Source organism: Phocoena sinus, chromosome 1 (genome assembly GCF_008692025.1).
Source record: "Phocoena sinus isolate mPhoSin1 chromosome 1, mPhoSin1.pri, whole genome shotgun sequence".
Lineage (NCBI taxonomy): Eukaryota > Metazoa > Chordata > Mammalia > Artiodactyla > Phocoenidae > Phocoena > Phocoena sinus.
In genome coordinates, this window is record NC_045763.1 from 17935187 (window position 1) to 18079365 (window position 144179).

At 42.4% G+C, this 144179-nt stretch overlaps 4 protein-coding genes across 7 annotated transcripts in view; 1 reads left to right on the forward strand and 3 right to left on the reverse strand.

The window, feature by feature from the left end:
• Positions 1–530: 530 nt before the first annotated feature.
• Positions 531–19658, reverse strand: LACTBL1 (lactamase beta like 1). The gene is made up of 7 exons (XM_032613905.1): positions 19539–19658; positions 11870–12005; positions 10590–10699; positions 8394–8551; positions 7144–7382; positions 2117–2222; positions 531–1512 (listed from the first exon to the last, which is right to left on the reverse strand). The coding sequence occupies exons 1-7, from the start codon at positions 19557–19559 to the stop codon at positions 531–533; spliced, it is 1752 nt and encodes a 583-aa protein (XP_032469796.1). The 5' UTR covers positions 19560–19658.
• Positions 19659–28589: 8931 nt separating this feature from the next.
• On the reverse strand, positions 28590–30465 carry TEX46 (testis expressed 46). The gene is made up of 2 exons (XM_032632402.1): positions 30274–30465; positions 28590–28787 (listed from the first exon to the last, which is right to left on the reverse strand). Exons 1-2 carry the CDS (start codon positions 30463–30465, stop codon positions 28590–28592), a joined length of 390 nt encoding a protein of 129 aa, XP_032488293.1.
• A 4176-nt stretch (positions 30466–34641) lies between these two features.
• On the forward strand, positions 34642–98950 carry KDM1A (lysine demethylase 1A). Of its 2 annotated transcripts, XM_032621373.1 has the most exons (20): positions 34642–35121; positions 43020–43185; positions 57048–57107; positions 68508–68641; positions 71688–71766; positions 72335–72427; positions 73300–73406; positions 74978–75059; positions 76125–76219; positions 85037–85179; positions 85557–85647; positions 86836–86970; positions 87746–87819; positions 88790–88901; positions 92063–92195; positions 94013–94200; positions 94623–94737; positions 96391–96518; positions 97211–97357; positions 98443–98950. In XM_032621373.1, the coding sequence occupies exons 1-20, from the start codon at positions 34768–34770 to the stop codon at positions 98626–98628; spliced, it is 2622 nt and encodes an 873-aa protein (XP_032477264.1). In that variant the 5' UTR covers positions 34642–34767; the 3' UTR covers positions 98629–98950. The 2 variants fall into 2 exon arrangements, with proteins under 2 accessions (XP_032477264.1, XP_032477275.1); XM_032621384.1 differs by lacking the exon at positions 57048–57107.
• A 1806-nt stretch (positions 98951–100756) lies between these two features.
• Positions 100757–144179, reverse strand: part of LUZP1 (leucine zipper protein 1) — an 81158-nt gene continuing 37735 nt past the window's right edge. The window contains exons 2-6 of one of the 3 annotated variants that reach the window (XM_032621349.1): positions 133513–133684; positions 130168–130232; positions 129212–129317; positions 106382–109560; positions 100757–104441 (exon numbers count right to left, since the gene is read on the reverse strand). In XM_032621349.1, the coding sequence (XP_032477240.1) occupies positions 104286–104441; positions 106382–109441 (3216 nt within the window). In that variant the 5' untranslated portion in view covers positions 109442–109560; positions 129212–129317; positions 130168–130232; positions 133513–133684 and the 3' untranslated portion in view covers positions 100757–104285. The remainder of the gene's footprint in view (positions 104442–106381; positions 109561–129211; positions 129318–130167; positions 130233–133512; positions 133685–144179) is intronic. The other 2 variants (XM_032621340.1, XM_032621359.1) reach the window with 2 other exon arrangements.

A 144179-nucleotide genomic window follows, 5' to 3' on the forward strand; every position in this document is an offset into this window, starting at 1 on the left:
TTCTTGCCTCCTTTATCAAAAATAAGGTGACCATATGTGCATGGGTTTATCTCTGGGCTTTCTGTCCTGTTCCATTGATCTATATTTCTGTTTTTGTGCCAGTACCATACTGTCTTAATTACTGTAGCTTTGTAGTATAGTCTGAAGTCAGGGAGCCTGATGCCTCCAGCTCCATTTTTCTTTCTCAGGATTGCTTTGGCTATTTGGGGTCTTTTGTGTTTCCATACATATAAGGTTGATTTTTAAAAGACACAATGCTAGACCATATTCTTAGATTCAACAGACATAAAAGTACTGTCAATTTGCTATTAAAGTTTCTAAATGCTCACTAAATTTCTGTAAACTCTTCCTCTCCCATGGATAACAAACAGTTCGCCACCGGCTGTGGTTCACAGACCACACTTTGAGTAGAACGGCCCTATCCCACTTTGCCAACTCCTTAGTTCTTTAATAGACATCCCTGCAGCCTTACCTTGCAGAGCTAGGATGGAAAGCTGCCAGGCGAGAGAAGGGGAGGCTCTGAACAGGGGTCACTGGGTCTTGAATACTGGCTTGTGAGACAGCCGCATCACCCGGTACGTGTTGAGGCCTGGCACGTCGAAGCCTGGGGAAAGCCCGTGGTGGTCCAAAGGATAGAAGTTGACGAGCTGCCCGTGCTGGGCCTCGAGGGACAGCCAGGAGTCACCCAGCGGCAGTGCGCACGGAAACTCGCGGGCCACATACAGCTGGAAGACGCGGCCACGCAGGTGGCGCAGAGCCAACGTGCGGAACGCCGGGGGCACCAGCGCCTCCACGCGGGGCCCGAACTGGCGCAGGCGCAGCTCGCCCGCCGGCCCGGCGCGCACTTCGTAGAAAGTCAAATTGGCAAAAGTGAAGTAGCCAGCGAAGGGTCGTGCGCTGGGCGGCGGAGCCGGGCTGAGCACGGCCTCACGGAGGGCACTCTCCATAGCCGGCAGAAGCACATCGTAGACCTGAGCCACCAGGTCAGGCCCTGGCGGCCTCGGCCCGGCCAGGAGCAGCACGAGGCTCAGGCGCAGCGGCGGCACCAGGGAGAAGGTGGCAGCGTAGCCGTCCAGGTCACCGTCCTTGCGCACCACGCGGTAGCCCCGCTGCGCATGGAACTCCCACGGTGTGCCAGTCTCGTTGGCGAAGTAGGCGCCCGGGCAGGCCAGCAGCGGCGCCAGTAGTGTCTTAGCCGCGTCTGGCCGCAGAAGCCGCTGGGGCCTGCTGCCCAGGAGCACCATGGCCAGCTTGGCCAGGTCAGCGGTGGTCGAGTACATCTGGCCCGACGGGCGGTACCAGTCGAGATCGTATAGCGGCGCCGGCCGCCCGCTGCCATAAAAGCCAGCTGCCAAGCGGGCACGCACAGGAGGTGTCAGATCGAAGCCTGTGTCTTCCATCCCCAGCGGTTCCAGCACGTTCTCCAAGATCCAGTGCTGGTAGTCACCCTGGGCGGTGTGGGCTGCCAGGACATGGGCCAGAAGCGAGAAGGCCAGCGTGCTGTAATGGCATCTGGAAGAGGAGGGGTGGAAGCTAGGATGCAGCCTCGGATGGACATCTCCAGGCCCTAAATAAACCCTTCCCACCTGCTCAGACTGTCTGCAAAGCCATCAGAGTTTCTGATGGCTTCTCTGTTCAGTGGCTGGCTACACCAGCTATCCACTCCCTATCTCATCAGCATCCCATTTATTTCCAGCGCTTGGCAAAGTCTGTATTTATCTTGTTTATCTGTTCACTGATAAGAATGTTCACTGTTCACTCAGAAGAATGCAAACTCCACGAGGAGGGACCTGGTTGGATTCGTTTGCTTGCTATATCTCATTTTAACAGATTCCAAGCGCAGAGTAAGTGTTCAATAAATGTTGAGTTGATTAATGGGAAAAACATGAGATTCAAACAGGACTGGATCTGGGCCCAGCTCCCTGCTGCCTTGCTCTGCCATCACTCTATGGTCCTCAGACCCCCCAGCTGTGGAACAGGGGTTGTCATCAGTGATCTGCGAGGTCTTTCCTGGCTCTGACCACCTAGGATGAGGTGACATAGGTTCTCTCCCAGGAGGGGTATGTCACCTTGTGAGGTTCCTAACATTGGTAGGGCATCAGGGCTCACTCCTTACCTGGTTCCTGGGTCTGCCACCAGCACATCATCCTTGAGCAGGTTCAGGGCCTCCTGGGTGCTGCCCCTCCACAGCAGCGAAGTGGAACGGAGCCTTCGGGGCAGCCCTAGGGAGGAGCAGTGGTCAGACCTGCTGGGTCAGCTGATGGTGGGATGATGGGCCCCTGGCTGTACCCCCTCCCCTACCTTCCATGAGTTGAGAGATAACAACAAAATCACCTTTAAAAAAAAAGCTCTGGCATAGACTCTAATCCTGCCTGTGTTTCATTGGGCAAGCCATTTAACCTCTCTGAGCCAGAGTCCCCTCATCTGTAACATGAGGGAAATAATTGCTATGTCATATGGCCGGTGTGAGGATTTGGTGAAATCAAATGCTTAGCATGGTTCCTGGTCATAGTAATTGCTCAAAAAATAATTGTTATCATCAACCATAGATATTTGATTCCATAAAATTCTTGCGGTCACTGCCGCAATAGGTTTTGTGGAACTGGCTGCTCCGGCCACTTGGAATGTTCTGTTTATTGGATGTGACAGGATCACAGGATTAGGATCCTCCCCACCCATTCACTCAACAATAGTGTTCAAGCATCTCTTTCGTGCCAAAGACTGTTCTGCGTACTGGAATTCAGTAGTGAACAAAACAGAGTCCCTGCCCGTGTGGAGTCTGCATTCTAGCAGAGGAGACAGACAAGAAGCAAATAAATATGCATGCTGTGGAGGGAAATAATTCCATGTATGAAAGGAGGGATTGTTATTTTATACAGAGTGGTCAGAGAAAGGCCTCACAGGGTAGGTGACCCTTGAGCAGGTGAGAACTCGAGGAGGTGAGGGAGAGAGCCACATAGCTCTGTGAGGAAAAGAATGTCTCAAGCAGAGGAAAGAGCAGGTGCAAAGGCCCTGAGGCAGGAGTCTGTTGGCATGTTTGAGGATCAGCAGGAAAGAGCCAGTGTGGCTGGCAAGGACTGAGAAAAGGGGAGACTTTGGAGGTGAGAGATATTGGGGTGCAGGCACCAGATCCTGTAGGGTGCTATAGGCTACTGCAAGGACTTGGCCTTTTCTCTGATTGGGATGGGGCCACTGTAGGGCTTTGAGCAGAGGAGCGATGTGATCTGACATATATCAGGGTTGCTCTGGCTGCTTTGTGAAAACAGACTTTGGGGGGCAATGGCAGACACCGGGAAGCCTGTAAGGAGACTTGCAAAAATCCATGTCTAAATGCTGGTGGATTGGATGAGTGAGGAGTGGTTGGATTCTGGACATATTTTGATAATGGAGCCAACAGAATTTGCTACTGGAGGGGATGTGCAGGGTGTGGGAATGAGAGAAATCAGGGATAACTAACTCCAGGCTCTTGGCTTGAGCAGCTGGGGGATGGAGTCACAAGTCCTGGGTTTAAATTCTGACTCTAACACTTCTTGCTGTGTGGCCCAAACCATATGCTTTACCTCTCTGAGCCTCTACTTGCTCACCTTGAAGTGGGCTGAAGCACCTGCAGTGGTTTCCCTGTGAGGTGTTACAAAACTTAACTAAGAATGGATGAAAAGCTCCAAGAATGGGAGAAAGCTCTAGATTAGGGTGAAGGTCAATCATAAAAGATACTGGGGGGGTTCCCTGGTGGTGCAGTGGTTGAGAGTCTGCCTGCCAATGCAGGGGACACGGGTTCGAGCCCTGGTCCGGGAAGATCCCACATGGTGCAGAGCAACTAAGCCCGTGAGCCACAACTACTGAGCCTGCGTGTCTGGAGCCTGTGCTCCGCAAACAAGAGAGGCTGCGACAGTGAGAGGCCCGGGCACCACGATGAAGAGTGGCCCCCGCTCTCCGCAACTAGAGAAAGCCCTCGCACAGAAACGAAGACCCAACACAGCCAAAAATAAATAAATAAATTTATTTTAAAAAAATACTGGGAACGTATAACAGAGTCATTCAGGCAGCTGTATGCTCAATTGGTGGGCTTTGGGACACGTAGGGTGGGCTTTTTTGTTTGTTTGGGCGGGGGTTGCATTTTTCTTAATTTATTTTAATTTATTTTTGGCTGCATTGGGTCTTCGTTGCTGCATGCAGGCTTTCTCTAGTTGCGGCGAGCAGGGACTACTCTTCGTTGCGGTCATGGGCTTCTCATGGTGGTGGCTTCCTCTTGTTGCAGAGCATGGGCTCTCGGCGCACAGGCTCAGTAGTTGTGGCATGTGGGCTCAGTAGTTGTGACTCGTGGGCTCAGTAGTTGTGACTCGTGGGCTTAGTTGCTCCTCAGCATGTGGGATCTTCCCAGACCAGGGCTCGAACCTGTGTCCCCTGCACTGGCGAGCGGATTCTTAACCACTGCGCCACCAGGGAAGCCCGTGTAGGGTGTTTTTAAACTGACCACAACCACAAGACCCCTGTGCTGGGTCCCTTGGGTACAGATGAAGAAGAATCCACAGTGTACCCCTAGAGGGAGCCCTGGGGTCAGGTTATAAACAGGAGTGTATTTAATAGGAGGCTCATGGAGCAAAAGCTTCAGAGCCTCTCACCTGTATGACCCCTTCCAAGGCTTGTATCCAAGTTTGAATTTATAATATTGTATTTTTAAAGAGGACCCCCAAATTATATCTACATCAGGCCTCCATAAACCTAGGTCTACCCTTGGCTGTAACAACCAGAGCTACGTTGACAAGTACCTGCTGTGTGCCAGGTACTCTGCTAAGTGCTTGACATTCATTAGCACATTTAATACAGCAAAATAGCATGAACCAGTCTTTTTACAGAGGAGTAAAACAAGGCTCAGAGAGGTTACGTGACTTACCCAAGATCACACAGCTGGAATTAATTTCAGTGCTCATGCCCTTGGCCACTAAGCCACCCTCCCCCAAGGCTCTGATCCTGTCCTGCCTGGATGACTTCAGGAGGTTCCCTTATCTGGCAGAGCCTCAGGTTCACCATCTGCTAATGGGAGTGCTAACCAGCCATGTCCACAGACTGAGACCTCAGGCCTGGATGCACTTTGTAAAATGATGAAATAGTAGGCACTTATGGTGGATTCCTACCATCTAGCGTTGACGGGTTGGTGACTGCAAATATGAACAATAGAAGGCATTTTGGGGTGGTGCAGCTGGTGCCTGCCTTCTCCTCCTTGGCTGGGTCAGTCACCATGCAGCACAGCCCCCCTCCCACCCGTTCCTGCCCAATTCCTGTTCACTGGCTTTGTCTTCCAGTATACCAGCCTGCCCTTGCCCTTCCACCATGTAGATTTCATCTTGGCTTGTTAGCACATCTTTTATTATCATCATTATTATTATATAATTTGTTTTTAATAAGTAATTCATTTACATGATTCAAAAGTCCAAAGACACCAAAGGGTATACAATGAAAAATTTTCCTCCCACTCTTCTCCGCGGCCACCAAGTTCCCCTCCCTGGAGGCAGCCCAGTGATTCAATCCCTTTCCCTTCCAAAAATATGTGATACACATTTTTATATATATACACACACACGTAATATATGTGTATATAAATATATATGTTATATAACAGATACATTACAAATGGATTATACATATACATTCATATACATATATACATTATATGTGTATATATTATTTATTCATATGGTAGCTACAATATATGCTGTTATGAGCTTTTTTACCCACTTAAGATTGTATGTGCATCTCAGTACACAAGGAACGTTATTACCCATTTTTTAGGGCTACAATAGTATCTGATTATACACAGTATAATCATAATAATTATAATATATACACAGTATAATCATAATAATTATAATATATAATCTGATATACACAGTATAACTGTGTCATAGTTTATTTAGTTACTCCCCTATTTATATTTAGGTTGTTTCAATCTTTTTTTTTTCACTATCACAAACAGTGCTGTAGTGAATAACTGTGTACATACCTCATACCGCACATGTGTGAATACATCTGTAAGAGAATTAACTAAAAGTGTAATTTCTGAGTCAAAGGATATATACATTTTTGTGACAGGTATTACCAATTGCCCTCTGCACAGGTTGCACCAATTTTTTTTTCTTTATTTCGGCCGTGCAGCGCAGCACGTGGGATCCTAGTTCCCCTACCAGGGATCAAACCTGTGCCCCCTGCAGTGGAAGCACAGCGTCTTAGCCACTGGACCGCCAGGGAAGTCCCAAGTTGCACCAATTTAAATTTCCACCACTGATGTATAAGAGGGCCTGTTTCACCATAACTTCACCAACTCAGTACACCCACCATTATGGCCTTTACCAATCTGATAAGAGGAAAATGTCTGTCAGGAGATTTAATTTGCATTTATTTTGTTATGAATGAGGTTGAGCATCTTTTAATATTTTGTAATATTCTTAAGAGCCATTTATATTCCTTTTCTGTGAACTGTCTGTTCCGTTCCTATCCTTTACCCATTTTTCTGTTGGGTTCTTGGTCTTTGTAATGGTTTATATATTAAGGGAAATTAACGTATAATTGTAGAATATATATTATATTCAAATAATATATAAAATATATAATTTGTAGAATTGTCAACAAATATTCACTTGTTGACTTGTTCTTGATCTGATAAGCAGATCTTGACCTGTCAGCTTGCTTTTGACCTTCCAACAGTTTGTCCACTTGACCTAAATTCCCAGGTTTTACCTCAGCATTTTTTTTTTTTTTTTTTTTGCAGTACGCGGGCCTCTCACTGTTGTGGCCTCTCCTGTTGCGGAGCACAGGCTCCGAACGTGCAGGCTCAGCGGCCACAGCTCATGGGCCCAGCTGCTCCGTGGCATGTGGGATCTTCCCAGACTGGGGCACAAACCCGTGTCCCCTGAATCGGCAGGCGGACTCTCAACCACTGCACCACCAGGGAAGCCCCACCTCAGCTTTTAACTCACCCAATCTTTCTACCCCTGACCCACCACCCAGGAAGGATGAGAGGGAGCTATGGCCAGTTCAGGAAGCAGAGCAGAGAGTGGGCCCAGCCTGGCTGGATGAGAACCTGCTCCTTGGTTCCCCTACCTGAAATGGTTTGGGCTGAGCTACATTAAGTTCAGAGCCACTTACCTGAGAGCTGGCTGGCCATCCTTCGGAGGGTGACGGGTGAAGGCCTTGGGGCTGGGCCCACCTCCTCCAGACCATCCATCAAGCTCTTTTGTTCGGGCGCTGATGCCATGCCCAGTGGGTTGTTAATGGTGAAGGTGCTGGCGTACCGCTCCAGAGGGTCATCTAGAGAGGCCACGATGCCCTCCTCCCACAGGCGATACAGCATCAGCACGGGAAAGATCTTGGAGATGCTGGAGATCCTGGACAATGTGGGGGGCACAAGGGTGCAGAGGGTATCCTGTGGGCTTCACAACCCACCTCCACCCTGCACCCCCCAGCCTCCAACTTTCTAGTATAATTAGGAAAGCACTGAGTCCACCCTTATTCAGCATCTCAGACAGAAATCCACCAGCCTCTGTAGAATGCCTTTGGGATGCTTGAGAACTTACCAGGGGAAGTGGGGCTGGGCCAGATGGACACTCTCGAGCACCTCCCCCATGCCAGGCCCTTCACCAGGCACTTCCCTCTCTGGGACAGACCTGGGTTGGGATCCTATCTCTGCCTCTCACCAGCTTAGTTGCCTTGGGCAAGTGCTAGACCTTTCTGAGATTCAGTTTCATTGTCTGTTTTATGGGTTGTAGAAAGGATCGAACAAGATTGTGCTGGCAAAGTGCTTGGCAACACACCTGGAAGGTAGTAAGTGCTCAATAAGTGATAAATATAGCTGTTGCCCTGAGCCTGGCACATAGCAGGTGCAGTGTGAGTGGAAGCCCTGCAATCCTCACAGCATCTCAGGGAGCAAATGTGTTCACTTGGCACTGTGAGCTTTGAGGAGCCTACAGGCAGCACCCAGGAGGGGAGACTCTGGGTGTGCAGCAGTTTGTCCCAAGTTGCTTCCATCTGGGCCACTGCTGCCAAATGGCAGAGACCCAGGTCGAGGGCCCAGGAACTGGTTGCGGTTCTTTAGTGTCACGTGGAAGGGGCGTGGGGTGGGACATAAGGGCGCCTTTTCTAGTTTGGGAGGCATTAGGATAAGGGCTCTCCAGAAGGGATTCCTTCCTGACTTGTTACCACTGTGGTGTGATGTTAGGCACTCACTGGTCCTCTCTGGACCTCAGTCTCCTCATCTATAAAATTGCCAAGACTTAATAAAGGGCCCTGGCAGCTAAGACCCCCAGTCATGATTCTCTTGAGTCCCCCTACCTCCTAGGTCCCCCTTGTCCTACCACCCTTTGCCCCCTCCACAAGACCCTGGTGGTCCCCCAGCTGACCGGTACATGGTGTACTCATTGGGGGGCCCAGAAGCCGGGTCTGAACCATTCTTCCTCCCGAAGTTCCCGGTCCAGAGCACAGTGTCGTTGTGGATGACAACTGCAGACATAGCAGCCAGGCCTGGGGCAGACAGTGCCTGCCGCAGGAGCCTGTCCACCTTGGAAGAGAAGAGCGGGTGCCTCAGAGTACAGGTGCAGAGACAGGCCCCTCTCCCCACCCACAGGCCCCATGTGGTTCTGTACACTGTGCCATTCACATACCACACCTTGTACACAGCACCCCCTGCCTGACTCCCCTCCACTCTCTCCCCCTAGTGGCTGGAAGGGAGCCCAGTGAGCCTCCAGACCTTGGGTTCTCAGACCGTGTCCCATGGGGTAGGGACCCCACCCAGCTGCAATCAGAGCAGATCCCCTGGAAACTGTTTTGTATGTAAGTTTTCCTCATAAGACCTTTGTCCAAAGAAACATTTCCTTGGAAATACGTAAGAGGAGGGAGGGGTTAAAACCCCTGATCTAATCAAACCTGTGTCTGATGCCCTAAAAAACCTCCAACAGGCTGAGTCTGACCCCCTAGTGTTGGAGAATTCAGTATATATAGAGGGCCCCTAACACTGTCTTTGAACATTTATTGAAAATACCTCATTATTTTCAGTTATGTAGTATAATGATGGTGATTAACAGCTAACATTTACTGGACATTTACAACATGCCAGACACAGTATAAAATGATTTTCATACATTGTTACACTTAATCCTCATAAGTCATTGCTGATTTCTCCCCCTTTTACAGGTGAGAAAATTTGAGATATGAAGTGACTTGCCCCGGTGGTTAATGGCTAGTGGAATCAGGATTAGAACCCTATGCTAACTCCAGCACCTCCTTGCCAAGAGATTTTACATTCCCTGAATTGAGCTCAGTCTACCTGTAGTTTCCACCCCTGCACTAACTTTGCCTCTCTGAGCCTCAGTTTCCTCCTCTTTAGCTAGGGATTCATGAGGTGGTAACATAGAGAAGATAGCACAGTGTGTGGCATGTACCAGGTGCTCACTAGAAGGCTGCTATGGTTATTATTGTTGCTTTATTTTTTTTTAATTACTCTGACCCCTGGGAGCCAAATAGCGCGCTTCTGCTCTCTCTCCTTCACAAAAGCTTTTTGTGTATTTGCAGGCAGGGATTGTGTCTCTCTGCACTGGCCCACGCCTGCTCTTATGTGGACACATCACCCTCCTTCCCTTCAGCTGTTCCTCGGATGAAGTTTCAAACCATCTCCCACCACCACCACCAGGCTGCTGCACATACACTTCTGATCTGTGTGTCTCCTAAGGTGAGTGACCCAAGTGGGTAGGGTCTGAATGGCAGAATGGCACAGACAAGAGCTGGCTGACAGCCCCCTCTAGTGTTAAGCCATTCTGCAATGGTAAAAGTTGTGTTGTGGGGTCTTTAATCATCTTTCAGTGGCCTCTGTGATCCTCTCCTATCTCATCTTTCTCCACCCCCACTTAATGGCCCCACCAGACTGAATATCCTCTCTGTATATGCCTCATACTGACTCTGCTGCCTCTGGGCCTTTGCACACGCTGTTCCCTCTATCTAAAGCACACCTCTCACACCCCCAAGCTCCCTCATTATACACACACATATCCTCTGGGTATCTACTCCTTGTTCACCTCTCAGTTTAGACACCACTTCCTCCAGAAGCCTTCCCTGACCCCCAGTCCAGTTCCTTTGTGTCACCATGTACCCTAAACTTTCTCTATCCTCACTCTTACCCCTGTGTTATAAATATTTACTATCTTGACTGTTCCAAGACTAGTAGCTTCTTGAGAGCAGGACAGTATCTTCTTCTGCCATATCCCTGGTGTGTAGCGCAGAGTAAGTGCTCAAGAATTATATGTTGGGGGGCATGCCTGGTGATCCAGTGGCTCAGACTCTGCACTCCCAATGCAGGGGGCCTGGGTTCAATCACTGGTCAGGGAACTAGATCCCACAAGCTGCAACTAAAGATCTTGCTACAGCGAAGATCCCGTGTGCCACAACTAAGACCCAGTGCAGCCAAATAAATAAATTAATTTTTAAAAAAAGAATTATATGTTGAATGAATGAATGAATGCCACTACCAGCTCAGAGGATATGCCCTCCCCTTCATCAATCGGGCCTAGCCCACACAGCCAGTTCTCTCCTGGCTCATCACTGACCTTTTTCAGGGCCTCCTTCAACACGGGGAGGGGGTGGGCCAGGGGCACAGGCTCAGGGTGCTGGGGACACATCCTCACGGGGGCAGAAGTCACCTCTGGTCCCAAGGAGCCTGGAGGGAACATCACATGGTGAGTGGAGGACAGAGATCAGGTTAGTAGTCTAGGGGCCATTGCCCACTGGGTTTTCTCTCACTTCTGGGTGATCTCAGGAGGCAGTGGAAGGTTTAGAGAAGAGTGGTTCTTGTACTCTTGGGGGGTTCTCATACCCTTACCACCCCACACTGTCCTTAGAGGATGCAGGGAGGTCTGGAGGCCGTTGTGATGGTCTCACAGCCTGAATCCTGCCCTGCCAAGGTCCACACCTTCCCCCTGCGTTTCCAAGAAAGCCACACACCTGGACAAAAGTAGGATGGGACTCAAACCCTAACGCCCGGATGCACAGCTCTGGGGATGAAATGAGTTGTTCCTGGTGGTTTAAGCCTGAAGCCTAAGTGGGGTCCTGAGTCCACTTCTCCACCCAAATATATAATCAGAACTGGAGAAAGGGGGACGGTAGAGATGTGGCTGAGCCTGCCCCACAGAGCTGGAACTTGTCTAAGTCTGCTGACCACATGGAGGGAGGAAGCTCGTCATGCGAAGAGAGAAGGGCTACCAACAGGCGCCTGTGGCCTGATTGGTGTCTCGAAGGCCAAGCAGCAGGTAGTGAGTGTAGGACTGTGCTGTCTCCTCCTGGGCATGCTCTGCCCTTTGCCCCTGGCTGCCCATGGCTGGTATCTTGTGGTGAGGTTGTGCCAGCTGGGAGGGCTGGCCCTAGGGCATGAGCCTGGCGTTACCAGCAGTGGTGGTTCACTTGCTGAGCCTTGACCAGCCCAGGATGGAGAGACCAAGAAATGGCAGCTGCTGTCCATGGACACATGGACATGTTCCTCCCGGGGTCTTATATATAGCTGGGGCAGTGCCTTTAAAGGGAGGTAGGGCCTGAAGATCCCACCTCGGGGGCCCAAGGAAGAGCAAGGGAAACACTGTTTGCACTTTTGGGGGGACCCTGAGTTTTACCCCTGGAGTCGATGGCTTAGGGGACCCCCAGTGGTATTAGATCCTCAGTTACTCTAGAAGGGCATCGAGGCGCAGAGGGATCACATGACTGGCCCGAAGATGCACAGTTAGTGAGAGCTGGAGTCAGAATTGTCCTCCCTCCTGTCTCAGATCAGGAGTGGCGGCTCAAAGCCCCCAGGGACCTCCGGGGGTGGGGGGAAACTCAAGGGTGTTCCTGCACTCACCGGTCTTCAGCTTGGGGAGGTAATACTGCCACAGGAAGCAGCCAGTCATGAGCACAGAGAGCACAAAGAAGAAGCTGCAGGAAACCGGGAAGAGCCACTTCTGTTTCCCTTTCAGCAGGCTGAGCTGCCGGCCAGCCTGCAAGGGGAAGGACAAGGCACACCCCCAAGGGGGTCAGCAAGAGGGAGGAGAGAGGGACCCCTGCCCTGGCCCCTCCTATGCCTTAGGTTCACCCAGACATCAGGAGAGCCCACAGCTCGGGGTAAGTTTCACACCTGTAAAACCAAGGGCCTTCCCAGGATTGCCCCTTCAACAGCTCTGCCCCATATGTACCTCTGCACCTCTGTGCCTTTGCATAGCCTGTTCCCTCTGCTGGGTGTGCCCTCTCTCTCCTATGTACTTAGTGAAACATCTAAGACCCACTGAAATGCCACCTCCTCCATGAAGCCTTCCCCAACTCTCCTCACCCAAGTCCCCAACAGGGCACTAGGCACAAGCCTCCGTTGTGGTGCACATCCAGCTTTCTCTCTAACACAGTTGTTCTACAACGGTTAGCTGATCCACCTCACGGAGTGTGAGTTCTCCCAGGGAGGGGCCACTTCCTCACTCTCTGTCCTCCACGGCCTCTGGTTTATCCTGGTTGCTCGGTACATGTTGTGGAGGGAATGTGTGGGTCCTGAGAACACAGGACAAGGCTTCCCAGGAGACTCGCTTCGCCCCATGCCTCGCCACACACCCGCTTTCCCAAGCCTCCACCAACGGTGTGTTCTTGCAGCGGGCCTGCGTAAGGCTCCCAAGGTGTGGCTGGTGTCTCCCAGCTGTGGCTGGTCTCATCGCCACGCCCCCCATGTTTCTCTGCCAAGTGAGTATAAAAACCGTTGCAGTGAAAAGGGACCTGCCTGGAAAGCTCAAGAAAGGGTGGGGCTCAGAGAAATGGGGCCTTTTCCTCAGACAGGTGCGGGGGCTGAGCAAGTGTGGCTTGGGAGGTGGGCGAGGGCAGGAAGCAAGGAGCATAAGACGATGAGACCAAGGCCTGAAGTCCAAGAGAGGGAGGAGGAAGAGGCCGCGTGGGGAGGTGGCAAGGAATCTAAAGAGAAAGTGTGTGTGGCGACCTGGCCCCCAGGAAGAATGATGTATTCCCTCACAGCCAACTTAGAATCCTGGAAACACAGTACCACCTCCAGTTAGTGTCCCAGACACGGTGCTAAAAGCCTTTTAAGAGGCGTATCATGGCACCCTGTGAGGTAGGCTCCCTCAGTGCCCTGATGTTACAGATGAGGCTCAGAGAAGTTAAATGACTTGCCCAGGGTCACACAGCTAGTTGCAGAGCTAGCATTTGATCTCTGTCTCTGGCCTGCTCAACCAAAGTTCTGGAAGAGCCTTCACAGTCATTTGTTGAACTTTCTCATTTCCAGGTTGGCAAACTGAAGTTACAGGAAGGAAAGGACTTGTCTAAAAAATAATAAATATCATATGTTGAGTGCCAGCTTTAAGCCTGGCCCTGCACTATTCACTTAACAGGTATTATCTTACCACATTTCATAGTCTGTTCATGAAGTTGGTTTGGGAACTTTCATTTTAGAGGTGATAAAATGAGGCTCGCAGAGGTTAGGGGACTTGCTCAAGGTCACAGGGCACAGCAGTGGCAAAGCTGGGATTCAGATCCAATCTGCCTGACTCTCCACCTTTATGTCTTAATGTGTCTTACGTCTCTTTTGAACTATCTTCATTGCTGCTGTAACCTAAACTGTGATGTGAAAGGACTCTTCCCTGATCTCCCCTAATCCTTCTCTGTCCCTCCTAGAGGGCCTGCAGAATGAGAGAGCTGGGAAGGAATTCAAAACTCAGGACCCTTGTCCCAGGATTGAGGGCTCTGTTTCATTTATTCATCCTTTCAACAACTCTGTATTGAGCACCTACTAGGTGAGAGGCACTGTTCCAGGCCCTGGGGGCTCAGCAGTGTACCAGTATCAGAATTCCCGCCCTTGGGGAGCTAGCGTGCTGGTGTTTAAGGCCTAGCTCTCCTGGCCAGCCCAACTCTGCACAATCTCTCTGCTGTGCTCAGTGGCTGACCTGTGCTCGGGGTGTGGTGAGGATTTGCTGAGTGAGTGGGTGAGAGTAGTACAAATCATTGAAGAGTGAGAATCAGCCAGCTGCTGGAGAGCTGGGTCTCAAACTCAGGCCTCTGAAATGTTCAGTCACAGAAGATAACCTTGCAAAGCAAAACCCACATTCAAATCCAGGATACACCACCCTAAGACCCATAAAACCTTTGGCAACTCCCAGTTTCTTCATTTGTAAAGTAGGAAAGGTAATAACCTTGCAAAGTTGTTTTGAGACAAAAAACATAGCACCTGTGTGAGGGGTAATATTCTAAGGACTTTAATGTACATTATGCATATTAAATCATTTAACTCTCACAATATCCCATGAGACAGTATTATTATTACCACTAGTTTACAAGTGAGGGAGCTGAGTGTCACATATGCTAAGCCATTTACCCAAAACCACACAGTATTATGTGGCAGAACTGGACCTTGAACCCATACAGGGTGGCTCCGGAATCTGGCATCCTTAACCACTAGGCTATCTCTACTGACTCTGGTGAATGAGATGACATATGCTCACACAAAAATGTGTACTTGAATGTCCATAGCAACATTATCATAATAGCAAAAAAGTGGAAACAAACCAAATGTCTATCAAATGATGAATGGGTAATCAAAATATGATATATCCAATGGAATATCATTTGGCCATAAGAAGGAATGAAGTAGTACAACATGGATGAACCTTGAAAGCATGGTAAATCCAGCCACAAAAGGCCACATGTTATATGACTCCATTTATATTAAATGTCCAGAATAGACAAATCCATAGAGACAGAAAGTAAATTAGCGGTTGCCAGTGGCTGGAGGTGTAGGGGAATGGGGAGTGACTGCTAACGGGTAGTTTTCTTTTGGGGGGTAATGCAAATATTCTAAAATTGATTGTGGTGCTGGTTATACAACATTGTGAATATGCTAGAAACCACAGAATTCTACACAAAATTGGTGAATGTTATGGTATGTGAATTATATCACAATAATGATTTTTTATAATAGTACCTACTTGTATTCAGTTGCAGGGATTGAATGAGTTAATATTTATAAATCACTTAGGGCTTCCCTGGTGGCGCAGTGGTTGACAGTCTTCTTGCCATTGCAGGGGACACGGGTTCGTGCCCCGGTCCGGGAGGATCCCACATGCCGCGGAGCGGCTGCGTCCGTGAGCCATGGCCGCTGAGCCTGCGCGTCCGGAGCCTGTGCTCCACAACAGGAGAGGCCACAGCAGTGAGAGGCCCGCGTACCACACACACACACACAAAATATATATATATATATAAATCACTTAGAACAGTGGTGGGCACGTGGTAAACACTATATAATGCATTAGCTATAATTGAATGCCTACTATGTGCTAGGCACTGAGCCAGATATTAGAGATATACTGATAAACAGCGAAGAAAATGTTTCCTACCCTATTGGGGATTACACTTTTCGGAGGAGGTGGGTATTAACCAAATCTTGCATTCACTATTCTTTCCCTATCTCCCTTTCCAAGGGCTCCTCCTTCACCTCTGTCCTACAAACATAGTGTACCTGGCTCCCCTCCTCCTCTTTCCTCAGTACACACACAATCCCTAGGTGACAAATTACCTAATCAGAAGTGGAAGAGGGCCACCACTACAGATCCTACAGGAAAGTATAGTGAACAATGTTATGTCAATCCATTTGACAATTTAAATGACATGGACAAATTTCTTGAAAGACGTAATTTCCCCAGGTGATCTCATGCACAAGGATACCAGCCATGTGCTAATGATTACTGATTCTACAGCTTCTGCCCAGCTCTCTCCCCTGAGCTTGAGACTACCATTTTCAACTGCCTACCAAATATTTCTACCTGGAAGTCCCCACACCTCTGAAACCCAACATCCAGGGCAAAACTTGCTTATCTTCCCTCCTCCTCCTCCTCCTCTAATATTTTCAACATCACTTTATGGCACCTGCTTCCACCAAGTCACACAAGCTAGAAATTTCAGGGTCTTCCCTGGCCGCTCCTTGCCCCTCAATCCCCACCCCCAGCCATTCACCAAGCCCTGCCGGCCTGTTAAGTTTATGAAATATTTCAAGCATAGAGAAGAATATATGGAGAATATAATGAACACTTGAGCACCCACCATCCAACTTTGATTAAATCTTAACATTTTACCATATTTTCCTCATATTTAAAAAGTACTAGGGACTTCACTGGTGGTTCAATGATTAAGACTCTGTGCTCCCGATGCAGGGGGCCTGGGTTCGATCCCTGGTCAGGGAATTAGATCCTGCATGCCGCAACTAAAAAGCCCACATGCTGCAACCAAAGATCCTGCGTGCTGCAACCAAAAAAAGAAAAAAAAAATCCTGCGTGCCACAACTAAAGACCTGGTGCAGCCAAATAAATAATTTTTAAAAAAAATAAAAAATACTATGTTACTTATTGAGTCTGTTGTCTATTCATCCCATCCCATTAGAAAACAGGGACTTTTTTTGTTTTGTTCACTGTAGTATTCCCAGTGACTAGAACAGTCCCTGGAACATAGCAGTCCCTAATAAATATTTGTTAAATGAATGAACGCATGAAAATAAAACATTTTAGGTAGAGTTGAAGCCCTCTGTCCCCTTTGCAGATCTCAATCTTCTCCCCCTCTCCCCACATGTGACACCCATTCTGATCTTGGTGTTTATCATTATCAGGCATGTTTTTATTCCTTTACTATGTGTTTATGGATCCATAAGCAGCACATAGTATTGTTTTTCAGATTTTAAAACTTATATAAATGATATCTTACTGTATTATCCTCCTTCAACTTACTCTTTTTCCAATTTGATACATGTAGTTCTGGATTATCCATTTTAACTTCTATAGAGTATGCTGCTGTATGACTATAATTCGTAGTGTAATAGTTAGAGCATGGACTGTGGGGCCAGGCTGCCTTAAAGACGTGAGCATTTTATACATTTTAGTTGGGAGTGAAATATCTGGGTGGTAAGATAGAGCCATCTTCAGCTTAACCAGATACTATCCAGTTGCTCTCCAAAGTTGTTCCAATTTATACTTTCACCACCTGTGATTCTCATTGCTACGTTTAGTTTGCATTTTCTTGATTACTGATAAGGTGGTGAGTGTCTCCAGCGCCAAGACCTTGGCTTTGATGCCTGCAACACCCGGCACTCCACCTGGCTCTGGCAGGTTCTCAGGAAGTATGTTTTGAACTTTATGTTGTCCTGCAAGTGGAAAGACTTGGGTTCAAATCTCAGCCCTACCTTTCTGAGTCAGTTATAACTCTGGGCAAGTCCCTTCCCCTCTCTGAACCTCCACTTCTTTAACTGTTGGAGAGGGCTGGGTTATTTACAAAGGGTTTACTTTTACATCTGGAAACCTCATTTGACTTCAAAAGTATCTTCCAGCTCTAGAATTTAGGGTTCACATTAAAACCATTCTTTATTCATAATTTCTAAAGATTGGAAAAGTCCCTCAGCTGGTGAATGAATAGACAAACTATGGTACATCCATGCAATGGAATACTACTCAGCAGTGTAAAGGAACAAACTATTGATATGCGCAATCATGTGGATGAATCTTCAATACATTATGCTAAGTGAAAGAAGCCAGACTCAAAAGGCTACAGACTATAGGGACTTCCCTGGTGGTCCAGTGGCTAAGACTCTGCACGCCCAATGCAGGGGGCTCAGGTTAGGGAACTAGATCCCACTTGCACAACTAGAAATTCTCTTACTGAAACTGAAGATCCCACATGCCTCAACTAAAGATCCCGCATGCAGCAATGAATATCTGGCACGCCGCTACGAAGATCTGGCCCGCAGCAACGAAGATCCCATGTGCCGGAATTGAGACCCAGTGCAGCCAAATAGATAAACACATACATTTTGAAAACATTTTTTTTTAAAAAGGCTACAGACTATATAATTCCATTTTCGTAACACTCTGGACAAGGCAAAACTGCAAGGACAGAAAACAAATCAATGGCCACCCGGGAGTAGGGTGGTATAGACTACAACAGGGCAGAAGGGAATTTGGGAAGGTGATGAAACTGTTCTCTATCCTGATTGTGATGGTGGTTACAGGGCCATATGTATCTGTCAAAACACATGGAGCTGTACACCTAAAAGAGTGAATTTTAATGCATATAAACTGTACTTCAGGTTTTTTTAAATGAAGCCATTAAAGATCCCGAGAGCATTAGGTTGTCTCCACCTGGGTGTCAGAGGGGTGACACCAGACACAAGTCTGTGCCTCAGCCACAGGAGTGAATGGGGAGGCTCTCTGGCATTGCCGTGGGTTTGTGTGGGAGGGGAGTCGGAAGGTGCCCCTCTTAGAGCGTGAGCAAAGGACCACTGGGGCAAGCCCTGTGAGGGTGCCCTGGTCGAGGGCAGCCTGATCTCACTTAACAAGTACCTATGACACAGCATTATCCTCTCATTTTCAGGAACAGAATGAAATTCACAGATATTCGATGACTCGATGAGGTCATTGGCAGTGGATGATGGAGCTGGGATTCTAGCCCTGTCTATGCATGCCCCCACAACATGTGACTGGGTTCTCTGCATCCCCAATGCGCAGCCCTCCTCTGGGGCCCAGCCTCATCTCATGTCTGTCTCCAGTCTCAGAATTTATTCCAATAGACACAAAGGTGGGGTGAGTATTTAATGTCGAAGGTGCTCACCAGCTGCTCACATTGACACTTGCAGATGTCACTTGGCATCTCTCCCCTCTCTCTTCCCAGCTGGAAAACGCTGGCGGAGGGGTTGCTCAGGGAGATCCAGGCTCTCCCAAACCCCACCCATAACGCGGTTCACCCAGCTCCTTCCCCTGGTGGTCTGCAGCCCAGAAACCTTCACCTTTCTTCTCCCAACTGGCCACTCTGGGACAGCACTCCTTGTCCAGTCATTCATTCAGAATACAATCTCCAGGAGCTGGCTGTGTGCTGGGCACAGTGCTACGCCCTTTGGCTAACATCTGTCCCTCATGGAGCCGGCAGGATGGTGAAGAGGTCAGACACAAGGGCTCTGGGGCCTGAGACTTGATTCTGGCTCTGCCCTTATTAGCTGTGGACCAATGACTTCCCCTCTTTGAGTCTCAGTTTCCTTGTCTGTATAATGGGAATGGCCATCATTCCTACACCTCATAGAATTTAGATGAGGGTAAGTGAGAAAATGCATGCAAAGCCCTTTGAAACTAGCTGCTCACAGACTGGTATCTAGTGGGGTCATAATAATTTCTCTGGGAGAGAGATGTAAACAGATCATATCAGAGGGCTCTGGGGGCTCTGAGGTACCCATGAGCTCAGCCTCGGGGTGGGAGGGGGAGGAAAGCTTCATAGAACAGGTAGTTGGGGATGAGTTGGGGCACTCCAGTCAGGGCCCTTGAGACAGGAAGAAGAAGAGGATCTGTTTCTGGTTTGTTTTGAGAATTTGATGAGTTAATACACAGCAAACACTTGAAATGGTTCCTGGCCTGCGGTACAAACTCTAGAAACGTTAGTGATGACAATGAAGGTGATAGAGGGGTGATTTATGATTTAGGTCAATGCTTGAAGCAAGCCTTTGTGGGGCTATGCCTCACCTGGGTCTTCCTTCTCTCCATGGTGTGGAAGATTCCAGCCCCTTGAGGAGTCAGCTCTATAGCCCAGGAGACCCTGTAAACAAGAAACTGAGTCAGTGGAGAGAAGGCAAAGAGAGGTCCTGGAGGCTGGAAAAGAGAAGAGGGGGCTGGAGAAATGCAAGAAGACAAGGATGGGGGATTTGCACCCAGAAGTCCTCGCTGTTTCCCAGACACTAATGCATCTTCCCATGTTGTTTCCCCATCAGACTGAGGTTTTCTAGGGTAGGGATCATGTCTCCATTTCATGAAGCTCCACCTCAAAGGCAAGGGGAAACAAATTCAAAAAAACCCCAACTGTCCAGGTCTGCCAAGTCTGTCCTGATTTCAGCACTGAAAGTCCCAAACCCCTCAGTCCAGGGGAAACTGGGACAATTGGTCACCCTCTCCCTGCCATTGCCTCTGCTTCCAGTTCCTCCTCCTTCTTCAAGCCTCAGAAACAACCCTGTCAGAAACAACCCTGTCAGACCCGTGGGTGCTTGGTCCCAACTCACCCGCTTCTGGAAGGCTCAGGAAGGACGGGGCAATTCAGACCCAGCCATGGTTGGCCAGTGCCTCCGGGAGCCCCGTGTTCCAGGGGACAGGAATGACATCCTGGGTTCTGAGGCGCAGGCTTCACCCAGGCTCCCCAGGGGCTGGCAGATGTGGTGCGTGGTGCCTGATTTCTCAGCACTAATCCCTCTGTGTGTCTTACGCTATGGGGATTAGTTCCTGGGGTCCCCGAGCAGCCGGGAGTGGGGCACATCTGTCAGGGAGACTGTGTGCCGCCTCGTGACCCAAAATGCTCCAGGCTAGCGGGCAAACGTATGCTCTCTCCAGAAGGAGTGTCTGCCAAGCCCAATGTGCGTAGGAGAGATGATGGGAACTGCCAGGAAACAGCCTCGGCCTGACCCACAGGCCTCCCAGACCTGCCATCCCCCACACCAGTTCCTCAGCTACCTCTGAGGAACCCTGGGCTCCAAAGAACACAGTATGAAGACCACTGGGGTCAGCCTAGTTGTTACATATTCGGATAACTCGGTTCAAATCCCAGTTCTGTGACTACCTGTGTAGCCTGGGTAAGTCAGGCCCTCTTTGATTTTTCATCTATAAAATGGGGATGATATCTATGCTAGTGTGAGGATTAAACTGCAATGTGTATACAAAGCAGGTAGCCCAGGACCTGGCACCTAGTAAGGGTTCTGTTAAGGTTAGCTTCTCTTTATTTATTTATTTATTTATTGACTGCGTTGGGTCTTCGTTGCTGCGCGTGGGCTTTCTCTAGTTGCGGTGAGCGGGGGCTACTCTCCGTTGTGGTGTGCGGGCTTCTCATTGCAGTGGTTTCTCTTGTTGCGGAACCTGGGCACTAGGAGCACGGGCTTCAGCAGTTGCAGCATGCAGGCTCAGTAGTTGTGGCTCGCGGGCTCTAGAGCACAGGCTGAGTAGTTGTGGTGCACGGGCTTGGTGGCTCCACGGCATGTGGGATCTTCCCAGACCAGCGCTCGAACCCGTGTCCCCTGCCCTGGCAGACGGATTCTTAACCACTGAGCCACCAGGGAAGCCCAGCCTTCATGGATCTAATTCTGTATCCCCCAAGACCAAAAATCTGGGCTGACCCGGAAAGGGGGCGTGATAAGTTAGAGAGAGAAGAGGTCTGAGTAATCTTGTCCAAGCTCCACATTGTATGGCTGGTGAAACAGACTGTGAGAGGGGAGATGAATTGCCAAGGTCACATGGAAAATTTAGTGACAGCAATGGAGCTGGGACCCAGGTTTTCTTTCCCATTGTAGCTGGCTGCTTTGTTCATCTTTAGTGAGGCTCTGAGCAGGCTGGGCAGCCTGCCTCTGGGTCACAGATTGAATGCAGACAGTGTGCCCCATATAGATGCTTAGTGCCTTCTGTGTTACCCTCTGTGGTCTTCACAACAGTCCCATGAGGCAGGTTTTATTCTGTCCCCGTTTGACAGTGAGGAAACTGAAGCTCTGAGAAGTGAAGTCCCCCAGAAGTGGCAGGACTGGGATTCCAACCCAGGAGTCCTCTCTGCTTCCCAGACACTAATGCATCTCCCATGTTTTTTCCCCATCAGACTATAAGGTTTTCTAGGGTAAAGACCACGTCTCATCCTTGTTTGTGCTGCCAAACCAGGGCTAAATATCTGAATCAGTTAATCCATTCCAGGGTTCTGCATCTCTGCTGACAAGGATCCTCACCCCCAGGACACCGGCTCCTCTCTGGGAGTTCCTCCCTCGCCCCTTCCCTCAGCCCTAATGCAGCCATTTCTCTCCACCCAGACCAGCCCCTGCACTACCAAATTTAGCCAGACCAGAATCCATACCCTGTCATAGAGGACAATGGCCACACAGTGGCACCAGATGCCCACACGTAAAATCTTCCAGCCTCCTGGAAAGGATCATTTATTTAATCACTGAATGCTTCTCTCTCTCTAGGCATTTGTCCAAGGGCTTTCCATCCGTGCACCAAGATAATCCCCGCAACAGCCCCATGCATTCATTCTCTCTAAAGATGAGAGATCATATTAATCATTTGCTTAAATAACCTTCCAAGGTTGCCCACTGCTCTATGGAAAAATCCAAATTCTTACATGCATAGTCTAACCCTACCCGCTGGACCCTTGAGTCAGACTACTGGGATTCAAAACCCAGCTCCACCACTTATTATCTATGTGACCTTGGTCAGATTTCTTGGCTTCTCTTGGACCTCAATGTGCTGATCTGTAAAATAGGGTAATGAAATAGAACCTACCCCCTTGGGGTGAGAGTGAGGATTACATGAGATAAGACTCCTAAAGCACACAGTAAGTGCACACAGTAACCACTCTGATTACCCTTAGACTTGGAGGGCTCCCCCTCACAATCCCATGAATCTCTCCTTCTCTCTTCCCTTTCCTCCATCTCTCCTTCTCCCCATTTTTTTCTACTTTTACTCTCTCCCCTGCCTCTCCACCTATTCTAGCAGGGACAGCATGTTAAATAGTATATTAGAAAGCGATACATGCTATGGAAAAATAAGTAGAGCCAAGTAAGGGGAGGTAGATTATAGTATTAAATTGGGCGGTCAGGATGGCCTCCTTGAGAAAGAAATGTTTAGCAAATCACCTAAGGGAAGTAAGGGAGGTAGGTATATGGACAACAGAGGAAGAGAGTCCATGGTAGGCCCTTAGGGTGAGAGTGTACAGAAAAGCGAAGAGGCCAGTGGCTGAGCAGATTAAGTGAGGGGCAGAGTAGGGGCGAGGTGGGAAAAGTAGCTGGGGAGCCAGGTCATGGAGAACCCCCCAGGCCACAGGAGGGACTATAATTCTCACTCTGAGTGAGGTGGGAGCTGTTGTAGAGTCTGGAGCAGAGTGGCATGACCTGACTTTTTTTTTTTTTTAAATAAATTTATTTATTTTTGACTGTGTTGGGTCTTCGTTGCTGCGCACGGGCTTTCTCTAGTTGCAGCGAGCGGGGGCTACTCTTCGCTGTGGTGTGCGGGCTTCTCATTGCGGTGGCTTCTCGTTGTGGAGCATGGGCTCTGGGCACGTGGGCTTCAGTAGTTGTGGCACACGGGCTCAGTAGTTGTGGCTCATGGGCTCTAGAGCACAGGCTCAGTAGTTGTGGCGCACGGGCTTAGTTGCTCTGCGGCATGCGGGATCTTCCCAGACTAGGGCTCAAACCCGTGTGCCCTGCATTGGCAAGCGGATTCTTAACCACTGTACCACCAGGGAAGACATGAAGCGCTCCGGCTTCAGTGCTGAGAGCAGACTAGAGGGCAAGGGTGGGGGCAGGGAGACCAGGGCCTTGTTCAGCTGAGAGATGGTGGTGGCCTGGTGCACCCAGGCAGGGAGAATATCCAGACTCTGCATATGCTTCTAAGGAAGAGCCAATAGGACCTGCCAATAAATTAGAGCTGGATATGAGAGAAGAGAGGAGTGGGGATCTGCTCCAAACTCTTTGGCCTGAGCAACTGGAAGCTGGGAATTGACTTTTACTATGAGATGGGGAAACCTGCACGTGGGAGGGGGTTTGAGCGGAGGGACAGAGTTCAGGATTGACTGTATGGATTCTGAGATGTCTGAGTGAAGGTGTGAAAGTAGGCAGTTACACATTTGAGTCTGGGATGTAGAGGTCTGTAACAAAGACACAATTTAGAAAAGCATTGACATGTAACAGTAGATGATATTTAAAGCCATTAACAAGGGAGTGAGAAGGAGTAAAGAAGGGATCTGAGGACTGAGCCCTGAGGTCCAGGAGAGTACTGGGTGAAGTACTGAAAGTACACGCAGCACAGGTGCAAATGGGGCTTTACTGGGAAAACTTGGAGGCAGAGGGTCAGCCACTGAATGAGGCACTTGGTTGTCCATCCAACCTCTCGTCATCATGTGGAGAGAGATATGGGGGTCAGGGCATAGCTGGAAACATCCTGGAATGCGCTCCAGGAGAGGGACCCCTCATTCCCTTCACTACTTTTTTTTGGCAAATGTGAGGTCAGTCTTGCAAGTAAACAAGATGTGGTCTGAGCTCAGGTACCAGGGGAATTGTTTGCAGTGCTGAGGGCCCCTGGAGACCCCAGGGGAAGTAGAGACCATGTGGAATCATTTCTGCTTTGGGAAGGGAAGCCCCTCTGGAGCCCACCTGCTATCTCGCTGCTAGGAACCTGGAGTGAGTACCCAAAGTTTTCCAGTAAAGTCCAAATTGTTTTTCCAAGGTCCACCCCCTGACCTAGGGGCTCCTGAAACATAAGCCTGCCAAACGGGCATAGAAATCAACAAGGGGAGAAATCAGCTGAGCTTATAAGGTACTTCCAGTGGTGTTGGCAATGCTGGAGGAGACATTAATGCTAGAGGGAGGCCTGGAGTAATAGTGCAAAGCCCATTGTGGAGGCCTGAGCCATCTGGTCACGGAGTCTGTACCAAGCCTGGGGAGAGAGCCCCAGGTTCAGATGGAGGAGTGGTCTGCAGGCATTGGACTTGCTCCTACGGTAGCTGCATGAGCTTCTTGACTTGTCTGAAGGTGTTAATCCAGAAGCAGCAGGAGGTATTGGCCAGTGAGTATGGTTATGCCCCTGGTTGGCCAGCAAATAATCCAAAGCTATGTGGTTATATCCTGAGCTAAGGATTCATGATAACCTTGACAGTGAGAACCCTGGCTATCCCCATAGTAATTTCCTTTCTATGGTTCCACCTATCTAGGGGAGGAAAACCTGCATAAAATAGGGAAACCCATGTACTTAATACCCAGGAGTGTCTTGTCAATGGTATCAGAGGCTGGTGCTGGGAAGGTTGCCTTGCCCACAGATCTTGGGTTATTATGAAGGTTGATATGCAGGTGGCATTATGTCCAAGGAGAAAGCAATGAAGGACCTATATCTAGAATACAAAATAGTTTTGGGGTTACAAAGCGCACTGCTCAATATTCTTCCAGCTGGCCTCAACATTATCCATGAAGAGGATGAGAACATGATTGTGAAGGCCCAAGGCACAGCAGCTGGGAGCAATGTCCTTGCCATTGTCAAGAGAGTGAGATACCAATAAGGTCTCCCGTAGCTGGGCGTGGTGGGAGGGGGTAGGAATGGCATATTCAGTACTGTGACAGGTTCATGCCACGGGCCCCGGCCTGAGCAGCTGCTCAAGGCTGTTTAGCATTGCCTGTTCAGATCTGGAAGAAGAGGAGAGAGGTTATTTACCCCTCCACCCCAGTCTATTTCCTGAGATTGCTTGCCTATGTTCTTGCTAGATTTTCTGGGATCTGTCGTGTGCCTGGGATGAGCTAGTTGATCTGTCCTTTCTCAGAACATTTACCTCCATAGGAACCCAGGAGTCACCATACTTCCTGACACATCAGGGGGACTTGTTCCCCTCTTAGGTGCCCACAGAGGATGAGGGAGTGGCTAAGGTAATTGCTCCTTGAGCCAACCATACCAAGGCTCATTTGTACCCACCACCTGCAGGTGGCAAGAGTGGAAGAGCAAGTGAATTCCACGTAGACAGATGGAGGGCAGTGCCGTAAAGATAATTCCATCATCATATTATATCATACCTGGGAATTCCAGCACGTGAAAAAGATGCCCATCAGAGCCTTAAGAGTCTAGGTTCTACCTGCCTGGTGGAAGAGAACAGTCACCCCATGTACCTAAACCATGTTCATGGTAGTCAGAATCCATGGCAATTGTGAACTAGTCAGATCCAAAGGTCATTGTGCCACTTTGAGCCACCTTGAGCCACAGGCCAACGTTCCTGCAAGTAATACACATTCCGTGAGCACCAGTGACTTCATAGGTCAAATGAGTCCTCACTGGACTCCCTCAAACCGCCGTGGTAGTTTCACTGTTGTGATAGGTCCAGGCGTGCATCTAGTGAACTAAAGTGGTTATGATGGCCACATAGTCTTAATCAGCTTTTTCATTCCAGATGCTCTCTTCAAGATGCAGTGCCTTACTGTGGGCTCATTCATATGTCACATATAGATCGAGTTTGTGGCTGAATTGTTGTATCCATCTCCACAGCAGGGGTTACCATATGGACATTCTCCTAATGGTCCCGTTTTGGGTGGTCCAAAGGCCTGGCCATACAGCAAGACCGTTAGCAACGGCCCATGAAGCTGTGTAAAAGGGACTATTTACAAAGGTGTGGGCAGGCTATAGGGAACCCACAAGTGTGGTGCAGTACCCCTGGACTGGTAACTGGGGGGATGCTACTGCCCTTTGGTCAGAAGGGAACTGGAAGAAGGTCTTGTAGAGAGAGCCTTCTCTGTGATGACCCAGCCAGCCTCAAACCAGCCCAAGGCAACCCCACAAGAGGCATAAGCATCCCAACCTCCTCCTTCCCTCTCATCCTCTGCCAGGGATCCCTGTCGGCCAAACTCAACTGGAAGCCACAGGGTATAGGAACCTGATGATTCAGGTTGGCCCCCTGGCAGAAAAGGCAGAAGGATGGAGAGTGGGCCTGGAGGGCAAGTAGAAGATACAACACACAAGGGAGGGTTGCGATTTTAGACAGGGCAGTCACAAGAGTCCTCACTAGGAAGGGATCATTTGAGCAAAGACCTGAAGAAGTGTCATAACTCATCGAAGCCTCACAGCAATTGATAAGGCCATTTTATAGTTGAGGAAACTGAGGTACAGCACTCAGTTTATTCATCATCCAAGATGACACAGCTAAGAGCTGATAGAGCTGGGATCTAAAGCCAGGGAGTTTAGCTCCAGGTATCCTGCTCTAAACAAAATAGGATATAGAAAAATCATAAAATGAAAGGGCAGAGAAAATGTCAGGACATATAAGATTGTGATTGACAGTCATAGATGTTATTTATTGAGCACTGACTGTATACGAGCCACTGTGTTAGGTGCTATGAGGGGGATATACAGATGAACAAGAGGCTGTGTTTGGGTTTCCCTGGTGGCACAGTGGTTAAGAATCCGCCTGCCAACGCAGGGGACACAGGTTCGAGTCCTGGTCTGGGAAGATCCCACATGCCGCGGAGCAACTAACCCCATGCGCCACAGCAACTGAGCCTGTGTGCCACAACTAATGAAGCCCGTGCGCGTAGAGCCCATGCTGCACAACAAGAGAAGCCACCGCAATGAGAAGCACGTGCACTGCAACAAAGAGCAGCCCCCCCGCTCACCACAGCTAGAGAAAGTCTGCGCGCAGCAACAAAGACCCAATGCAGCCAAAAATAAATAAATAAATAAATAAAATTTATTTATTTAAAAAAAAAAGATGCTGTGCTTGCCCTCAAAGAGTCTATAATCTAGTTGGAGAGTGGGGAGGGAGTATAGAAACATATACAAACCAAATCCCAGCAGATCGTCATACATTCTATCGTAGAATTACAGATAAAATGCTGGGAGACCACTAAGGAAAGAGACTCTTTACAGCTGGGCTGAGGGAAGCTTTCCGGAGGTGGTGGCTTTGAAAGAAGCAAAGAATTGTAACAGCAGAAAGGGGAAGATAAGGGATTCCAGGGGAAGAAACCATGTGAGCAAAGATGTGGCTGCATCTGGGGGATGGCTGATCACCTAATTTGATGAGAGCGCATGAGACTTTTGCTAAGAGAGATGATTTTAAGTGGGACACCAATAAGGCATTAAGCCACACTGGATCCCACAGCGAGGCAGAGGCTTCCTTCTCAATTCTCCTTAATGGAGAAAAGTCTCAGCTGAGTGCTGGCATATCTTGCAAACACTAACACTCACTAATCTCCCTTTTTAACCCAAATTTTACAGATTCAGATCTTCAAGTGGGCAACCAAGCTCTGGTTGGAACTTCACAACATTGTTTTGTTTTCACTGTCTTTATTTTGAGTGTTAGGTTCTATTTCAAACAATGATACTGGGTTTTTTTTAACTTACAGATAAATTATTTATTTTTATTATTATTTTCCTTTACAGATAAATTTATTAAGGAAAATATAGTTGATTTAAAGGGACAATATTTAGTTACGCATTCAGGTGGTTCACAGCTATGGCAAAAATCACAAAGGTGGTACACTACTGACTGATGTTCAGGATACTCTGGTATAGGGTAAAAATCATGTGAGGGAGAATAATGGGGGAAAAAGGTTGGGGAGGGGGTCAGATCATGGGGGGCCTGAACACCATGGTGAGGAGTGTGGCTTTTATTCTGTCAATCACGGCAAGGCATTGGCTCAAGAATAGGCAATGATCATGCTCAGAGCTGTGCTTGGCAGGGCTTGCTTGTGGCCTCTGAGTACAGGGGGAGGGGGAGACTGGAGGCTGGGACAGCACTGGGGAGGCTGTTGAAAGACTCAAGGTGAACAGGTAGAGGCCCCTGGACCAGGGTCAAGGTGGTCCAACTGAAAGAGAGGAAGGGCTGGGTTCAAGAGCTCCCATCATGTTGTGTCATAGGGTGCTATGTGGCTGACCTGGTGAGTACAAACTTCTTTTCAAGAGGCGATGAATTTCAGCCTCTAATCCTCCTCTCCAGTGTGATTTACTAAGAAAATAGTCTCTGACTGGGCTTTACTGAGGAAAGGTAACAACAGAAGAGGCTAGCCCACCGCAGTCTCTGGGACCTCGTTAGGGGGAATTGGAAGTGCAGTCAGAGATAATGGAGAACATAGATTCCCGTCTCCTCATTCTGTGTTTCCCCGCTGGAAAAGTCCACTGTCGGCTTGACCGCTTGTGGTGATTCATTCTGTTCCATACGATGAACATCTGATTTTCTAAGACCTTCAGCTTCATTTCACTGAACATAAGCCGTTCAAGGATCTTGTCCTGGAGGGAAAAGCAGGCGTGCAACCTCTCCACTTCTTTTGTGTTCAGGCAGTTGCTCTTGGGTTTGGCCTCGCAAGTCTTTGTCTTCTCTTCCTAAACTCCCCATCACCACGAAAAGAGGAAAAGTTGGTTAATAGTGATAATCCTTTCCCATGCCAGTTGAGTTACAATCATCTCAATCAATTTCACGACCAGCATCTAAGGAGAGCCTCTTTGCCACATCTTGTGGGTGAGAGAATGGGGCCCAGTGAGGGAAGGTCCCTTTCTCAGCATCACCCAGCCTGCATGAAAGCCCCCAAACTCCCAGGATCCAGAGCTGCCTTTGGTTCACAGGAATAAGTGAAACGGCCGGCTAATCTGCACCCACCGAGGACTTAAAACCCTTAACCCAAATATATGTGTCTCCAGAGCTTGTGCTTTTCTCAACATGCCTCTTTGAGAGTTTAGTCAGGCCTCATAAAATCTCCAAGTCTCAGTGGTCTCATGAAATGCTCTTATCTCTGTCATCTTTATCTGCTCCCTCCCCCACCACTGCATGCAGTTGGTAAGGACACAATTTTTTTTTTTAGGATTCAGCTACAAAGTCCTAGTCTTTAAAACCATTTAAGAATTAAATATTTCAGACATGCAAAAAAAGTAAATATTACAACAAATACCCATGATCCCTAAAATATCACAACGGTAACTGAAGTCCTCTGTGGATTCTGCTCCTAGAGTGTTCCCCTCCCTCCCTGAACCTTATCTCAACTGCAATCCTGAATGTGGTATTTATTTTTTCCATGCATTTCTTTACACCACTTTACACCAGTTCTCAGTGGGAGGCTATTTTGCCCTCCCCTGGGGACATTTGGCAATGTGTGGAGAAATATTTGGTTGCCACAAGAGGGGTGAGGAGTGCTATTGGCATCTTGTGGGTAGAGGCTAGGGATGCTGCCAAAAATTCAGCATTGCACAGGACAGTCTCTCATCACAAAGACTTTTCCAGCCCCAAATGTCAATCGTGCAGAGGCTGAGAAATCCTGCCTGAATGTACTTTCACTATACATAGGCATCCATAAACTAGGCAGGATATTGTTTTGCATGTTTTTTAACTTTACATAAAAGACGTCATAATCTAGGTACATTTCTGCTGTCTTCATTATTCAGTTTTAGAGATTTATCTACGTTATACATGTTTTTAAATTTATCCATTTTAATTTTTCCCACTTTAAAGCAGTCGTTACTGTTGTCAAAGCATGTTGTCATCAAACATGAAGTAGAAGAGTCTGGGATGGGCCCTATTCTTCAGCTGAGGCAACTGAAACTTTGTGAAGGAAGTGCTTTGTCCTCTATCACCCGAGAGGGAGCTGCAGAGCAAGGTCTTAGACCAGAGTCGGATTCCTTAGTCTTGCCGCATTGTCCTGACACCTTCTCTGTCTTCCCGCCCCCCAATCTAGCTGCGACTATCCCATCACTCTCAGCTGAAACTAAGGTCCCTCTTGCTCACCTGCTGGGGCTCTGCGGGCGTGGGCTTGAGTTCGTACTTGACCAGCCAGTTGCTAAGCAACAGCAGAAGTAATAGGAACCCAAACAAGGCTGGCTTATAGCTGATCAGCCAAGCCATCAGTGCTCCTGTGGTGCCTGAGGAAGCAAATGTCCCGTGGAGATTCCTAAAAAGAGACATTAGCTCCCCCAGCATTATGGCTTGGAAGCACCCAGGCCCCAAGGCCCTGCCTGTCTCCCATCTAGGACAGTTGCCCTCCATGACAGGAGTCATGGCTGCCCCCTCCTCTGAGTCATAACCGGCCCCCACCCCCAGCTGCCACATAACAATAATATTGACTACTCCTAGGTCTTAAGCAGCCACTATGTGCCAGACTTTGACAGGCAGTTCACAAGCATCATCTCGTGACATCCTCACAACAGCCAAATGATGTAGGCTTTCATGATACCTCAGTCATTCAACAGTACTTCTGGGCCTAGTCGCTGGGGATCAAATGGCCAGCAGTACAGAGCCTCTACCCTTGTAGAGAGGGAGACAGCGAAGAAAAATTATCCAAAACTTGGAAATAAGGCAAAAAGATTTCTGCAAGCTCGTTCACAGTCAGATTAGGATATTGGCTAACTGGCCCACTTGTTTGTCACCTGATGCTTTAGGGGAAGGAAATTTTATTGGGTTTAATATTGATTAGGGTCCTGACTCTGTAAAGTCAGATGGAAAAGTTGCTCCACCAATTTCACTTGGGTATATCCCAAAAATTGAAAGCAGGGTCTTGAAGAGATATTTGTACACCCACGTTCATAGCAGTATTATTCACAATAGCCAAAGGGTGGAAGCAACCCCAAAATCCATCAGCAGATAAATGGACAAGTGAAATGTTGTATATACATACAGTGGGATTAGCCTTAAAAAGGAAGGAAATTCTGACACGTTACAACATGGATGAACTTTGACGACATTATGCTAAGTGAAATAAGCAAAAAGCAAAAGCTATTTGATTCACTTATATAAGCTATCTAGTGCGGTCAAATTTATAGAGACAGAAAGTAGAATGGTGGTTGGTAGGCGCTGGGAGCAGAGGGGAATGATGAGCTGTCATCTAGTGGGTACAGAGTTTTACAAGATGAAAAGGGTTCTTCAGATTGTTTGCAGAACCATGTGAGCGGATTCTTTGCAGAACCATGTGAACGGACTTAACACTAGTGAACTGTACACTTAAAAATGGTTAAGATGGTAAATTTTATGCTATATGTACTTTACTACAATTTAAAAAATTAATTTAAAGTGAATTAAATTAAAATTTTTTAATGAATTAGTTACTTCTGGGAAAAAAATGGATAAGTTACAAATGATTTTTGTTTGCAAATAGATGCAAATGAATTCTGTCTGACAGAAAAGATAACCTCAAAGTTTACAGTTTTATGGCCTTGTAGGACATTATTTTTTTTCTTATTCAACTTTGCAGTCTTATTCCAGCATTCTGTGTTCCACTGACCAGTGATTATATTATGTTTCTCATATTTTCCTTTGACCCATCTTTATCCTCCTGCTGTTCTCTCAAAAACAAGTTAAGGGACTTCCTTGGTAGTGCAGTAGTTAAGAATCCACCTGCCAATGCAGGGGACGCGGGTTCGATCCCTGGTCCAGGAAGATCCCACAAGCCGTGGAGCAACTAAGCCCGCGCGCCACAACTACTGAGCCTGAGCTCTAGAACCCACAAGCCACAACTACTGAGCCCACGTGCCACAACTGCTGAAGCCCGGGTGCCTAGAGCCCGTGCTCTGCAAGAGAGGCCACCGCAATGAAGAGTAGCCCCTGCGCTGCAACTAGAGAAAGCCCATGTGCAGCAACAACACTCAACGCAGCCAAAAATAAATAAATTTTTTTAAAAAGTTAAAAAAACAAAGAATGAATTAAATAAATCTTTGACATGTGCTTACTATTTTGTATGGGAGTTCTTTATGTTCAAATGTAAATTTTAATGATTATGTTATTCTAATATATTCAATTAGTTGTCACTTGTTGGGTCTTAGGAACCTGAGATAAACACTTTTTTTAAAAAATAAATTTATTTATCTATTTATTTTTGGCTGCCTTGGGTCTTCGTTGCTGCATGAGGGCTTTCTTTTTAGTGGTAGCGAGCGGAGGCGGCTACTCTTCGTTGCAGTGCACAGGCCTCTCCTTAAGGTGGCTTCTCTTGTTGCAGAGCACAGGCTCTAGGCGCGCGGGCTTCAGTAGTTGTGGCACATGGGCTCAGTAGTTGTGGCTCGCGAGTTCTAGAGTGCAAGCTCAGTAGTTGTGGCACACGGGCTTAGTTGCTCTGCGGCATGTGGTATCTTCCCAGACCAGGGTTTGAACCCATGTCCCCTGCATTGGCAGGTGGATTCTTAACCACTGCACCACCAGGGAAGCCCAACACTTTAAAGTTAAATCTTTCTACACATACTTAAACATTTCCCTAGAATGTTTTCCTGAAAGTGGAATTGTTGGGTCAAAGGATATGCATATTTTTAAAATCTAATTTTAAATTTTATCAAACTACTAAACATGCAAGCCAGTCAGATAGAACTACAGGGTTTAAAACAAACAGGTTTCCATCTCTTATCTCATCCCTTCCCACCCTCACATTCTACGACTCAAACAACCAATTTCAACTCTTTTAGCTATTTCTCCTGGTATTTATCTTGATATATCTGAGTAGTATGCTTATACTGTTATTTCTGAATTTCTCAATTTTGAAATTATATACTATCTTTTCATGATGGAATCTGGGCATTTAGCTCCTATGTAGAACTGCCTCCATTCCCACTTTGTCCCCTCTTCTGTAAACCCCTCTCACCCCTCTCCTCCACAAAGTTTCTCTTTCCTCCATTCTCCCCATATAATTCTATCCCTTTGGTTAAAACAATATTCATTGCTTATGTTATTATAGACCTGTCAGTGTAGTTCACAGCTGAACCATGTGTTGTATTATGATTACACTTTCTTTCTGGCATAGCTTTTAGTTTTCCTGAACTTATTAAGTTCTTTTTAAGTCTCTTTTTTTCTGTTAGCTTAGTTTTTAAAAAAAATTTCAACTTCTTTGATGTAAAATCGACATAAAATAAAATCCATCTATTTTACGTGTGTAGTTCAATGAGTTTTGACTAATGTATACACGCCCAAGTCAAGATAGAAAACATTTCCATCACCCCCAGCAAGTCCTTTCCAGCTCTTTTGAAGTCAACCCCCACCCTCATCCCAGGCAACCACTGATTGGATTCTATCACTAGAGACTAGTTTTACCAGTTCTTGAACTTCACGTATAAATGGAAGTATTTTTTGAGAATTATACTTTGACGACACAAACTTGTAAAAAAGCGATTACAGCTCTGTGTCCTAGAGGAAATAAGCTTGAAGAACACAAGGCCTGTTCCAGTGTTGGGTCAGTGAAGGATTCCTGGAGGTATTAAAAGAATAAACCGCCACCACCATCAGCGACATTAGAAAGAATTAACCTGGGGCTTCCCTGGTGGCGCAGTGGTTGAGAGTCCGCCTGCCGACGGGGACGCGGGTTCGTGCCCCGGTCCGGGAAGATCCCACATGCCGCGGAGCGGCTGGGCCCGTGAGCCATGGCCACTGAGCCTGCGCGTCCGGAGCCTGTGCTCTGCAACGGGAGAGGCCACAACAGTGAGAGGCCCGCATACCGCAAAAAAAAAAAAAAAAAGAAAGAATTAACCTGGAGTGGAAAGCCGTCGTGTATGTGGGGATGGGAGCATAGGAGTGGGAAGAGGTGCGAGTGAGGAAGTGCAAATGGGGAGGGGGTCCAGACAGAAGACAGAGCATAAACAAAGCCCCGGAGGCAATGGCAATCCCGTTTGGACTCATATCTGGATTTCCTAACTTTTGTCCATTTTATTACCTCGAAACTCATTTGCTCTCCAAGATTTCCCCAGTCGAAGCAGGACAATTATGAATAGTAAATACAATGATCTACCAGTTACGTATCAGTGTTTTCCCTTGTAAACTCTTTGAGAGCAAGAACTTCATAATTAAACCCTTGTCACGTAGTAAGCATTAATAAATATTGGTTGAACTGACGAATGAGTAGGTGAATGAATGAATGAGTGAATGAACGAATGAATTTATGAATACACGGAAGTCCCTGGAGGAAATGGTTGCTCTCGGAGGTACAATCTGGCCCAGAAGCCCTAGAATGGGGACCGTGCTGGGACCGACCCCGACGGCTAAGGAGACGCTCTAGGAAAGCTTCGTGCAATTTGCCATGGCGCCGCTCTAGCCTCGAGGACGCCGCTCTATGGCAGCGGGGAGGGCGGGGCCGTGGGCGTCTCGGGCTTTATTGTTCTGGCGCGGCGGGAGCGCGCGGAGCGCGCTTAGCGCGTGCATACGCGGCGGCGGTTGGCAGCGCGCGGACTGTGTGAAGTGAAGCGAGGCGACTCCGGACTCACGGACCGACAGACCGAGCGGCCCTTACGGCCGTCCGCAGCCAGGCGGCCCGAGATGTTGTCTGGGAAGAAGGCAGCAGCCGCGGCGGCGGCGGCGGCAGCGGCGGCGGCGGCCGGGTCGGAGGCCGGTGCCGGGGCAGCGGGCGGCTCGGAGAACGGCTCTGAGGTGGCCGCGCCGCCCGCGGGCCTGTCCGGCCCTGCCGAAGCCGGGCCGGGGGCGGCCGGGGAGCGCACTCCCCGCAAGAAGGAGCCCCCGCGGGCCTCGCCCCCCGGGGGCCTGGCTGAGCCGCCGGGGTCCGCCGGGCCTCAAGCTGGGCCTACCGTCGTGCCTGGGTCTGCGACCCCCATGGAAACGGGAATCGCAGAGACTCCGGAGGGGCGACGGACCAGTCGGCGCAAGCGGGCGAAGGTGAGGCCCGATCCCCGCCCTCGAACCGCAAATCCCAATGCCAAGCTTCCCCGAGGTTGTCCAGCCCGCATTACCCCCCACCCCCGCGAGCCCCGGTCTTGGGCCTTGAGCCCCATGCCCCCCCGACCTCCCCAGTCACCGACCTCCACCCACCTCTCCACTAGCTGGCTGGGTGAGGTGGGAGAAGGGAAGGTCTTTGCGTGTGGTGAATGCGTCTTCATGCCGGGACCGGGCCGTCCTGGGGAAGGGGGATCTCGGGGAGGGGTATTTACTCATTTACATCTCGTACACCTTTTCATTTTCTTGACTGGGAAAAATGGCTCCCTGACGTGGAGTTATGGTTGGCCTTGCTGGAGACATACATCATTTGTTTGACCACAGATGTGTCTGGAAGCTGCTCAGCAATATTTATGTGTTTCGGCCGGGAGCACATTGAGGCTGTAGGGTGATGCTAAAGAAATTGCCTTAGCCTCGAAGACCGAAAAAAAGGAACTTTTTTTTTGAGCCCTTTGCTGTGTGCTAGAGAGTTTTGCTCTTTGTCCTTTTATCCTGTCAACGATCTTTTGATGTAGAGTTTTACAAATGAGGAAGCTGATTAATAGAGTTAATATCAATTAGTCAAGGTGTAAATATACGGCAAGAAAAGGCTTTGTCACAGGACAGTATATACAGACTCACATCTCTGGGTGCCAGATGCTGTGTTCAAAGCATCACCAACTTTTTATTTTTGCTAAACACCAACTGGCAGGTTTTGCTAGCCCCATTTCAGGAATGAGTAAGCCGAGGCATGCAGTTTAAGCAGCTTGCCCAGAGTCGCAAAACTAAGTAAGTGGTGGAACTGGAATGTAAGCCCTACACTTAAAATGTGATAAGGTAGCATCAGCCTCTGAAACAAAGGACCACATGTGACAACAACAGTGAGCAGGGCACTGGGGCAGTAGTAGGGCACAGACTTTAGACATGGCCCTTTTCTGGAGATTTCATTGTGCAGTTGAGAAAACTGGAAGTATATGTACATATAATTTTAAGTAAATATTTAAAATTATGTAATTTATGCATATTACAAGTTTTCTATCTCTATATAATTTAAGTGGATATACCAAGTCAGTGTGTATGAGGAGCTTCTTGAGTATTGCCCAGATTGAGAGCCCTCAGATTGAATTGCCCAGTTTTGAGAGATCTCTCTCCAAGAATACCTTGCTCCAAGTATAAAGGAGGGAAGTCTTTGGGGGGGCGGGCGGTTTAACCAACGCATAGGTTGGCAACTCCCAATTCTCTGAAATGAAATAGAGGACAGAAGCCCAATTGGGTTTTGATTTAACTATTTCAATAGAAAATTTGGCCAGAAACCAGATGATAAGATTTTTTTTTTTTTAAGAGAACAAGGTGTCTCATATATTTATGCATGCATACCTGCATGGTAGGTCTCTTAGTTGCTGCACATGGGCTCCTTAGTTGTGGCTTGCCAGCTGCTTAGTTGCAGCACACAGGCTCCTTGGTTGTGGCATGTGAACTCTTAGTTGCAGCATGCATGTGGGATCTAATTCCCTGAGCAGGGATCCAACCCAGGCCCCCTGCATTGGGAGCACGGAGTCTTAACCACTGAGCCACCAGGGAAGTCCCTCAGATATTTTTTTTAAAAACAGGTTTATTGAGATAATTCACATACCATAAAATTTACCATTTTTGAGTATGTAATTCAGTGATTATTAGCATATTCACAAAGTTTTACAACCAGCACAATATCCTACAGTCAATTGTAGGATATTTTCATCACCCCCAAAAGACACCTGTACCATTAGCAGGCACTCTCCATTCATCCTTGGCTCCAGCCCCTGGCATTCACTAATCTTTGTGTCATTGTGGATTTGCCTTTTTTGGACATTTTATGTAAATGGAACCATATAGCATGTGGCCTTTTGTGTCTGGCTTTAGCATGTTTTCAAGGTTCATCCATGTTGTAGTACTTCCATTCAGTACTTGATAGCTCACTTACCAAATAATATCCCAGTGTACAAATATACCACATTTTGTTTATCCATTCATCATTTTATAGACATCTCCGCTTTTTGGCTGTTGTGAATAATGCTGCTGTGAACATTTGTGTACAGTTTTTTGTGTGAACATGTTTTTGGTTCTCTTAGGTATGATACCTAGGAGTGGAATTGCTGGGTGGTATGGTATCTCTGTTTAACTTATAGAGGAGCTGCCAAACAGTTTTCCATAGCAGCCACATCATTTTACATTCCCACCAGCAATATTTGAGAGTTCCGATTTCTCCAATCTTATTGACACTTGATAATGTCTTTTTATTATAGCCATCCTAGTGGGTGTGAAGTGCTATCTCATTGTGGTTTTAATATGTAGGCTAAAAATGTTGAATTGAGTATCTTCTCTTGTCCTTATTGGCCATTTATATATCTTTTTTGGTGAAATGTCTATTCATAGCCATGGCTCATCTTTAAATTGTGTTGTCTTTTTATTGTTGAGTAGTTAGAGTTCTGTATATACGGTGATTACAAAAGTTTTAAATTTTGATTTCCAGTTTATTTTTTCTTTTGTCCCTTTTGCTTCTAGTGTTCCATCTAAGAAACCATTGCCTAATCCAGTGTCATAAAGATTTACTCCTATGTTTTCTTCTAAGAGTTTTAGCTCTTGCATTTAGGTCTGTGATCATTTTGGAGTCAATTTTTGTACGTGGCATTCTTTTGCATGTGTGTATCCACTTGTCCCAACACAATTTGTTGAAGACTGTTCTCTCCCCTTTGAATGATTGACACCCTTGTTGATTGACCATAAATGTAAGCGTTTATTTTTCCACTCTCAATTCTATCCCATTGATCTATATTTCTGTTCTTAATACCAGTACCACACTGTCCTGATTACTGTAGCTTGGAAATATGTTTTGAAATCAGGAAGTGTGAGTTCTCCAGCTTTGTTCTTTTTCAAGATTGTTTTGGCTATTCTGTATCTCTTGCATTTCCATATAAATTTTAGGATCAGTTTATCAATTTTTGCAAAAAGGCAGCTGAAATTCTGATTGGGATTGTGTTGAATCTAGATTAATTTGGGGCTTGCTGTAAGATTTCTTTGTAATTCTCCTGTGTTTAATTTTCCTTTGTGATTAGCTCTGAAACTCTCAAAAGAAAAATGCGTTATGTGTTTATTTGGTGAGCAACTAGGAAGTAAAGAACTGGGGAAGCTGACCTACGTATTCATAGCTAGTCTTGGGAACCAGAGGAAGCAGACCTCAAAGGATAGAGTATCCATAAAGGAGTAAAATGGAAGCTGAGTCCACTGTAGATAGACCTTGCTTCAAGACCTTTCCTCAAGAGTTTATGCAGAGGATATATCTACATTTTATAGCCTGGGAGCTTATTCATTTTGGGGAGGGACACTCTTTTTTTTTGGCCACACCGTGCAGCATATGGTATCTTAGTTCCCCGACCAGGGATTGAACCCATGCCCCCTGCAGTGGAAGCAATAAGTCTTAACCACTGGACTGCCAGGGAAGTCCCTGGGGGGAGCCCTCTTTTTAAAAAAATTTATATATGCATAAACATGTATATAATTATATAAATAAGTAAATATATATATATAATTATGTAATCAAAATTAGGTTCAGGGTATTGGAAGGAGTCCATGCAATTGAGGGTCCCTGAGGCTTAAGTTTCATTAGTTTCAGCATAAATTCACCTCTGAATGTCTATGCTAACATTATGGCAAACTATTTAAGGTTTGAAATTGTTAAATTGGGCTGAGACTTTGGGAACACCACACAGCTTAAGGAATGGTGTCTTGAGCTGGGCCTTGAAAAAGGACAGAATTTTTAAAAGTGTTCTGGAAAAGGATGGACTTCTGGAGTTAACTCATCCTCCTGTGATTCCTTTTCCTCAGAAAAATAAATCCTACCTTGTAACATTATTAGGTTTAGATATAACGTAAATAAAATGCTTATTGCAGTGTCTGGCATAAGTAAGTAGGTACCCAGTGATTAAGTATTACTAGGGAAGAAAAGGAAGTGAAAAATGCTTGGAATATAATGGAAAGTGGTTTGAGAAGCAACAGGGAGTCCAGAGTGGACAACTGAATGTTGGGAACAATGGGCAAATGAATTTAATTGGAAATGAGGTTCTTCTAGGAGCAAGATAAGTTGGAGGGATCAGTATGTTGCAGAGTTGTATCTAGGTTGTAGAGAGCCAAATACTAAATATGTGCTGTCCAGGATGGTAGCCACTAGCCACCTATGGCTGTTGAGCACTTACCATGTGGCTAGTAGATTGAGGGAACTGAATTTTTAATTTTAATTTAATCCTAAATAGCCACATGGTAAGTGCTCAATAGCCATAGGTGGCTAGTGCTACCTTATTGGACGCACAGATACAGAACATTTCCATTATCTCAGAAAATTCTGTCAGACAGCATTGCACTAGATTATGAAGTATAAGTGCTATGAGAATTTAGAGAAGGGAAAGATACATTTGTAAGTTTGGAAGACTTAGGGAGTAATTTGCAGAGGAGGTGGGCCTTGAGTTTTAGGCATTGGATTTACAGAAAAGGTGAGAGTAGCTTTTAGGGAGTTTAGGGATGATTTTGACGAGTGTGTTAGAAAATGATTAGAGGTAAATTTGACTAGTTAGAGCTAGAGAGTTTATATGCTGTTTTGACAGTTTGGGCATTCATTTGTTAAACTATCTGAAAATACAGTGTATTTGGACAATTAATCTGGCACTTGTACCCTAGGTGAATTACAAGGAAGAACTGTTAAAAGACTGGAGCTTTAAGGTGGTTGGGAAGTGAATGAATCACTGTAGCAAGGATGTGGAAGAGATAGGAGAGATTAGAGATACAAATTTGAGAGTCACGGGTGTACAGGTAAGAACAAGTACCCTACTGACTCATCTGCCTGTTGGGACACCTTTTTGTACTTGGTTATAGTAGTTGTAGAACCTCTGAAGTGTCGGAGGATTTTACTTAGGGATAAAAGATTCCCAATCCTTTATGTTCATAGCATCCATTCTTTCTGTCAGGGGAATAATTTTTATTTTTTAGAGTTTGTATTATTCTTTCAGATGGTTTTTAAACTTTTTTGTAAGTGGAGAAATCCTTTTTTTACAAAATATAATTTTATGCACAATCCCAAAATAAAATACTACTTGCCTGTTTTATATGAAGTTTAAGTTTATAACATTTATTTTAGTTGTCAGTCTTTGAGACAATGAGGCTGTTTTGGTAGAGCCAAATTTGGGAGTGGAGGTTAAGCATAATAAATAGTTTATTTTGTTTATGAAGTATTGTACTGATTGACAAGTAGTGGTAGTGCAAAAGGTTGTTCCCTTTGTTTTTAGCTTGTCTTGCCATCTCAGGACACTCTCTCAGTTGAACAGAGATGGCAGAAGAAATTTTATTCTTCAGTCTACCCAAAATTGAGTTACCTAAGTAGTACAACTTCATGTGTTGGTGATCTCTAAAGGGTTATGGTTTGGTTTAACATATGAGTACTCATGTTAAAAATACATTTTAAAATTAGTAAATGAAATCCCCCCAAAATCCAAGGGTTCTGTGGAACACAGTTCTTTTTCTGTTGTTGTTAAATACTACCTTAGATATTCTTACTCCTATCTCTAGGTATTTTTCTGATCTCCTTTTTTTCTTGAAAGCTAAGAGCTCTAGACCAGCCTCTTCCAAGTGTATTCCTTGTTAGTAGTTATTACATCAAAACATTGGATTAAACAATATTTAAAAAGATTGTTTTTGCTGTGAAACTTCTCATTACTTTTAACATGTATTATGACTTTCCTAGAGGGGGCCTATAAAGAATGCAGTGTTTCCCTAACTTTAATCTTGGATTCATTTTTCCTTCAAAGGGCGTGGTGTCTTAGGCAAAAGCTGAACTACTTCAGTAGAGAGGATCGTATATTATTGTTTGTGTTTGTCTCAGAATTTGCACATTGCCCAGTTCCACAGTAGGCACTTGTTAAGTGATTATTGATTGAATGGGTAGGATTGATGGGCAGAGGATTAAAGGGCTGAATCTTTGGGTCAGGGAGAGATCAAGCACTGTTGAGGGGTAAAAGGTGAAAGGAAGCTGCATACTGTAAACATGTATTACATTTTCTAACCCAGCTCCCTCTGAAACTTTTTTCCCTCCTTGCTGCTTTACCCATTATCCTGAGGTCTGTTCCTAACAGTTTAATCTCAGTTAAGTAGGATAAAGTTTGTTATCTGCATTTTTGGGAGATTTTATTGTAAAGTCTCTGAGATGTTTACCTGATCAGGTTTTTTTGTTTGCAACTAGAGTTTCAGTTTATTAAGGGCAGAGATACTCATTCATAATCATTTTCTCCATTGTGCCATGTTCTCAGTTCAGTATTTGATAGATAAATACAGTTATTCATGTGTTAAATAAAATTCTTAGAGCACAGGTCAAAACTATTCAATTTATCCATAATTGTTTCCATCTTCTAACCCAATCCCTGTTTTCAGTAAAACTCTTACCTCCCCTAGCTACGTACTCCCCCACCACCCAAATCCTGTGGTCATGTCATTTAAAAAAAAAAAAGAAGACAGATAATAGCAGCCAGCCATCTGGAGCAATTTCAAAGATATTTCAAAAGTTAAAATAGATTACATTCACTATAATCCACAGGACGATGCATTTCAGAAATCTAATATATTTGGAAGCCATGTTGTCTTTGCCCTGTCTCCATCTCCAATAAATACTTTTTATTTTATTCGTTTTATCTTTTCATTCAGTCCAGAATAGAGAGCTCTTGTTTCTGTAGCTTCCTTGTTAGGGTAGGGGTCAAAATGATGATTTGACAGTGTTCCAAGGTTGATGACTATTTGTAATACCACATTACACATTTTAACAAAGCGGTCCATAATAATCTTCCCTATCCTAAGTTGCTTTACCCCCCAATAAAACATTCATTAAGACTGCTTCCTCTTTCTACTTATTACCTGGTTTTCCCCTTTGTAACTGGTGTGAATTAGTAGTAAGGCTTGTAGTCTCCATATCCACATGACTTACTCCTTAATTTGTTGTAATAAGGATTCTTTGCTCTCATCATTCAACTCTCTTAGGTCACCAGTGTTTTGTTTATGTTTTTGTTTTAAGCAAATGTACCGTTTTATCGTTTCAGTTTGACTATTGCCATTTGCAATTTTTATTCCCTGCCCACCCTCCCCACTCCTCAATTTGGTTTCTAGAATTCTTTTTTTTTTTTTTTTTTTTTTTTTCAGTACGCAGGCCTCTCACTGCCGTGGCCTCTCCCGTTGCGGAGCACAGGCTCCGGACACGCAGGCCCAGCGGCCATGGCCCACAGGCCTAGCCACTCCAAGGCATGCGGGATCCTCCCCGACCGGGGCACGAACCCATGTCCCCTGTATCTGCAGGCGGACTCTCAACCACTGCGCCACCAGGGAAGCCCTCTAGAATTCTTTTGCTATCTACCTATGGAATAGTAGTTAGAAGTACAGATTGGCATTAGACAGACTTGTTATTCTAGCTAACTGTATTTTTGTCTGACTGAGGGCTAGTTTAGTCTTTTGTTGAAACTTCCAGTATGTGAACATGATATATACATATGTATAGATTCACACACAAACACAATTAATTTTTATTTGTAGAGAGCCTCAGAGTCATTGATTTGAATTTCAGTACTATGATGTAAAAGTTACAGTTTGGGCTAAATCTGAACTGACACAAGATTATTTCATGAGAGATTTTGTTTTTAATGGTTACCTATTATGAGCTAGCTTGTTCCTTGTTATTTGCTTATTTTCCTTAAAAATTGAAGTTAGAAAACAATTCATATTTACTGATGGTTCCAAACTGAGTTTCTGACTTTAGATGTCCATTGTATTTAGCTTTCCCTGGTATAATCTCCATATAGGTAGAGTACAGAGAGATGGATGAAAGTTTGGCCAACCTCTCAGAAGATGAGTATTATTCAGAAGAAGAGAGAAATGCTAAAGCAGAGAAGGAAAAGAAGCTTCCCCCACCACCCCCTCAAGCCCCACCTGAGGAAGAAAATGAAAGTGAGCCTGAGGAACCATCTGGTGAGTTGTAGTAACTAACCACAGTTTTGTTTTATCTTAGAAATAAGAATAAATGAATTTATTCCTATTCTGCAATGTTGTTTATGTCTTTGGTTTATACTCTTATATTGGCCATGTGTATTTTTGTGTGTATGCACATATACATGTATACACACATAAATATACATGCATATATACATAGTGGTACTGACATTCTTTTTGTGTGTGTCTGTACATATAGGAGGAAAGTAAAGAATGAGGGTAGAAGGATAATGGCTGTGTAAGGTCACTGAAAAGTTGGAGAAAGTGCACAGAAAGCCAAACCCGAAGAACCAAACCTTTCAGTGATAACTCTGATTCAGAATTTAGAGATAGAATGATTCAGAAATTATTCTGGCTAAATTATGCCATTTACTTCATGGTTAGATATTTTCAGGTAAAACCTTCCTGGTGTGGATCAGTTTTGAAAAGCATCTTTTCCTGGTGAACAAAGATAAAAATACATTCTGAAGTCAAAAAGAAAAGACTTAAGTGCCTGTTATTGTTTAGTTATTGAGCCCTCCAGTCAAAAGAATGGTATAAGAAAAGGCTGTGAAGAGATTCTAAGGTCACACAGTCTTCCCCATGACATTGAAAGATTATTGGAGCCTATAGTACTGTTTTCAGAGGTTCAAACATTTTAAAAGAATTCTCACTAACATCCCCTCAGTGAGTCCTACTGAGGATACCCAGACCAATTAGGAATACCCTTTTGTTTTGGAGAGACCAAACAAAAGTAGAATCTTAATTAATATTTCATATATTCTGCCTTTAATGGCTACTCTTTAACTCTTCTTGACTTTGAATTTTTACTAAGTTCTTCTCATTAAAATACTTTCTGTATTTCCAGTAGCTCCAGGCCCATTCACCTCACCAATTCTTTAGAGAGCATTACAAATCAGGTGTTAATTTAAACTTAGATTTAGAACTTATCAAACAGATTCTAGCTAAAACTCAAAAATTTATAATTTACAGTAATTGTAATAAAATGTGATAAAAGAATACAGTTTGAGAGCATTTAGAAAAAGATAGATTCTGGGTTTAAATCTTCTCAGGACTCAGATTTCCTAAGAATGGTTTTCCTAAAACTTTCTTAAAATAACTTATCGGAGAGTTACTTACTGGGAGTGGTATATTACCTTTGGGAGTAATGTCCCTGAGGCAAACGTACCTCAACAACACCTCCTCTCTTTTTGTTGATTTTTTTTCCTCCTTTTCCTAGTCTTTTACATTTAGCTCTCTCCCCTTCTTTCTGTCCTTACTCCCAACTCTTCCCTTGACTCTCTACTCCTTTCTTCTATATTCTTCTTTGATTCTTGCCTTTCTTTTTTTCTACCTTTGCTGTAGATTTGCTAATGAGATACATGGGGATAATCCTTTTGATAGCTGTTATATAGCTCCAGAGGCTGCTGATCTCTTAGTTTAAGGACTCTGTTATTCAGTAGATGATCTGATATCTCAGATACTGCCTCACCCTCTTTTTTGTGTAGTTGTCAGTGTCTCCAGTAAGAAACTGATTTACCATAAGGTATCAAGTTGATATATACTTTGTCCTCTGAGAATTTTAAACCAAGTCTTGGTGTTTTCTTTTTTGTGAAAGAGGTTTTTTATTTTGTTTTCCTTCTTCCATAAATGTCAGATATTGTTCCTACAAAGAGTAAATATCTTTTTAAAAATTATTTATTTGGTTGCTCTGGGTCTTAGTTGCGGCAGGCGGGCTCCTTAGTTGCAGCTCGGGGGCTCCTTAGTTGTGGCATGCATGTGGGATCTAGTTCCCTGACCAGGGATCAAACCCGGGCCTCCTGCATTGGGAGCATGGAGTCTTATCCATTGCGCCACCAGGGAAGTCCCCAAAAGTAAATATCTTAGCAAAGGGATTTAGGATCTGGGGAACTGTCTTTATGCCATTATGTTCTAGTTAATGTTAATCCAGTGGTTTAGTTTAAGTTTTAAACTATTTAATATTTTGGAGAAAGTTAAAGTTTTGTTTCTTAAGTTTAGGATATCTTCAGTGCTCAGAGGTGTGCTGATAACAGCCAAAACTTACCAATTATTTGTGGTTATGAAAATAAAGTTATTTTTCCTCTAAAACAACTCAAAAAAATTTTTTTAAACATTTGTAGGGTGAATTAGGGAATACTTACCCTGGAAAAGTAGTGGTAACTTACTGGCCTGCAGAATTTAGAAATAGTTTGGGTCCTCATGGTGAATAAATATTATCAGGGAAGTTCAAGTATGTAGAAACTGTCCAGGGTTTCCAAAATCTCTTGTCTTATCCGAACTAGTTCTTTCACTTAAGTTTTCATTCAGAAATTGAATGGAAGCCTTGCCATATGCGTATTTAAAATCTTGAGAGAAGATGTGGGTCTGATTCTTTACCAAATCTTTTCAGTTATTTTAGGTGATAACTAGACATTAACCTACTCTCTTAAAATCTATAAGGTTTGAATACATTTCATTCTTAACAGCTTTTAAACATGTTTAGAAAATTTTGCTTTGCTTTCCACAGTGTTAAGAAGAATAAAATATTTTGTTAATTATGAAAGCACGAGGTATTCTGAAGTCAGTGGGTAAAATGATTTGACTGGAGAAGATTCCTCTAGGAGACTTCTAAGAGGAGACCAAAAAGGAAGGTTGGAGCCTTGGTTACCAGGCTAAGGAATTTGAACTTGATGTCCTTTAAGCACTGGGAGGATCTGGCCATGGGTAACACTGAGGTTTTTTGAGTGAAGGTGCTGTATCAAAATACGTGTTTTGGAAAAATCAATCTATGTGCTCTATAAGGGCAAAGTAAAGGAGTAAAGAGACTGGGATTGGAGAGGTAATTTAGGCTATTTTGGTAATTGAATTTACTAGATTTTGATCAATGGAAAAATGTTCTCAATATCAAAGTTGAATTTTTTGGGAAACGAGGTTTGGGTTTCAGGAATTCCCTGGTGGTCCAGTGGTTAGGACTCGGCGCTTTCACTGCCTGGGCCCAGGTTCGATCCCTGGTCTGGGAACTAAGATCCTGCAAGCCTGCATGGCGTGGCCAAAAAAAAAGGAGGTTTTTTAATTGAGAAAAAGTTCTCTGTTCTGGGTTAAACACTGTTTGTAGATTTGTCAGTTTTTAATTATAACAATGTGGCATTTAGTTCTATGGTAGTCACATAGGTAAATGTATTTTTCATACTAAATATTACTGCTTATGTTTAAAATTCACCTAATTTGTTTTCTTAAACATTTCCATGTATTTTTATATTTACTATACACTTCTGAATATATTTGTTTTAACAAACGATGGTTTTATTTGGTTTTTCAGTACCTTTTCTATCAAGATAAAAGTGGCAACTGAGCCTGAACAGGTTGTTTTTGGAATTGAGTGGTTATTAGTGGTGTCACATAATAGTGAGCGTCTACAAAATAGAGTAAAATCTCGGTTGGAGTTTACATACTGGTTTAGAATAATTGCTGCTCTGTTAAAGTAGCTTTCTATTGGAGAAAAGCTTTATTCCCTTCTTGACTCAGTTGTTACCCTGTATACCTTAGATTATTCCTCAGTGAGGTTTTACTAAGTTAACTAATTTGCTAGCACTTAACTTTTTTATTTTCATACAAAACATAGTTTTTTCCCTTCACTGCCTTTCAGCAGTTGAAATTTTCCAGAAAAATCTCACTAAGTAGTTCCTGTATTTAAATTTTGTAATGGATTACTGTTTAGGAACTCTGGTTTGGGATTACTGTTTAGGAACTCTAACATTTGGTATTAGAAGTAGCTTAGTTGTATATAGCTTAAGATTTGTATGGAAACTTACTCTAAAATAAAATGAAATTTGAAATGGGTTCTTAAGATGCCTTTCTTAAGACTTCTTCACGTTAATGGATTTCTCAATAGAGACATCAGAAGTATGTTTAAAATATATGTATGTATGTGCACGTGTCTGTATGTGTACCATTTTTCCAGGCTCAGTGCTGTGCTAATACTCTAATGAAACTCAAAGGCTTCCATTAACCATTGATTAACTCTTCAAATCAATTTTGTTAGATATTGTTAGCTGGTCGGTGACGACTTTATTATATTCCATTTTATTGAATGACTGTGGGAAGAATCACTTTATCTCCTTGTTTAAAATAAGGATTCTGGTGAGAATATAACAAAGGAAAGTGTTTGCTCTCTTCTCTGTTGTGCATGGTAATTTTGGATATGTTTGGTGTATGTGTTTGAAAGATATGTAGGCTTTTAAACAAATTACAAAACAATGAGATGTGAGAGCTTGCTATGACAAAAAATTCTGTATGGTTTTAATAATTTGGAGGCCTTGTTCATGTAATAGTCATGCTGTAGATTGAAAGTATTTTTAAAAATCACACAAAAGGAGATGCAACCTGAATTAGTAAAAATACTAAATTTATATAAAATATACAAAATATGCATGTATGGGTAGAAGAATTTAGCTTAAAATTCAGTGAAATTTGATCACAAATACTGTTGACAAGAGATTGACCGAAAACTTGATGAGTTGCTTTATTTGCTGTAGCAAAAATCTAAAAGGCAGAGTCTTTTGGACTATCCTTTAGAACTCGGTATAATAGAATTTGACCAGAGAAGAGCTGAAGTTGGACCTTACTTTAAAAGAAAAAAATCAATGGTCGGTCCCAATATTTGTACAGTGGTCCTTATATTTTCATAATTCTTTGTTTATAAAGTACCCTGATCATCTCTCCTATGAGTCAGTCATACTGATTGCAGTCAGTAAAAGTGCTGGATTTGGCAGCGTGGATAGTTATGGTCAGAGTTCAGGTGAATACTTTCGTTTATCAGGCTGTAAGTACTCTCAAGTGGCACATCCCAGCCTTTTCTCTCTCCATGCCTACAAGTGCACAGCCCCCATACCCAGCAGGAGACCCTTCTTTGTAGGTTTAGTAGAAGTTGCTAGGAAATTGATCCCTGAAGAGTTGTTTATGTTGCCATTTTGGCCTGCTAGTGTCAACTAAGTGCCTGAAATCATTTGATTTTCTCATCATATGAAGTATGGTGTATACATTTAGAAAACAGACCTAGGATTAATTTTCTTGCCTTTTTTTTAAAAAATAAATTTATTTATTTTTGGCTGTGTTGGGTCTTCGTTGCTGCACGCGGGCTTTCTCTAGTTGCGGCGAACAGGGGCTACTCTTCGTTGCAGTGCGCTTGCTTCTCATCACAGTGGCTTCTCATTGTGGGGCACAAGCTCTAGGCGTGTGGGCTTCAGTAGTTGTGGCACACGGGCTCAGCAGTTGTGGCTCTCAGGCTCTAGAGCACAGGTTCAGTAGTTGTGGCGCACGAGCCTAGTTGCTTCGCGGCATGTGGGATCTTCCCGGACCAGGGCTTGAACCCGTGTCCCCTGCATTGGCAAGTGGATTCTTAACCACTGCACCACCAGGGAAGTCCCAACCTTTTTTTTTTTTTTTTTTTTTTTTTTTGGTTATAGCATCATTTCAGTGTTCTGATTTGGAACTATGCTCCAGAATAACTTACTAGAGAGCTGGGGGAAAATGTCACAGGCCGAAAAGGTAACCTAGATCAATTCAACAAAATTTTTGTATTTTGAGAGATTACTAAAAATGGGCCAAGATGTGTATTACTCTCCAACACATGGTCCCCACTCTCAGATAATTTATAACCTAGTGTGAGATACAGATGTATACATAAATGTATAATAGAAGGCAAAATACTCTTAGATGTTACATTTCAGGGTAAAAATTTAGAGAGACTTAGAGGCAGAAAGGGTGGAAAGGAAGGAAGTCTTCAGATCCTTCTTTACTTACAGGAAGAGTTAAAAAAACAAAAAAGAAACCCAACAAGGTAGGGGATTGGTGGTGTGGAGGGGAAAATTTTTATAGAGACATTTTCCACACAAAATAAGATTTTCACAAATGTGCAGCTCCTCATTCACTTTATTCTACATACATTAATTGTAAAACTGTAGTGCTTTGTTCCGGGCATGGTGCTGGATTCTGAGGGTTCAAGGCTGAAGACTAGGTCCTCCTGCAAAGAATTCACAGTCCAGTTTAGGGTTACAGATATTAATTGACAACAATGAAGAAACAATACGATAAAAGTATATACAAAGTATGGTGAGACTGCAGAAATTGTTTTCAGATGTTTTTCCCAAAATTGGGTTTTGGAAGTTTTACTTTAAACATGAAGGAATTAAGTTGGGCTTTTATGAAGCAATTTGAGAGCCCTGATTTTTAACTGTTTACTGCTATTGGCTGATAAGAACCATTGAATCAGATGCTACCAAGTTATGTTTGGTCTTTAGAGATTGACCTGCTTTTCTTAATGAATGATTTTATTTTATTGATAATTTTGCTTTATTTTTTATTAAGGCAAAATAGTAATTTGTTTAGCTGGGCAACTTTATTTTTGTAATCTCCTCGTATTCTTTTGCTACCATCCTTTATTTGGTGTGATCATGGATAATAGAAGAACAGGATACTTTGAGGATTTTCTCATCTGAAAAATGGGGCTTGATATGAGGATCATATGAGAAGATATGGGCTCCACTTTTGTGTACAGATGTCTTGTATTTATTAAACACAGTTGAACCAGGAATACGGTGGGTTGTTGGTGGTGATGTTTTGGGGGTTTTTTTGCGGTACGCGGGCCTCTCACTGTTGTGGCCTCTCTCGTTGCGGAGCACAGGCTCCGGACGCACAGGCTCAGCGGCCATGGCTCACGGGCCTAGCCGCTCCACGGCATGTGGGATCTTCCTGGACCAGGGCACGAACCTGTGTTCCCTGCATCGGCAGGTGGACTCTCAACCACTGCGCCACCAGGGAAGCCCGGTGTTGTTTTTTTAAAATTTATTTATTTTATTGAAGTGTAAGTGATTTACAGTGTTGTGTTAATCACTGCTGCACAGCAAAGTGATTCAGTTATACGTATACACACACACACACACACACACACACACATTCTTTTTTAAAATATTCTTTTCCATTATGGTTTATCATAAGATTTTGAATATAGTTCTCTGTGCTGTACAGTAGGACCTTGTTTATCCATTCTGTATATAAAAGCTTACATCTGCTAACCCCAACTTCCCACTCCATCCTTCCCCCAACCCCGTTTCCCTTGGCAACCACCAGTCTGTTCTCTATGTCCATGATCCTGTTTCTTAGATAGGTTCATTTGTGTCATATTTTAGATTCCACATATAAGTGATATCATATGGTATTTGTTTTTCTCTTTCTGACTTCACTTAGTATGGTAATCTCTAGTCGCATCAGATCAGTGTTCTCGTCAGAAAAAAATCAGGTTAGGTAATGGACTAGGTTGACATACATACTCTGTCACTTTTGGAAACTGGAAATTGTATGTGGTAGCCCATTTTCAATAATGTGAACAGATCATTTTTTACAAAATAGATAATTCTTTAAGCTTTTATATGTTAAATCATAGGAGGAGTGGCAAATCTTGGTACTGTCTAATAAAGACTTTCTCTCCTCAGAGAATAACAATGTAAATCCATGTATCAACTATCGAGATATAACATTAAATTTTGCCATATTTGCTGAGCACAGAGGTTTTAAACATTTGAAAATAGGATTATTTTTGGTTTTCCTATTTTTTAGCATCTTCTGATATTTGAAGATAGACGAATACATATGATTAATTAAAGCCTAAGAAGTTGTATGTTTTTCATAGCATTGTAGACTCAAATCATGTTTAAGATGGAAGGAGCCTCTAATCATAGCCCGGGAAGATATAGATAGCCAGAGTTCTGAAAAACTGTTACATGAGCAGGAAAGGGGGACTCTCTTGTTGAGAAGTACATTCATGGTTATGAGTTGTGAAAAGTTATAATGGTTCCTTTAATAGCAGCTCCAGAATAAAGTTCCATATTGGCCTTTTTAAAAACAGGTAAATAACTAGAAAAATAAGCTTTGTTTTTAAAAAACTACCTGTACTCAAACACAGCTTAAGCTTGGTAGTTGAGCAACATAACATAGCATCTGAATTGTGGGCTTTCTTTGCAATATTTTGAAAAGTGAACTACAAACCAAGATTTTGCAACAAAATAAGTAAGGAAAATCTATGGAATGTGGAGGGAAATAGCATGTGAGAAAGTCGGTTCTTTCAATTGGCTTACAAAACCTTTGCCTTCTTCCCTAGCTTGTAGGGCTTTTACTTTCTTTTATATAGGATCCCTGCTACTGAGCTTCTCAGTTCTGCCCCAGTGTTAAGTTCAGGAGCAAAGCAGTGCTACAGCTCCTCCAGTGGTACAGTGAGAAAATTCCAGGCAGGCTCCTACCTCAGGAAGCATGGTTTTCCTGCTTTCTAGACTTAAAGGCTATCTATTTTAGTTCTTTGTTTTATTTTACTTGCTGTGTTAGGTCTTTGTTGCTGCGCGTGGGCTTCTCATTGCGATGGCTTCTTCTGTTGCGAAGCACGGGCTCTAGGCGTGCGGGCTTCAGTAGTTGTGGCACGTGGGCTCAGTAGTTGTGGCTCGCGGGCTCTAGAACGCAGGCTCAGTGGTTATGGCGCACGGGCTTAGTTGCTCTGCGGCATGTAGGGTCTTCCCGGACCAGGACTCGGACCCATGTCCCCTGCATTGGCAGGCGGATTCTTAAACACCGTGCCACCAGGGAAGTCCCAGTTCATTATTTTAAACAAGAGTGTAACCCTAGAATTGCTGCTCTAATTGGAGATTTCGTTTTGGTTAATTTTGTTGGGGAGTATTGATCAGTGTTAGGTGTTTTAAAATGCCTCTAATGTGCTTCAGAGGAACCCCCGAGGCTCTTCCTTCAGGATAGTTTAGTCTACCTCTCTGAGCCCAGTTTACTTTGCTTTGCGTTTCTTTGAGCTGCTGTAGATGATTTATTCTTCTGCCAAAAATCATAGTCAAAAAGTTAGCAGGAAAGAGATGTATCAAGCAAGAGTGGTATACTTGAAGGTGTTTTTTAAGCCACCTCTCACTACAGCAGGGACAGGAAGGCAGCACAACTTGGTGATGGTCACCAATAATTCATTTTTCTCAATTTTTTTCTTTTTTACTTTTTTTATCATTTATGTTGACCAATTCCTCTTTGAAACTGTGACTTTCCTTATGAGATTAATCATACAGCTGCTTCAAAATTTTTTACCTCCATGTTGATTTAAAATTTCTTATACCCATTCTCACTTGTGAGTTCTAGTCTTTAATTTCCAACCATCTTTAGAGTATTTCCATTTAATTTTACTAATCTGTCTCCCAGATTTCCCATTTTTTCCATTGTATTACTATTCTCCTGAACTTTGGAAGCTTGGAGTCTTGAAAGCCCCTTATCTCTTTCATCAAGTCTCTTGTAAAGTCATGTGTCTTCCTGTGCACAGCCTCTTCACCTTGTCCATTTTTACTGTCACCTTTTAAACTTTTTTTTTTTTTTTTTTTTTTTTTTGCGGTACGCGGGCCTCTCACTGTTGTGGCCTCTCCTGTTGTGGAACGCAGGCTCAGTGTCCATGGCTCACGGTCCCAGCCGCTCTGCGGCATGTGGGATCTTCCCGGACCAGGGCACGAACCTGTGTCCCCTGCATCGGCAGGCAGACTCTCAACCACTGTGCCAGCAGGGAAGCCCTACTGTCACCTTTTTATTCTGCTGGATTTCACTTCACATCTAAATTATTTCAGTAGTCTTTCGACTGGATGTCCTTTATCTAGATCACCTTTCTCCTCTAATCCATCTAGTACAAACTGATTAAAGTATCACTTGTTTTGTTGCTTTCCTGGTAAAAATACTATTCTCCTGCATTACTATTAAGATCAAGTTTAAGTTTTGGCCCTGAAAGTGGCCCATTTTTGCTTATCCTTTGTGTCTCCCACTGCTCTTTGAGATCATCTCCTTCATTAAGCAGGGTGCTGTGTGCGATTCTTCGTACATACCATGTCTGTGGTTTTCTCCTTGCTTTTGTAAATGTTCTGGACCATGCTGTGGTATCACCGTACCCCGCACCCCCCACCCCAGTCTATCCAAATTTCTGGATTTGTTCGGAAAAGCTTCCCTGATTCCCCCAAGTGTGTGTTTCTTGTTTCCTTTAAAAAAAAAAAGTTTCTTTCTGGATATTTTTCATCTTTCCCCAATTAGATTATGAACCCTTTGAAAAGAGGGACTCAGCCTTTTCTACTTTTGATTTTGTGCTTGGCAGTTTGGATGGGTATTCAGTAAACATTAAATTTGTGAGCTTATTAAGTAAGAAACTCAACTAGTGTGTTAATATAGTGCAAACTTGTGTGTTCAAAGATGGTTTTAACTTTTGAGATGTTTTTTTCCTTTGCTAGTTTCTTAGGTTCAATTGAAGTCAATCCTTGGCAGTTATTTTTATTCTGTAAATTTGGTAAAATTTTGATTAAATAAATTCTGATGAATTGATTTTCTGTTTAAAGATCATTGCTTCCTAGAAGATTTAGTAATTCCTCAAAATGTTTACAAAGTTATCAGTTAATGTGATTCCAAGAAACTAAATAGTCAAAATGTGATGAAAGGCTTCCCTGGTGGTGCAGTGGTTGAGAGTCCGCCTGCCGATGCAGGAGACGCAGGTTCGTGCCCCGGTCCGGGAGGATCCCACATGCCGCGGAGCAGCTGGGCCCGTGAGCCATGGCCGCTGAGCCTGCGTGTCCGGAGCCTGTGCTCCGCAACGGGAGAGGCCACAGCAGTGAAAAGCCCGCGTACCGCAAGATTCTCGCCTCCATGCCTGCCAGATAAAAGTATTTGAATGTAATACTTCCTCTTAAGATGTTGAAAGAGTGGTCTCTTGAGAGTTTGAATCAAGATGAAAAAACAATTCAGTAGTGTGACTATAACTAAAATACTTAACTGTTCTTCAAGAATAACTTAACAGATCTGTAGATTTATTAGAGGACAACTGAAAGGCTGCTATGTAAGATAAACTGAAAAGATTTTATTTTCAACTTGGAGAAGATATGCACAAATAAACTGTATTAAGGTCTCTACTTCAAACTTGAGGATTTTGTGTGTGTTGTCGGCGGGGGTGTGTGAAAACAAAAAGAAGTCTGCTCGCTCAGTAGTGCCAAAATCAGGGTGATATTAAAAAGTTGCTGTGTATATTTTCATCTTCTGTTTTGAATTTGAGCTCATGGAAGATAACAACCACATTTGCCTGCGGTTCCGTGTCTTTGTGCCACTGTCAGAAGCAGAGTTCTAGGCCTGAAAGACCCGAAGAGCAAATGAATATGGCATTTTATATGTTCTAATCAGAGACACTACCTGGATGGAAAGTTAGCTGCAAACATTTGTATGTGTGCTGTTCTTAATAAAATGAATATTCTGTTAAAGAATAAAGGAAATTAATATGTAATTATAAGACCGTTTCTTATGCCAATTGTATTGCATGATTCTGTGCTTTGAACATTATAGCATGCTGGCAAAACAAAGGATCTGAGAGCTGGTAAAGCAAAAAAAAAAAGAGGAAGAATTGGTCTAGAATACCACTAATAAAAATGGTGCTGTTTTCTGCTGTCTTTGGAGAAGTAGGCACCCTCAAAATACTCATGAGTATATTGTGATTAGAGAAAAAATAGCAACTTTACTTTCAAGCAGGTTATAAATATACATCAAGAGACAAATACATTGTTCATTTACTTAATTTTAAGCACTTTTTGTTTTCCATCATTTCTTTCATGTTTATATCATCTTCTGCTTGGTTTTCTCCTGTTTCTCTGCTTAAGTAGTATTTTAGAGTTTCATTTCTTTTTTGACTTTCTGTTGCTATGAGATACCTTTTAAAAATCTTCCAGAGTATTGACTATTTCCCATGTTTCTCCTACGTATTTTTATCGAAGGACAGTGTCTTTATAAGAATTTTGTTAGTACCTCTTTTCAAAAGCAGACAGCAAAAAAGACTGCCTTACCTTGTTGTAAAAGAGCAACCTTGTTGACCTTTTGAGCACATAAGTCAGGGGTAAGAAATCCATATTTCTATTAAAAAACATTGACAGGAAAAAAAAATCAGTAAATAGCATATTGTATGACATGTAGTGGGAGAAGAAGGAAAATGATAGAAATAGAAAGGGTAAAATAATTCAGTCTTAATGGCAAGCTTGAAAGTGTTTTTTGGTTTTGTTTTTACTTATTAAGAAGTGGTGAGATGCCATCATTAGAAGAGACTGTTGTTTTCATTCTTTCTTAAAGAAGCCAGAAACATAATTTGAGAAAGAAGAGCTATATTATTCCTAATGCCTAAATGTTCTTCTTGGAAACTCTTTCATTGTTTTCAGCCCCTTTCCCCCCTTCTAAAATAATAGCTTAATCTTCTGGTCTAGTTTGGTGCTATTTGGAACCAAAGAAAATAATGACGACAATTTTAACTCTGAAGCTTTTTAACTCTGAAAGACTTTTAAATGAATAAATCCATAAGTTCATTAAGAATGAACATTTTTTAATTTAAACTTTAAAAGTAAAAATTTAAATGTACAGCCTGCATTTTTAAGATACATTTACAGATTGGATTTCATAATTGGAGTTATCTCTTCATAATTATATGCCCTTTCCAAAGGCTGTAAACAGCAAATCATATACCTTGTGCCTTGTCTGAGAAGCATAACCTTCTAGAACCTAAAGTACCGTTTATACAAGAGCAATGTGAAATAATTTTAGGATGGGATTCTATTCTACTTTCAAAGCAGACCATATACCATCTAGCAACACATTGTAATATTGTCAGAAATCATTTATATACGAATACCTTCATATACTTAAAGATGAAAATGTCATTTTAAGTCTCACAGACCTGGGATCATTCTTATATTAAGGGGGCTATGTTAGTTTTACTTTCCTGCTGCCTTTTAACTCAAATGGTAGAATAATCAATCTGCTTTCTAGTTGAGATTCTTTTAGAATAAACTGTTTAATGAAGAGTGTCCAGTTTTAGATCTTTGGGGGATGGTGTTTCATATCTTCCAAAGATCACACTGGTAGTAGTTTTCCCTAGTATATCAGGTGGCGAGAGGCTTAAGAGGATCATTGCATCTGTCTTGGTGATTGATTTTTGGAAGAGTCTGGAAGATGATCTATCCTAACTTTCTCAGGTTTAACTTTCAAGCTGTGATACTTTTCTTAAAGTTATTTCTGTACATTAATCAATGAGGAAAATTTCTTAGAGGGCTTATTTTGAAGCTTGAGGTAGAAGCTCCCCCATCATCTTGCCTGCTCCAGCCTTCCCCCTTGTGTTATGTCTATCTACAGTACTTGGCATATGGCTGTGAGGTGTTTTATGGTGTTGTAATTAAAGTGTTACTGAGGAAGCACTGGCACGTTCAGCTCTGGCACTGTCTAGTATGTATAGTGAATGAAACTTCTTTTGGAACTGAATCTCTTAGTTATCATCCCTTCTTTGAAGTCAAGGGGAGAATATTTCATTAAAATTATGTCTTGCTTGTTGTCTTATATATATTCTTTTTAGATAGAAAGGTAAAGTTTAAGAGACATTGAGCGGATGCTGAATTGTTGCAACTCCAGGTCCTAGAGCCCATGTCACACCCACTCTCAGTCTAGCAACAAGTAGTAAAAGACATTTGGAATCCCTTTTCCCCCATCCAACCTTGACTATTAAGACTGACAGCAAGGATTTAGCAATTAGAAATACTGCGTACTTTGTTCTCCTACCTTTCAACAAGAATCAGCATGTAAAGTTGAAGTTTCCTGACCAGAATTTGGAAGACTATAATGTGACTCCCTGGGCCTTGATTCCAGAAGAAGGAGCTCTCTGAATATGCGTTTACTAGTTGGTGGTGGATTCGTGAGTCGCCAACTATTAGGCCTTTATGTCCAGATATTATCTCAATTTATGGAGTAAGGTCCCTGAGTTCTCCTCTTTCCTTCCACAGGGCAAGCAGGAGGACTTCAAGACGACAGTTCTGGAGGGTATGGAGACGGCCAAGCATCAGGTGAGGGTGGCATTAGATGCTTGCCACTTAGCAAGAGCCGCCAAGTCAGGGTTTGATGCTTGCAAGTGTTTTTGGCTGTAGTACCCACATTTTAGCCAGAAGCGCAGGGGAACTTTAACCCACAGGACAGAGTAGTATAATAGGAGAAAATGTAGACAGAACAAAGGCAAGCAAAACCTTTTGAAGTCCTCAGGCCGATCTCAGCCCTCCACTCTTCTTCATGTTTTTGAGGAGATGGCGGGTACTTTTCTCCCCAGCAGCCTTTATAGTAAAAGTAAACATGATATAAAACATAGACTTAGAAATCATGGGACCTTTACAAAGAATAATAACTTTATACACAGAGGGGAAGCCATAGGCTGAAAAACAGGATGGAAAGGCCTTCTAGGATTAGTCAGAGGAACTATGTGGGCAAGAGAAATGGTTGTTAAGTGGTATTGGATACAGTTTTTTCAGTTAACATTACATAGTTAATCATTTTGCAGTTTAAACATTTTGCTTCTCACATGAAAATTAATCTTTGTTAAAAAGTCTGCTTGAAGTGCTGTTTCTTTTCAGACCAAACTATGAGATTTTAACTTTTGGAAAAAGTAAAGGGTTAAATGATTTATAGGGGCCTATCTGGAACAGTTAAAGTTTGTTCCAAGAATCCAAAGTAGAATATCTGGATTTCATCCTTTACCTCTTAAAGGATGCAATTGTGTGTGCCAGTGCTCAAAACTAGTTTATATATACATTTTGATAGACTTGGAATAGGTATCACTTATGGAGTTTGTCACTTTTGAACTCTTAAGTCTACTTTAAAATTATTTATTATAGTTTGTGTACAGCAGGTCCAGGGAATATTTTGTATTTTACTCTCTTAGATCAAAAATAGTTCAATGTTAATACAGAAATTAGTACTTAGGGGATCCAGAATGTTAGAAGTAGACTTCTTTAAATGCTATTTGAAGGATTGGAGGTTGATAATCAGTACATGGTTGTCTTAGAGGAGTTAAAATTCTCTTTCAGAGTCTGTATCTGGCAGATAAATCTTCAAGAATGCTTTTCATCAAATGATGCACAATTGGATCTTCCATGGAACTGTTGAGGGTCAGGGATAGCCTTTAGAGCTTTAATCTTGAAGAAATAAATTGAGTTTTGTTGTTTCTTTTTGTTTTGTTTTTACATGAGTAATAAATAAGTTTACTCTTTTGCTTAAATAAACAACATGTTGTATTGCTGAAAGTAAAAGCAGACTTTCTTATAGAACTGTGGTGCTACTGACTTAATATTAGTAGAACATGAGTTTTAACTGTTTCCAGGAATGGTGGTGACCATTCTGAACCCTTCAAGGTCTCTTCTTTAGATTTTCACCTTGTTCAGAAGCATGTATTTGTGAGATGATCAGTCAGAGTTAGAAACATATGCTTATGAGTGATCAATGTTATTTTCTTAACAAAACCAAATGACTGTCATGAGTATCTTGGGACCAGGATCACATCTTGACTTTTAAAAAATCATAGCAAGTTGGTGTTTACATCCTAAATCTTGAAAGTTAGAAGGGAACTTGAGGTCGTCTTGCCTAGCTTTCTGCCTTCAAACAGGTGGTATTTGTATCACCCCTGTTTTATCAGGTCCTGAAGCACAAAGTTAAATGACTCGACCAGGAATATACCCAACTGTGGAGGAGTGAGAACCCAGAGGTCTCGTTTCTTATGCGTATACTATTCCTTACACCTTCCCTTATAGAATCATTTAAAGTGTGCGTTTACGCTAAAAATAAAAAATCTAAAGCATAAGAAATCATAGGCTTCTCCTCTTTTTCCTTTTTCTCTCTTCTCTCCCTATTCTTTATTCTTTTATTTTTAAACTATTATAGGACTGGATATGGTGCATCTAAACTTACTGATTTTAGGAAGTTTATATGTGCATCCTATCAGGCTCTTGTTTTCCCTCTTTAGCTAGAAATCTAATTGTAGTTCATTTTATCTACGTTAATAAAGGGGGGAAAAAGGCAAGAAACTCATGGAGGCCTTCTTTTCTGTTATATCTCTCTTACTTCATTCAAGATGCTACCTGTATCATATCAGAATTGGGGGGAAATGATTTCATGGAATAGCAGTCCTATATACTCACTTCCCCCCTTCCTTTTTTCTGCCTAATTGATATATCCAGAAAGATCTAAATTAGTCCCTTAAATATTTAACTACTTTTACTGTGTTTTGAGAGAAAGCATTAGCCAATCAGACCATTAGAAAAGGCAATTATGCTTTAGCATGACTGCATTTTGAAAGGTGATGCTGGAAATTTCCTGTGTTAAGTGGTGAGAAAGAGGAATTGAACAGAGGGCAAGATTGGTATGTAGGCAGCCTTGTGGCTTTTAAAAAATTTAGGTAACATCTTTGAAATATTCTGAATTTCCAGAATACCAGACTCTGTTAAGTACACACAAACACCAAAGTATAAAACTGTATTCCAGAGCCAAGTGTAAATACTTCTGAATTATATGTACTACTGCTACTTTTAATCAGGATATTATACTGAAGACAATTGTATTCTGTAAGGTTCTTCCCTCTAAAGGAGATACTTGAGTTAGATTATCCAGAGTGGTTTGTTAGTTCATTTTGAAATATTTTATAGAAAGAATGTTTTGATTTAGCTTCTGAGCAGTTTAAGTTCCAAATTAACATTTTTTGTTTCCTTGGAAAAAAGTTAGATTTTTTCATCTTGCACACTTTTCACCTTGATTTTGATAATGGTTTCCTTCTTTGGGATAGTAATTTTCATCCCTAAAAACCAGAAGGAAGGCAATAATTACTGAGTTTTTAGGGACCATTTTTCATTTTTTAAAAATTTATTTTTAAGAATAATTGGGGTTGTTTTCCGATGTTATATAGAAGAGAGATGGAGAACAGTATTATTCCACATATACATTAATGTTACAACTTTTGGCTTCTTTAATTCCTTTTGTTAAACTTTTGATGTTTGATTCAAAGATAATTTAAAACTGTCATAACTGATATAAAATTTCTTAGTTGTTACATATTTCCCAAATTAGCCAACTATATTGGAGCGATTTCTGTTGATAAGAACACTTGGAATGAGGAACCAAATATAATGTAAAATTTAGTGCTTTTTCCCCACATGATTTTTCTGGCTGTCATTGACAATAGTATTTTGCAGTAGGATTGATGTTCATTGACCACTTATTAAACATATATAGAGAAGATAATATAGCTAAGAAAGAAAACTACCCTGTTTTGGGGAGGGAGAAGTAGAGTTTACAGAGTTCATTGGTTGTCTTATTAATAGTATACACTCATGAAATATACCAAGAAGTACCCTATTAAGAGGTATTTGGTCCAAATACTCAGGATTATTGGGTAGATAATGCTTCTTATAAATGTGACATGTTTTGGGACTTGGCTTTGTTTTTTGTTTGTTTATTTTGATTTGGGGGTACAGGACTGGGGACATCAGAGCTGTATAGTTGGGGCTTCCCTGGTGGTGCAGTGGTTAAGAATCTGCCTGCCAACGCAGGGGACATGGGTTTGATCCCTGGTCTGGGAAGATCCCACATGCCGCGGAGCAAGTCCACGTGCAGCAACAAAGATCCAACACAGCCAAAAAATAAATTAAAAAAAAAAAGCTGTATAGTTTTAGAAGCTTTCAAATTACTGAAATAACCTATACGTCTGATAGTCAGCATTTCTTCTTTTCATGCCTTAATTTCATGCTTCACCCTCCACAATATGGCTGTTACTGATTATTTTTTTCCTTAAGGAGTAATTAATTCTCCTGACAGTCTTTAATTTTAGGTTGAGATTCATTAAATGTGAGGATTATTGATTTGATCTACTGTTGTGAATACAGTATTTGTGCCCTCATAATCTATTGTGAATGGATGAATTTTTCTTCTTGTCTCCAACAACAGTATTTCTTAATGTACAGCCCACAGTAGCATTAGACATTTTTGCTTAACCTCTTGTTAACCATTATTTTTTCCTAGATAGTGTTTGGATGTCTTTGTGAAAACAACACCTCAATAGCTTAGCTATAATTTTCTAAGTTACATCTTTACCTGCTTTGTTCTTCTTCTTCTTCTTTTTTTAAACATCTTTATTGGAGTATAATTGCTTTACAATGGTGTGTTAGTCTCTGCTTTATAACAAAGTGAATCAGCCGTACATATACATATATCCCCATATCTCCTCCCTCTTGCATCTCCCTCCCACCCTCCCTATGCCACCGCCGTATCCCACCCCTCTAGGTGGTCACAAAGCACCGAGCTGATCTCCCTGTGCTATGTGGCTGCTTCCCACTAGCTATGTTTTCCATTTGATAGTATATATAAGTTCGTGCCACTCTCTCACTTCATCCCAGCTTAGCTTTCCCCCTCCCCGTGTCCTCAAGTCCATTCTCTACGTCTGTGTCTTTATTCCTGTACTGCCCTTGGGTTCTTCAGAACCTTTTTTAGATTCCATATTATATGTGTTAGCATATGGTATTTATTTTTCTCTTTCTGCCTTACTTCACTCTGTATGACAATCTCTATGTCCATCCACCTCACTACAAATAACTCAATTTCGTTTCTTTTATGGCTGAGTAATATTCCATTGTATATATGTGCCACATCTTTATCCATTCATCTGTCGATGAACACCTAGGTTGCTTCCATGTCCTGGCTGTTGTAAATAGAGCTGCAATGAACATTGTGGTACATGACTTTTTTTGAATTATGGTTTTCTCAGGGTATATGCCTAGTAGTGGGATTGCTGGGTTGTATGGTAGTTCTATTTTTAGTTTTTTAAGGAACCTCCATACTGTTCTCCATAGTGACTATATCAATTTACATTCCCACCAACAGTGCAAGAGGGTTCCCTTTTCTCCACACCCTCTCCAGCATTTATTGTTTGTAGATTTTTTTGATGATGGCCATTCTGACTGGTGTGAGGTGATACCTCATTGTAGTTTGGATTTGCATTTCTCTAATGATTAGTGATGTTGAGCATCCTTTCGTGTGTTTGTTGGCAATCTGTATATCTTCTTTGGAGAAATGTCTATTTAGGTATTCTGCCCGTTTTTGGATTGGGTTGTTTGTTTTTTTGATATTGAGCTGCATGAGCTGCTTGTAAATTTTGGAGATTAATCCTTTGTCAGTTGCTTCATTTGCAAATATTTTCTCCCGTTCTGAGGGTTGTCTTTTCATCTTGTTTATGTTTTCCTTTGCTGTGCAAAAGCTTTTAAGTTTCATTGGGTCCCATTTGTTTATTTTTGTTTTTATTTCCATTTCTCTAGGAGGTGGGTCAAAAAGGATCTTTCTGTGATTTATGTCATAGAGTGTTCTACCTAGGTTTTCCTCTAAGCATTTTATAGTGTCTGGCCTTACATTTAGGTCTTTAATCCATTTTGAGTTTATTTTTTTGTATGGTGTTAGGGGGTGTTCTAATTTCATTCTTTTACATGTAGCTGTCCAGTTTTCCCAGCACCACTTATTAAAGAGGCTGTCTTTTCTCCATTGTATATTCTTGCTCCCTTTATCAAAAATAAGGTAACCATATGTGCGTGGGTTTATCTCTGGGCTTTCTATCCTGTTCCATTGATCTATATTTCTGTTTTTGTGCCAGTACCATACTGTCCTGATTACTGTAGCTTTGTAGTATAGTCTGAAGTCAGGGAGCCTGATTCCTCCAGCTCCGTTTTTCTTTCTCAAGATTGCTTTGGCTATTTGGGGTCTTTTGTGTTTCCATACAAATTGTGAAATTTTTTGTTCTAGTTCTGTGAAAAATGCCATTGGTAGTTTGATAGGGATTGCATTGAATCTGTAGATTGCTTTGGGTAGTATAGTCATTTTCACAATGTTGATTCTTCCAATCCAAGAACATGGTATATCTCTCCATCTGTTTGTATTGTCTTTAATTTCAGTGTCTTATAGTTTTCTGCATACAGGTCTTTTGTCTCCTTAGGTAGGTTTATTCCTAGGTATTTTATTCTTTTAGTTGCAGTGGTAAATGGGAGTGTTTCCTTAATTTCTCTTTCAGATTTTTCATCATTAGTGTGTAGGAATGCAAGAGATTTCTGTGCATTAATTTTGTATCCTGATACTTTACCACATTCATTGATCTCCTCTAGTAGTTTTCTGGTAGCATCTTTAGGATTCTCTGCAAACAGTGACAGCTTTACTTCTTTTCTGATTTGGATTCCTTTTATTTCTTTTTCTTCTCTGATTGCTGTGGCTAAAACCTCCAAAACTATGTTGAATAATACTGGTGAGAGTGGGCAACCTTGTCTTGTTCCTGATCTTGGAGGAAATGGTTTCAGTTTTTCACCATTGAGAACGATGTTGGCTGTGGGTTTGTCATGTATGGCCTTTATTATGTTGAGGTAAGTTCCCTCTATGCCTACTTTCTGGAGGGTTTTTATCATAAATGGGTGTTGAATTTTGTCGAAAGCTTTTTCTGCATCTATTGAGATGATCATGTGGTTTTTCTCCTTCAATTTGTTAATATGGTATATCACATTGATTGATTTGCATATGTTGAAGAATCCTTGCATTCCTGGGATAAACCCCACTTGATCATGGTGTATGATTCTTTTAATGTGCTGTTGGATTCTGTTTGCCAGTATTTTGTTGAGGATTTTTGCATCTATGTTCATCAGTGATATTGGCCTGTAGTTTTCTTTCTTTGTGACATCTTTGTATGGTTTTGGTATCAGGGTGATGGTGGCCTTGTAGAATGAGTTTGGGAGTGATCCTCCCTCTGCTGTATTTTGGAAGAGTTTGAGAAGGATAGATGGTAGCCCTTCTCTAAATGTTTGATAGAATTTGCCTGTTTAGCCATCTGGTCCTGGGCTTTTGTTTGTTGGAAGATTTTTTTTTTTTTTTTTTTTTTTGCGGTACGCAGGCCTCTCACTGTTGTGGCCTCTCCCATTGCGGAGCACAGGGTCTGGACGTGCAGGCCCAGCGGCCATGGCTCACGGGCCCAGCCGCTCCACGGCATGTGGGATCCTCCCAGACCGGGGCACGAACCCGCGTCCCCTGAATCGGCAGGCAGACTCCCAACCACTGCGCCACCAGGGAAGCCCTGTTGGAAGATTTTTAATCACAGTTTCAATTTCACTGCTTGTGATTGGTCTGTTTATATTTTCTATTTCTTCCTGGTTCAGTCTCGGAAGGTTGTGCTTTTCTAACAATTTGTCCATTTCTTCCAGGGTGTCCATTTTATTGGTATATAGTTGCTTGTAGTAATCCCTCATGATCGTTTGTATTTCTGCAGTGTCAGTTGTTACTTCTTTTTCATTTCTTATTCTGTTGATTTGAGTCTTCTGCCTTTTTTTCTTGAGTCTGGCTAATGGTTTATCGATTTTGTTTATCTTCTCAAAGAACCAACTTTTAGTTATATTGATCTTTGCTATTGTTTCCTTCATTTCTTTTTCATTTATTTCTCATCTGATCTTTATAATTTCTTTCCTTCTGCTAATTTTGGGGTTTTTTTGTTCTTCTTTCTCTAATTGCTTGAGGTGTAAGTTTAGGTGGTTTATTTGAGATGTTTCTTGTTTCTTGAGGTAGGATTGTATTGCTATAAACTTCCCTCTTAGAACTGCTTTTGCTGCATCCCATAGGTTTTGGGTCATCATGTTTTTATTGTCATTTGTTTCTAGGTATTTTTTGATTTCCCCTTTGATTTCTTCAGTGATCTCTTGGTTATTAAGTAGTGTATTGTTTAGCCTCCGTGTGTTTGTATTTTTTACAGATTTTTCCCTGTAATTGATATCTAGTCTCAACACTGTGGTCAGAAAAGATACTTGATATGATTTCAATTTTCTTAAATTTACTAAGGCTTGATTTGTGACCCAGTATATGATCTTTCCTGGAGCATGTTCCATGAGCACTTGAGCAGAAAGTGTATTCTGTTGTTTTTGGATGGAATGTCCTATAAATATCAATTAAGTCCATCTTGTTTAATGTATCATTTAAAGCTTGTGTTTCCTTAGTTCATTTTGGATGATCTGTCCATTGGTGAAAATGGGGTGGTAAAGCTTCCTACTATGATTCTGTTACTGTCGATTTCCTCTTTTATGGCTGTTAGCATTTGCCTTATGTATTGAGGTGATCCTCTGTTGGGTGCATAAATATTTACAATTGTTATATCTTCTTCTTGGATTGATCCCTTTATCATTATGTGTGTCCTTCTTTGTCTCTTGTAATGGTCTTTGTTTTAAAGTCTATTTTGTCTGATGTGAGAATTGCTACTCCAGCTTTCCTGTGATTTCCATTTGCATGGAATATCTTTTTCCATCCCCTCACTTTCAGTGTATGTGTCCCTAGGTGTGAAGTGGGTCTCTTGTAGACAGCATATATACGGGTCTTGTTTTTGTATCCATTCAGCCAGTCTGTGTCTTTTGGTGGGAGCGTTTATTCCATTTACATTTAAGGTAATTATCGATATGTGTGTTCCTGTGACCATTTTCTTAATTGTTTTTGGTTTGTTATTGTAGGTCTTTTCCTTCTCTTGTGTTTCCTGCCTAGAGAATTTCCTTTACCATTTGTTGTAAATCTGGTTTGGTGGTGCTGAATTCTCTTAGCTTTTGCTTGTCTGTAAAGGTTTTAATTTCTCCGTCAAATCTGAATGAGATCCTTGCTGGGTAGAGTAATCTTGGTTGTAGGTTTTTCCCTTTCATCCCTTTAAATATGTCTTGCCACTCCCATCTAGCTTGCAGAGTTTCTGCTGAAAGATCAGCTGTTAACCTTATGGGGATTCCCTTGTATGTTATTTGTTGTTTTTCCCTTGCTCCTTTTTTTTTTTTTTTTTTTTTTTTTGCGGTACGTGGGCCTCTCACTGTTGTGGCCTCTCCCATTGCGGAGCACAGGCTCCGGACGTGCGGGCTTAGCAGCCATGGCTCACAGGCCTAGCCGCTCCACGGCATGTGGGATCTTCCCGGACCGGGGCACAAACCCGTGTCCCCTGCATTGGCAGGCGGACTCTCAACCACTGCGCCACCAAGGAAGCCCTCCCTTGCTGCTTTTAATATTTTTTCTTTGTATTTAATTTTTGACAGTTTGATTAATATGTGTCTTGGTGTGTTTCTCCTTGGATTTATCCTTTATGTGACTCTCTGTGCTTCCTGGACTTGATTGACTATTTCCTTTTCCGTATTAGGGAAGTTTTCAAATATAATCTCTTCAAATATTTTCTCAGTCCCTTTCTTTTTCTCTTCTTCTTCTGGGACCCCTATAATTTGAATGTTGGTGCATTTAATGTTGTCCCAGAGGTCTCTAAGGCTGTCCTCAATTCTTCTCATTCTTTTCTCTTTATTCTGCTCTGCAGTAGTTATTTCCACTGTTTTATCTTCCAGGTCACTTATCTGTTCTTCTACCTCAGTTATTCTGCTATTGATTCCTTGTAGAGAATTTTTTTATTGCATTTATTGTGTTGTTCATCATTGTTTGTTTGCTCTTTAGTTCTTCTAGCTCTTTGTGAAACGATCCTTGTATTTTGTCCATTGTATTTCCAAGATTTTGGATCGTCTTTACTATCATTACTCTGAATTCTTTTTCAGGTAGACTGCCTATTTCCTCTTCATTTGTTTGGTCTGGTACATTTTTACCTTGTTCCTTCATCTGCTGTGTGTTTCTCTGTCTTCTCATTTTGCTTAACTTACTGTGTTTGGGGTCTCCTTTTTGCAGGCTGCAGGTTCGTAGTTCTTGTTGTTTTTGGTGTCTGCCTCTAGTGGCTAAGGTTGGTTCAGTGGGTTGTGTAGGCTTCCTGGTGGATGGGAGTAGTGCCTGTCTTCTGGTGGATGAGGCTGGATCTTGTCTTTCTGGTGGGCAGGACCACATCCGGTGGTGTGTTTTGGGGTATTTGTGACCTTATTATGATTTTTGGTAGCCTCTCTGCTAATGGGTGAGGTTGTGTTCCTGTCTTGCTAGTTGTTTGGCATAAGGTGTCCAGTACTGTAGATTGCTGGTTGTTCAGTGGAGCTGGGTCTTAGTGTTGAGATGGAGATCTCTGGGAGAGCTCTCGCCATTTGATATTATGTGGAGCTGGGAGGTCTCTGGTGGACCAATGTCCTGAACTCGGCTCTCCCACCTCAGATGCACAGGCCTGACATCCGGCTGGAGCACCAAGACCCTGTCAGCCACATGGCCAGGTATGTGGGGAGTTTCTTGCCTTTTGGGATGTCTGAGGTCTTCTGCCAGCGTTCAGTAGGTGTTCTGTAGGAGTTGTTCCACGTGTAGATGTATTTCTGATGTATTTGTGGGGAGGAAGGTGATCTCCACGTCTCACTCCTCCACCATATTGAAGGTCTCTGCCTTGTTATTTTTATTCTCCTAATCTTACTAATGCCTTTCCTTTAAAGTTGCTTCCATTATCAGTGCTTCCAACTTCTTGTTTTATGTGCTTTAAAATGATTAAATATGGATATCTGGTGCCTGTCTTGTTACTTATATAATTACTTCAGTGGTATTGAATTTTGAAACTCTTTAAATTGTTTCTTGATATGTTCAGAAGCTGATGGAAGTATATATTTGTAAGATCATCTTAGATAGAGAGTGCCGAATCCGAACCACTAGACCACCAGGGAGAGATCATCTTAGAAATAAAAGTAAAATATATGTGAATGTTTCTGAGGACATCTTATAAAGATGTACTTAACCATCAGCTTATAAAAATATCAATTTAATATCCAATTTTAAGAATTATACTTGTTATATAAGTTATATATATACTATGTATATATATTATTATATAGTACATGCAGTAAAATATTTTACTTGCAATATGTAGTAAAGCATTTCTAATGTTTCTGCCAGAAAAGGCGAATTCCTTGCTTTCTTTTGTCTCTTCATTGTAGTCTGCTTAGTTTCTTTCACTGCTTGCCAGCACTGAATTATGAGAACTGATGGATGGTGCCATTTATGAAATCATGTGTTGGTTATTAAACCTTAGAGTCCTCTTCATGTTCCCTGCTGTAGTCCTAAAAGAAGGCATGTGATTGTGTTTTTCACTCCATAACCTCTTTTGCTTTCGTTAGTGTATTTTCCTTTACTCTGGTTCTTTAGTTTTAAATTTTATTGTATATTATCAGTAATGCTAATTTTAATTAGAGTATCCTCCAATATTTTAAAGTTTTTTTGTGGATGAAGAAAATATTCTAAATGCCTTGTGCTTTATAAGGTATATTGTTTCACTCATTAGTTAACTGATTTTTGGAATGTTAAGCTGAAAAGAATGACTAAATCAGCTTTTGAGCAAATTGAAAGTTTTTTTAAAAAAGGAAGTGAGATCAGTCTGCAAATAAGGCAAAGCTTTACAGAGGTTCTTCAGGCAAGAAAGGAGTTTGAGGCATAATCATTATCCCTAGTTTTGTGTTCACTTTCACTTTTCCCAGAAGTCCTTTGCTTTTCTTTGTTAGGTGTGGAGGGTGCAGCTTTCCAGAGTAGACTTCCTCATGACCGGATGACTTCTCAAGAAGCAGCCTGTTTTCCAGATATCATCAGTGGACCACAGCAGACCCAGAAGGTTTTTCTGTTCATTAGAAACCGCACAGTAAGTTTCCAATCAGCTTTTTTCCACCTGAATTGTAAAAGGTACATATTACTTTTATATAGAATATGGGGGGGAAATAGGAAAGAATTTTTAAGTTATCTGTAATACTATTCCGAGATAACCACTGTTAAAAATTAGGCGTTTTTATCCTCCAGGTATTTTTTTAAAGGTATATTTAATTTTTGTTTTTACAAAATTGAGATCCTACTTCCATGCCTTCTTGGGATCCTTTTCTTTCCTCATAACCTCATAAACACACAATAAGAATCTTTACACACTTTTTTTTTTAATAATTCATTAAAAATAATCACTTTGTCTTTCCTTCCCAGGGTAAGAGAAACCCTTATTCTGTTCTTCTCATCTGGTTCATCTTCCTCCTTTGGCTAAATGATTGATTTTAATGTCGGCAAAATATTTTTTTGTCTGACAGTTGGGTCATACTTTAACTGTTGGGCATTTAAATGTCCATTTTTGCTTATTATAATGAAGCTCTGAACAGCTTTATACATTCTTGACTCTTATCTCTGGTTATTTCCTTAGGATAGAGTTCTAGAAGGAAAACTACCTGGTCAAAAAGTATGAACGCTTTTAAAGATTTGATACATGTTGTCAGATTGCTTCCCAGAGAGGCTGACCCAGTTGACACCCTCATTACCCTGTCCTGTTTTTGTGATTAAAACGGTGATAATCTGTGCTGCTGTAGTAGACCAAAATCATTTCATTTATTTTCCATTTCTTTGATTACTTAGACTGATCGCTTTTTTTTTTTTTTTTTTTTTTTTTGCGGTACACGGGCCTCTTACTGCTGTGGCCTCTCCCATTGCGGAGCACAGGCTCCAGACGCACAGGCTCAGCGGCCATGGCTCACGGGCCCAGCCGCTCTGCGGCATGTGGGGTCCTCCCGCACCGGGGCATGAACCCGTGTCGCCTGCATCGTCAGGCAGACTTTCAACCACTGCGCCACCAGGGAAGCCCCAGACTGATTGCTTTTTCACATTTATTAGTCATTTGTATTTCTTCTCTGAATTTTTCTTTAATGTCCTTTATTCATCAGAAATTCTTTATATACTATTCAGAACATATTCATTGTACTCTGGAGTGATACAAAGTAGAAGAAATTCATGTTGTAATTTCAGTTATTTTGGATATAGCTCAGAGATGTCTTTTTAGCCACCACTAACGTCTTTATTTTGACCATTACATTGCTAAACTACTGCTAAATTTGGATTGTTAAATGCCATTCATCTAGAGTGATTGGTAGGTTTTTGTAGTACAGAATAAAGGTTCTTTTTTGTGAAGGAAAATGGGTGATTTTTTTAAAGTGAATGGAAAATTCTTAATGTGCATTTCTGAGGCTGATTTGTCTTATAATTGAATCAGCTTCTTTGTGTAGCATGTCAACATTTGTTCTAAGTGGATTTCAGACAAAATTGTCATTTTTTTGTTTCATCCTGAGGGGAGTTTTTACTTTTTACTTGAATTTGAGTGGTGGATTTATAGTGATCTCTGTTTTCTCTGATTCATTACCTGTGACCAGAAATCCAGATTTGGGGAAGGACTAGCCCAGGCTAGAGTTGTGGTCTCTGGCTATAAAACGGAACTTAAGTCATTCTTTCCTGTAAGAATTGTGTCAGTTCTCTCGTGTTAAACTGCATCTTTTGCTTCCAGATTTTAAAACCACAACTTTAGGATTATTCAACTAGAACCTATGACCTGACCTTTATATTACAAGATGGAAGGAGGAAGAAGGCTTGTGTTGAGGAGTGATGGACTTGGGCCCACTGTGTGCTTGAGGAATTCCATTTTCCTTTGACAGTGGCCACAGAGAAAAGCAGAGGGTCCATATGGATTTGGTCATATCTCTTTGTAATTGAATTTATTTACACTTTTTTTTTTTTTTTTTTTTTTTTTTTTTTGCGGTACGCGGGCCTCTCAGTTGTGGAGCGCAGGCTCCAGACGCGCAGGCTCAGTGGCCATGGCTCACAGGCCTAGCCGCTCTGCGGCATGTGGGATCTTCCCAGACCAGGGCACAAACCCATGTCCCCTGCATCGGCAGGCGGACTTTCAATCACTGTGCCACTAGGGAAGCCCTGAATTTATTTACACTTTAGTTCCTTCTTTGAAACTTGTTTATGGAGCAGTCTTTATTAACTTTTAGCTAAGATGTAAATATGATGGTATTCAGCTGGTCTTACATTTTGTAGATATATATTCAGTTTGAAAAGAATTCATGTTAGAGCCCATTGATTGTACCATAATATTTTTTATTCCTCATCTTACTGGTTTTTCAGCAGTATTCAAAATGATTGACTCCTCCTTTCTTAAATACACAGCTCCCTTAGCTTAACACATTATTCTAGTTTTTCTCCTGCCTCCCTGGTTGTCTTCTCTGAATGCTTTATAGCCTTATCCTTAACAACAGGCCACTATGTGAACTGGTTAGAGTTCCTTAAGGTCCTCTCCTCTCTCCCCTGTTTTTTCCCACTAGGAGCCCTGTTCTACACACTTGGCTTCAGTTATCACCCATAAGCAAGTGGCTCTAAACCTTAACTCTCCTCTGAACCCCAGCTATGTATCTAGATGCCAGTCTTTCACCTCCTCTTGTTGTCTTGAAACTTAACTCATTATCTCTTATTTCAGTGTCCCTCATTCAGTGAATGGCATACCAACTCATTTAGTTGTGCAAGCCCAAAACTGAGGAGTTATCCTTTGCACACACACCTCCCCACATATCTGATTGATCATTTGATTTTGTATCTACTCGGTCTCTGGAGTTATCTAACCCAGGTTTAAATTCTTGTTGCTCCCCAGCTGTATGATCTTGGCAAGTTACTAGGCAGGCTAAATTATCTCCTAGCTTCTTTAATAATTCACTCATTTGACATAGTTTTGTGTTTCATTAGTTTCTTTGTCAGGAATATAACCCTTACTGTTTCACTGAAAGGAAAACCTATATTTGAGGATTTAAAGTTAAAAAGATATTTTAAAGTGATCAAATGGTATATGTCTATTTGATTGTAATACAGTTTCTATCATTTAAATACAGTTGCAGTTGTGGTTAGATAATCCAAAGATTCAGCTGACCTTTGAAGCTACTCTCCAACAATTAGAAGCGCCTTACAACAGTAAGTAGTGTGTTCATGGTTCCTTGATAATGAATTTGATAATGAATTTTCATCTTCTTGTGCTATGCAAAAATGAGCCTTGCAGCAAAACTATTTTGTGTGTTTGTAATTGTTTTTCTGATTTTTTAATTGTGTTGACAGGTGAGTGAGTTCAGAGATTGCTAATAATTTCTCCAGACCTATGTTCCAGCTTTAATCCACATAGTACTTTGCTGGCATTCAGCCTGTCTATCTGGCTTTCTCATTTCCCACTTGCCACCAGCAGTCTTGTAAAGTTTTTGCCAAAGTAAATGAGCATAATACTACTTTTAAAAGGGTTGGTTTTGTCCTTCATTTCATCTGTAATGGGATGTCATTTTTAAAAATTCGAAATTATGTGATATGCATTTTGGACTACCACACAGATTAATAGTTCTAAGAATCACTTTTCTAAAGGAGTCACATGACTTGAAGCTTATAGAAAAGATGAATAGAATGACTTCATGATGGAGAAATAGAAGAAGAGTTAAGAGTTTTCCATTTAAAGTGCTAAAAAGATAAACATGTTTTAAAATCCATTTTTCTGTAGGTGATACCGTGCTTGTCCACCGAGTTCACAGTTATTTAGAGCGTCACGGTCTTATCAACTTCGGCATCTATAAGAGGATAAAGCCCCTCCCAAGTAAGGACCTGGCCAATGAATTTTATGGTTTTAAATTAGGTTCCAGCAGGCTTTTTAGCATTTTATTTTGATTTCTAAATCCATATTTAGAACCAAAATATTCCCAAGTTTATCTTCTTGTAAGTCAAATTTAAAGTAAAATCTCTTTGTAAATGTGAATTTCCTATAATTTCTGGTTTGATAAATACTTGGTAAAAGATACTGAATTTCCAATTTAAGAAAAAACAATTAAAGTAAAATTTATGAAAAAAATCAGTTATAAAGTAGGAAGTTTGTTTTCTCTCATTAACCAGTTCTTTAATGCAATGCTAAAGGTTGCATTTTTATTTTTTAAATGCTTTTTACCCCTTTAATGGTGTCTGGATAATGTCTGCCAGGAATCAGAAGATAGGGATATTTTGAGAATTAACACATCTATCTATTTATAATATATATTTATGCTTTAATAATTTTTCATAAAAGGAAACTAAAGACTGCAGAAGTAGAGCTTAAAGAAAATAGCTTTAAGAATCGATTGGTTGACTGCTCAAATTGTCCTAAGTATAATTGTGAGGTAAATGTGGGAGATTATTCATAATAAATTAACCGAGGGTCACAGACGCTGAAGCACATGGCTGAGGTAATGAAAAAGTAAATCTTAAGATAAAGGGTTTCATTTATGAATTTTCAACATTGAATTAAAGTTTCTAAGTTTCAGATATTTACTAATTTGTATTCATATAGTTTTCATATTTTGAAAATAACTCTGAATTGTTACTTTGTGAGACATCATAACATGTTAAGAACCTAGAAATTTTCTTGATAAAAAAATAACAAATAACTCTTAAACCTACAACAAAGTATTTTAATTTTTGTTCATTTTTTAATTTTAGCTAAAAAGACAGGAAAGGTAATCATTATAGGCTCTGGGGTCTCGGGCTTGGCAGCAGCTCGTCAGTTACAAAGTTTTGGAATGGATGTCACACTTCTGGAAGCCAGGGTAAGAATTTTATTTTGGGTTTAGAAGCCCAGCTTAATGGAAATATGGTAAGGAAATTATCTGTTGCAAATTAAGGAATCTTACAAATTGAACTAAACCAAACTGATTTAAATAATACTCAAAGTATTTTGACAGTGTTAACTACATTGGATAAAGCATTTTTGACAGTAAAACTTTGCAGAGTGCTCAGTGAGTATTTAGAGTTTATAAATAATCCATATAGCCCTTTGATGTATATTTTCAGGTCATTGTTTCTTGCAGCTAACTTTCAATTTGGGGGCTTTCTCGGGCATACCCTTTACAGGATGCAGTTATTTTTAGTGGTGGGACAGAGTGAATTGTATTCTGTTTGATTGTAAACGGAAAGGAGTTGCTTCTCAGACAGCAGCCATCTTTTACAGCCTGGTGAAGCCAAGATATTGGCTCCTTATCATGAGTCCTAGAGAGAGAAATGGAAACTGAAAGAGGGTGGGGATGATGGCACAGAGTGGAAAAAAAGAACATCCCATTAGGATGTTACTATTCAAATCATTTTCATGAGTAATTTTTGAGATTTATTATTTTTCAGTGGCTTAAAGACCTCCCTTGACTCCTACCATTTAAAGAAACAAAAACCAAACAAAACACTTCTAACATAACCTGAACAATCTAAAATTTTATAAAAGCTTTCAAAATGTTTTGTGCAGAGCAATCTAAATTGCTTTTTACAAATTCCTAATTTTTTAAAATGTTCTTTTCAAATAGAGTATGGAGAGATCAAAATTAAATAATTCCTGATACAGTCTTACTTTAATATTTTTTTCATTAATTCAGAAAACATTTGTGTGCCCTCTGTCTCCTATGTACAAAGAATACAGCAAGGAATAATGGGATCATTATGATTCCTACCCATGTGTGCAGGTTTTTGTTTTGCTTTTTTTCATTTGTTTGTTTGGAGTTTACAGAGTACTCTCATGTAATCCATGACTGAAGTATCACCGCAGCTCAGTAAGATTTCCCCATACTTGAAAATCTACAGTCAGCAAAGATAACACTTGGGCCTGTGTAGAAATGAGAGGTATTGTCAACAGTTCATGCTCAGTAGACACTCTGCCCTTGGGCATGGGGCTGCACTGGAGAGGCATTTGTCAGATAGATATGAAATCATTCACAGCTGACTTTGACACTGTGGGGCAAGAGTCAGAACATGATGGTAGAAAAATGGCCTTTAGTGTTGAAATTTGTGAACAGATATTTTCTATGTGAGTGGCCCTTGCTCAGCCTGTACAACTGGCGTTAGAGACATTAGGGTAGGTGGCTAATAGTACCAGTAACTAAGTATGTCTTCTGGGTGTCAAATTGTTTCCTACCTCACATAACTTAATTCTGTTCCTTTTATATGTCATTCATTACCTACCACTCTCTCAAATAGTTAAAAGTTCATTTGCTCTTTGTGCTCACATTGTACTCCATGTAAACTCTAACTACACCTTTCTTTTTAAGTTATCAAAGAGCCCTGAGATGGTACCTTGCCAGGTTATTATGGTTAAACTAGAATTTATGACTTTAGCCATTTAATTTCTGAAAAACAGGATCGTGTGGGTGGACGAGTTGCTACATTTCGCAAAGGAAACTATGTAGCTGATCTTGGAGCCATGGTAGTAACAGGTCTTGGTAAGTAGTTCTTAGTTTTGTGCTGTAATACAAGGTCTGAGACTCATAAAATTGTTTAATCTTACATATATATATATATATGTATGTATGTTTTTTTTTTTTTTTTTTTTTGGCTGCGTTGGGTCTTTGTTGCTGCGCGCGGGCTTTCTCTAGTTGCTGCGAGCAGGGGCTACTCTTTGCTGCGGTGCGCGTGCTTCTCATTGCAGTGGCATCTCTTGCTGTGGAGCACGGGCTCTAGGTGCACCAGCTTCGGTAGTTGTGGCACACGGGCTCTAGAGCGCAGGCTCAGTAGTGTGGCACATGGGCTTAGTTCCTTCTTGGCATGTGGGATCTTCCCGGACCAGGGGTCAAACCCTTGTTGCCTGCATTGGCCGGCAGATTCTTAACCACTGCGCCACCAGGGAAGTCCCTGTTTAATCTTATATTTTAAAGCTATAGATTAAAAAAAAAAAAAGCTATAGATACAATTTTAAAATATATTGGTTAGGATACTGTTCTCAGTATTAGTGAGAGATAAATTGACAAATAGTCTTCCTGAAAAGATACATCAATATGAGCATAATTTAAAATGTACATAGATTTTAACCTAGCGGATCCAGTTCTAGGAAATTATCCTAAGAAGATAGACAACTGGACAGTGACGTAGCAGATGTTAGAAACCACAGATTAAAAGATTAAATTATTATACAATGAGAACTATGCAGCCACTAAAAATTATGTAGCTGCATATTAACATGAAATTATGTCCACATTTGTTGCTAAGTTGGAAAAAGATCACAGAACAGTACATGTGTTATGATCCTTTTGTATGTATATGTCTGTAATTTTATGCACATAAAATCTAGAAGGGTCTGTAATGTTAACTAATTTTTGGTAATAGGTAATGTTTTGCTTTCTTCTTTATGCTTAACTTAAATATTTATTTTACTTTGGGCATTTTGTTGATATATAATTCATGTACCCTAAGGTTTGATATTTTAAATTTTGAGTAAAAATATTTTTGCATTGAGGTTTTTGTTCTCTTTTCATAGGTATGTTGAATTTAATTGTTGGAGTTTTTTCTAGGAGGGAATCCCATGGCTGTGGTTAGCAAGCAAGTAAATATGGAACTGGCCAAGATCAAGCAAAAATGCCCACTTTATGAAGCTAATGGACAAGCTGTAAGTTGACAACAAACTGCTTTTCACAATTTCTTTGGTTCAGTCGAAAACAATTTTGGGGAAATATGTGAATGAATATGCACACATATAAATATGAACTGAGAGTAGAAATGGTGTGACATTATTGTGATTGTTTCTTAACTCTGAGCTGTATAGGAAGGGGTTATACATGCCTTTTTAGGCATTTATCTTTAAATAATGAAGATTAGGCTAGCTAGCCTGTTGAGTTTTTTAGTTTTTGATGGGCTAATAGCGAAATGGCGGTACTAACCTGATGCTTAGGTAGGTAAGGGTGTTTGTTGATCAGAGGCCTAGGAGCTTCCTGTGGTTGGTATGATAGTGTGGAAGTGATATTCAGTATGGGAGAGTGAGAGTGTTTTAACAGCTGTATTATAGGTTATGTAAGTCAGTCCTAATTTTTAGGGGTCTGTGAAACTCAAAAGTTTGTATTCAGTAGAATTTTTGCCAACTCCCCTGTTAGGAGTGAGGGAGTCTACAATTCTCAGGCTGTAAACACACTATCATCTTTATATTTGAAGGAGGAGAAGCTTGCTATGTATATGGCAGTTTAGCCTACTGTTATTAAAAGTGGTTAGATTCCGACTCCAGAATTTTGTGTGATAGGTCCCATGGGACATCCTCACCTTTTCCTGTCTATCTTTAGGATATGCAGTTCATATCAGAGAAGTACAAACTTTTAGGAAATGTTTTGGTTCCCATCCCCACCATTCTGGATCCATATTTCCTCCCAGGGCTTTTTGGGGGGTGAGGGGAAAGGGCGGGCAGCCTTCTGGCAAAATAAACGAAGTAGAAAGGAAAAGGATGAAGTAGAGGTTAATTCAACAATTCTATAAACTTCTATTTACCCTGCAAAGACCTGTAAAAGATAAAGAGATAAGACAGTCCCTGCCATGTAAGACCCTGTAGTCTGGTGGTACTTGTACACAAATAATTATCTTTTCCCACCTTTTTATTATAGAAATTTTCAAACATATACAAAAGTAGAAAGAGTACTATAATGGACTCCCATTTTTCCAGTCTTGTTGAGAGCAGGGGAAGTGACATGACCAGATAGGTGTTTAAGGTAGATAGACAGTAATTTAGAGAATTGAATTGAGGAAGCAGGGTCTCTGAAGTAGATACTACATTAGTCCTCAAGAAGTAATGGAATCCAAACCAAAGATTATCACTGATCTTGGAGACACTATCTTTTTCTTTAGACTTTCCTGAATGTAGAGCAGGTTCATTTAGTCTTTCTAACAGTAAAAAGTGAGGGTTTTTTTCCTAGTAGAGATATCCAAAGAAATTGTCTGCTTTCTTGGTATTAGATAAGCTGTAAAACATTTTTTAAAACACTTGTCTCTAAATAACATACCAATATTTGCTGAAGTGTGGCCTATAGCCAGCTGCCAATCCATGAACTCTTGGTTACTAGTATGGGATGAGATTAATATCTTGTGCCAGAATGTAAATAAACCACATCATTTAACCACGATGTTTGTTCAGATGATGACTTTTTTTTTTTGGTAACAAGACTTTGTCAACGAAAGAAGTGGTGGTGCATTTAGTTTATGTTCTGGCATAAGCTCCTTATCTCACCAGGACCAGCCCTTTGAGTAGCATTTTGGTACACAGTTGTTAAGCTGGTGTGTGGTTTTCAGCATTTTGTTGTCATTCAACTCTGATCTTTATAGGATTTTTCTAGGTTTGTTTGTTTGTATTTGGTGAAGCAGCCAAATGGTAAGGAGGATTCTTTAAGCATTCTCAAATTTGGGAAAAAATTCTTTGCAGCTTTGAGTTCTGCTTGCCTTAAGTTAGTCAATCAAACATGAGAAGACGTATTAATATTTTTTAATCATGCTGTTCCCAGTGGTCTAGCTCAGAGTAGGAATGGACAACCGGTGACCAGTAGACTGGCTTTTGGCTTATATGACAAGCACTAAGAGCTTATAGCCTGGTTAATTTATGCTTATAATCACAGATATGTGGCGTGGCTTTAGAAATCTAAGGAATAGCTCAGTCAGTTGCTTCATTCTCCCATTTTGCAGGGGAAGAATCTAAAGCACATGCATGTTTCCCTGAGATCATTATAGTCAATAAGTTGTAGAGCCAAGGTCCGTTGTCTGGTGTTGCAGCTTTAATGCCCGCACTTGTTCTGTTCTGCCCAGCTGATAGTTCAGGGAAGGTGGGGCAGGGGTGAGTGTGCAGTTCTGACTGCCAGTGTGACTGCATCAGCTGAGTCTCCTTCTCAGAGAGCTTTCTTTTAATAGTTATTCTAAGGAGGCCCACCTAGAGTGATGATATTCACTCAGCCATTGATTTTTCTTCAGTGAACCGTTGAACGAAATGGGATGTGTTCCTCCATTCTCTGTGGATAGCCTCAGTGGAAAAGAGGGTGATTGATTTGATGGTTCTGTTGTTAGTACATAGAAATTAATTATTCCATCCTATACAAGGCCAGAAGTTAACTCAGAGTTATTAATATCATTTGTAATATTGTCTTAAGGACATATCACCATACTCAGCCATTTTGCTGCTATAGAAAAAAAATCATGTAGTAAGTGGTTTTTGTTTTGTTACCTTGTTATTGTTTTAATAACAGTCACAAGAATCCCTGAAAGAGTTTGCCTCTCTCTTCTCTCTGGTCCTGGACTGGCAGCTAGTATATTGAGCTTGTATGTTTGTTTTTGACAAAGGAAGCTTATTTTATGGCTTTGGTTTACTAGAACAGGGCTTTCTAATCTGGTTCTACTATAGGATATTCTTATAAATAGAAGTATCTTCCAAGCCTATAAAAACAATCAGAGGGCTTCCCTGGTGGCGCAGTGGTTGAGAGTCCGCCTGCCGATGCAGGGGACACGGGTTCATGCCCCGGTCTGGGAAGATCCCACATGCCGCGGAGCGGCTGGGCCCGTGAGCCATGGCCGCTGAGCCTGCGCGTCCGGAGCCTGTGCTCCGCAACGGGAGAGGCCACAACAGTGAGAGGCCCGCGTACCGCAAAAACAAAACAAAACAAAATAATCAGAGCTAATAAAGCAGGTGCCCTCGGATTAACTGATGATGGAGTTATCCTCTGAATTATGCAGTTTTAAATAGATATGGGTACGGTTGGGAAATAGGGTAATTCATATCTCAGGAGCATTTTGGGAGTCACCAGTGAGAGGACTGAAAACATGGATTGGTGGGGGAGACTGGAGAAATGACTGTGAGTGTTTTCTGCATCTCCTATATAGCTAGTAACTTGGGGGCTTTAGATTCTAGTTTTGTGTTTGACTTTTTTTGAGTAATGAAAAGGTATCTGAAGTGAGTGAGTGTGTAAGAGAGAGAGACTCTGTGTGTGTGTGTGTGTGTGATTATTAAGTGAGATCAAAAGACTCAGTAACTACTTAGAGAAACAGAACCTGATTATGAGGAAGAAAGATAACACTTGAAAGGTAACGCATGCCAGGCTTCTTAGAAATACCATTGATTGGATACACTCAGTACCTACCATAACTTAGCAAGTTTCCACTTTTATTCATAGAGAGTGGTGCTTAAGTGGTTATACTTTTGATAGAGGTATCTTGGCCGTTTCAGTTTTCATCTTCCTTTTTGGAAACATCTTTGGTATCTTTAATGAAGTCTTTCTCTACCCTTTAAAATCATGACTGCCAATCCCTGCTTTTTATAAATGTAAAAATCTCATGCCTTCCTTTAATGTTTTTGAAGTTGCAAAATAAGTTTTTTCCCCTCAAATATAGTTATAATACTGACTTTTCTTTTCCAAACTATATTAATTTATTTAACAAGAATTTACTGAGCACCTCTGCTATGTGCTAGAAGTTGCTGGGGTGCACTCCTTAGACATGCCATGTGTGCCTTCTCCACATGGCTTAGTCCCTGCTCTAGGAAAGTCAGTTATTTACATCCCCTAAAAGATTCCTTATGAGGTAAAAGAAGGAGAGGGAGGCAACAGTCTCCATTTATAGAATCACATTGAATTTTATTTGAATTAAGGATATACCTGTTGTCCTTATTCTCCCTTCAGGGTTAATAACAATATCTCATTTCCCTTAGCTATTTGGGAATCTGGGTTAGAAACTCCTCAGATGTAAATTTCTTTTTCCACTAATCTTTCGTTTACCGTAATTGTAGAAGTGCATGGGGATGGGAGAGGTGGAGGTTGACTGTGGCCTCTGTTGGCCAGATTTTGCCATTACAACTTTCTTCAACGTGTAATTCTTTCTGAGCATTTCTCTGGCTAAATCTCAGAACTTTGAGTACCTGGAACCTAGGTACACTTAACTCCATTTTTGCTCTGCTGCTAGAGAACTTATGCAGACTGGAAGTATGACAGATGGGCAATGTTTTTGAAGACCTACCAAGCTTGTGATGATAGAATGCAACCAGAGGTAGAACTAAGGAGAGCTGTCCTTCCTTTGAGATGATTTCTTACAGAATCATGGACTGTGTCCAGAAAGTTGTTTGGCTCTCCCAAAATTTATTCTGCATGAGCCAGTCACACAGGCTTCCCCACCCGGACCATGTTCAGGGATGCTCCATATAATCCATCCTCCATATATGGATGCTGCGTATAATAGGATCAAAACAGTCAGGATTATACCCCATTTAGAGGAGTGAGACTCACCAAATTTTTAGTCTTGAAGGAACCATTTATTTGGAGCCTTTCATTGAGAAATAAATGGTTTTGAAAAATCATAAAATCCGTTTCAAGCAATAGCCTTTTTGTTTGATTCTTTGCTAGGAAACTGTATCAAAGGTCCTTTCCCGAAAGACTGCTTCTTCGTTTGCTGTTATGTGTTGTCACTGTGTTGTAATAAAAAATCCAGCTGCGTAAAATGTGGTGCTTAAGCCTTGGTAATCATTTGCTGAGTTCCTTTCTGAGGATGCAATTTAAGAATATACAATAGAACAGTCAGGTTAGGGCTTCCCTGGTGGCGCAGTGGTTGAGGGTCCGCCTGCTGATGCAGGGGACACGGGTTCGTGCCCCGGTCCGGGAGGATCCTGCATGCCGCGGAGCAACTAAGCCCGTGTGTCACAACTACTGAGCCTGTGCTCTAGAGCCTGTGAGCCACAACTACTGAGCCCGTGTGCCGCAACTACTGAAGCCCACACACCTAGAGCCCCTGCTCCACAAGAGAAGCCACCACAATGAGAAGCCTGCGCACCACAACAAAGAGTAGCCCCCGCTCGCAGCAACTAGAAAAAGCCCACGCAGCAACGAAGACCCAACGCAGCCAAAAATAAAAATAAATAAATAAATTTATTTTCTAAAAAAAGAATGAATGGTCAAGTTAAACTAAAATTATTGTGACTTGTGTTAGAGATTGCCAGTATTTCAACATCCTTTCATAATTATTTGTGGAACTAACAGAGTCCAAGGGTTCTCACCAAAGGGAAAGAAATGACCTGAAACAGGTATGTAGGGGGTGCTTAGGGTAGTCAGTTGCTAAAGTTCTTGTCATTGTCTGAGTGTGTCAAGTAGAATATATCTAATAGATTAACTTTAGAAACAGAGTCAAGGTTTAAATACATCAAAAACACATTTTAGTTTTCTCCCAGTCAGTATTGGTGTCCTAATGGACAAGTATTTTATTTACTCTTTTCCAAATATTTCTTTAATTTTAAAGTGTAATTTTAAAATTAATGGGAAAAAATCCAGGTTTCAAAGCTACCCCTGGTGTCACTGACAACATTCCTATAACTGCTTAGCAGAAAATGGATGGGACCTGACTGCTGACGGGAGCCCTGAGTTAGAGGGGGTGTCCTGGAGATGCAGTCATGTCATTCTGGTATCAGATGCAGCAGTGATCTTTTGGTTTGGTGTTTGTTTGGTTTGATTGTTGTTCTTTTTCTCTTGTACTGAATTTTGCTTATTCCTCTCTGCTTTCTGCACTGTCTCCCTTTACCACCCCCACCCAAAGTGCCTTTCTTTTGCCCATTTCTGTGCCTGGACTCTCTCATTTTAGTCTCTGTACAGTCTGTTCCTTATCTCTGTGGTAGTTGCAGCTTCTGAGCTCACAATGCTTCTGTCATGCTGTGTGTTTAAAGCCTTGATTTTACTGCCGTCTTACAAAACGAAACTTGGCTTGGCTGTGGGCTCTTATTTACAGTTTATTTCTCTCTCTGCTGCACTGGTTAAAAGGACACTGTCAAGGTATTTTTCTTTCATAATTTTTCAATTCATTTTCCTCACTGTTTACAGTAACCCATTAAAAGCTTGAGACTTAAATCTTTCCCTTCCAAAGATCCCGTCCATCATACATTCCCACTGGTTTGTTGTTGTAGAGTTGCACCTGTATGTTGGGCTGGTGCCATTTGAGTATTTGTCATTGAAAGCGCATGTAAAAAGTCAAGTTTTTTGTCGGGGATGTGGGTGGACTAAAGGGGAAAGTGTAACGAATCAAGTGGGCTGCTCAGCAAACAGAGGGAAGAAACAAAAGTTCAAATTTGGTCCCTCTAACCTTGACAGTGTCCCTTTAAATATTTCTGTACCACACACCCTGGACCCCAGATACTGAGCCTTTGAGTGCTGTGTACTTTTTCAATATGAACTTCCCTATGTAACTGTCACTCTAGCTGTAAAGATTAGAGCTTGTCTAAAGCAAGCCATCCAATTGACACTGGAAGAGCTTTAATCTGTACCATTTGCAAACTTGGCGTATTGGCACTTTCTGTCCTATTGTAGAGGAATATGTGATCTGGCCCCTCTTGCTGCTATAGCATCCTCCTGCTAGGCATTTTAGAAGCCACATGTAGAAATATCACCATTTGTACTCCAGGAAAAGCAGTCATTCATATTGCATCTGTGATCAGTGAAGATCTCATAACTTTGTAGATTTCATATTGAAAATGTGATTGTTTCCTTTTTAAAGGAGCACCAAATTTAGAACCATCTTTTGTAACATCACTGCGGGAATTAACACCAAGCAAAATTTCAGCATTGCTTTGAGCTGTTCTTTATGTGACCATCATATATAGAGTATATGTAACTGACGGGAAAGTAAATGAAATTCCTGACAAGAGGGTCACTTCCATCAGCTCTGATAGCTGTGTAATCAAAACAAGTAGCGATGTCACCAAGAGCTCCTTTCTTTGGCCCTGGACTTGAATGGGTAGGTCAGATGTGTTTGATCCACCAAGTCCTAGGTACCACCCTGATATATAAATGGCACCAAGCATCTAAAGCCTGATTCACTGCCTTATTTCTCAACATAAACCAAAAGATTCTCAGGGGTTTCTATTTCTAAGGCTAAGGGGGATTCTCTAATTCATAAAGATTTCCTGATCTCTCCCATGTGTGATCTTTTAGAACTTGATGCTTTAAAATATTATTTTGATTGAATTAGTTATAGTGTCTTGTCATCATTTATAGTTCCAAAGGAGAGTTGCAGTCCTTTTCCCTTTGTTTTGGTGCAGATTATACTTCTCACCATATTCTTTCTGGCTATACCATGGCTCATCTGATAAGAGTTAGTGTGTGGCTCATCAGTGAAGGGGCAGAGGCTAGTGCTTCGAAAGCATCCATTGAACTGGGAAGGGCAGAACTGAAGGAGTTGCAGATGAGAAGCAGAGTTTTACTGTCATGATCTTGTCCATAATAGTTACCTCTAATTGTAGATCATTCTTCCTCAGCCTTAGTGATTATTAGGGCTTACTTTCATGTTTTGTTTTCTTGTTACCAATTTTAGGTTGATGGTAAAGTGAAAATCCGAATTTTGAATCCTGTTTCCCAGTTGGTGCCTAGCGCCTTTTTTTTTTTTTTTTAATGTATTTATTTGGCTGTGCTGGCTCTTAGTTGTGGCACGCGGGATCTTCGTTGCCGCACGTGGGATCTTTCGTTGTGGCATGCGGGATCTAGTTCCCTGACCAGGGATTGAACCCAGGCCCCCTGCATTGGGAGCACAGAGTCTTGACCACTGGACCACCAGGGAAGTCCCGATGCCTAGCTTTTTATGGCAAGAGATGCTTGCCTTAGACATGCTTTTTCCTTCTTGCTGTTCCCATGAATTCAGCAATAGGATTGTAGATACAGTTCACTTTGGGGCTGAATTAAGCAGTAGCAGAGGAATTTGTGTCAGCTAACTGATGGTATCACTAGGTAGGGGCACAGCAGGGATTAGGAGCATGGTCTTGCAGCTTGATGATCTGCTTTGCAATCTGTTCTCTTACTCCACAGTAGTGAGCCAGACCTGGTACCTCAGTCACTCATAGTCTAAGAGCATTGGATATTCAACTCTGAACTTAATTGGTGCCATAAAACACTATTACTCTGAGAAAGAATTAAGATGCTGTTGTGTTCTTATTAATAGCCATGAATTTCACTTCTCTCTTCCCTACTCCTACCTGAAATTGTCGTCTTTGAGGGGAAGCAGATACCTTGGGCTTATTTTTTCATCCTGTCCTTATTCTGGAAGGTGCTCAGGTGTGTTAACATAGTCTTTGTTCTCTGGGACTTCTCCAGTGTGTTGTCTGCATGTCAGCCCAGCTTATCTCAGTGCATGTCAACTCCAGGGCATCTTGTGCTCCACATGACTTCACTCAGCACCAATGTGAATCCTGTGGCTGTTAATAGAGGTAGAGTCCCAGCTCTGAGGGCAAAATCGTGAGAATAGGAAAATATCTGGGCTGAAACATTTCATATCTCATTTAATGGAATTGACCACTTCATAGAAAAGACAGTTTGAATCATTGTCCTCAAAGGTTTCCCCTTTGAGATACATATTTTGACCTTATAAACTGTAGAGCATTTGTGTTTTCACGGATGGTTATGTTTAGTCGTGTAAGGACCAACTCTGCCATACTTCAAATTTTCAGGTTCCTAAAGAGAAAGATGAAATGGTAGAGCAAGAGTTTAACCGGTTGCTAGAAGCTACATCTTACCTTAGTCATCAACTAGACTTCAATGTCCTCAATAATAAGCCTGTGTCCCTTGGCCAGGCATTGGAAGTTGTCATTCAGTAAGTACTTTGATACCGCTTGTTGTATTATAGATTCCGTTTATAGATTTGCTATTTAATGTTTAAAGTTTTCATCAAATCTTATTTGAGCTAGTTTTCACTTATTTTCTTGTGAAATAGTTAAATCCAAAAGTAAAGCTATTTAAAATAATTACATGATCCTTAAGGCTCTCTGGATTGTAAAATTCATGTCTTTTATGGTATTGAATTAACTGTATTTAACATAGCCTAGAAAATAATTTGCCACCAGCCAACTTTCTTATTCCAAAGTATTAGAAATTTTAGAGGGCCTTGATGCCATCAAATGTTTCTGATGGGCACCTGTCTTACTCAGCAAGGCTGGCTGTGTGGCCAGAGCATATATATTATCTCTTCAGGTTGCAAGAAAAGCATGTCAAAGATGAGCAGATTGAACATTGGAAGAAGATAGTGAAAACTCAGGAGGAACTGAAAGAACTTCTTAATAAGGTGAAATTTTATATTTTTTCATAGCTGAAGATGCATCAGTAGGGGGAAAGGCCTTTAATTTAGAAATTTAAAAGCATTTCTGATTTTTTTTCTCCATGGGAGAGAAAGTCTGCACAGCTCATTATTGTTAAGAAAATAATGACTAGCAAAAGGCACTGTATTATCTGTCAGTCTTTCTGTATGGCATTATTGGTAAATTGATGCTGGGGGAAATAGATCTTTCCTGTGTCAGGTGGCTGTTGCCTGTTGCAAAGCTGGCCTAGTGCCCTCTGCTGAAGTCTAGGATGAGAAGGAGATCAGCTGCGCTGGGGTGAAGTTCCCACTGATGAAGACAACATGTCAGCAGCCAGTACCATAATTCATTGGCATAATTATTTCACTTGAGGTGCCAATATGTGGTACCTATAGGGGGGCCTTTGTTTATGCCACCTTCCAGAGCCCCAGCTCCAGATTGGGAAACCATTTGTTTCTCCTCATCCTGCCAGCTGCAAACTTGGGGGCTTTATGATGCAAAATCTGGGTGCATCTTGTGACTGGACTCTTGCCTCATTCTCTCACTGTACCTCATTTCTTCATCTTGTCAAATGAAGAGGTCTCTGGCACACCTTCTTCATGGATTGTGGTATGGATGAAGTGAGAAGAGTGGCTAGAACATGGCCAGCTGGTGTGAAGCTCCCAGTCTCAAGCTTTAACCTTCACCCTAGTCTTGTGTAGCACCACCAGAAATCCGAAAAAACTAACATTGGGAATGGTTCTTTAAGGTTCTTTGTGCGATGATTCGACCTTTTACATATTTAAAAAACAAATCATGACAATTTGTTTCCCAAAGCAATAAGTTTAATTGGAGACAGTTTGTTTTTCCTGGTAGTTAATTTTTAATTAATTATATATTTTTATTAATGGGACATTCCTAGTTCTCCCATTTGTTTTGGAAGACAGAGCCAATCCTCCTTATCTGATAGTGATGTGATACCTCTATGTTGAGCCATATAGGATTTTTTCCTGTTTTAAAATGTCATTAAAAAAATTTTTTTTAATACCATGATTTGGAAGAGGTATTTAAGAATTCTATAGACCTTGCAGTATAACCCTGTTTTGGTATAATAGCAGTTTAGGGGAGGAACCAAAGTACATGCTTTGGTGATCAATTACTGTCTGGAATGGTAAATTTGTATTTTTCCCTCTTAGATGGTAAATTTAAAAGAGAAAATTAAAGAACTTCATCAGCAATACAAAGAAGCATCTGAAGTCAAGCCACCCAGAGATATCACTGCTGAGTTCTTAGTGAAAAGCAAACACAGGGATCTAACTGCCTTATGCAAGGTATACATACATGCCTCATTGGTTTTAACTTGGAATCCTAAGAAATAGTATAGATCCGGGAAACTTTGGAAAAGAGAGAGCCACTAGCCAATCACAGGTGCCTGTAGTAAGAAGAAGAAGAGGGTTTGGTACACAGGAGCTGTGGGAACTTAATGGGTTAATTTTGTCTGCTTTTTCTGCAGAATTCCTGCCTTGTTTTCACAGTGTCATCCTTTAGCTTACCCACATTTCAGTTTAGCCCTCTGTCATAGTTTATCTCTGACAATTTAAAATAATGATAATGAACATGGACTTCAGAGTTATTGAATGGAGTCAAACTGTCTGGTTGAAATCCCTAACTTAGTATCTCCTAGCCATGTGACCTTAGACTCCTTAGTCACCTCATCTGTGACATGGTGTTAGTACTACCTCACTTGTAGGGGGTGTGAAGTGGTTATTCCATGCTCGGGACACAGTAAACGCACCAGAAGTGGTAGTCACTATTCTTTTTCATCCTTACTGTGTAGCATACTAGTATGTTTCTTTATTTCCTCCTTCTGCATCCTCCCCCACCTCCCCTCCCCCACCCCCCTCAGTCTTAATTCTAGGCTAACATTGTAACTTGTCTCCAAGAACAACCATCCCTGAGCCCTGACCCAACCTCTAGCCTTCAGCTAAGGCACACTTGTAGATTAACCTGAACAGGGATATGGTCCAGGCCTTACACCCTGTGGTATAAATAACTAGGTGGGTCTCTGACCCATCAAGATCAACCCAGTTCTCTTAATTTTATCAGGAATATGATGAATTAGCTGAAACACAAGGAAAGCTAGAAGAAAAACTTCAAGAATTGGAAGCCAATCCCCCAAGGTAAGGAAAACACAAACGCTCAGAAAGATAGCTTTGGGCTTCCCTGGTGGTGCAGTGGTTGAGCGTCTGCCTGCCAATGCAGGGGACGCAGGTTCGTGCCCCGGTCCGGGAAGATCCCACATGCCGCGGAGCGGCTGGGCCCGTGAGCCATGGCCGCTGAGCCTGTGCGTCTGGAGCCTGTGCCCCGCAATGGGAGAGGCCACAACAGTGAGAGGCCCGCGTACCACAAAAAAAAAAAAAAAAAAAAAAAAAAAAAGAAAGATAGCTTTTACTGTTCCTTCTGTTAGATTTAAAAGAAAAATTACAAAGCACCCTGGGCTTTTATTTATGTTCAGTGAATGTATTGTAAATTGTTTAATGAATGGAAGGTATCTGTGCACATAGGACTGTTTGTCAGGTTCCTTAATCCTCTGCTCTTATATTTTAATGTGTAACGGTGTCCTAGATACTTGAATCTAGGTATCTTTTTTTAAAAGATAGCCTTTTCCCATAAGATTTGATACATGAATGAAAATTGTCTTTGAGTGGTGTAGAAGGTGGTATTGCTTTAAACTCTTCACCTCTTACATGGTGACAGTGTGCTGCATGTTGCATCCAGCCTCCACATACATCTACTCTTTTCTGTAGTCAGGGATGCTACCCATTCTTGCTTAAAAAAAAAAAGTCCATGCTTTATTCAAAATATAAAACAAAAAAAAATTTTTTAAGTAAGCTTTTATAATGCAAGGTAACAGTATAAAGAAGACTTTTTTTTTCCCGGAATTACAGTCAGGCCTTTGCTTTATGCAGTAAGCTTGGCCTGCTCTAGGCAGCAGGAATAAAGGACTTAATAAAACAGATACGGTCCTGCTTTTTGACTTAGAATTTCTTCACATAAGGCATAGTCCCACTGAGATCATCCACATCAGCCCATTGAGAATCGTAGTAATGTCCTTTAATAACCTTGTGCTCCTTTGTTCTCATTTTGCAGTGATGTGTATCTCTCGTCAAGAGACAGACAAATACTTGACTGGCATTTTGCAAATCTTGAATTTGCTAATGCCACACCTCTCTCTACACTTTCCCTTAAACATTGGGATCAGGTAAAATTCCCTTACCATGTATTTTGTTGCACATGTCTTTGAGAGGGCTCCTAAGATAAACTGTTAATTTGTTTGTATGTGTGTTTTTAAACAGTTTTATTAAGATATAATTTATATTCAATAACACTCGCCTATTTTAAGTGAGCAATTTGATGTTTTGCCAGACTTACATAGTCATGAACCACCACACCCACAATTAAGATACAGAACATTTCTGTCACCCTGAAAAGTCCTCTTTTCCCTTTGCAGTCAGTCCCCAGCCCTCCTGCTCCTGGCCCTACGCAACCACTGATTTGCTTTCTGTCACTATAGTTTTGCTTTTTCTAGAATTGCATGTAAATTGGACCATACAGTATATAATTGTACAGTATGTAGCCTTTTGTCTGTACCTTTTTTTGATTTTGAGATTCATTGTTGTTGTGTATATCAATAGTTTGTTTCTTTTTGTTGTTTAGTAATATTCATATCCATTGTATGGATACGGCCACAGAACGTACCCATTCACTGATACATGGACAGACATTTAGGTTGTTTCGTTTTTGGCTATAAATGATTGAAGCTACTGTGAACGTTCATGTCTTTCTCTTGGGTAAATATCTAGAAGTAAAATATTTGGGTCTGTGGGAAGTAGATTTTTAACTTTATAAGAAACTTCCAAACGGTTTTCCACATCTCATTCTCAGCAGCAGTAGTATATGCCCGCCCCAGTTGCTCCATAACCTCACCAACACCTGGTATCGCCAGTTTTTAAAATTTTAACCATTTTAATGGTTGTATAGTAGTTTTTCATTGTGGTTTTAATTTGCATTCCTTTGATGACTAGTAATGGTGAAGCATCTTTTCATGTGCTGATTGGCCATTCATATGTCAATTATTTGGTGAAAAGTCTGTTCAGAGCTTTTGCCTATTTAAAAAAATCTGTCACAACATTGTTAATCAACTATACTCCAATATAAAATAAAAAGTTAAAAAAATTAAATTTATAAAACAGTTGTTTGTCCTCTTGTAAGAGTTCATTATGGTCTGTAAATTCTGGATACAGTTCCTTTGTCAGATTTATGTTTTGAAAATACTTTCTTCCAGTCTACAACTGGCGTTTTCATTTTCTAAATGGTATCTTTCAAAGAGCAAAAGTTTTTAATTTTATGAAGTCCTGTTTATCAACTCTTTCTTTAGGCTTTGTGCTTTTTGTGTCCTGAAAAATCTTTGTCTAAACTGGGATTGCAAAAATTTTCTCCTGTTTTCTTCCTGAAGTTTTATGAGCTTAGCTCTTATGTTAGGTCTATGACCCATTTTGAGTTAAATTTTTGTATATAGGGCTTCCCTGGTGGTGCGGTGGTTGAGAGTCCGCCTGCCGATGCAGGGGACATGGGTTCGTGCCCCGGTCCGGGAAGATCCCACGTGCCGCGGAGCGGCTGGGCCCGTGAGCCATGGCCGCTGGGCCTGCGCGTCCGGAGCCTGTGCTCTGCAACGGGAGAGGCCACAACAGTGAGAGGCCCGCGTACCAGAAAAAAAAAAAAAAATTTGTGTATAGTGAGAGGTGAGGTAGGGTTCATATTTTTCTATATGGTTATCTAATTAAGTATTCTAGCACCATCTTTTTTCCTTATTTGTTTTGGAGCCTTTGTTGAAAATCAGTTCTTCCATTCAATATCTGTCTATCCATATGCCACTGTCACACTGTCTTGATTACTTTTGCTTTATAGTACATCTTGAAATCAGGTAGTATAAGTTCTTCATCTTTGTTCTTTTTTGAAAGTGTTTTGACTATTTTAGATCTATAAAGTTTTAGAATCAGCTTATCAGTCTCTTCAAAAAAATACCTTCTGGGATTGTCATCTTAACAATAGTGAGTCTTCTAATCCTTGAACATGGTATATCTCTCCATTTTTTTAGGTTTCCTTTAATTTATCTCAGCAGTACTTTATAGTTCTCAGTGTACCAGTCTTACACACATCTTTTGTTAAATTATTTTTAAGTGTTTTCAGTGTGATTTACTCTTGAACTGGTGAGAAATCACCATGTTTCTTAGATGCTGAATGGACCTCTAAATCTGAGACTTTGGCCAGACTTAAGATTGTATAGAAGTAAATATTATATTTTGCTTACATATTTTCATTTTCATTATACATTTTCCTAGTAAAATTATTTTTACTTCTTCATCTTCAGGTTATGTCCTGGTATTCTTTAGAATTTGAATTTGGCAAGGATTGCACTTGCTTGTGGTACAAATCTTGTAGAATTTCCAGTTTCTTTATGGTTTTTCATGTAAATACTAAATTACCTCTAGTCACTGATCTATCATTTGATGTTGCAATATGTATTCATCTGTAATCGTATTAAATTTTGAATGTAGGTGATGTGAATTGATCCATATGGGGAACAAATGAGTCAGTCACTAAGTAGTGAGAGTTGTGCTGCCAGCCCAGTATATTTTTATCTAATTCCTAAGAATCGTGGTATGTTTTCCCCAGGAGTTTCATGAAATTAGAAATATCAACTAGCCTTCAGAAGTTTCTCTATTTGGAAAAGTTTTCAGTAAATTCAAAGACATGAAATCATTTTGGGAATTCTTCCAGGCCAAATCTTGACTTCTTTATGGATTATCTTGGGCGAATCTTTATAATCCTAGATTACGTCTGGTTTGACCAACTTTAGTTTTGGAAGTCTTCCTCAACTTTAAAACCTGTAAGTTTAAGCCATAAAAACTGATTTTGCTGTTATGTAGAAGAAAATGTAATTAGGATGGTGAATCTGATATCCTACCACATCTATAGTGCATACAAAAGCCAAACAAACTTTTATGGTATCATCTGAATTTACTGAATAAGCTTCCTTCCCTCTCCTGCCCGCCGTGGGTAGTCTGGACTTGGTGGTGTAGGACTGTGATGATAAAAAGTCTATCACAGAAAAAAAGAAACTGCCCTAATCTCACTGCCCAGAGACAGCTATTACTGACATTCTGGCGTTTTTTCTGTTTTCCCTTTAATTTCCTGGGGCAGCTGTAGTGGAAGACTGAGTGATTATTCTTTAATTTCTGTCTTAGAATATTGACTTTACACAAGCTGGTGTTTTTTCAGTGTTATTTTATAGGACTCAATATAAATGGTATAAGTTAGATTAAGAAAGTGTGAAAATATGTTCTTTTCTGTCTTCTTTAGGATGATGACTTTGAGTTTACTGGCAGCCACCTGACAGTGAGGAATGGCTACTCATGTGTGCCTGTGGCTTTAGCAGAAGGCCTGGACATTAAACTGAATACAGCGGTTCGGCAGGTTCGCTACACAGCTTCAGGTACGTCTTTACTGGTAAGATAAATCTCTTACTTTGAAACATGATACTGATCTTTCGTTGAGTGTGACCTACAGAAAAAAATTTAGGTACATCTCCTGATAGAATGTCTCATAAACTATGATTCCTGAATTTAAAATTTTGCATTTACAAAAGTACTGAGGCTATAGAGCCTTTAGAGGCTCTGACCCCATCATAGTATAAACCAGAAAATTGGGGCAATTTTTAGAGTCTCCAGTTTGTGCATATTAGTTTGGTATTATAGTAAACAGCCAGGGAGTTTGGATCTAATTTTGCTAAGTATGCTCTTAAATACCAGGATTTGGGCCCCTAGGGCTTCCAGTGGGACCCACCCCTTGTATTTCACCATCTGCATCTTGGTTTTTGGCTTTTCCTGTTCAGGCGGGCTAACTGCTTAGGCTGGTTTCTCATTCTGGGAGCAGTTTTGCTGATAGGTTGACTTCAGAGATGAAATTGCCCTGTGATTCCTTTGGCAGTAGGCTCTGTGCTCATTACTGCTGCTTTCAGGGTGCATTTCATGTGGAGTGCAGAGAGCCCATCATCCACCCACCTTTGGAATTAATAGTCTTGAACTCCTTAAGAAAGCTAGTCACCCCCGCTCTCTAAGGGCTCTCATGACTAGTGGAGATGTGGCCACCAGTCTTGCCTTCCATGGCCCCTTTTCTAGAGTTGCTGAGATCACCACAGATCATTTTTTTAACAACCAGTGAAACAGTTTGGGTTTTTTTGGGTTTTTGGGGTTTTTTTTTTTTTTTTTTTTTGCAGTACGCGGGCCTCTCACTGTTGTAGCCTCTCCTGTTGTGGAGCACAGGCTCCGGACGCACAGGCTCAGCCGCCACGGCTCACCAGCCCAGCCCCTCCGCGGCATGTGGGAGCTTCCCGGACCGGGGCACGAACCTGTGTTCCCTGCATCGGCAGGCGGACTCTCAACCACTGCGCCACCAGGGAAGCCCCTAGTGTAACAGTTTTTGATTTTAGTTTTCCCTTCAGAGGCAGCTTCTGGCTGCTGGTGTTGAGAAGATCTACAGGCTTAAATAGCCATTTGCAGGCAGGTGGAGAACAGTGAGACTAGCTTTTGTGTCATTTTCCCTAATTCTGTGGCCACAGAAAATGGGCGTGTATGGAGCTGTCATACTTACTTTGAGCTATCTATGTATTTTTCAGAAATTATGTAAAGAGGCATTTACTGAAGAAAAAATTGAACACAAATGAGGGAGAATTACATTAACTTACTTTCAGTACCTTTTCTGTGGTCAGCTTTGAGCTCATTCACATCCTGGCAAGCTAAGTATCACTGTATATTCTCAGGGATAGCATGCTCTGTGGTTTTAGGCTGCATCCCTTAGATCGGCACCACAAGCTTCTGATATCATTCTTCTTTTGGTCCTTAGTGAGCGCCTAACCACAGTGGAGAGATATTGGTTCTATCAGGATAGGCATTTTACTCTTAATTTTGGTCTAAATTTACTTAACTTTGGTAAATGATAAGGTCCTATTATTAGTCCAAAAGATCCCCGGTGTATCAGTCGGGAAGGGGGGTAGTATGGTGGTAGAGATCGAGGACTCTGAAGTTGACTGTTGGGTTTAAATCCTGGCACTTGTTACATGTATGGCCTTAGACAAGTTACTTCACCTCTGCCTCAGTTTTCTTTTGTAGAAAAGGAGCAGAACTGACTTCACAAACTTGTAGTAAGAATTAACTGAGACAGCATGTAGATTCTACTGTGCACTAAATGTTCAGTACCCTTGTCATTATCATCCTTATCACCAATAAAGCCTTTTTCCTCTAACCTGTCTAGGATGTGAGGTGATAGCTGTGAATACCCGCTCCACAAGCCAGACGTTTATTTATAAGTGTGATGCAGTTCTCTGTACCCTTCCCTTGGGTGTGTTGAAGCAGCAGCCACCAGCTGTTCAGTTTGTGCCGCCTCTTCCTGAATGGAAAACATCTGCGGTCCAAAGGATGGGATTTGGCAACCTTAACAAGGTAACTTGCCCTAGGTACCTCTCTACATACCCAGTGTACAAATATCAGTCTGATTGCCCTCCACTTAGAAAGGAGAGAGGTTTGCGTTTTTGAACATTTTGCTGTGCTCTCAACTCTGTGATATCAGGGTGAGGCCTGTCAGTGCATTCACTTTAGTACCTAATTATATATAAAGTATCCATGAGGACTGTCTTCTGGGGTCACTTCTCAAACCCAAGCCTATAAAAAGAGTGCTAAATGTCTTCCTAAGTAGTACACTTATAATAGGGATTTCTAGGCTTATACTGAGAGTAGATTAGAAGGAACTTATTTTAGTAAGGTCTGAGGAAGAAGTACTTCCTGCTGAGGCACAGCTGTGCTTAGCTTAAAGCCATGTTCTCTGAGTGCTGTCACCAGCTTATGCGCTTCTTTTTTACAAATAGGTCGTGTTGTGTTTTGACCGGGTATTCTGGGATCCAAGTGTCAATTTGTTCGGACATGTTGGCAGTACGACTGCCAGCAGGGGTGAGCTCTTCCTCTTCTGGAACCTCTATAAAGGTAACGGCTTTCTAGTTTTAATCTTTTTACATCCTTATAGGAATAGAGAATTAGGAATATTATACCTGCCTTCAAGGAGCTCACAACCTAGTGGGGGATACAGTAAAGAGGCTGGCAGCCTCAGAACAGGGCAAGAAGTAGAGGAGTGAGAGTGAAAGCCAAGGCACTGCAAGAGAAAACATAGAAGAAGAAATCAACTCAGCCAGGGGCTCGGGCTCAGGCCCAGGGAAACTTCCTTGTATTCCTCATTCTCAGACTTTTGTATCTGACTTGCCCCTGAATCTTTGATCACTTTCCCTAGAATGTATTTATCAGACTCCTACCTCCTGTTTTACATTCTTCTGTAATTGGGTTGTTCTTAGTTCTATATAGAGCTTTTTTTTTTAAAAGAAGTATATTTAGATCTTACCTCATTCCAAGAAAAGGATGTGGCCTGGCCTTGACAGTGCAGACACATCAGTTAACCAGTTTGACTGACACGTGGTTCTTTCCATCACTCCTCACTGCCTGGTACTGAACATCCTTCGCATGGCCAGGGCCACTAACCCCGCAGAGGAGCCATTTGCTCCCTGAGCACATTGTTTTCCAGCAACAGCTGAGTGCTCTTTCTCTTCCCTGATCTAGGCCATCAAGTCCTGTCAGGGCCTCACTCTCTCTCTCAGACCTGTTTACTTCTTTCCCACTGCCTACCTCCCAGTCCAGGCCACTCTTACCTCATACCTGTTCAATTGCCAATAGCCACTGACTGCTATCCCCACTTCTTTCTTTTGATGGCTTTCATTATCGTGGCCATCATGAAGGCTGAATAATCTGACCCTTCTTTTCTACTCAGCTTCTTCATTGTCCATGCCCTCCCCAGCCTCCAGGCACACTTGTCTGCTCTCCTGGAATCCTAAAATGTACCATGCTGTCTTCTGCTCTGGGGCCTCTGCATTGTACTGTGCCCTGGGCCTGGGGCGCTTTTATTTTTCTCCTTCTCTTCCTTCCCAACGTGGCATACTCTATGCAGCTTCAGGGCTTGGCCCAAATGTCACTATTTCAAAGAGACTTTCCAGGACACATGTATTCCCGCTGCCTCAAATGAAATTATGTCCTTGTATTCTTTTCTCTGTATTCTGTGTTTTCATAGCTTTTATCACAGTTCGTAATTGTCTCTATGATTATTTTTGTTGTTGTTTATTTTTGGAGTATATAGTCTAGTTTATAGTTTTTATATCCCTAGCATCTAGTACTGTGGCTATCACATAAGCCTGTTGCACACAGAGTCACGAAATGGGTGAGTAAGGGTGATGATGAGTATGGAAGGGCCTGGGATGACAGCTAAGAGGATGCAGCCCTGGTCATGGAGATGTCTAAGAATTCTGTGTCTAAATATAGGGACACTTGATAGCAAGATCTGAAGTTATATCTTCAGGACTTCTGTATTCTGCCAGGTTGTAAGAAATGAAGTACATGAGTCACACTTCACTGTGGTTTGCCAGCACCCTTCTGGGGATAGGATTCAAGTTGCTGGCTCAGAAACATGTGTCTAGCATGAGTGGTGCATGTCTGTCATCAGATTTCAAACAGCCAAGAATAATGTGAGACCTGATAAGGAGGTACTTGAGAAAAGTCTGTAGGAAAACCCTGGAATTGTCCTTTCTGTTTCTCTAGCTCCAATACTATTGGCACTAGTGGCAGGAGAAGCTGCTGGCATCATGGAAAACATAAGTGATGATGTGATTGTTGGCCGATGCCTGGCCATTCTCAAAGGGATTTTTGGTAGCAGTGCAGTGCCCCAGGTAAGTAAGTAAGGGGTGGGGGCAGGTGAGGATCTGGGGTTTAGACTAAAGCAGGGTTTGATGTATCTCAAGTTGCAGCATAGATTCTTGGTCAGGACAGTTTCAGCCAGAATTGTGTGCTGGGTTTACATTAATGCTAATGTTTAGAGTTCATGCCCTAAGTATGGGATTGAGAAAAGCCCCCAGTACATGGGCCAGGGGATTGAGAAGGCTATTTGCCGCATTTCTTTGCTTGTGTTGTCTGTTGTCTCTGCTTGTGGAATCATCCCCACCCCCAATTCCCCAACCACCTTTCAGACGAAGTGGCCAACTCCCCAAGGGAAGTCTCAAGAGAATCTCTTGGTACTTTTTTCTGTTATTCTTTCTTTAGGTCCATTGAACACTTTTAAGTCCCTAATGATTCCTTTGAGAGAAGGCATATTAATGCTTCATGTGAATTTTAAAAGGGAACAGAGATCAGTCCCTGGGTATATCTCTGGATTCATAGCGAGAAGGCAATCTGGAGGCTTCCTTGCAGCCTGAAGGCATTTTTTTTATTTTATAGCAGCAGCATTCATCACTTGGCTAACTCTCGTGTCTCTTGCCTTTCTCTCACTTGTAGCCCCCACCCATCACAGCTTTTCCACCTTTCAGAAACGACCGATTTGTCTTTGGTGTCCAGTAATAACTTCCACTCATGGTTTCTCCTTTAGCCCAAGGAAACAGTGGTGTCTCGCTGGCGTGCTGATCCCTGGGCCCGGGGCTCCTACTCCTATGTAGCCGCAGGATCATCTGGAAATGACTATGACTTAATGGCTCAGCCAATCACTCCTGGCCCCTCAATTCCAGGTGCCCCACAGGTGAGAAACTGGCAAACTATACCTGAGCTTATTTGGAAGAAGGCCAGTATCCCAGGATTTCACGGTAAAAATAGTGCCACTGGCTTTCTTTTTAGATTTTAGTCAGTCTTAGACCCTTGGACCCTTTCAGATAACCAAAAGCAGAGGGAAAGGGAGGGGCAATATTGTTTGTGTCTAATTCGTTACATGTTGGCCTTGTCAGTCTAGACAGTCTGTGTTCAGAATGCAAGAGTCCAGAGTAAAAACCAATTACTTTTTCCTTATTCAGACTTTTGTTCCTAAAAAACAAAAACAAAAACAAAACCGTCTTTAATTGTGCCCCATTTTGTACTGGCTCGTAGGTTTGTTGCAGGATCCCAATTACTTAGGGGCCTCCAGGAATGCCCCTGAGAAATAACCTAACGTCTTTATGAGTAGTCAGGGTTTCTCAGGACCCTGTGGTAAGTAAGGCCTGCTCTAAGCTGAGAGGCCGAAGTGTTCCAGAATGAGAACAAGTGCTGTGTTCTCTCTGGTTCAGAGTAGTCGGGAACACCACACCTCTAGTAGGGGATACATTAGGCAAAGGAAGCTCTACAACTGGGTATCCCCCAGAATTAAACCGATAAATAAACACAGATGCAGTTAATCATCACCGTAGAACTAAGGCTGGGCTGAGTTTTTTGTTTTGTTTTGTTTTTTTCTGGTACGCAGGCCTCTCACTGTTGTAGCCTCTCCCGTTGCGGAGCACAGGCTCCGGACGCGCAGGCTCAGCGGCCATGGCTCACGGGCCCAGCTGCTCCGCGGCATGTGGGATCTTCCCAGACCGGGGCATGAACCCGTGTCCCCTGCATCGGCAGGTGGACTCTCAACCACTGTGCCACCAGGGAAGCCCTGGGCTGAGTTTTATTGCCCCATTTCTACTTGTTTGTTCTAGGAAGATGCCTGCTGATAAGGGAGACTCTTTTTGGGAGAATGACGGGCCAGTAATGGGGTGGGGAGGGCAGGTAGTGAGCCCTCAAAATCCAACAGGAATTTGGCAGTTCAAACACAACAATAAGGCATATTTGCAGCCTGCTGATTTTCTCTAATTTTTTTTCCTGCAATAGCCTATTCCACGACTCTTCTTTGCTGGAGAACATACAATCCGTAACTACCCAGCCACGGTCCATGGTGCTCTGCTGAGTGGGCTGAGAGAAGCAGGAAGGATTGCAGACCAGTTCTTGGGGGCCATGTATACCCTGCCTCGCCAGGCCACACCAGGCGTCCCTGCACAGCAGTCCCCGAGCATGTGAGATGGATGTGTTCTAAGGGAAGAGGCCGATGTGTTTGTGTCTTTTGCTGCATAAGCAAAGCTCTTCTAGCAATATTAGATTCTACTGAGAAACTCACCCTGGCATCTGGGCTCCAGATCAACTGCTAGAGCTCCTGGTGGTCAGGTGGCCAAGGAGGTTGCCGCCTTTAAGTGACTTAGAGCTAGGGAAGCACTTGTCCATTAGTGTGGGAGTCTGTGTTCTTCGTTAGGACTGAGGCAAGCAAGTGCTGCGAGAGAACATCTTAGTCTCTTCGTGTGTGGTGGTTTTTTATATTTTGAGAATAAAACTTCATAGAAAATTAGTCTTATCTCTTTGTTTCCCCTTAGGTTTCAAGTTATATATAAGGCAGGGGTGTTACTCCTTTGAAAATGCCAGTTTTTATCCATGTTTAAATAAAGAGGATGTTTATATAAAGGAGAAAATGGTTTGGTCTGGTCAGAAGACAGGATTGAGGGGGGTTCCCATAGAAGCAAAGTGTTTGTTTCCTGGTCTGTGGGGCTAGACTTCCCCATTGGGATTGTGGGGTGACCGTGTGCCAGGGGTAGGAAGCTGCAGGTCAAGCATATGGATATTTGGAAACTGAATGAATTTTCAAGATAAGACACAAGCCTTGACACAAAGTTTGGGTGGGCCTCTGGCATACCATCCTGGCTTTATTCCCCTAGATTCCCTCCATGGGTATGTGCCAACTTCCCACTTCTGTCCAAGGTATTGATATAAAAGTTTAAGGAGATCAAGGGTTTAGGTAACATAGTGGAAATTTTCTATTGCTGCTGTAACAAATTGTCATAGCAGACTCTAAAGGAAGATTCCATTTCCTTGCCTCTTTCAGATTCTAGTGAGTGTATTCCTTGGCTTGTGGCCCCTTCCTCCATCTTAAAAGCACATTACTCCAATCCCTGCTTCCATCATCACCATCTCTTGTTCTGTAGTCAGATCTTATCTCCCTCTTATAAGGATACTAGTGATTTCATTTAAGGCCCACCCAGATCTCTCTCCCACCTCAAAATCCTTAATCACATTTGCAAAGTCGTTTCTGCCACGTAAGACTAAAACATTTTTACAAAAAGGGAACAGTGCCTTTTTCTTCCAAAGGGGTTCCTAACAGACTATGTTACTGTAAGTTATGTACATAATCTGCTTCTGGAAGTTGGATTTTACTCCCGTTAGTCAATTCTTCCCTATAATTAGTTTAAATGAGGTTTTATTCTTAGTAAGATTTAAGGGACATTACATTGGTGGTCTGACTGGAAGATGAAGATGGAGAGGGCTTTTTCCCTCGTCCTGGAATGAGTGACAACCATGGGAAAAATTTGCACACCAGGATCAGGGCAAGTGGTGTAACTATGATGTAAAGGTGAGAAGAGCATGTAGTAGAAAGTATATTGACTTTGGACCACAACCTATATTTGAATCCTAGCTTTCCCATGAATATTGTTACCTCAGGAGGTTAGGGTGTCGGATCCAGTGGTATGTGGTCTTTGAAGAGTTTTTGTTTTTTAAATAAACGACATAGGCAGCTTGGGAGACGACACAGATGATTGTTTTGTGTGTGTGATGAGAGAAGAGCCTAAAAGTAAAATGTAGCAATGAAATAACTGCTATATGATTCTAAGTCCAGTTACATGAGTCCGAGGAAATGTCCTTTCCCAAGCCTCAGCTATGTTTCCAGTCCTTACGGCATCAGTAATTGGCTGAGTATTTTCAGTAAATGTAAATGAAATATACTAGCTGCACCAGTGCACAGCAACAGCTGTACACAGAGATGACATCAAGAAAAATGGCATCACTGACTCACACTCACACAAAGCACATGGAAACTAGGGAGCTTTATTGGTTACATATTGTGCTGCAGAGCCAACAGAGGCAGCATTAGAGCCAGAGGATACATGCAGACAGGCAGCTTCAACTATACACATGCACCCAAGGAGCCCTGAGTCACTGCTCATGGCTTCGCCCTGGTTTCCAGCGACAGGGTCTGGCCTCCTTGGTCCCATGCTTGGAGCAGGAATGTAGGAGAAGCTGCTGCACCTAGACTCCAAGGGGCAGGGGAGAGACCGGAGCACCTGCCTGAGCAAGTAGGTGTGGACCGACAGATACTGATGTGTCCCCTAGCAAGGGGGCCTATAATGTGATAACAGTTTATTTGAGGGCTACTTCCCTAGCCCTCCCGATCTTTAAAATACAAAAAAAAAAAAAAAAAAAAAAATAGACTTTATTCTCTTAAAAATACATTCCATTCAGTACATGTTCTGAGCTGTGAAGCAGCAGGAAAGTAGGGCCCCTTTCCCTATGACCTTGGTTGTGAGGCTTTGAGGAGAACCCTGTTGTTCCCCACCCTGGGGTATTTAAAAGGTAATCCCTAAAAGCAGCTCTTCCAAAGCAGTCTTGTCAGAGTAATGATAAACCCACACCAACAAAGGCAGCTGGGGACCCAGGGGCAGGGTCCCTATTCCTTTACTGGGAAACGATAGCACATGGCACTAACCCACTAAATATAAAGAACTAAAACTGCCCCAGGATGGCAAGTCCAAGACCAACACAGACGCTCCCACACCCCACGAGGGTGATAGCGTCACGTGCAGGCCTGCCTGTGACCAAGGCTGGAATTCTTGGCCCCACTGCAAATCCCTGTGGCCCACCCGGGAACTGTTTCCTTGCTACACAAAAGCAGAAACAGCCGCAACTTCTCTGCCCACCGTCCCTGCAGCTTTCTCAGACAGGCGGGGGCAGGTGGAGGAGACCAGCTCCTAGCACTGAGCCAGCTCTACTTTCTCCAAGCAAGCAGCTCTGGAGTGCCAGCTTCCCAGACCTTACTAGGAACCCTCCCACACCCCATGCACCTGCCAGTAAAATTCCGAGTTAGAGCCAAGCTGCAGAAGAGGCTGGTCATAAAAGTGGATTTGTTGGCTGGGACAGAGGGAATATTTGGCTTGATTAGACAACTATTCAACTACCAGGTCTCCCATTTGGAAGTTTCCCCCAGGACCCCTGATGGTGAGGCCTGGGTCCAGACGGTCACACCTAGGTTGCTTTTCAGAAACAGGCCTTCCAACTTTGGAATTTGACGGCCAGCCTTGCCAGCCATTTGAAGCCCAGAGGAACTGAGCCTCTAGCGTTCACTTGCTATTACAAATATATTTTCTGCAATGCTGAGGACATTTAAAAATAAAATCTATTTTACAGCGGCTCTAGAAAGTGTGCAGATTAAGGAAACAATATTTATCCTGAAATAACTGTTACAATCAAACCCTATTGCACTCAGATTTTAAGACAGCAGCCCCAGCAAAAGGGCACCATAGCTGCCCCTCTTCCACAGAGCATTCTGGGTGGTGGCAGATGTTGGTGCTGCTAAAATGTGGAAAGATCCAGACTTTGGCACCAGGAGCTACAGCACCAGAATCCAGGGCTCCCAACGCCCAAAAAGACAAGAATTACTGGCGAGATCTTTATAGGCATCGTTTGGCACCCTTCTGTTTCCACCAGCAACGAACCACAGACCTAATTTCCTATAGCCTCAGTTGACCGCCACAGGGGTCTGTTTCCTTTGGACTCTCAGGGTTGACAACCAGTTAAGAAGAATGGCAGGAAGGCTACAAGTGAGAGGTTGCAGCCTTGAGCCAATGACCCAGGAAAAGCAGCAGGAAGAGATTTTGAAAACAGCATCTTGAGTATCTGAGGCAGCAATGTGAAGAAAAGGCAAAAGCCATGTGACAAATACCCTTAGATTGGCAAACTCCAGAAAATGGAAGTATAAGCAAAACACTCCTGTCCATGAAAGTCAAGTAGGTGCTCCCCAAGCCTCCTCCAGGATCGCCAAATCTGATGCAGACAAGGGAGGGGCAAACGCTGGTTCCCACCCTGAGCGGAGGCAGAGAAGATTCAAGAAGCACTGGAACAGGAGATATACACACCTTGTGCTGTGGAAAGCACATGGCCTGCTATGTGGCACTGGGCAAGGTTGGTATTGAAAAGGGCTGCAGAGACCATCTAACCTCACCCTTTCACTGTATAAACTGGAAAAGTGATGCCAAGGGAACTTCTCTGAGTTCATCCTCATGACATTAAAACATGGGGAACTGGAAAGAATAAGGCCCAGGAAAACAAAGGCGATGGGAAGGACACATGTAAACCCATTTGGACAATACCTTCCACGATTAAGAATCACCCCCCACAGGGAGGAAACAAAAATCTTAGAATGCCAGATTTAGGATCCTTAGAGACCATCCATTTCAAAGAACTCATTTTACAGATAGGGAAACTGAGGCCCCAAGAGGACAATGACTTGCCCAAGGTCACGTAGCAAGGAAGTACAAAGCCATGAAGAAAATTCAGCTTTCCTGACTTCCACTCTAATGCTCTTTCACTATGAAGGAACAGTGTCTGCTTCATAAAGGTAGCCTTTGAAAGGGGATCCCTTCTTTGAACTGAAAGAATGCTATAGAAAAAGCAGTGCCAAGAATGTACGGTTCTTTCCCCAAGTGATTGGTATAAGGAATCTAATCAATTTTTCTTTATGTGGCTTCCTGAAAGGTTTGCTACATTTTGAAATGTATGAATCTAGGGCCGTTGATGGCACGTATTACCTTTCCTCCAATGAAGTCATCATAATGATAGTTGGTTTGCAGAAATCATGGGCCCACTTCTGTAGGAATGCATCAGCTTGGTAAAGTGCGATACCTCCTCCACGGGGGATGAGGAGGAGGAACAAAGTCCATGCCTTTCATGGAGCCATTGCTTTGTGGAGTGACTAAGGGGAAATCGCTTCTTCCTGTCTACTTTCCCCTGTGCTGGCGCTTCCTAGAAGGCAGAGTATGCTGGGTCAGGCCCAGGTTAGTCTGGGAGTATTCCAAAGGAGAAAACAACAAAGTCAGCCTGAAGTCTCCAGCCACAGGAGAGGAGCAGGCAAGGCCAGCAGCATGTTGGTGCCCAGGGAAGGAGATGCATGAGGCTCGTGCACTTCCAGGTGCCTTTGGAAGGTGAACAGAGAGCCGGGGTTGGGGGGGGGGGGGGGTGTGATGTCATTCCAGTAGGTGGGTACCCATGTGCTCTGCCCCCAGGAATCAATGGTCAGCCCGGGGGCCCAGTCAGAGAAACTTCAACCTAAAGGGTAGTTCCATAAACCCCTGTAAAAGTCTGAGGAACTCCACAGGGGAAGAAATGGAACCCCCTAGATGGAGCTGATGGCTGGTGGGTGCATAGGCCCCTGGGGCAAATGAGGAGTGAACTGGATGCGGTGAAGAGACTAAGAAATCAGAACGTTAACCACAGAAGGGGTTGCCCTATGACACAGAACCCACCAAGGAGCAGAGGAAGAGATTTGGCTGCTGTTGTGTGGTGGGGATACAACGGGTTTCTATGTCTTTCCTCATTTGGGGGCCAGAGTGGCCCATCCTACCTGGGAGACGGGGACAAGGAGAGAAGACTCATGCATCAGGGAAAGCTGGCCCTGGGTGACCATGTCCAGCTTGTAGTTTCTGATTCCCTCTGGCCAACTGGCAAAAAAGAAGCCACAGCCTGGCTCTCTGCCAGTCTCCCAGCCAAGGCCTGGTTTCTAGCCTGGCTCCTTCACAGGGCAGGAAGGCACAAGAGCTGAGAAGCAGGAGCAGAGGAGACAGCAGACCTCACCAGCGGGCTCAGTTTTCCTCAGCACAGGGCCTGTTTGGCCGTAACCGTTCCTCAGCCCGGGGTCGCCCAGGCTCGGGCAGCCCCGGCTTTGCAGACAGTTCAGACCTTTCGAGGGAGTTGTGCAGTCGCCTGTAGACACTGAGTGTGCAGTCGTCACCTTCCTCCTGTGCCAACAGATGACAAAAGTCAGCTGCAGAGAACAATACAGTGAATAATAAGACACCCTCACTCCCCACCCCAATGGCCCTCTCTAACAGGGAGATGTGGTGCAGACCAACCACAGCAGAACTGCAAAGGACTGGCCAGTGTCAAAGTTCCACCTACGAACTCCAAGCTGCCGAGAGCTCCTAGGGTAGAACTGGGAGGCTCACAGCTGAACAGGAGCCCTAAAAAGGGACAGGACCAGGAACAGGGCCACTGGGGTGGGACCTCCAAGTAGGGGCCAGCATTACTGGAGTGTTGCACGTGCAGGCTGCAGGCCTCTCAGGGTCAGAGCCATTTGCTTGCTGGAGAGGCAGGGAAGTATGAAAAGGAAGCTGGACAGCTCTTATCCTACTTCCCACCTACAGACTACCAAAAAGCTCACGTATACCTTTCCTACCTTTCCTACCATATCTCATCTCATATGTGCCCCTCACCCTATATTTCTCAGACATCCACAGTTTCAGCTTCATCCAACTTTCTCTGCACTCGTCTTCTACCAGAATTCTGCCTTTTTAATGTTCTTGTTGCTCCTCCCCAGCTAATGCAGATCAAAGAATGAGTGAGAAAGTCTGGTTGGCAAGGTAAAAAAGAGCATTGGATTTAGAGACAAGAATCTTGGGTTCAAATCTTAGCTCTTCCAGTAATTCACCTGGGTGGCCTTGGTGAAGAGACCCTTTGTGTCACTGACCCTCCGTTTCTACATCTAAAAAATGGGGATAATATCCCCACACACACACCAGGGCTGTTGGAGAGACTGAATAAGACAGCGGGTGGGGAAGTGCTTTAAAGTACCCTGTAAAACTCAGGGCTTTTCAACTTCACACACAGTCACCACCTGCCTTTTAAAAGAAAGGAACAGGGACTTCCCTGGTAGTCCAATGGTTAAGAATCCACCTTCCAATGCAGGAGGCGCAGGTTCGATCCCTGGTTGGGGAACTAAGATCCCACATGCCATGGGGCAACTAAGCCTGCATGCTCTAGAGCCCGCGCGCCTCAACTAGAGAGAAGCCCACACACCGCAATGAAAGGTCCCGCGTGCTGCAACTAAGACCTGGCGCAGCCAAAAATAAATATTTAAACAAATAATAAAAGAAGGGAACAATCTCTAGGTCAAAAACATCTTTCTTCATCACAGGACTCACATCTAAAAGACACTCCTGGGGGCTTCCCCTTCATATGTTGCGCTGGCACTCTGACCCTCATATAAGGAGAGATTCTAGATTTGTCTACCCAGTAACAAGCCACACTGAACCAGCCCTGCCCTCAGCCTGATGACATAATGGGCTACATAGGTGTCTGGGACAAAAAGGGATGCTCGGGCATGACGCTTATCCAAGTAGGCCCAGTGTAAGCCCCAGCTCTCCTCCGCCCCTACATGCCAGCAGCTGGCAAAGATTGCCTAAACTGAGGCAGCCAAAGAACTCATTTCCTTGGCTCCATCTCTGCTCTACAGAAAGCCACTGTGCTTCCTCCTTTACCCCGGAACCTCCCAGCAGCTGCAGCTGATTCTTGTGCTTCTAGGTACTGCTCTGTGGGGCTATAAGGGGAGCTCCTTTGGCGACCCTGGCAAACCAAGAGAACAGAGGCCACATCTCTCTCCTTTTCTGTAGCCTTCATATGTGAAGGCAAAATGAAGGAGACAAATTGGGGAAAAGATTTTGGAAATTCATGCTGCTCTCTGCCAAATACCTTCTTCAAGGTACTTCATTCTTCTTTAAGGCCAAATCCACATTATTTTCAACAGTTCTCTGAACTACCCAGTTCTATTCAGTGTTTCTCAGCCCCAGTCTCCATAATCCTGAGTCACACAGGCCAGGGCAGAGGGGAACAAAAAAGAAAGGAAAGGAGAAAAGGGGAAAGTGGAAGGAGAACAGGAGAGAGGGAAAGAAGTGGGACTTACCATGCCTGCCAAGTGGTTCCAGGCTTCAGCCGTGACAGTATCTCCTACCCGATTCCGACGAGTGAGCACCTCTGACACGGTGAGGCTGCTTTGGGTTCTTCTGGAGGAGAGCTCGGGGGCATCCCCTGAGTTGCCTACCCTTCGAGTGCCCTGCTCAACAAGGTATGAGCTGGGCTGTTCAAGGTCTGAATAGTCTGTGGAAGATCTCTGGATGTACGTGTTGGTAGATTCCACATTTTTACCTATTCGAGTTGGGGGGTCTTCTAAAGAGTTCAAGTCTCGCCTACTCTTCCAGGCATTTCTCACAGTAACGTGTCTGGCATCTGACGAGCCCACTTCTAAAGGGCCACTATGGCTTTTCCACCTGATTGTCTCCGCTGTGGGTGCATGGCTATTCCTCTCCACAGGATCTGATGGCTTGATTATAATGCTGCTCCGAGAGACCACCGTTTCTGGCCTGTTCTTCAGGGCCCCATCTCCCATTCTTTCAGCTTCTGTGAACTGCAGGGTGATGTCATGTTTGTGAATGGAGAGCTCAAAGGGGGAGCTGACATGGTTACTAACCGACATGAGCTCTGGTGGCCCAACCTGGATGTTGCTGGTGGATGTGTGCCTCTCCCGCAGGGCCTCGCCTAGAGCAGCTCTCGGGCTGCTGCTGTCAGAGGGGTAGATAGTTATACTGCTTGTCACTTTGTTTGGCCCTGGTTTGGAAGTAGACTTCTGTTTTTCCAATGTGGCCTCGGTTCCAGATCCTCCCATGACTTTTTTCACATCCTTATCAATGATGACAGGTTTGATGATGGCTCTAGATCGCAAGGCCTCTCTGGGGCTAAAGGGCCGCTGGCTTTTTACCCCGGCACCATTGGCCTCTGGGGGCTCCACGGCATTGGTGGAGGCTCTGACAGGTTTCCCAGATTCATTTTCTGTTCCCACATCTTTATCATTCTCAAAGAGGGAGGTTCTAAGTCCCCCTCGGGATTTGGCCTTTTCTCTAGAGTTGGGCTGTTGCTTGGGCTCTGGAGTAATGGTTGTGTTTACCAATTTGGCAGTAACAAGAGACACCATGTCCATATCGTCATCTGAGTCTGGCTTCTCTCTGCCACTGGATTTGATGACTCGACATCTCAGGGCCTCATGCTGACTACTGTCTTCCATCACAACTGCTATGGGTTGATCAACTCCTTCTTTATTGGGGGTTGAAAAGCCCTGAAAGATGTTCTCTTGGCTTCTGGAGCTATAAGGATACTTTGATAAAGGTGGAGCCTTGGAATTTGGGAAACTGGTATCAGCCTCTGGGCCGTTGGCAGCCTTTTTCCCCTTAGAGAGCCCTTCTGAGGAAGATCTTCTAGATGTTGCCAGAGCTCCCACGGCCTTAGAACTGCCAGAGTCTGCAGCCTGAGTTATTTGACTTCCATTGCCAGGCACCTGCCCCCTCTTGCCAAAGAGGGCCTCGGTGGAGGTGTCAGAAGCCTTGTCACCTCTCTCTGATATGTCATTGGGAACAGATCCATGGGTGGTATCACTAAATGTTCGTGTCGTCTTCTCTACTTTCCCCTTCAGCCCACTCTCAGTACCTGGCTTGGGAGTGCCCTTCCAAACTTTATTGTGCTCCTGGGCAGCTGGCGGGTAGCGGCTAAGCACTGACGGCTGTTCCCTGGACTTCTTCCCTTCACTCTGAGAGGAGACAGATGCGAGTCGATCTTCAGTTCTCTTTGTCTCCTGAGTCGTACTGTCTGCACCTGCCCCTGTGTTGGAAGCTTTGGCTGCCCTCCTGTTGGTAAAGCTGGGAGAGGAAACCTGCCTGTTGCTCAGAGGATAGTTTTCATTGTTGAGAACAAATTCCCTGTTTCGGTGCCTTTCCCGCTTATGCTGAGGGGACAGTTCCCGGGGTGTCTGCTTGGACACAGGTGCCTCATTCCCATGCCCTCTAAACTTAGTCCTCTCGTGCCTGCCTTTGCTGGACAGGAAAGCATCTTCCCCTTCTACCTCCCCGTTCTCTAGTTCTTTCTGTTTCTTGATTTGTAGCTTTATCTCCTCCAGCTGGCTGGCTAAGAGTTTGTTTTTATTTTGTTCACTTAAGTAATTATCCTGAAGGTCATTATTTTTGGCCCTCATTTTCTTAAGCTCTTCCTCCAAAGATTCAAAATGTTTGATTTGTGTCTTAAGTTTCTCAATCTCTTGGTTAAGGTCTTTTACTTTGTTGTCTTCCTGATTTCGGTTCTTTTCATTTTCTGATTTGTTTCTTGTTTCATTCTCTACCTGCTTTAGATAGTCCAGAGTTCCCTTCCTTCTTGATTCTTTGGATGGCAGTGTGGAAGAGATACCATCCTCAATTCGTAGGTCATTCCTTTCCAGAAGGTTAGAAGCATTCCTTGTATAATCTCGGTTCATTTTTTTGTTCTGCTCCAATTTTTGAGTGAGCTCTTTTATCAGTTTCTCGTTTTCTTTCTCCTTTTCATTCAAGTATTTTCTCTCACTTACAAAGGTCAGAGTTAATGATTTCAGCTTTTCTAACTCTGACACTAAACTCTGCTCAGTTTTATCCAGCCGGTCCTCAGAAGATTCTAGTTCTTTCACTTTGACCCTGAGCATTTCCAGCTCAGAGGAGATTTTCTTTGTCAGGTTTCTCTCCTCATTCAGGCTCAAACACAGTTGGGTACAGTCATTCTTACTCCTGCTAAAGGCCTCCTCTAGCTTCTCCAGTTCAGCCATTCGTTTCTGAAGCCGCTCAATCTCAGATTTTAGCTCCCGGGTGAGGTTTTCCTCCTCCTCAAGTTTCTCCTTCATCTGCTGACAGAGATCCTCTGCTCTCTTAATTTCCTCATCTTTGCCTTCGATTCTCAGCACTCGCTGACGCAGCACTTCAATCTCAGCCAACATGCTGGAGTTGCTGCCTTCCGCCTGAATCACCTTGTCCTGGAGATCCAGGAGCTCATCCTCTGCTTTCTGGAGGTTTTTAGTGGCTTCCTCCAACTCATCAAGACGGCGGCTTAGACTCTGTAACTTAAACCGCAGGTGGCGGCTGGAAGCAGTATCCTTGTAGCTTGTAAATTCAGCCATGTCTACTGCCAGCCAATGTGGGCTCCTAGAGGCACCCAATTCCACTCGAGGGGATGAGAAACGGTTACCTTTCTCTTGGCATCCACAACCTTCTTTGGCAGCTCGAGACCATTATCAGTCTACAGAAGAAAAGCAGAAAGCATGTCAGGAAGCAAATCTAAAACCTCTACTTCAACTCCCAGTTGTAAAGAGTTCCCATATGTAATTCTTGTGCCTAGAACATGGCAGGTGTTGAATGACTGAATTTGACTAAACCTGCAGGAAAACACTGGTTCTTTACGGCTGATGCCTAGTTTCACCCTAATGAAGAATGCCACCAATGGCAGCATGGCAAAAAGACGCAGAAAAATGCCTCATTTACATGACCAACTGTTCGATATTCAGGAAGCAAAAGTCCAACCCAAGAAGGATAAAAATAAAATCTGCACCTAGAAGCATCATAAGGATACAGCAGAATACCACAAGATATTTTAAAAGCAGTAAGGGGTGGGGGGGAGCAAATAGTCTATGAAGAAATAACAACTGAACTGGATTCTCAGCAGAAACTTTTAAGTGGACACCAAGAAGATAAAAGACATGATAACAAAAAAAAAAAAAGACATGATAACATCTTTAAAAGTTCTAAGAGAAAATAACTAACCTAGAAGTAAATCTCCTAGAAGTAAATACCAAGAGAAACTATGAAAGAAAGATATAATTAGTCAGAAACACTTTAAGAACAAATAAAAGGAAAATAAAAATTTAAGTGTTTATCACTGAAAAAACTATTGATAGACGTACTTCAGAATACAGAAACTGATCATTTAAAGAAGGCATTAGATGCAAGAAGGAAAAGAAATTAACCCAGACAAGCACTGATTGATTCAGTTAAACAATAAAAATCAATTAGGGATTGGTTTTATCCTGCTCCTTCTCCCCAAAGTGGAACTGAAACTCTAAACAGTAATAACATGTAAATCATAAAGAGAGAAATCAGAATTCAAGTGTTCTTAGAATGTTATATTCTTTGCGAAGAGGATAGTGTTATTATAACTAACGTTAGACCTTGTTAAGAATAGATATTAATCATATATCTGATAAGGCATTAATAAGCAGAATATATAAAGAACTTCTACAACTTAACAGCGAAAAAGAACCTGATTTAAAAATGGGAAAAGGAAAAAAAAAAAAAAAAATGGGAAAAGGACTTGAATAGACATTTCTCCAAAGATGATATCCAAGGACGACTAGTATCAAAAAACAAAAAGTGTACAGATGTGGATAACTGGAACCCTTGTACACTGTTGGTGGGAAAATGCTATAGCTACTATGGAAAAACATGATGGTGGTTCCTCAAAAAATTAAAAACTAATTATCATATGACCCAGCAATTCCACTTCTGGATATATATCCAAAAAATGAAAGAATGATCTCAGAGGGATGTTTGCACACCTGTTTTTTTTTTTTTTTTCTTTTGGCCACACTGTGCAGCTTGCGGGATCTTACTTCTCCAACCAGGGATCAAACCCAGGCCCCTTGCAGTGGAAGCGCAGAGTCCTAACCACTGGACCGCCAGGGAAGTCCCCATACCTATGTTCATAGCAGCATTTTCACAAGAGCCAAAAGGTGGAAGCAACCTAAATGTCCATCAATGGATGAATGGATACACAAAATGTGGTTTATACATACAATGAAATGTTATTCAATCTTAAAAAGGAAGAAAATTCTGACGCTTCAACATGGATGCACCTTGAGGACGTTGTACTAAGTGAAATAATCCAGTCACAAAAGACAAATACTATATGATTTCACTTATATGAGGTACCTGGAGTAGTCAAATTCATAAAAACAAAGTAGAATGGTGATGGCCAGAGGCTGAGGGAAAGAGGAAATATGGACTTGTTGTTCAGTGGGTATAGAACCATTTTTATCTTTCAGTTCTGCAAGATAAAAAATGTTCCAGAGATTGGTTGGACAACAGTGTGTATATATACTTAACACTACTAAAAAAGTGTACATTTAAAAATGGTTAAGATTATACATTTTATGTTATGCATTTTTTGCCAAAATAAAAAATAATTTTTAAAAACATTAAGGCACAAAAGAAGTAAAATACATAGAGATGGTAGGGCATACTTTCAGTTTCTGGTCCAGCATGTAAGGAGCTTCTAAAGTCATCACCTCTTCCTAACATGTAAAAAGCTGAACAAACAAAATCAACAACTCTTCTTAGATCCATCAGAGAACTGAGGTTACAGAGAAAATTGCTTCCCCCAAAGTTAAACAGACAAGTGGATACAGAGAACACAATTTACCAGAGCAGAAATGCAGGAGTAGAAACCTCCACAGGAACTAATACCAGGGTAGGAAAACCTAAACTGCAACTGACAAACTTCTCGAGGCTCAGGGTGGACAACTTTGGGAGTCAAAAACAACAGAGGCTGTCTCAGTCTTAGGTGGGGGATGCACCACATTTTGTGAGCTTTACCTCCAGGAGCTGTATCAGGTTCCCACAGTGAAGATGGGAAAAAATCCCCTCATGCTTCCAGCTGGAGGAGGGTAAATTAACCATTTTGAAACCAGGGTCTAACCTATTAGAGTCTTATCCGAGCCTAACTAACCTGGGGGAAGGAAAATACCCAACTCCAGCTACCTCTAACTTTCTACATGGTGGAAGGAATATGCCCAACTCCAGCCATCCTGTACCACCTAGGGGATGGGGTAGGGAGAGGGGTGGCACGTAGGACCTGACATTGAGAAGCACTTGTGAAATTCATAGCCCAGGGGCCCAGGCTTACTAAAACACTGAGACCTGATCATGGGACAACAGGATACTTCCCCTTCCCCAACACTATACCACAACATCACTAAAGGCCTACTTGCCTAAGTTATTTTTACCCAGGACATCATGTCCAGCTTTCAACAAAAAATTACAAGGCATACTAAAAGACAAAAACACAGTTTAAAGAAACAGAGCAAGCATCAGAACCGGACTCAGATATGGAAGAGCTGTTAGAATTCAGACAGAAATTCAAAATGACTATGATTAATATGCTAAAGACTCTAATGGAAAAATTAGACAACATGCAAGGTCATATGGGTAATGTAAGAAAAGAAACAGAAATTACAGAAAAGAATCAAAAAGAAACGTTAGAGATCAAAAACACCAAGAGAAATGAAAAATGCCTTTGTCTCATTAGTAAACTAGACACAGCTGGTAAAGAATCTCTGAGCTTGAGGATATGTCAGTAGAAACTTCTAAACCTGAAAAGCAAAGAGAAAGAATGACTGCAAAAAAATGGAACAGAATATCCAAGAAGTGTGGGATAACTACAAGAAGTGTGGGATAACTACAAGAAGTGTGGGATAACTACAAGAAGTGTAACACATGTGTAACAGGAATACCAGAAGAAGAAAGGAAGAGAAGAAAAATTTGAAGCAAATAATGACAGAATTTCCCCGAATTAATGTCAGCACCAAACCACAGATTCAGGAAGCTCAGAACACCAAGCAGGATAAATGCTAAAAACAAAAACAAAAACACCAAGGCATATCATATTCACACTACAGAAAATCAAAGATAAAGGAAAAATCCTAAAAGAACCCAGAGGAATAAACACATTACCTACAGAGGAACAAAGATAAGAATTAACATCTGACTTCTCAGAAATCATGCAAGTGACAAGACAGTAGAGTGAAATATTTTAAATGTTGAGAGAAAAACACCACCAATGTAGACTGCTGTACCCTACAAAATTATCCTTCAAAAGTGAAGGAGAGGGACTTCCCTGGTGGTCCAGTGGTAAAGAATCCACCTTCCAACGCAGGAGATGCGGGTTTGATCCCTGGTTGGGAACTAAGATCCCACATGCCACAGGGCAACTAAGCCCACGTGCCACAACTACTGAGCCCGTGTGCCTCAACTAGAGGGCCTGCGTGCTGCAAACTACAGAGCCCATGCACTCTGGAGCTCACATGCCACAACTGCAAAGCCCATGTGCTCTGGAGCCTGTGTACCACAACTAGAAAGAGAAAACCCATGCACCACAACTAGAGAGAACCCATGCACCACAACAAAAGATCCCACATGCCGCAACGAAGATCCCGCATGCTGCAACTAAGACCCAACACAGCCAAAAATAAAAAATAAATTAAAAAAAAGTCAATTCCAAAAGTGAAGGAGAAGTAAAGACTTTCTAGGACAAATAAAAATTGAGGGGATCTGTTGCCAGTTGACCCACCCTACAAAAAATGTTAAAAGAAGTTCTTCAGTAAGAAGGAAAATGATATAGGTCAAAAACTCAGAACACATAAAAAAAAAAGGACGAGCATTAGAGAAGGAATAAGTCCAAGTAAAATAAAAATTTTAATTGTTCCTATTCTTATCTAACAGATAATTTTTCAAAATAATAATAGCAATAATGCCACAACTACTGAAGCCCACACGCCTACAGCCCATGCTCCGCAATAAGAGAAGCCACCGCAGTGAGAAGCCTGCGCACCACGGTGAAGAGTAGCCCCCACTCACACGACTAGAGAAAGCCCAGGTGCAGCAACAAAGACCCAATGCAGCCAAAAATAAATAAATATTTTTTTTTTAAAAACCCACTTTAAATTTTAATAAAGCCATATATAGATTAAAAGTAAAGGGATCAAGAAAGATATACCAGGGCTTCCCTGGTGGCGCAGTGGTTGGGAGTCAGCCTGCCGATGCAGGGGACGCGGGTTCGCGCCCCGGTCCGGGAAGATCCCACGTGCCACGGAGCGGCTGGGCCCGTGAGCCATGGCCGCTGAGCATGCGCGTCCGGAGCCTGTGCTCCGCAATGGGAGAGGTCCGCGTACCGCAAAAAAAAAAAAGAAAGATATACCATCTAACACTAATCAAAAGAAAGCTGGAGTAGCTACATTAATTTCAGATAGCAGATTTTAGAACAAGGAATGTTATCAAGGGGAAAGGGGGATATAACATAATGATAAAGGGGTCAATTCTCCAAGAAGACAACAGTCCTTAATGTGTATGTGCATCAAAATATGTGAGGCAAAAACTGATTGAACTGCAAGGAGAAATAGATAAATCAATTACTATAGTTGGAGAATTCAACACCTCTCTATGATAAATGGACAGATCCAGCAGGCAGAAAATCAGTAAGGACATAGCTGAACTCAGCAACACCATCAATCAACTGGATATAATGGACATCTATAGACTATTTCATCCAACAACAAAATAAACATTCTTCTCAAGTTCACATGGAACATTCACCAAGACAGACTACATTCTGGGTCATAAAACACACCCAAACAAGTTTAAAAGAAATTATACAATGTCTACTCCCAGACCACAATGGAATGGAACTAGAAATCAGTACCAGAAAGATAGCTGGAATTCCAAAATATGTGGAGATTAAACATGGGTCAAAGAAGAAATCTCAAGAGAAATGTTTTAAGTATTTTGAACCAAATGAGAATGAAATACAACTTTATCAAAAGTCGTGGGGTGTAGCAAATGCAATGCTTAGAGGCAAATTTATAGCACTGAATGAATATATTAGTAAAGAATGAAGATCTACAATCAATAAACTCCTATCTTAGGGAACTAGAAAAAAGAAGAGCAAATTAAAACCAGAGTAAACTGAAGAAAAGAAATAATAAAAATTAGAGTAGAAATCAATAAAACTGAAAACAGAAAATCAATAGAGAAAAAAAATCAATGAAACCAAAAGCTGGTTCTTTGAAAATATCAATAAAATCAATCAGCCTCTTGCCAGGCTAACTAAGAAAAAAAAAAAAAGAGAGAAAACACAAATTACTAATAACCCAATGCAGGGGGCCCAGGTTTGATCCCTGGTCAGGGAACTAGATCCCACATGCATGCCGCAACTAAGAGTTCGCATGCCACAACTAAGGAGCCCACCTGCCACAACTAAGGAGCCCACCTGCCACAGCTAAGACCTGGCACAACCAAATAAATAAATATTTTTTTAAAAAAAGAAAGAGGGACGTCACTACAGATCCCATGGACCCTAAAAGGATAATAAAGGAATATTATGCATAACTCGATGCACACAAACTTGATAGCTTAGATGAAATCAATTCTTGAAAGACACAATCTACCAAAACTCACACAAGAAGAAAAACACAATCTTAATAGACCTGTATCTATTAAATAAATTGAATCAATATTTAATAACCTTGCAAAACAGAAAGCGCCAGGCCCATCATTTCACTGATGAAATTATACCAAGAAATTATACCAAGTATCTACAACCTCTTCCAAAAAGAGAAGCAAAGGGAATACTTCCTAACTTGTCCTTTGATGCCAGCATTACATTAACAACAAAAGCAAAGACATTACAAGAAAAGAAAACTACAGCCCAATATCTCTCATGAACACAGATACAAAAATCCTTAATGAAATATTAGTAAATGAAATCCAACACTGTATAAAAATAATTATACACCACAACTAAGCATGATTTGTCCCAGGTATGCAGGGCTGGTTCAGTATTCAAAAATCAATAAATGAAATCCACCACACTGACAGGTTAAAGAAGAAAAATCACATGATCATATTAATAGATGCAAAAAAGCACTTGACAAAATTCAATAACCATTCATAATAAAAACTCTCAGCAAAGTAGGAACAGAGGGGAACTTCCTCACATCTACAAAAAACCCTACAGATAACATCATACCTAATTGTGGGAAGTCCAAAGCTTTCTCGCTAAGATCAAGAACAAGGCAAGGATGTCCCCTCCTATCACAGCTTCTCAAAATTTACTGAAGTCCTAGCTAACACAGTAAGACAGGAAAAGAGAAGAAAAGGTATACTGATTGGGAAAGAAGAAATAAAACTGTCTTTGTTCACAGATGATATGACTGTCTTATGTAGAAAATCTAAATGAATCAACAAAAAAACTGGAACTAATAAGCAATTATAACTATAGCAAGGTTGCAGGATATAAGGTTAACATACAAAAGTCAATCAAGTTCCTGTATATACCAGCAATGAACACGTGGAATTCAAAATTGAAAACACAATACCCTTTGTATTAGCACCTCCTAAAATGAAATACACAGGTATAAATCTCACAATATGTACAAGATCTATATGAAGAAAACCACAAAACTCTGATGAAGAACTAAATAAATAAAAAGATATTCCATGTTTGTGGATTCTAACACTCAATATTATCCAAATTCAGTTCTTCCCAATTTGACCTCTAGATTCAATGCAATCTCAATCAAAATCCCAGCAAGTTATTTTGTGGATATAGCCAAATGGATTCTAAAATTTGCATGGAGAGGCAAAACACCCAGTACAGCCAATGCTATATTGAAGGAGAACAACAGAGTTGGAGAACTGATGCTACCCAACTTCAAGACTCACTATAAAAGCTGCAATATTCAAGACTGTGTGATACTGGTGAGAGAAAAGACAAATAGATTAATGGAACAGAACAGAGAGCCCAGAAATAGACCCACAGAAATATGGTCACCTGATCTTTGACAAAGAAGCAAGGGCAATACAACAGAAAGACAGTCTTTTCAACAAATGGTGCTAGAACAAATTGGACATTCACGTGCAAAACTATCAGTATCGACACAGACCTTACATCCTTCACAAACACTAACTTGAAATGGATCACAGCCCTAAATGTAATACATAAAACTATAAAACACCTAGAAGATATCATAAGGAGAATACCTAGTGACCCTGGGTTTGGCTGTGACTTCTTAGATACAACACCAAAGGTACAATTCATGAAAGGAGTAATCGATAAAATGAACTTCATTAAAATTAAAAACTGCTCTGCAAAAGACAATGTCAAGAGAATGAGAAGACAAGCCACAGACTGAAGGAAAAAAAACCTGCAAAGGACACGTCTGATAACAATAAGAAAATCTGATTTTAAAATGGGCTGAATACCTTAACAGACACTTCACTAAAGAAGACCTACAGGTGGCAAATAAGCTTATGAAAAGATGCTCCAACATCACCTGTCATCAGGGAAATGCAAATTTAAAGTTACCACTACACCAAATGCTAGTAAGGATGTGAACCACAGGAACTCTCCTTGCTAGTGAAGATGCAAAATGGTACAGCCACTTTTAGAAGACAGTTTGGTGGTTTCTTAAAAAACTAAACATACTCAGCCATATGACGTAGCAATAGCAGCACAGGTAAGATGCAAAATATTATATACAGAATGGATAAACAACAAAGTCCGACTGTATAGCACAGGGAACTATATTCAATATCCTGTAATAAACCATATATATATATAACTGAATCACTTTGCTGTACATCAGAAACTAACACAACATTGTAAATCAGCTATACTTCAATAAGACAAATTTTTAAAAATAATATTACAAAAACAACAAAAAAGCACAGATAGTTCATCTATAAGAGGCAGGAAGGCAGAGTATATGGGTACAAGTGTTAGTGGGTAGGTAGGAAGGAAGGTGTGGTGGTAGTAGTCTAATAAAGTTCTCTTCTGTTTTTGCTTTTTCACTGAAGTAGAAAGCAAGATCATCATCTTAAAATGATGACAAGGGCAGGGGGTACAGTAGTACAGGTTTCAGAAATGGTCATCTAGGTGAATGGAAAATAGAATGATTGCCAGGCAACATTAAGGGCCCACCTGAAATTCATGGTTATGATTTAAAGTGAAACCAATCAGCAAGGTTGTATTTTTATATTCAGTCTTGTTCTGCTGACCAGGTGAAGGCACAGAGAGAAAGAATTGGACTGAAAACAGGGTTGGAAGTTTGCAAATGTAACAAAGCAAGAAAAGAGTGAGGAAATTATAGGTGTGCACAAGGGAGCTTCAGTAAAGAGAAACACGAACATCAAGAACATGTGAAGAACAGTGAAAATGTAACAGGACCAATAAATTGAAGGTACCAATGAGGACTGAAGGATTGTTGGAGTCAGGGTACTAGGAGGAATGAGCTTGAAAAGATAGGAGACGGTAATCAGAGAGGGATCTCAGGGAATTGAAATTATCAAGGAGTTGCAGTAATTGATAATGTCAAGAACTGAGGTATGAATAGGCAGAGCACAGAGGATTTTCAGGGCAGTAAAACTACTCTGTATGATACTATAATGGTGGATACATGTCATTATACATTTGTCCAAACTCACAGGATGTACAACACCAAGAGTGAACCCGAATGCAAACTATGGACTTTGGGTGAACATGATGTGTATGGAGGTTCATCAGCTGTAACAAACGTACATGGGAGATAATGGGGGGGAAACTGAGGAGGGAAGTGGACAGGGGGTATATGGGATATTGCTGTACCTTCCCCTCAATTCTGCTGTGAATCGAAAACTGCTCCAAAAAAGTAGTCTTAACTTTTTGAAAGTTAAAAAACTAAAGTACGATTCTGGGAATGCCAGCTACAGAGAGGGGTGAGATCACTGGAAGAGAGAAATACTGAGAGGCAAAGGTGTTGCAAGGATTCCTGAATTGTACATTGAAAGCCCACAAATTAACAGGACTAGTGCTGCAAATTGTGACATTAAACAAGAAACTATAGTCATCGAGAAATGAGAGGCGGTGACCCTGGGGTTCAATATGACAGCAACAATAAGGGCACTGGGTGATGCAGTCTGGTATTAGATTTAAACCTAGGAGAAAGGATGGAGGGAACAAGGTCTGAGCCATAAGAGAAAAACAGCCTCCATTTGAGAGAAAAATGGACTCAACAATGATCCCATGAGAAAGCTCAGGGCAAAAGAGAAACAACCTTAAGCAGGATTTGAGGAGATGCTAAATGCCACTTCTCTCCAACCCCAAGATCTCCTCCATCAATTGCACTTAAAGCCTAGAGCCACCAGGTGGAGCCCATGCTCAGCTTTTAAAAAACACCAAGGCCTCCGCAGCGTTGGAAATCACAGGGCCTGCCTCCCTCCCAGCCTCTCCATCGCCCAGCTCCCTGACTATTCTTCCCTCTCCACCACTCGGCTTCCCTGGGTATTGTCTTTCTCTGTCTTCTCACCTGTGCCTCCTTTGGTCTCCCCTTCTCCTTTTTCCAGCTTACAGGCTTCTTTATTCCCAAAAATGGAGAGGAAAAAAAAACCCTACATCTATATATTTTTTATAAGAAAGAAATCATTTCCCTTATTCCCATCTCCTTTTCCTACATGCAAAAAAAACCTTGTTTTTGGCCTTTTGCCTAGTGGTACAGTAAAACAAAAAACAATTCTTAACTACCAATTTTTTTTTTTTTTTTTTTTGCGGTACGCGGGCCTCTCACTGTTGTGGCCTTTCCCGTTGCGGAGCACCGGCTCTGGACACGCAAGCTCAGTGGCTATGGCTCACGGGCCCAGCTGCTCCGCGGCATGTGGGATCTTCCCAGACCGGGGCATGAACCCGTGTCCCCTGCATCGGCAGGCGGACTTCTCAACCACTGCGCCACCAGGGAAGCCCCTTAACTACCAATTTTATACACAGGGTGGAAGGGATGGGGGACTGAACTAAAAGTAGGAGCCATAAACCACTTTTAAATGAGTAGATACAAAAGATCTGTACTGGCACAGCAGTTATTGGAGGACAAATGATATATGATGCTTCTATAATACAAAGAGCTTTAAAACAGCTTATCCTCGTAAGTATGCTAGACAGTCATTAAATTGTATACTTTAAAGAGAGGAACTTTATGATACATAAATTATATCTTAAGTTGTTTAAAAAAAAAAACAAAAAACAGCTTACCCCAAACAGACATTCTCCTCAACAAGTCTTATTTATACTACATAAACAAATCTCTTTCTTAGAGAGGAAAATGTTAAACTTAAGTACAGCCCCATCTATAAATGATATTTCTGAATTAGCAGAGTCCAGGAATTACACTGCTTTTTTATTCATTTGGCTTTTAGTGCCAATTTTATATGTTCTGTTCAAGACTCTGATATGAATCAACCAGGGTAGCACAAGGAATGAAAAAGCGAAACTCACTGAATATACAGCAAATACTTACTGAAATATACAGAGAAGAGAGTTATCACTGGCCACTGCTCAAAATCCTTTAAAGGGCCTTTATTGCTCAGGACAAAGCCTACACTCCCCACACGGCACGTGAAGTCCTAACGATCCGCCCTGCCTACCCCTTCAGCCTCGTCTTCAAACTCCGCGTAGCTCTTCACTCTCGACGTTCTTCCACAAACCTTGCGCTCTCTCCCACCTCCAGGCCTTCACTAGCTTGATAATACTTCCTTTTCAGTTTTTCAAATCCCACCTTAGGCAGTACCTCCTCCTGGAAGCTCCTGGAGCACCTCCTTCCTGAAACCCCAGGCTAGATCAGGGTGCCTCTTTCTTGCGCTTTAGTCTGCTGTATTGGTCCCATCACAGCACTTATCACAATGTATTCAAGTTTTATTTATTCATTTTATCTCTCCAACTTGTTTCTTTTTCACCACTGTATTCTCAGCACCCAGCAGGAAGCCTAGCACATAAATTAATGTTTAAAATTCGATGAATGAAGAGGGCTAAATGAGCCCCCTAACTATTAAATGGCTGGTCAGCCCTTTGGCACTAACCATTAACAGAAAATAATAAAAATGATGTCGAGGAGCTACTTACTCATGGATTACAAATGGAGAAAACAACTAACAATAACAGATACAGCCAGCACAGATATCAGGTCCCGTGGTAATGCTCTGAAAGGTCTCGTCCCAAGCCTCAAGCCACTTGCACAGTGCTTCTCCTGTTGGACAATGACCCATCTGGCTTTCAGGTCTATGCCATGGAAATATGACATAAATACCAGAAAACCACACCACTCATAGAGGTTCTAATTATTGGAGGAAGTGTTGAAGCAGAAAATATTTCTGGATCTTCTTCCACTCCTTAGAATGGGATTTCATAGCCAAAACACAGCTAAAAGATCATTTAGTCCACTGACTTTCAAACCAGACTGAACAAACCCCTTCCAGAGTCACCTGGGAAAAGAGAGCAGGGGTGAAGGTCTGAGCAGGCCGAGTCAGGTTCCCTCTCTCACTCAGTCAACCAAAGCAACTGATTTCAGCTTCTTAACATATTGGTCTTCCCCCAAATGACTCACGAAAGTGTTCTACCGCTTTTATTTAAAATAAAACTGCCTGTTTGGCCCAATCCCTTTATTTTAAAAATGAAGGAACTGAGACTCAATATTTCTCCAGCAACTTAGCAAAGCCAAGGACTTTAGTCTCCTGACTCTACCCAGGACTCTTCCCATTGTGTAAAAGCACTTCCCTACAAATTCTTGAGCATTTTTACAAAGTGAGGCATTCTGATTATACATAGACCAATAAAAACAGAAAGGTATAAAGGGAACAAATAAAGGACAACCCCAAATTGAGCATGACTATACTACAGACAATATAGTAAGTACTTACTATACATGCTTTCTCTAGGAATCCCAGACTATCTACTTGAACAAATTACTTCTCTGAGGTTTTCTCATCCATACAAAGACAATATGTAATCCCCCGGCATGTAAAGCACTCAGCAGAATGCCTTGCACATAAGTCACAACAAACAGTAGCTATTACTATTATTCTACTCAGCCTTCACAATAACCTTATGGGATCGGTACCCTCAAACTTGCCCAAGGTCACACAGCTAGTAACGACAGCCAGATGGTGAACCCAAGACTAGTTCCAAAGACCATATTCCTTTAAGAATGCTACCCTGTTTGGCCAAGTCATTGATCTTCTTCATGTCTCAGACCCTTCCTCTGAAAAAATAAAAGAATATCAACCCCACCTACCTCACAGCAAAAGTTAAAGTCAGCAAAAGCTCTTTGAAAAGCCCTGTGCATACCTAAGGTAAGTTTCACTAGGCAGAATCCTCCTCAAAAGAGAGACTCACTAAAATCAGCCCTTCTACCCAGGGTAATAAATAAGGAAATGGATCGAAAATGAGGTTAGAGTTTCACTTATCTCTGACCTTTCGGCCCTAAGCACAGCCAGAGAAAGAAATGCTTTGCTACCTCCAGGACCATCCACAAAGGGAAGAGACAGATGCCTCTCTTTCCAGTCTTCCTGCACTCCCCATCAAGTATGTTTATCCAGGTAAAATGCATTCATTTAGTAGACATCTATGGAACATCTGTAATGCACCCAGCATTTTGCCAAGTGCTAGAGAGAGATCATTAAGACCCAACCCTTGCCTTCAAGAATCAGAAAGCTAGAACCAATTATAAAATAAGAATAAAGAGGGGCTTCCCTGGTGGCGCAGTGGTTGAGAGTCCACCTGCCGATGCAGGGGACACGGGTTTGTGCCCCGGTCCGGGAAGATCCCACATGCCGCGGAGCGGCTGGGCCCGTGAGCCATGGCCGCTGAGCCTATGTGTCCGGAGCCTGTGCTCCGCAACGGGAGGGGCCACAACAGTGAGAGGCCCGCGTACCGCAAAAAAAAAAGAATAAAGAGGGCTCCCTGGCTTCCCTGGTGGCGCAGTGGTTAAGAATCTGCCTGCCAATGCAGGGGACATGAGTTCGAGCCCTGGTCCGGGAGGATCCCACATGCCGCGGAGGAAATAGGCCCGTGCGCCACGACTACTGAGCCTGCGCTGTACAGCCCACAAACCACAACTACTGAGCCCACATGCCACAACTACTGAAGCCCGTGCACCTAGAGCCCATGCTCCACAACGAGAAGCCACCACAATGAGAAGCCCATGCACCGCAACGAAGAGTAACCCCCGCTCACTGCAACTAGAGAAAGCCCACGCGCAGCAACGAAGACCCAATGCAGCCAAAAATAAATAAATAAAAACAAATACATTTATTTTAAAAATAAATATGTGTACCTGAAAAAAAAAAATTAACTATATTAGGTGATATTGCTAAAATCACTTATCATTTCTAGTAACTGTTGCAGATTCCTTTAGATTTTCTACATATATGGTATGTCTTCTGCAAATAATGACTATTTAGCCTTTTCCTTTCCAAACTGTGAGACATTTATTTTCCCCAAATACAATGTTGAAGTAAAATGATGAGAGTGGACGTACTGCTTTGCTACTGACCTTGGGTGGGGGAAGGATTCAGTATTTCAGTGTTACTTATAATGTTTACTAGAGGTTTTCTGGTAAATGTCATTCATCAGCTTGAGGACGTACCTCTTCATTTCTAATTAGCTGATTTTTTTTTTCTTTTTAATCATGTAGGGTGTGGAATTTTATCCAATGGTTTTCTTTTGCATCAACTTAAATGATCATGTTGATTTTCTCCTTTATTCAATTAATATTGTGAATTAAAGTGATTCTTTGAAATGTTAAACCAACCTTGCATTCACAGGATAAACCAAACTTGATTATGTGTTATTATGTTTTTATATGTTGCTGGATTTATTTCCTAATATTTTTATTATATGTTTTATAACAGCTTCATTGAGGTATAAGTGAGAAATAAAAATAATATATATATAGAAAAAAAGAGGCCTCCCTGACCATCTCACAAAACATAGCACCCACTCTTCTGCTCCCTGTCCTCTTACCCTGCTTCTTTTCACTTAGTACATTTCACCACCTGATGTACGTGCACTAGAAGCTCAGAAGAAGTGATTAATTGTACCCAAGAGTGGGGTGTGGGAAGGAAATTGTTTATATTAAGCCTCAGAAATCATGGGAAAGTGAAGAAAGGGACGAGTAGTCCATTCTTTAATGCCAACTTCCTCCCCCCGCCCAACACACATACCAGTGTCTAACTCAGTTCCAACTCATACTAGAAAGATACATCACTGTCTCTCATTCAGACCTCCTTTCTGCCAAAGGTCTTGAACCCAGTTCCAAGTGGCCCTATCCAGCATTTTGGAGGCTGGTTCTTTTTCCTGTCCTAGTGGGCCAGGAAGGTCTGAAATAGTACAGAATCAAACTTGCCCTGCCCTTTCCCCCAACACAGCTGCCATGATTCACTTCCTGTTCCCAACAGTCATTTAAAGTAAGGGATCAGCAAACTTTTTCTGTAAAGTTTGATAGTATCCATATAAGTATACAACTTAGTTTGATAGCAAATATTTTAGGCTTTGTAAGGCCTAAGGTCTCTGTCCCAACTACTCAACTCTGCCACTGTAGTGTGAAGCAGCCACACACAATACATAAGCAAATGACACGGCTGTGTTTCAACTAAACTTTATTTACAAAAATAGGCAGTGGAGGGCTTCCCTGGTGGCGCAGTGGTTGAGAGTCCGCCTGCCAATGCAGGGGACACAGGTTCGTGCCCTGGTCCGGGAAGATCCCACATGCCGCGGGGCGGCTGGGCCCGTGAGCCATGGCCGCTGAGCCTGCGCGTCCGGAGCCTGTGCTCCGCAATGGGAGAGGCCACAACAGTGAGAGGCCCGCGTACCGCAAAAAAAAAAAAAAAAAAAAAAAAAAGGCAGTGGGCCTGTGGACCACAGTTTGCCAGTCCCTCATCTAAAGGAAAACGGGAAAACTATTTTAAAGCAGCTTCCTCCTGACAATTTCTAGTTACCTGTCTTAAAACCTTCAGCTGTCCACATCTCACCAGCACTTCTTGAGTGTTTCTATTTAATTTCTGGACTTAAAAAGATTTTTCCCAGAATCACAAATTCATGTATTTTAGATATGCAAACCTCAGGGCTGGGAGCCCAACTAGTATGTAGAGATTCTCCAGGTTGGAAAGGATTTAGAGATCATCTGATCCAACTTCCCACTCAATGAAGAAATTATCTAGCAAGTAGTCATTCAGCTCCTATTCAATGACAGGAAGGGTACTCATTTCCTCCCAAGGCAGCTCATTTCATCTTCAGACAGCTCTAAGGTAAGATATTCTACTTGTTTCTTCTTAGCACATTTTACCCCTTAATTGCTTGAGAATTTATTTACCATGTAACTCTTTTTACTAGATTGTAAGATCTATGAGATCAGAAATGTTTTTTTGTATTTGCAGCTGTTTTTTTACTGCTGTCTCTCCAGCACTTTGAACAGTGGTACATAAAGGGTATAAAGTAATTGTTTACAGGGAGGAAGGAAGGGAGGGCAGGCAAACAAAACAATGCTGCATTTGGGGAACTTTAAGTAACTCAGCAGTACTGACACGACAGGCACAAGGGGAGGAGCAGAGCAGGTAACTGATATGGTTGAGTGCAACAGAGAAGCCCTTGAAATCTCACAGCAAGTGCAGAGGCTGAGGTGGTAATGTTTGAGGACCAAGTTTAGAATTCCCCCTTTCTCCCTTTTCCTCTTCCTTCCAAGCCTCCCCTGCACCATTCTGACGGTGATCATCTGTCATTACAGTTTTCTGAAGCCTTTTCAAACAGGCCCTCCCCCAACAAAAAGTGCACAGCCCTAAAACCTCTAGATATAGTATCCCCCCTTACCCACGGGGGATATGTTTCAAGACCCCTGGTGGATGCCTGAAACCACACACAGTACAGAACCCTATATGTATTATGTTTTCTCCTATACAGTTAACCCTTGAACAATGTTAGGGTTAGGGGCAACGACCTTCCGAGCACTCAAAATCCATGTATAACTTACACTTGGCCCTTCATAGAGGCAGTTCCTCCATACATGCAGTTCCTCTGTATCCTGAGCTCTGCATCCGTAGATCCAACCAACTGCAGATCGTGCTGTACTGTAGTACTTACTATAGGAAAACATCCACATATAAATGGACCCACACAGTTCAAACCCACATTGTTCAAGGGTCAACTGGACAAGAGGACGGAGCAAGATTTCATCACGCTACTCAGAAGAGCATGCAATTCAAAACTTATCAATTGTTTATATCTGAAATTTTTCGTTTAATATTTTTGGTTGATTGGTCCATCTTAAGCTTACATTATTTACCTTTTTTTTTTCATTTCAACTTGAAAGTTAGTTTCAATCAATAGTTTCAATTGTCTAAGTATTTTCTACACCTTCCAGTTTATAAGCATTCACTCACTATTAATCTAACAGGCATGTCTCTTCTGTATCTTCATCCAAATTGATTTTCAAGTTGTTAAGCAAAATATAACCAAGAACAGCCCTCCAGAATGCCACTAAAAACAACCCCTCTAGATAAACATCAATCCATTAATCAGTACTTGTATATCCTTCGCATGCGAGCCAGCCCCAAATTTTCTTTGTCTTGGGATCACATGAGAAAATGTTAAATACCTAATTTTAGCACTTAAGACATATTACCTTTGTAGCATATTCCTGATCCCCCAGCCTAGGAACCTTTTCAAAAATGAATTGCCCTAATATACATCAAAGTGCTATATAGATAGTAATTACCCCTGGATGGTATGATTTTTTTCCTTTGTTTTCTAATATTTCAATAACAAACTTGTACTGATTTTACAATTTAAGTAAAATCACAGCAAAACTTAAAGAAAAAAAAATTATCAGTTAGCTTGAGTTACTCTTAGTGATTTCTACGGTCATCCCTGTGTTCTTATCCTTTGCTCAATCAGGTTTAGAATTTTACCAGAGATCACTGTCAAGTTTCCAATGATACCCTCAAGCCCATGTGACCTAGAGGTTAACTCCAAATAAATCAAACATCTCTACAGAGAGAATTAGAATTTGACTCTGCCTTCAAAAAAAATATGTCCAGAAACCATTCCTTTCTGGCTACACAGCACTGCCACCCTAGTCTGAGCCACCATCATCCCTGCCCTAACGAAGGCAAAAGCTTCCTACCTGGTCTCCCTGCTTCCGCCGATGCCCACTTTACCCCACCTTCCACAGTCTGTTCCCCAAGAGCAAACAGAGTATAAGCCTTTTAAAACGTAAGTCAACTCATGTCTCTCCTCTGCTGTCCCCTCCCCAGTGGGTCCCATCTCGCTCAGAATAAAATGCACTCCAGGGACTTCCCTGGTGGTCCAGTGGTTAAGAATCCGTCTTGCAATGCAGCGGACGCTGGTTCGATCCCTGGTCAGGGAATTAAGATCCCACATGTCGCGGGGCAACTAAGCCCACACACCACAACTACAGAGCCCATGAGCTCTGGAGCCAGCATGCCACAACTAGAGAGAAGCCCATGCGCCACAAGTGGAGAGAAGCCCACGCACTGCGACGAAGAGCCTGCGCACCACAACAAAAGATCCTGTGTGCTGGAACTGAGACCCAATGCAGCAAACAAACAAACAAACAAACAAATATTTTTTTAAATAAATAAAATCCACTCCAAAGGTCTTACCCCCGGCTCTCAGGCCCTAGGTGATCTGAGTCCCATTACTTCTCTGCTCTCATCCCCTACTGCTCTTTCCCGACTAACTCCACTCCAGCACACTGGCGGCCCTGTCGGGACTTGGACAGAACAAGTCACACTCATACCTCAGGGCTTTTACATTTGCTGTTCCCTCTGCCTGGGATGCTTTTCTCCCAGGTATTTCCCTGGGTGTGTTCCTCACTTCTTTCAGATCTTGGCTTAAAATATCACCTCATCAGAGGCCTTCCCTGATGACCTTACATAAAGTAACAATCTCTCAGCTCCCCATCACTCCCTATTACCACCTTACCCTGCTGTTGGTTCTTCTGAGCAACTATCACCTATGGGTGTTGTTTATTTACCTACTTATTTATTTATACCTAGCTATTCATTTTTTAAAATATTTCTACCCATTAGAATATAATCCTTGAGAACAAGGATTTTTTTCCTGTTTTGTTTAAGGCTGGACACTTAGCTCCAAGAACTGTGCTAGCCACGTGGTAAGTGGTACCATCAGAACATAAGTCCCAGTATATAGCAAAACACTCTATGTATAAGAGGTATGTGTAATAAATTTTGTTGATGAAAATGATTACTGCCCCCTCCCAAATTCACCAAGTGTATTGAAAAAAACATTGGTGCTCCAATAAAGAGAGACTTAAGTACCCTCAGAAAGATCAATGAACAAATGAATACTGGCTGCCACCCCACCCAACCAAAAATGAATTTCATTATCTACCCAGTTCCCTGGGGTAGGAAAAACGCTCCAGGGAAAGGAACAGAACGAGAATCCTGAACCAACGAACAGGGCAAGAATTTGCCTCAAAGTTTCCCACTCCCTCAAGAAGAGCCTGTCCCAAACTATGCCTGTTTCCAGGAGGGGTTCCCATGAGAGTGAGAGGTCTTGCTAAGATTCCTTTCCTATGTCCAGTCACTCCTACGCCTAGAACCTATTTCCCAGACTCATTCTCTGGTTGCCCCATTGCTCTTCCTTCCCAGAGAACCTTGTTCTAACTATTAAACAGCTACCGCTGGTGACCAAGACCACTAGGTCCTCTGGCCACTCACTGCTCTAGTTTCTTCTATTTCATTAGTACTCTCCACTGCCTCAGTCAACAACACCAATAAGATACTGGCATACACAATCCGGAAAGGGCTAGGAAAAGGAACTAGCTCTCAGTCACTGCCTCAACCAAAAAGTAACTTTCACAAAAGAGAAGCATTATAGTGCAATGAAAATAACCCAGGTTTAAAATCTAGTCCTACCAGCTACTACTTGTATGAACTTGGAGAAGTCATTTAACCTCTCTAAGCTCACTTCCTTGTGGTGAAAATAACAGCACTGACCTCACAGTGCTGGTGTAAATATTAAGGGAGATAATGTCTGTCGAACAGGACTATGCCTAGCATATAGTAAGTGTTCAGTAAATGGTAGCTAGGCCTATTTCTGAAGGTTGGCTGGGTGGATTGAATGAGAAAACATGTGAGGTACTTAACACAGTATTTGGTTCAGAATAGGTCATCAACAAATACTGACTTTCCTCCCTCTCATGTAATGGTGGTAAAATTGTAGAGACTTCAGAAACCACCCAATCCTGTCAGTGTGGCTCTACAACACTGTACAACATACTTACCATTTAGGTAATTTAGGCTTTCTGTCAATGCTTCTGGCTGCTCCCCTGATGTTTGTTGTCTTGGCAACAGTCACTCACTATCTTTTAATGGCAGTTGCCTCTTGACCTGGAGAGAATATAAACAGAAGGGAAAAGATAGGTAAAACATGAACTGCACCAAGACTGGGCTGACCCAAAGGCCTCTCCCAAAGACCTTCACATACACTGCAGTGTCAGAAAGAGATAAGGGAGAATCTGCGTGCAGATCCTGACTCTGAAGGAAGCTGGCTATCTCTCTCCTCAGGGGAGAGAGGGAGTTTGGCTCTAGGAGACTTCCCCTTTCCTACTGGATGATATGGTCCCAGGATAGACTACATTGTTGTTCCTGAAATTAACAGACCTATACATTCCCCAACAGTCTAAAAATTCATATGACAGCTTACATTCAGGAAGGATCTCAGAAATCAACTAGTTAAATGCCCTCATTTTAAGGAAGGAAACTAAAGCTTGGAAAGGCTGAGTCACACAATTGCTTAGGGCTAAAGCTGGGATTCTACTAAAAATAAGATGTTCTGGAATATGCGTAAGGAAAAACATAATAAAACCAAACATCTGTGAAGTATCCACCACACCCTGGGCAATATGTTTTATGTTTTACACCAGACAATAACACAATAATGTTACCCCCTTATAGATGAAGTATCTAAATTTCAACAAGTCAAGTGACTTTTCCAAGGTCTCACAGCTTGGGAGTAAGTGACAGTCAGGGTTTAAACCCAAGTCTGTCCAACTACAAAAAGCCAAGTCATCATGCTGATTCTCACTGGGGTGCCTTCTAGACTTGGTCCTCAAAACAGTCCTGAACTACTCAATAACATTTAGAACAAAAACAGAGCCTGTCTGCAAACTTTACCCCTGGTTTTATAATAAACCTTCTCTAGGAGGGCTGAAAAGCCTCCTAACCCATTGAATCTTACCCCTAACATTGGAGAAGAGTAAATGAAGGTGGAAGATCTGGGTCAAACTTCTGTCCATCCCAGTCCTGAGGAAGAACAGAAAAATGGCTTCTAAGCTAGTGGCAAAACTAAAGCTTTTGTACATCATCTTACACTCACACTATACCCCTCCTTTCATCACAACCGCCCATCCCTCTCTTACATATCCCACTGACCACCCTGTGACCTCCTTCCCAGGCTGTTGGTCCCTTTTTTTTTTTTTTTTTTGGCAATACGCGGGCCTCTCACTGTTGTGGCCTCTCCCGTTGAGGAGCACAGGCTCCGGACATGCAGGCTCAGAGGCCATGGCTCACGGGCCCAGCCGCTCCGCGGCATGTGGGATCTTCCCGGACCGGGGCACGAACCCATGTCCCCTGCATCGGCAGGCGGACTCTCAACCACTGCGCCACCAGGGAAGCCCTGTTGGTCCCTTTAATCCAATTTCCGCACCTCCACCACCAACCACATAACATACATACGGATACAGAATCTACCCCTACCTCCATCCTCCTAGGGAGCTAGAAGGCTAGAATTCAGATGAAGAAGTAATAAAATGATAGCTTTTTAAAACTGGCTTTAAAAAAGACGAGGGATTTAAGTCTCAAGCCAGTTAAGACCTAAGAGAGAAGAATTATTGATAAGCAATGAAAACAGCTAGAAAAGAAGTAGAAAAAAGGATCTGTACCAGGGGCAGCGCCCAAGGGATGGCTTGGGTGGGCGTGGCAGAAGCTTTAGCTCTCTCTCCCCCCACCACACACTTCAGAAAGAGAATCAGTCTACGCAGATTAAGTGTGGTTGCTATTCAAACAGCATCAGGACTGGCCCACAGACCTTCTGTCCTGCCCCTCCACCCACCTTACACACACACACACACACACACACACACACACACACACACACACACACACGCACCTTCCTTTGCAGAGCCTAGAACCTTTCCTACACAAAAATTCTAAACTCCTAACAGTGACAGCAGCACCTCTACTGAAAGCTGCTGCCCCCTCCACCTACTGCCAAATTTGCTGGCATAGTAATAAAGCCCAGGAGCCTATTCTCTTCAAAACAGGATAGAATTCATTGCCAAAAATCAAACAAACAGGAACTCCAGATGATCCTGATTTGTTCTCAACTATCACACAGCCTTTCCTTATTTCTAAGGGCAAATGATTTCTTTCCTTTGCTTCTGAATGTCATTTACTTCTTGCATCCTCAGTGTACTGGTCCTCTGTCCCCAGAGACAAAGGATGACTGTAAACATCCTCAAACTCTGTAGTGCTGCCCCTTCAGAGCCTCTCACCCCAGCAGATCCAGCCACATCACTGCCCCAGGCATCTCCTCTGGTGCTCCTGGCTAGTACTGCTGGCAGCAATAGTGAGGGTTCTGGGTGCATGTGCTCTCTGTCTAGAAGAAGAGCTAACAGGACCCTTACAGATCATGGAAGAGCCCAACTGCCTCATCTTCCAGAGGAGAAAATGAGTCCCAGCAAGGAGAAGAGACTGGCCCAAGGTTGCAAAGCTGGTTGAAGTGAACCCGGTTGAGTCCACCTGAGATAGTTCACAAGCCACATTAAGGAAATGCATCAGTCCATCCTCATTTGATTGAAGATTAAAGCTCTCTTACTCTCTGGGCTCGGACCTAGGTTGCGGTGACATGGCTAAATGCACCAAGAAGGTCAGAATGGTGGGTAAATATGGGACCCATTATGGTGCCTCCTTCAGGAAAAGGGTGAAGAAAATTGAAATCAGCCAGCACGCCAAGTACACTTGCTCCTTCTGTGGCAAACCCAAGATGAAGAGACGAGCTGTGGGCATTTGGCACTGTGGCTCCTGCATGAAAACAGTAGCTGGTGGTGCCTGGACCTACAACACCATTTCTGCTGCCACAGTAAAGTCTGCCAGCAGAAGAGTGAAGGAATTGAAGGCCCAGCAGAAGCAAGACCATTTGAAACACTGCAGCCTAAATGGATTAATTTATGTAACCAAAAAAAAAAAAAAAAAAACTCTCTTAAATGTATATCACTTTTGCTCCCAAAACACTTTGATAATAGATAAAAATGCTAGTGGGTAGTTCTGCTTCCAGTACACTCCTCCCACAGATAAACAACTAAACACTCTGAATAAAATATAAAAAACAACTATCTGAAGTGAACAATGGCTGGCAGATTTTAGAAAAGTTAAAAACTGGAAGAAGGGACTGGCAGGGGAAGAATTCCCCATTTTTGGAGCTTTGACCTGAGGGTTGTCCAGCTGAAGATCCAATTAAAAGTTAAACCCTAGACTTTCTGTCCAGAAGGCAGAGAGACCAGAGAAGCCACAGACAATAAGAAGAAAGAAGAGAGGCTGAGATGGAGAGCCTAGGTTCTGTAGGACACTCTGCCCAGTCTCCAGCTGACCCCTGAACCATGTCCACACGGGGCAGAGTCCAAGGACCTCAGCTAAGGACAAAAGAACTGGACTGAGATTTGAACTGCCACCCACCACAGGTGAGACAGAAAGTGCAATTTTGAGTCTAACCAACTTAACTATCTGCTAAAACAAAAACATCAACAGAAGCCAGAGTCTCCACAACATAACATTCACATGCATCCATGTCCAGGACACAATCCCAAATTACATAAAGAACTAAAAGAACTAAACCCATTTGCAAGAGAAAAGACAATCAGGAGAGGGCAACTCTAAGATGACCCAGATGTTGGAATTATCAGACAAGGATATTAAAGCAGCTATTAGAACATCTATTAAAAGCAGAGAAATTGAAAAAAATTTAAGTGGAAATTTTAGAACAGAAATGCAGGATCTGAAAATTCTCTGAATGGGCAGGCTTAAGAACGGAATGGAGATGACAGAGAAAAGAGTCAATGAAACTTGTAGATCAAACTGAAATAACTGGGTCATCCACAGTCTCTAGAAAAACCACCCTCAGGCCTTTCACCTAAGTGTATGCAATGATTACTTTCTGTTATCAGAAAAATAGGTATCAGAGAGAACCAGAATGACTAGGAATCACAGAGAAACCATTACCTGCAATTCTTTTGGACCAGGCCACCCCTCATCTACTAATTAACTCTTTCAAATATAAGCAAAGAAGAAAGTATAAAGGTAGAAAATGAGAGGGCAGGATAAAAATGTACACCTGAGATAACCATAATATCCAAAGTCCTAAGAGTCAAATCTAGTGCCCCACTGTGTGTACTGAGAAGCAAGGAGATCGTCATGTTTTCCCCTATAATTGCTGAGGTAGCATTCTCAGGATTGTTGGCGAAAAAAGCCAGGAGGGATCTTTAACATTTTTTTCTGCCCTATGTGGTCTCTTCAACAAAAATCCAACCTGGTAAACAGGCTGCTAGCAGGATGGGGTGGAACCAGCCGGTGGTCTGGAGCTGAAGAGTACCAGCAGCTTGGTGAGAGTCAACCTAGTGCCACCTGGATTGGCGAAAGCAGCTAACTTGGCACTGCCACTGACCAGCGTCCCACACTCAGGTTACCATGTTGGAGTTCAGCTGCAAAAGACACGTGCATTTCTGTAAACCCTGCCTTTCTCTCATGCCCTTCCTCCCCACCCACACACCTCCCCACAGGGAAGAGAATCCAGTGCAAGTGCTCTTTTCTCAAGTCCTGTCATTAATTCTTAAATTGTGTTAATAATAGAGGTTTCAACACTTATCTATGATGGAGGGCTACTAAAATAATGTCTTTCTTTTTCTAATTCTCCCAGGATAACTTTTTACCCATGTACCTTTTAAGATGAGAAGAAGATACTCTTATCCCCCATATGACAGATGAGCAAACAGACTGAGAGACTTGTGACCCTTTTAGGAAAGCTAGAAACAGAGGCAGGACTGGCACCCAATAATCCCATCTCTGAGCTTCAGGGTTTCTTCACCTCACTAAAGAAGCCTTACCCAACATAGACCCAAAAATATAAAGATTGCAATTGGAAAGAAAGGACTTAAGAACTTAGTATTAATAAACAATTGATAAGACTCATTTGTGATCAGCCTATCTGTGTAAATGCAGGCCCTCAAGGAGGCCACCTGGCTCTGCTGTCTCCTTCCTTAACCAGTAGGTTATAATTGAGACCAGGCATCCTTGCAATTAGCCCATGTTTGTGGGGTTTAGCAACAGAACCACATGCCTGAGATTGTTGGTTATTCACCTGTTTTAACAGAGTTGGCTGAATCAGAAGAACATGCTGGCTGCCTTTAACCTCTAGAAGTCTATAATTAGGATATCAAGGGGCCACAAGGATTACAGCAAGTAATGGCAAATGTAGTTAAACAGCAAGTCACAGAAATCACCCTACGGAGAAAGGAACCAAAGGGCTTTTATTACCTAATTTAATCTTCATGGTAACCTATCAGGAAAATACCATCATGTTTAGTTTATAAATGAGGAAAAATTAAAGGTTCGAAGTCACATAGCTGATAAGTGATAACTGATAAGTGGATTCTCACCTACATATTTCTGCCCCAAATTTTGCTTTCTCCTCTCCATTATACCTCCTCTCTAAGGAATCATCTCTCAGATCTCACCCTCAAAAAAGTCAGTCCTGACCCACAGTCCAAACATCACAAACCTACATGAGGTCGATGGGTAGTGTGTTCATTTTCTCATTCATTCATTCATTCTAATATTGACTGACAGTGCATCAAGCTCTGGGACAAGCACTGGGGATAAAACAGTGAACAGAAACTGACTGTCTTCGAGGCATTTTGTACAGTACAACAGAAAAGCACTGACTGAAGAATCATATAAAATCTATGAAGTACAATTAATAGAAAGTGACCCACTGGGGGAGGTCTAGGAAGGCTCCAATTCGCAAAGAACGTTCCAAGTAGAAGAGGGAGTACAGTGAGCTTGAAGAACTAAAGTAAATCTGTATAACCAAAGAAGGGAGAACCAACAGACACAAGAGATGAGACTGGAGAGGGCCATACCATGCAGGCCTTTGGACCCCAAATTATTATTAAACTACCCAAATAATTTAAGTCATTTAAGTGTTAAAAAGATGTAACATGTGTACATTTCAAAAAGATCACTTTGGCTTTAGTATGCACAACAGATGGAAGGAGGTAAGGATGATGCCAAGAGATCAGTAAGGAGGCTAGTTCTGTGGTCCAGGAGAGATAATAGCTAACAATACTGGGTGCATACAGGGCACTTCCTATGTGCCAGACACTGTTCTAGGTAATTTATATGAATGAATTTAATCCTTGTAACAACTCTGTGAAACAGATACTATTATCAGTACTGAACAGATACTACTATAAAGTTAAGTAATTTAACGAATTCCATGCCCCCCGCTTGGTGTCCTCACTTCCCTCATAATCAGTCCCTTGCAAACAACTTTAATTCATTTCTTCTTTTTCAACTAGTAAAACTTCAATCCTTGTTAAACCAAACTAACAACCTCTCCAGGCCTACACCAAAGCAGCAAAGTTATAAAGTTGAAATAAAGTTGTATCTCTAGAGAAAATATAACTACATTGACTGGTATCATTTTAAATTTACCACCACAAATTTCAAACGGGCCCCCTCAATGCTGCCAGCAATCCCACTGCATTTCCCTTAGTAGGTTCACTTTTCTATTCCCCCAAAATGACTCTTTCACATCTTTTTCCCTTTCAGTAAGCCTCCAGCTCCCATCAGCTAATGACTTTGCCACAAAGAAGCAACAAGAAACCGTCATCTTCCACTCCAAATCTAACAAACACACGAGCACTCTGCTTTCCCTACTGCTACAATGAAGACTCTTTGTTAGTATATAAAGTACAAACTTTCATATCTACTATGGATCCAATTCCCTCTTTTTTTTTTTTTGGGCGGTACACGGGCCTCTCACTGTTGTGGCCTCTCCCGTTGCGGAGCACAGGCTCCGGACGCACAGGCTCAGTGGCCATGGCTCAAGGGCCCAGCCGCTCCACGGCATGTGGGATCTTCCCGGACCGGGGCACGTACCCGTGTCCCCTGCATTGGCAGGTGGACTCTCAACCACTGCGCCACCAGGGAAGCCCTCCCCTCTTATCTTCATATGCAGTTATCCCCACTCTCTCTTACATCATCATTTTTCTCTTTACAGACTCATACCCATCAGCATACAAATATGCTTGAGAATGGTACTACGCTTAAGTGTGGTCCACAAACCAGCACTGGCTCACAAACTGTTACCATTATAGGTACAGAAATTGAGAGTAAGCATACAGACGTTTGTGTAGCAAGGTGACATTGCTGCAACATCCAAGCATATGATCAGTGGACTTCTCAAATGGTACACCAGTAAGTTGGTGAACCCAAATAGTGAGTCATGTGTGAAGTAAACTATGTACAAATCGTACACAGTACTACCACATGTAGATCCCCGACAGATTAGATCCAGAGGCCACATTTGAGAAGCAAGATTCTAGAATTACCCATCTTAAAAAACAAGACAAAAAAAAAACTGAAATAAACTCTCTTTTGAGCTCACTTCCTCCAGCTGCTCCAGCCCCAACGTCTCTGCTTCTCTTCAAAGCAATACCTCTGGAAGAGTTGTCTACACTCTTCATTTCCTCCCCTCTCATTCTCTCAGTTCACTCCAACCAGGCTTCTATCCTCAACATTCCACTAGAACTGTTCGTCAGGGTCAAAGGCCTCAATATCGCCAAATTTTAAGGTCACCTCTTTGACCTCTAAACAGCATTAACACAAATAAACACTCTTTCTCCGTCAAAACACTTTCTTCCTTGGATGCAGGATAACACGCTTTCCTGATCTTCTTCCTACTCCTCCCCTGGCTCTCCCTTATACATTTTTGCTGGCTCCTTCTCCTCTGCTTGACAAGGGACAGTCCTGGACCTCTTTTCTTTATCTGTACCCTTCCTTTCTTTGGGTAATCTCATCCAGTACCATGACTTAATATCAATGACTTCCAAAGCTTTTACCTCCAGAACTGAACTCCAAAAGGATATCCAACAAGCTACCTAACATCTCTACTTAGACATCTAATCGACATCACAAATCCATATATTCTCATATGCTTGATGGCCTTCACCTTTTACTCTTCTCTCCCCAAACCCATTCCTCTTCAGATCTTCCCCCATCTCAGTCCACAGCCACACCATTCACCCAACTGTCCAGGCCAAACACCTGGAATCATCCTGGATTCTTCTTTCCCTCACATCCCACATGAAAATCCATCAGCAAGTTCTATCAACTCTACTTCCAAATTTTCTTGAATCTGTCCCTCTGCCCTCTACACTGCTGTTAAGCACCCTAGTCCAAGCTCCTGGACTCTCACCCTACCAATTACAATAGCCTCTCCTTAAGCCTCCCTACTAACCAACTGTCCCCATTCTCCAAATAATGGTGAATTAATTTCTAAAAATTTAATCAGAACAAGACTCTATCCTGCTTAAAAACAACAAAATCTCTAATGGCTTTCCCATTCACTTAGAATAATCCAAAGTCCTCACCATAGCCTACAAGGCCCTACATGATCTGACCCCTATCTACTTCTCTGGCCTCATTTCCTACCAGGTCCCCTCCTCACTTCCTGCTCCTTGCACACACACTGTTCATTCTTGCCTTAAGGCCTTTGCACTGTTCCCTTTTCCCTTTGTACAGCTGGCTCCTTTTGTTCATTGAAGAGTCAGCTTAAATTTTACCACCTCTATAAAGACTTGATCAGCCGATATAAAGTAGCTCTCACCCGCTAACATATCACCCTGGCTTATGCTCACCTTAGCACTCAACCTTATCTGACAGTTTGTCTATTTGTTTATTGCTTGCCTCTTCCTCCCCACTCCCCGTCTAGCTCATCACTATATCCCCAGGGCCTAGAACAGTGCCTGACTGACAATAAGTAGATGAGTCTACAGCACAGGGGAGTGATTTAGGCTGGAGACATGCATTTATGAGTCATGTGCAGAGGTGTGGTTACTAAAGCCAATGGGGTGGATGAGATCACCCAGGCAGAGTGTCCACTATGAGGAGAGGGGACAGCCAGGGAGAGAAGAACATTTAATAGCTGAAGAATAGAGGATGAGCCTGCACAAACAACAGAGAACTATGAGGAAGAACAAGAGAGTGTTATGTCACTGGAGCCAAGAGAAGAGAGTGTTTCCAGAAAAAAAGGGCGGCCAACAGTGTTAACTTCACTGAGAAAATTAAAAACGAAAAATATCTGTTGAATTCAGCTTCATGGAGGACATCAGTTACCTTAGCAAGAGGTGTTGCAGTGAAATGATAAGGACAGAAGCCAGACTAGAGCAGGCTGAGTGAGCAGAGTGAGGCAGTGAGTATAAACAGCTTTTTAGAAAAGTTTGGCTATTTGAAAGTGAAGGTGATGGACTAAAGAGAATGCAGGGCTGAGGAAGCAGAGTTGTTCTGCCTGTTTCTGTTTAATGGGTGCACTCATCAGAGTACTGCTGCACTCACAAGCTGCAAGTCACCCAAAGGTCTCACACCCTCACACCCAACTTAGGATGCCATTTCCCTTGGACTGATTCCTAAATGCCCGGAGTATCTAGAAGTTTTTGTTTACATGTACATCTAACCTCCCTTACTACATACAGTGGAAGATAAAAACACCCTTTTATATTCTTTCACTTGGTGCTGTCAAGACAGAACACTGGGCTTTCTTACTAAAGGGCCTTAGTTTAAAAGGCTTTCTGCTGCCATTTTAACTTCAAGGCATATATGGGGATCACTGTTATTTCTACCCCAACAAGAAGCTTCTTTTCCATTTTATAGCCCCTAGAGCACTTCCCTTTTGTCTCCATTCCACACTCCCTGTCCACCCTGCCTGCTTCCCAGGCAACACACTATAATGGCAACGATCTTGGGAGTGAGAGAATCTGGGTTCCCACTATAATTCAGTCACATATCAGGTTAGGTGACTAAACTTCACAATCTCAGTGTTTTCAAGTGGATATAGAGATTATAATATCTAAACTTCATGGAGGTGTTGTAAGGGCTATATGAAAATATACATTAAGTGCCTAAGCACATAAGGCCTAGCTTAAAACACATCCTATAAATGTTAATTCAATTCTCTTCTCATTACCATTCTGATTAAGCCTTACATCCTCTGCACAAGTTTATTTAGTTTCTTTTTTCCCTCTGTCTATGTTGTACCAGGAAAAGGAGAGGAACCTTGAGAAATTAACTTGCCCAGTTCCAACCGAAAGAGTTTTAAAGAAGTACCAAGAGAGGTGGATGGGTGGGGCCAGAGGTGTAACCAAGCAGCATCTGAAAGGGCAGGGAGGAGTCCAGAAACAGTCAGGCTCCCTGCCAGGTTCTCCTGGGTCCCCCTCCAAGTTCCTTCTTTGCAGCTAAGGCTGTGTCTCCGTATCATGCTCTTTTAGTAAGTCACGTTTGCCAACAAGTCTCAAGTCAATGTCTTCAGTATTAAAAAAAGCAAAACAGCACTTATACTCACACACATACTGGGCTATACAAAGGGCAATGGAGTCCTGAGTTCTAGTCTTGACTCTCCAATTTATTAGTTCTGGACCCTTGTAGGATTATTCTAATTCTCTTACTCAGAGAAACTCTTACTCAAAGTTTCCTCATTTGTAAGACAAAAATAACAATCTGTCTTCACTACAAGACTGAAAGGATCAAATGAAATAATGTATGTGAAAGTACTCTGCACACTATAAAACATGGTTATTGTTATATTATAGGTATACAAAGCAGTTACACAGTCTACATTTGGCCAGTTTAGGTGTAAGTTTGACTGAAAAAGTCCCCAGCTCTGGAGTATTCTATTCTATGACCCAAGGCTATCTATTTCCAACCCAAGTCCCTCTGTCCCTGGCAGGTGAAAAATTTATATTCTAATTCCACTTGATTCCCTTATCTTAGCAAGGTTTCTTGAACTTCTCTGGCTAAGTGGCTCCATGTCCCCAAAATGGTAAAGACCATGACACCTGATGATCTCTAAGGGCCCTTTTGGCTTGGACATTCTAAGCCTCTCTATCCTATACTCTCAAAGCACTTTGTCTCCCTACTTGAGCAATTTCCACTCTACTTTGCATTATAGCTTTATCTTATATTATCTCCTAAGGAGAGAGCAGAAGGTTGTCTTAAATGAGTTTTATATTCCCCACAGCACTTAACATGGAGCTTTGTACATAGAAAGTACTCAAAAAGTATTGGCTGAATTGATTTATTGCTGATTTCTCATTTTTTGCACTTATTGTCCATACCACACAATAATTATAGACTATCTTCTTATCCTTTTATATTCCTTTTGTAGCTCCATAGGCCTGGCAAAATGTGAAACACATAGTCTATATTTTTTTAAGGACTGGTGACTGGTTCATTTCTTGATCAAGGTAAAAAAAGCTCAGAGCCAATTAACCTATCCTACCTACGATTTTTAACAACTGCCTCTGGTTACTGACATATATAAACATGACATTTATCAGACTGTCACAGGAAACTGTATAACAGTTATTACATGGATAGAGGCAAATGGAATGCAGGAGTTAAAGGCCCTTTTCTCCCCAGTGACATCAATAATGTGGTAAAAAGGCAAATATGTTGACAGCTAGCCAGACCTGGACTCTAAGCTCATCTCAGGGAGTGTGGTGGGGGGGGATCTTCTAAAACAGCTCCCAGGGATGTCCACCTCCTAGTATCCAAGTTCTATGGGGGCTCCTCCCTTGAGTGTGGGCTGGACCTAATGACTTACTTCTAATGAAGAGAATATGGCAAGAGTTATGAGATGTCACTTCTGAGATTAGGTATAAAAGACTGAATTTTTTCTTGTTGCCTCTCTCTTGCTCTCACCACCTCTTGCTTGCTTTGATGAACCTAGCTGCTATGCTGGAGAGGTCCATGTGGCAAGGAACTGAAGGTGGCCTCCACCCACCAACCAGCAAGGAACTGAGGGCCTCACTCCCATGTCCTGGAGGAACTGAATCTTACCAATGACCACTGAGAGAACTCTGAAGCTGGTCCTTCCCCAGGCACACTGGAGGTGAGCAAGTCCCTCCTGTGAAATTTTTGATGTGATGTGGGTTTTTTTAAATTTAAAAAGCTGTTAACTCTTAAAGATACATACCGAAATGCTTACAGATGATACGTCTGGAATTTGCTTCAAAATAATACAGGAGGGCTTCCCTGGTGGTGCAGTGGTTGAGAATCTGCCTGCCAATGCAGGGGACACGGGTTCGAGCCCTGGTCTGGGAAGATCCCACATGCCGTGGAGCAACTGGGCCCGTGAGCCACAACTGCTGAGCCTGCGCGTCTGGAGCCTGTGCTCCGCAACAAGAGAGGCCGCGATAGTGAGAGGCCCATGCATCGCGATGAAGAGTGCCCGCCGCTCGCCGCAACTGGAGAAAGCCCTCGCACAGAAACGAAGACCCAACACAGCCAAAAATAAATTAATTAATTAATTTTAAAAATAATAATAATACAGATGGGGTTAAGTGAATGAGGGTATAGATGAAACAACATCAGCCATAGTTTATAACTGCTGCAATTGTGTATGGGTACGTGGGAGTTCGTTATGAAGTTTCCTTTCGTTTAAATTTGAAATTCTCTATAACAAAAAGCCTTCTTGCAGGGAGGGATGGGCAAAATCCAAGAACCCAAGGGCCCTTCTAAGTTCTGACGATCTACGATCCCACAACACCTCAAATCCTATGCTCTGACCTTCCCTAGGTTTCCTGAACTGAGTATACCATTTCAATCCATGCCAGTGACCTACATTATCACTTTCCCACAAAAACTCTGTTGAGCACCCACATCTGATAAGTTAGTTAAAATAAGATTACTTGGACAATTTGGCCCTAGTAGGTGAAGAGAATCGAGTGATACAATGGCTAATTGCTAGAAGGTACTTGGCACAAAGTAGGAGGAACCACCCTAGGGCTTCCTCGTGTAGGAAACCATCACCTGTTGTACTTTATTGTGGCCACCCTTAGGACACACCAGCCTTTGGCCAGTATAGGTATTTTAACATTTCCTCCCTATGCTGTGTACAAACTTAATTTTTTAATCACTTACAGTTTTCTTTCATTATGCCTCAAGTATCTCAATTGGTATGAATGACCTATTTTCTAATTTCCAGTTTTGTTCAGCTAATTAAAAAAGAAAATCTCATGGTCTACAGTTCCACAAGAAAAGAACTTCAACAGGGAAGAAATCATATCTGCTTTTTCTTGTCAGAGTCTCTGATTCTTCGGTTAGAGAATCAATCTTTGAAGTTCCTACTAAACAAGAAGATTCACACAATAAAGTGAAATGAGGATAGATAAATGCAAACTCAGTAACTAGTTCCCACACTCTTCCTTGAGGTACATCACCATTGCTACTGCCACATCCCACTTCTATTGTATAAGATGTCCATGCTCTAATCCGTCATGATAACTTCAATCACCCACACAATATTTATATTCTACCCCCTACCCTTCACCCTCTCTTTATGAATAGTCCTGAGATAATACTCTATCTGAAGGGTTTCCAACTCTGGCTAAATATTAGAAAAACCTGGGGACCTTGCAAAACTATCACTACTGTCTGATAACTGACTCAATTTCTATAAGAGGTCAATGATTCGAAAAAGGCAAGGGATGGGGGAGCAGGGGAAGAGGGACCACTCTAGATGTAAAGAAACTTAAGAAACATAACTTAATGTGTGGACTCTGGGTGGATCCTTATTCTAACAAACTAACTGCAAAGACATTTTTGAGACAATCAAGGGAATTTGATTATGACCTAGGACTTAGATATTAAGGATTTGTTAACATCATTAAATTTCATAATGGCACGGTTATGTGAGAAAATGTCCATATTTAAAGATGCATATTAAAGTATGTGGGGTAAAATTACATGATATCTGGGATTTGCTTTAAAGTTCTTCAACAAATGAAGCAAATGTAGCAAAATCTTGAAAATTATTGAATCTAGATAGATACATACAGGTTCACTGTATTAGCCTCTCCAGCTTTGTGAATGTTTGAAATTTTCATAATAAAAAAATACTTTTTTTAATGCTGACACCTAGGTACAACTATAAAACTCTTTATCAGCTTCTACCAAAGCTGAGCATATGATCCAGCAATCCTATTCCTAGGTATATATCCAACAGAAATGAGTGCCTGTCTACCAAAAAGACATGTACAAGACTAAGAATGTTCATGGCAGCTTTGTCACATAGCTAAAACTGTCCCAAAAGTCCCATAACAGTAGAATAAATAAATAATTGTGGTACATCCAAACAATGAGCTATTACATACTAGATGAATGAATGCAACATGGATGAATACCCAGATATGATACTGAGCAAAAAAATCCAGACCCAAAAAGAGTGCATGCTATCTGATTCTACTTATATGAAACTCAAGAATAGACAAAGCTAATCAATGGAAATAGAAGTCAGAATAAGTGACTACTTGGGCAGCCAGTAACTGATGAGGACGAAGCATGAGGGAGCCTTCTGGAGTTTTGGAAATGTTCTATATTTTGATCCAGAGCATATCTTGATGTGAGTAGTCTTTTGTTTTTTGTTGTTATTTTTTTTGGCTGTGTTGGGTCTTCATTGCTGCGCACAGGCTTCCTCTAGGTGTGGTGAGCGGGGCTACTCTTTGTTGCGGTGCACAGGCTTCTCATTGCAGCAGCTTCTCTTGTTGCAGAACACGGGCTCTAGGTGCAAGGGCTTCAGTAGCTGCGGCACATGAGCTCAGCAGTTGCGGCACACAGGCCCTAGAGCACGCGGGCTTCAGTAGTTGAGGGACGTGGGCTCAGTAGATGAGGCACGTGGGCTCTAGGGCATGCGGGCTTCAGCAGTTGTGGCATGCAGGCTCAGCAGTTGTGGCTCGTAGGCTCTAAAATGCAGGCTCAGTAGTTGCAGCACACAGGCTTAGCTGCTCCACCGCATGTGGGATCTTCCCAGACCAGGGATTGAACCCGTGTCCCCTGCATTGGCAGGTGTATTCTTAACCACTGCACCACCAGGTAAATCCCTGTGAGTAGTCTTCACATGACTATTTACACATATAAAAA

Bases quoted from the DNA above. Each gene is read 5' to 3' on its own strand.
- LACTBL1 (XM_032613905.1), bottom strand. From the start codon at position 19,559: ATGGAGAGAAGGAAGACCCAG. The intron at 10,700-11,869 runs GTGAGTGCAGGA...TGTTCCCTCCAG, and splicing joins CCTCCCCAAGCTGAAGACCG to GCTCCTTGGGACCAGAGGTG. The intron at 1,513-2,116 runs GTAAGGAGTGAG...CTCCTCTTCCAG, and splicing joins GTGGCAGACCCAGGAACCAG to ATGCCATTACAGCACGCTGG.
- TEX46 (XM_032632402.1), bottom strand. From the start codon at position 30,465: ATGCTGGGGGAGCTAATGTCTCTTTTTAGGAATCTCCACGGGACATTT. The intron at 28,788-30,273 runs GTGAGCAAGAGG...TTTTCCCTCCAG, and splicing joins CGCCCGCAGAGCCCCAGCAG to GACAAGATCCTTGAACGGCT.
- KDM1A (XM_032621373.1), top strand. From the start codon at position 34,768: ATGTTGTCTGGGAAGAAGGCAGCAGCCGCGGCGGCGGCGGCGGCAGCG. The intron at 43,186-57,047 runs GTGAGTTGTAGT...TTCCTTCCACAG, and splicing joins TGAGCCTGAGGAACCATCTG to GGCAAGCAGGAGGACTTCAA. The intron at 75,060-76,124 runs GTAAGTAGTTCT...AGTTTTTTCTAG, and splicing joins CATGGTAGTAACAGGTCTTG to GAGGGAATCCCATGGCTGTG.